The sequence below is a fragment of the Uloborus diversus genome, chromosome 7 (genome assembly GCF_026930045.1).
Source record: "Uloborus diversus isolate 005 chromosome 7, Udiv.v.3.1, whole genome shotgun sequence".
NCBI classification, from domain to species: Eukaryota; Metazoa; Arthropoda; class Arachnida; order Araneae; family Uloboridae; genus Uloborus; species Uloborus diversus.
This window is the reverse complement of record NC_072737.1, coordinates 28,060,756-28,180,160: the sequence shown is the minus strand read 5'-3', so window position 1 is coordinate 28,180,160 and position 119,405 is coordinate 28,060,756. Positions and strand designations below refer to the sequence as shown.

Sequence of the window (119,405 nt, the reverse complement as noted above, 5' to 3'; positions counted from 1 at the left end):
CGAAAAATAAAAATCAACATTCATTCGGGGATGAACAAAATGGAAATTAAGGTCGATTTTTGAGTGAAACTTTTTTCGCGAATACAATACTTCCTTTTTTGTAAAAGGAAGTAAGGATGATGGGAACACCATTGCGATAGAACTGTTAGAAGTGCGCTAGAGCCCCTAAATGTAGGATTATTAGATCCTGGTTGTTATTCGAAACTCTTTGTGATAAAGAACAAATCTGAAGCAATCTGCTGTACATCCGGAAAAACTTCTCAGTTGTCTATTTCTATGTGTGGATAATTAGATGAACTAAAGCGTACTTCTCATTCTGAATACAATTTGATACTGTTAATTATTAGGAACATCACTAACGCAGCCAGAATTTAGTTTCTGAGAGAAGGGGGTGGTCAGAGCAATCCTTGCATATAACTTATTGTATTAGAATTCGCAATATGTGGTAAAAGTTGCACTCCTAGCGCGGGCATCACCCCCCCCCCTCCCACGCCAAAAAATAAACTTTTAATGTTATATGTATCCACAGATCTCGTAAAGTTTTCAGAAACTTTTTTTTTTGTGTGGTGTAGCGACAGTTTGAGTTAAGAAACAATAATGAATTACGAAAGCATTTAAGTAAAAACTTACCTAGACGCCTATGTAACCGGCTCTCCCCGAAATAAAATAAATAAAATAATTTAAGGTATATTGGGGACAAATTCATTTTGGATATCCCCGCCAGATGGGTTCCAATGTTAATCCCGGTTTTAAATTTTATTGCCTCACTTTCATTATGTTAAAACTTTCTCATTTTAATTAATGCATACAAGTACTTAATATATTAATTACTTAATATGTATATGCTTTTTATAATTTCCAAGATTTCAGAAATGTCATTCGAGTACTTAAACGTACCGATATTCAAAATGCTATTTTAAGATATGATAAAATTTTAAAATTGTGTGATCAAAATAAAGAGCTTGATTTTAAAATCCTGCCCCTTAAATTAAAAAATAAATAAATAAATAAATAATTGCCAACGTATACCATGTTTTAGTTAGTTGCTTATCAGTGTGTGTGCTATCGGTCGAAAAGGACAAATTGTAATTTTTTTTGATTTGATACATGAAACGGAAATTTTTATTTCAAATCTCTTTCTTCCTTGCTTAAATATCGATATCGATATTCTTGCATTTTTACCATATCAATGACTGTTTCTAGTTTCGTTGACCAGTCATCAATGACATCGCGTGCTCATCAAATGACTTCGGGGCCGAAGGAAAAGCCCATAGATCTTCTACAGCTTGTAGTATGGCTGTGATAAGTTGGTCCGTGACCTTGACAATTGTTTATAGTCCGACCATGAACAAATGACCCTCATTTGAGAAACCGAGTCCATCCCTTAAAATAGGTGGAGAAGGAAGAAAGGTCGCGTGCCATTTTATGGAGTTGAGCAACATTTTGGCAATATGAAAAAAAAAAAAAGTACTCTTAGTACATTTTCGTTATGTGATTATTTAGACCAGAAAGGCTGAAGTGGCAGTAGAAACTGCATTGAGTTGGCGAAGAAGTAAAAATGACAAGCTTTGCATTCTTTATTGTAACCCTACTCTTGCCAATTTTCAATTGCAATTAATTATAGGAGGCGTTGTTGTCTCTGACCGATGGCTGCTGAAAGAAATAAAACCAGGACCCACTAAAGTAGGATGCGACCTGTCCAATGAGACATCTGCCTTGTCCGCAAAATATAAAAATGTTTTACCTCTTTGGCTAATTTCTTAAATTCCAAGGTGACATATACAAGCTCTAGAATCAGTGACGCACTTGCAAATTCCGTTTCAACTTTAATGTCTATGTCGTCCCTTCACGAAAATTGACAATTCTGAAACAAGGCGGAGCCAAGGGTCACACTCTTTGCGGTCACACTTTACCATTTTTGGGGGTAATAGAGATAGGTGATTGGCGCTGAGTTGAGTTACTTACGCACTAGTTTTGTAAAGACTTTCCAGCTCAAAAATCCGCACCAATAACACTGCCCTATTCCCCCAAAAAGAGGTAAACATTGTCAATGTCAAGGACCAACGTATCAGAGCTACACTGTAAAGTGCAGACATGCCTTTGGTCAGAAGAACTTCGGTATCTGGTCTATGCAATCGATGAGCTTTGAAAAATCGCATGATTCAAAATGAAGTCACTGATAACCTCAAAAGTATGACACATGTAATAGCTAAAAGTATTCAACATTCTTTCTCATTCACACAAATTTGTGCTTCAGAAATACATTAATTTTTAGATATAGTATATAATAGTTGCAACTGCATTCTACTCACGAAATTTCTAACCCTTCGCAGTATTAATGACTGATCTTTGCCAGGGCCGACGAGAGGCCATGTCAGTCTAGTTGGAAACCGGCCGTTTTGGGGGCCTGGCTTGAAATCTGAATAGTATGAGTTTTATGGGGGGAGGTGCCTGGCAAGCAAACTGACAAGGGGCAAACTGACCCTAGTCTTCGTGGTGAATCTAAATGCTAAATCTTAATTATCTCTGGTTACAGCAAAATAGTTGTTTTAACTGTATTTATTCTGATATGTTGGATTACATATAAAACGCCATCAAACGTTTCCGAGTCACAGCTATTCCCTACCGTTTTTAAAGAAACACTGCTCCATGGGCCTAAGAGTCTCTTATTATAAATGCATCTTGTTTTAGTTTTATTTATTTATTTTTTGTGTTGTAAACGATATAAATAACCTTAAAATAAGCAAATTATGTATGTCTTGAATACCTAGAGCAGTAGTTCATTTTGTGAGTTTAACATTGTCAATCAATTAATGAAATATCATCAAATTGTCAGTTTTAAAGCTACTAGTTCTTGCATCAAGTAATAAAACAAAGTATGATGCACTGCTCCATGGGCCGAAAAGTATTCTTTTTGTAACTAAACCATTTTTTTTTTCTCATTCTAACTTTATTTATTTTTAAAATAACAAAGTTATACATTTGTCTCGATTAGCTAGAGCAGTTCGTTGACTGAAAATGCCACTGTTCTGACCATAGATGTAGTATTAACTAGATACACAACGAGAAACCGGTTCCATGGGCAACCGAGGATTTCTAGTAGACGGGCAAACGTCCGGAAAGCGCATGCGTGTATACAACGTAGCCTGATAGGATGCAAACAGCATTGAATCCTTGTAGGCTGTGCTTTTTCCCGTTCACTTCAAATTTCGCGCTTTTAGTGGCCGCCAGTGGCTTTCGCTACGGAGTAGTGCATTTAGTTATGCTACATCTATGGTTCTAACTCCATTTGCCATAGTTTTCGAAAACTGAACCCGATGTTTTCGATGCGCATGGATTTGTGAGGAAATATGACATGTTAACTTTTATTTGAAGCTCTGATAGATGGTTATATCATTGCTGCGTATAAAATAGCGTTCAGAACAGTTAAAACAAATGAACTTAATTTCCTAAAAAATTGGCGATATAAATTTGCAATTATAACACAGGTATTCAATTTTTCATTGAAACACTCATGTGTTATGTGAATACTTTTTTGTGATAAAAATTTATTATAAAAAATAATGTTCAGCATTTTTTTTTTCGTATTTTTTGTTAAAAATGTGATTATTACAAAATAAGTTAAACACGTATCATAAAACAATTATAACTCTAAGCTTTCACTATGTTTGTGAAACATAAGAGGACATAAATTTCTGAAGACAAATTTTGAAGTAGTACGCGGGAAGATATGAATAAAATGGCTTACTATGTTTGAAGCAGTTATTAAAAATAAAAGTTAGGTTTGCAGATTTAACTTTTTTCTGCCAATTTTCGAACTCTGCTAAACCATTTTTCATTTAAAACGGCCAAAATGTTTCGCTGGTATTTTAAAATTTGCTGTGGGAGCTTTTTAAAATAATAGTGTTCTAACTATTATCCTTGATACATTACATAAAAAAATTTCATTTATTTTTAATCGTATCTCTAATGGATGTTTTAAAAGATAATTATTAATTGATTTTTTTTAATTAAAAAAAATCGCAGGAAAAAAATATTTTTATATGACGCGAAATAATTTTTTCTTAAGTTGCAAATTATTTTTCTTTTTAAAACCATATTTTTGTACTTCAAATCATAGTATTCGTTTTTACTTTTTATAGAACTGTGATAGTAAGTCTAAAGCATCGATACTATTCATCGCCAAAATGTTGTACTTCATATGTTTTGTATTGGTTTTTATACTGCTTCACATGTTTTTTATTATTTATGTCAACCCATACAGAAATAAATTGTACATTGTACTTTGGCTTTGTTTTCATTCAAAATCTCTTCTCTAGAAAAAAAAATCATCTCCACAGTTATCGATTATGGTCATAATTATAAGAATCTGCTGATAATAATTTTAACCGCGCTTTATTTATTTATTTTTTTTTTAAACATCGAAAAATGATTGTTTTATATATCGTATATGTGTCCTAAGAAATTTTTAACAATGTAACTTGCAAATTTTAGAAACTGAAGTTCCCAAAAAGGTAATTTTAAGCAACTTTCGACTATTCAATGGTGTTGGAGGGGTCAGGGTGAGGGCAAATATTTCCTGGAATTATTTCGACTTTTAAATTTTTAAGAATAAACTTTTTTTAATACCTTTGGTAAATGAAACGGAAAGGGAACTGGGTTTACTTAATCCCCGTCCTTCACGAAACAACTATATTTTAGCTGTGTTAATAAAATGATATGACAGTCTTCTCCCCGCTTCCCAGATGTATGTAAATAAGATAGGCAGTAAGATGTAATCAAGGAAAAAAATTATAGTAAGTTAGACTAATTGCCTCCTCCCTTGAATAATTTCTGAATCCGACCTTGGATTTCGACAAAGTATTTATTAGCAGTGCACGATGTACATAAGCATTAGGGTGTCCCCCCCCCCCCCAAAAAAAAACGAAAGTTGATTTTTCAAGTCGCACACCCTCTTATATATTTCTTTTTAGGTCGAAACAATCGTAAAACGAGATGATGTGTGCATCACATGACTTCCTTTTACTCCAATATTTACTGTCATTTACTGTCATTGTCAAATTAAAAATTATTTAGGTGTCCAACAGGAGACCTTTTCTATTTATCTTTTGAAAAATATATACATATTTAAATAAAATATCAAGTTAAAAAATTATTATCGAACACATTTTCAAATCAACATTTGCAAATGAATAATAAAAAAATAATGTACTTAAAATAAAAAAAGGAACGTAAAATTGAAAAAAAAACTCACATTTTGAGAACCATGAGGAAGATTTAAATATTGCAAGAGAGCAAAAATTTATATTTAACGCTATTTATCGACTTTTTTATTATTCATTTGCAAATGTTGATTTGCAACACACACACACACATACACACAGACAGACAGACATTTTCCAAAAATAGTCGAAATGGACTCAGCACACCTCAAAACGTTCGAATCCTTCGAAATTCGAAAATTTGCACGAATCCAATACTTTCTTCTATATATTAGAAATAGAAGAAAGTAAAAAATAATGTACTTAAAATAAAAAAAGGAACGTAAAATTGAAAAAACTCTTACAAGCTGAAAAATAAAAACTTACTGTTTTTATTTTTCAGCTTGATAACTTCTTAAAATTTACCTGACGTTTTTAAAAAAATATATGCAAAAAATCACATTTACGAATTTTAGGCCTTCTGCTGGACACCTAAATACTTTTTTGATTTGGATAAACATTTTATGGCACATGTGGAGCAATAGAGGCAACGGTTTATCTACATAAAATTTCGAACTTTCAAAAAAAAAAAAAAATGTTTTTCGATTCTGCCAAGTACGCGGTGCTGGTTTACACTTTCGGGCTCAAGTCGGCATGAGTTGCCGTTGTTAAAATTCTACAAAACTTTTTTTTTTTTTTTTTTTGCAATTGTTTTGACCTAAAAGAAAAAATGTAAAAGGATGTGCGACTTAAAAAATCGAATCCTTCGAAATTCGAAAATTTGCACGAATCCAATACTTTCTTCTATATATTACATATAGAAGAAAGTAAAAAATAATGTTGTGGCCATCACGAAACTTTCTTCTATATTTTTCCTTTTTCTGATCCCTCTCCATGCTTGACGAGGAAGCAATATTCCCAACAAAAACAAAATTACACATGCAAAAACTTGACGACCATCCCAATGTCTGAATTATTATTCGCTAAAAAAATAATGATAATAAAAATAAATCAGCACCTCTTGGCGCGATTGGCGCCAAAGTTGAACCAAAGCCTGTTTACATATGGATTCACATATATTCCAAATTTCAACCAGAACGTAGCATTACTTCTTGAGATAGGGCACTCACAATGGAAAAAAAGAACGGGCCGATTGCGCTACCCCCCTTTTTAGCTGTTGACACCAAAATAAAATCAGCTTTTATACCCACTAAGGGCTACTTGCCGGTAAATTTTTCTTTCATTCCGTTCATTATTTCTTGAGATACAGCAGTCACAATTGACGACAAAAAACGTTCTATAGCTCAACCCCCGTTTCAGTTATTGACACCAAAATTGAATCAGCACCTGTTCCTGTTACTGGCAACATATGGACCAAATTTTGTTTGATTCCGCCAGTTACTTCCTGAGGAATAGCAATCACGCGTAACTCAAAAAACGTCCCATTGCTCCACCCCCCTTGGATGAATTCGCGCCAAAAACCAATGGGCACAAGTTCACATAGGGGCACATATGTGTACCAAATTTCATTCGATTTCATGCGGTAGTTTTTGCTGTACAGCGGCCCCAAAAAACTGGTCACACACAGACGTGACACACATACACACACATACACACACACACATACATACACATACACACACACACACACACACATACACACAGACAGACAGACATTTTCCAAAAATAGTCGAAATGGACTCAGCACACCTCAAAACGTTCGAATCCTTCGAAATTCGAAAATTTGCACGAATCCAATACTTTCTTCTATATATTAGATATAGAAGAAAGTAAAAAATAATGTACTTAAAATAAAAAAAGGAACGTAAAATTGAAAAAAACTCACATTTTGAGAACCATGAGGAAGATTTAAATATTGCAAGAGAGCAAAATTTTATATTTAACGCTATTTATTGACTTTACTGTTTTTATTTTTCAGCTTGATAACTTCTTAAAATTTACCTGACGTTTTTAAAAAAATAAATGGAAAAAATCATATTTACGAATTTTAGGCCTTCTGCTGGACACCTAAATACTTTTTTGATTTGGATAAACATTTTATGGCACATGTGGAGCAATAGAGGCAACGGTTTATCTACATAAAATTTCGAACTTTCAAAAAAAAAAAAATGTTTTTCGATTCTGCCAAGTACACGGTGCTGGTTTACACTTTCGGGCTCAAGTCGGCATGGGTTGCCGTTGTTAAAATTCTATAAAACTTTTTTTTTTTTTTTTGCAATTGTTTTGACCTAAAAGAAAAAATGTAAAAGGATGTGCGACTTAAAAAATCGACTTTCGGATTTTTTGGGACACCCTAATAAGCATTTATCACTTTTCTTCCGATATGCACTCACTATTCGGAATTATTGAATTGTATTTAACACTAGTGGTACCCGCACGGCTTTGCCCATAATAGAAAATTAAAAGGTCTTTTGATTCTCCTGTATATTGACAAATAATGTATGGTGAATTTTATCGCCAATCGGTTTGTGCCCGTGTTACGGTTCCACGTTATGATATTGGGTTGTTCGGAAAGTAATTTCGTTTTTTCCCGTCAGAGGACTTAATTACGTTTTTTCGAAACCAACTTCACACTTAAGCCGCATAACCATTATATGTCTTAAGAGCAGATATTGCAAGGCTTGTGTGTGAAAAAGTTCTATTAATTCTACGCAGTAGTTTTTGGTTGGTGCCCTTTTAAATATGGAGAGCAATAAGCAGCATTTTCGTCATATTTTACTTTTTTACTTCAGAAAAGGTAAAAATGCTGTCCAAGCGAGAGAAAAATTGACGGATGTGTATGGAGAAGGCGTGTTAACAGTACGCCAGTGCCAAAACTGGTTTGCAAAATTTCGATCCGGCAATTTTGATGTCGAAGATGCACCACGGTCTGGAAGGCCGGTCGAAGCTGACAAAGATGCGATAAAGGCATTAGTAGATGCAAATCGGCGAATAACCACACGAGAGATCGGTGAGAGATTAAATTTGTCGAATTCGACTGTTTATGGCCATTTGAAAGGCATGGGCTTAACCTCGAAGCTCGATGTGTGGGTGCCCCATGTCCTTACGGAGCGAAATTTGTGTCGTCGCGTTGACGCGTGTGATTCGCTCCTCAAACGTCAAGAAAATGATCCATTTTTGAAGCGGATTATTACTGGGGACGAAAAATGGGTTGTATACAACAATGTTAAACGCAAGAGGTCATGGAGCAGAAAAGATGAACTGGCTCAAAGCGTGTCAAAAGCCAACATTCACCAAAAAAAGGTGATGCTCTCCGTTTGGTGGGATGTCAAAGGAATCGTTTTTTTTTTTTTGAGCTTTTGCCGGACAATACAACGATTAATTCAGAAGTCTATTGTCATCAGCTGGACAAATTGAATGATTCACTTAAAGAGAAGAGGCCCGAATTAATCAACAGGAAGGGTGTAGTGTTCCACCAGGATAATGCGAGACCTCACACAAGTTTGGTCACTCGCCAAAAACTTTTACAGCTTGAATGGGACGTACTGCAACATCCACCATATTCTCCAGATCTGGCGCCTTCCGACTACTATTTGTTCCGGTCCCTGCAAAATTTTTTGGATGGCAAAACCTTTACCTCAAATGAAGAAGCCAAAAACCACCTGAACCAGTTTTTTGCCAGCAAGGACCAAAACTTTTATGAGAGGGGAATTATGTTACTGCCAGAAAGATGGCAAAAGGTGTTGGACCAGAATGGCCAATATATAATTTAATAAAATATTTATTCATTATACGAAAACTGTCTTTCATGTTCCCCGAAAAAAAACGAAATGACTTTCCGAACAACCCAATAATTTCGTAATTTACTCGCCCATCTTATGGTAATTTTGCTCGGGAAAATGTTCTTAAAATTGGAATAGAAAAAGAACCACATTGAATTTTCGAAAAATCGCTTCGAGGTGCACCCCCCCCCCCCCCCCATGCTACAAACTAACTTTGTGCCAAATTTCATGAAAATCGGCCGAACGGTCTAGGCGCTATGTGCGTCACAGAGATCCTGACAGACAGGGAGAGATCCGGACTGAGAGACTTTCAACTTTATTATTAGTAAACATTTACGTCGCCCCATTTCTTATTGCGGATTTTTGACTAAGAAAAACGACGAATGCTGTACACCGTTCTCAATGAAAAAATGCAAACGAAATATACATCGCAGATAACGTCAAAGAATTTATCAGCAGTGAAATACGTAAACGAATGCAGGCTTAACTGTCATTCTTCCGTAGCTCAAACGAAGATATTAAGGAGGAACTAACTTTATCGGCTACCACTTCAAACTTGGAACACCCTTGACTTGTGGGTAATGAATTGAAGGACTCGGGGGTAGAAATGTGATAAGCACTGGGCGTGACTTTTCAGTCGAAATTGTTGTTTCTCATGACTAAAATTGAAATAAACATGACAATGAATTATGTCATTTGGAGAAAAACAAATCTAGTTAAAGTATTACAGAATATAGAACACCTTTGAAAAATTCTACAAATATTAAGTTGGAAATCGGCCTACTGAAAAATTCATATCTTATGGCATATCACATTCTTGTCGCGAGCCATTCAAGTGATTCCAGTTTAGCTACGATGCCTAACATCTAGTGATGTGCCGGATATCCGAGGAAAAATAAAGATCCGTATCTGTTACTTTTTTGACCGATCTTAAACGGATCTTTTCTATTCTTGAATATTTGAATAAAACACTCTTAAACAGGTTTTTGTTCCCTATTTAAATGGCAAGGTATTTTTTTTTTTCGAAGTCAATTTATATACCCTGTAGCAAATAGAAAGGGGTTATAAGAAGTGTATCTGTGTGTCTGTTTGTGGCATCGTAACTACTAAACAGATGAACCGATTGTGATAGTTCTTTTTTCGTTCGAAAGGTGACTTTATCGAAAGTGTTCTTAGCTTAGCTTCGTTTTTGTAGATCTTTAACTACCTGGGATATTATTTAAAAGTCAACTTAGCATATCGTTGCCAATACACGTGAGTAAAGATGCGACTTAAATATTTTGCTCTGAGAATGGCAACACAAAATGGCATTTCATCATTTGTGATGTCATCGGCAAGAAATGTAAACAATAAAAGATCACTGATTTAAGTAATTTTTTAAAAATATTAAACTTAAATAAATTATTTAAAAAATGGTTAAATCCTATGTTTTTAAGCTTGTTCTTTCAGAAAAAAATTACTTTGAAAATATTGGAAACGAACCCATTCTTGAGAGGCGATAGGGGGGTATAGCCCCTCAAGTATTTAGCGTTCCCTTGAGGAGCCAAATCGACCCTTTGAAGGCGGTCGCCTCAGGTTGGGGATCGCAGCACTAGACTTAAAAGTCAGTCCGTTTGCAATAAAAAACAGGAAATAAAAAAACTATCGATCGCTTTCCACGCGCCCCATTAGGGATATAAAAGTTCCATATTTTCTAGAATCAACATGATCTGTGGAAAACTGATTTTTATTAAGAAAATTACCAAGAAATGAGACGAAGAATGAAGAAAATTGTCTTTTCCATTTTGCCGTTTCGAAGGAAAAATGTCGGTTTTCAGAATTAATTTTTTAATGTGATTTGAGTGCTTTTATAGAAGCATGCTGAGGTTTAAATTATACTTTTCCGAGTAAATCTATTTTGAGGCACATCACGAAAGCCATAAAGTCAAAAAAGGAAAGAAATTAATTTTATACCGAGGACATTTTTGGAGTGATTTATGAAACGTCCACTTCTGAGCACATTAGGGGCAAACTTTTCAAAATTAAATCCGAACGAGTGTCCAGGCTGAAAAACCATTTTTTAAAGAAAAAATTCCTCATTCCATTAAACAACAGAAATACATTTTTAATGTGTTTTTAAAAGGGGACTAATTAAATAATTGGGTTTATGCACAGATATTTTTAATCCCCCCCTGCAAGCGTATTATAAAACAAAAATCGAAATACACCTCAAAATTTAGTTAAGCGTATTCTCAAGATTTGAGTAATAAATTTAAATCTGTCAAGGTGGAAAACGGTGTTTTTATTTCCTTTCTGTTCCTTAACAACTGTAATGTCTGCTCTATCCTATCTCTACATAAAATCGAAGTGGAAAGAAATGGCCACCGTCAAATATTCGAAGCTAAATCCAAGTGAGAAAAATAAATACATGAATCAGAAAGGAACAGATATGCGACTAACCAATATTTTACTTCTTATAATGTTTTTTCTGTGAATTAAAAAAAAATGTTGCAAAAGAAAATAACTTTTATGAATGGAAATAAATTTTAGACTGGAAAAAAGGAGACCGCTATGTTATAAAAGGTACCCAAGTATTTTCAATTTTCTACAGTTAGTATAGTACAGTAAAACCTGTGTCTACAACGATACTGTTGGGACCTAAAAAAAGTATCGTAATAGACAGGTTACCGTTATAAACAGTTTGATTATTCATGCTGACATTTTGCTGGGGCCAAAAAAAAATATTGTTAAATACAGGTTATCGTTATAGACAGTATCGTTATACACAGGTTTCACTGTATACACAGTATAACCTCAATTTAACGATTGTCAATAGACTGGAAAAAATTATCGTTAAATCAAAGATATCGTTAAATCGAGGAGAATAGACATTCCATGCAGTCAAATCCTTAACGGTGAAATGTGTCACTAAATTGAGGAAAATCGTTAAATCGAAGCTATGCTGATTTTTTTTCCCTAATCATATTGATAAAACTTACAAAAGCATCAGAATTTTGCCTCCAGAGGGTTTTTGCACATAACAGTCCTTAATGCTGTATCAGAATTCCAATATCTGTTAAAGTTAAAATCAAGCATTCTGAAGTGTTTACCCCCTTTCTCCGCTTTGCTTATATAGTCTAGTAAACGAAGGCCAAAATAAGAGTGAAAAAAACAAAAAACATGCTTTGCAAATTGGCACACCCGTACAGGGCTACTGATGAGCGAGCATACTAAAAATCCCGGTGATAGGGGGGAGGGGAGTTCGCAGCGCCACCTAGGATTTTAGGGGTTTTTTTTTTTTTTTTTTCAATTTTCGTCTTTTATCTCAGAAACTATTTACTTGCGAACAAAATTGTTTTTTGATTAACTAAAAAGCATAAAATTATCTTTAAAAAGTTTTTATTTTTATTTTTTATTCTAGCTATAATGGTTTTTGAGATATTAAATTTCAAAGTTTCTGAAATTTTGGAAAACTGACCATATTTTCGCTCTTTTTTTATTTTTGGAACCTCCTCAGTGATTGATTTGATGAGATACTTTTCTCTTTTCAGTCTGAAATAGTGAAGGTCATTATGGTGATTAGATTTCTTGAAACTGGAAAGTAGGTGAGGGTACTAAGTCCCCGGTGGTAGGAAAGGAGCAGCACGACCATCTTGAAATTTAAGTGCGCGAAAAGTAAAGTAAAAAAATCTTCTTAAATATAATTTTACGTTCTTTAATTCATCAAATAACAATTTTGTTTGCAAGTAAATAGTTTTTGAGATATATGACAAAAAATGAAGACACGCATTTTAATTTCTAGATGGTGGTGCGAGCTCCTTTCCTACCACCGGGGACTTAGCACCCTACCTGCTTTCCAGTTTCAAGAAATCAAATCACCATAATGACCTTCACTACTTCAGACTGAAAAGAAAAAGGAATCACATCAAATCAGTCCCTGGAGGCTCCAAAAATAGAAAAAGGCGAAAAAATGGTCAGTTTTTAAAAATTCACAAACTTTGAAATTTAATATCTCGAAAACTATTAATGGCTAAAATAAAAAAATTTAAAAAAAAGCTTTTTAAGGATAATTTTACGCTCTCTAATACATTGAATAACAATTTCGTCTCAAGTAAATAGTTTTTGAAATATAAGACGAAAACTGAAAAAACACACCTAAAATACTAGCTGGCGCTGTGAGCTCCCCCCTCCCCTCTACCACCGGTGACTTTTATAGTACTGATGTGCCGGATCGTTAAAAAAGTAGATCCGCGGATACGGATACGGATCCGAATCATTGGTGTCAAGATCCGCGGATACGGATCTCTTTTTTTTTTTACCCAATTCAATTATCCAAGAGTAAAATTTGTTCCTGAAGGTATTCCCGTCCGAATAACGGCAGTTTCTTTAAAAAATGTCAAATGCGGCAAAAATATAATCAAGACTATGATTTACTCTTTAAAGAAATCTCCGTTAAAATTGAGGGAGTGTTGGAAGGAATGGGTCAGCGCTCCATTAATGCTTAGATGGAATGTGAAAAATTATTTCTAGCTTACTCGGTAGATCACAGGACGCGGGAGCTTCCCGCCCCGCCAAGGAAACCGAACGTCAGCAGTCAACAGAAGCAAATCCACCGCCAAAGACGAAAGGAAATAAAAGCGACCAAGACCAAGATTACACGACAGAACAATTTGGGGTTTTTTGGGTTTTTCACCCCTCTGTATCTCAGCCCCATGAAGACCCCCGGAGTTTTTGGTACACTTAATCTCTAGTGTCCCCTGACGCCGTAAACCAAAATACGATCCCCTGAACCATCAGGGGGAGGAGGTATTAAAGTTATAAAATTGCTGTTCAAAAAAGTTTTCGCTTTCTTTGACAGGGCTACAGCCCAGACGAAAACACATTTCGCACACACATTCCTTGTGCCCTACTGATGTGTCTTTTGTGCCATTTGACCCCCCTCCCCTTCCCCCCTCGCTTTTACCCCCCAAATTGTACCTTCCCGGGGTTATATCACAGCCCCCTGGGGGGCTACGGTAATGATTTTTTGTATACATATTCTTGAGGGGCCATTGAGTACATATACAAAAATTCAACCCCCAGGGACATCATGGGCCGGAGTAATTGAAGTTTGAAAATCACTAATTTTCCCTAAATTATTATGTACTTACTCTCAGTTCATAGGGTTTGTTTATCTCGGACTGCAATTGCAAGGTTAGAACAGATCTAACAGTTATTCCTAAGTTGTCTTGGGAAATGAAATTCAATCAAGATTAAAACATATCCAACAGTTGCAACTAGACGTTAAATCGCGGATATCACAAATTTGCCACAGCGACTGCGCATGCGCGCAGACTTAGCTCATTGGGCTTTCTGTTTTCAGATTCTATGTTGTTTGTTCATACTAAGCAGAGAAACAAATTAATGAATGAGATTAGAATGCTGTCCCCCCCCCCCCCCAAAGTTTTGCCCGATACGAAATTTCTTTCCCCCTGTTTTTCAGTTTTTATATATTTATGGAGAGAAGAAATTTTAAATGTCGGCGCGAAACTGGGGTTAAAGCACTACAATATTTTACGTGACAAATTATATGAAACTGTACGCATATGAATACCGCACATATAACTTCTTAATTGAAAGCGAAAAATAGCACTTTTTTATTGGTTTGCTTATTTTCTAAATTAATGAATTTTTCACAAAAAACACATAATGAATTGAAAATATATGAAATACGTGTGTGGATATCCGTGTTTTGCAGTAATTTGTTAGCTGAAAAATTTTTTGCAATTAATTTAAGCAAGACTTTTAATGAGCTTAGTCCGCGCGCAACATGCGCATTCGCTATGACAAATTTGGGATATCCGCGATTTGACATCGAGTAAAGTTGTATAGATCTTCTGACACATTCAAATTTAAAATATTTAATGGCTTAGTTTTTTTTTTTTTTTTTTGTTTTTGCTTGGTGATAACATGCGTTATTTCGTTTTTTAAATGAACTTTTAAACAAAACTAGGTATTAAACAAGACAAAGACTTCTATCAAGAAAAAGATAAATCACCAAACAATTAAAATTATCCCATAAAACGTAAAATAATCCACGATTTAAGAAAAAATGTAATTAAACAAGAAAGTGAAAAGCTAGATTAAAATAGCCCTCAAGCTGTAAAACATTTAAAGAAACCTTCATGAAAATGTTGAATAATCTGTCAAATAAAGAAACTGTAGTAGAATTTATTGCGAAGTTGTAAAATACTCGAAAACAATATAATTTAAAATATAGTATTTTATTATCCAAGAAGTTTTCTTTGCAACAGAGAGGATACAAGGATTGCAATTAAATTTAAACCGTCCAATTCTCGCAAAATGAAAACACAAAACAGCGTTGTTTCAATTGAAAATTTTCTGACCTGTAGTTCTCAATTTGAAAAATACAGACAAAGTAATAATATCAATGCAAAAAGATGTGATATCTCATCAAAAACAACCCTGTTGTAAAAATTTCCCCGCCAAGAAAACTTTAACTTTTCCGCACAAAAAAGAAAACCTGCATCCTAAACCCAAAAACCCTCAGCCATAAAAAGTTATGATATCTAGTTTGCCCGCCAAGTATCTGCCAAACTATCATCCTCCCTCTTTTCCTTTTTCATCACAGCTACTTCCATTAGAACCTCCTCCCACCTTCAACTCCTCAGAAATATGGATAAATCTTTTAAACTGTTTATCTTGTTTGGCGGGAATCTTTTTGCTCACCAAGCAACCACTTCACTTTGAAAAGCTTCCCGCCAAACAAGATAAACAATTTAAAAGATCTATCCATATTTCTGAGGAGTTGAAGGTGGGAGTAGGTTCTAATGGAAGTAGCTGTGATGAAAAAGGAAAAGAGGGAGGATGATAGTTTGGAAGATACTTGGAGGGGAAACTAGATATCATAACTTTTTATGGCTGAGGGTTTTTGGGTTTAGGATGAAGGTTTTCTTTTTTGTGCGGAAAAGTTAAAGGTTTTCTTGGCGGGGAAATTTTTACAACAGGGTTGTTTTTGATGAGATGTAGGATACAGGAGCAATAGTGTAAAGCTGCTACTGGACAGGCTAGAAATAATTTTTTCCCATTTTATTTCAGCACCAGCGGTACCCGCACGGCTTTGCCCATACTTGAAAATTAAAAGGTCATTCGGTTCGCCTGTATATTTACAAATAATGAATGACGAATTTCTGGCCAATTGGCTATGTTCATTTGCTCTCCCATTCCACGTCATGATAATTTCGAAATTTACATGCCCATCTTATGATAATTTTGCTCCGGAAAGCGTTCTTAAAATTGAAATAGAAAAAATCGAATTTTCGAAAAATCGCTTCGAGGTGCACACTCCCATGCTACAAACTAACTTTGCCAAATTTCATAAAAATCGGCCGAACGGTCTAGGCGCTATGCGCGTCACAGACCTCTTACAGACATCCAGACAGAGACACTTTGAGCTTTATTATTAGTAAAGATAAATGCAGCGCTGACCCATTCCACCGAACTTCTCCGACCGGCGAAATACAGAGCCGGGAACACCTTTACAAACAGTAAATAGAGAATTTAGTCTCACTTTTTTCTGAAGGGTGCCGAGAAAAAAAAAAATGAAGAATAACAGAAACCCCAAATGAATAACAAAAATTAATATTAAATTAAAAATTAAAAAAAAAACATGTCCCAGAGAGCCGACCTCATATTAAGATGAATTTCGCGGGTCAGAACACACATTTGTTAACAAATATGAACTGACACCAGGTAAAAATTTTAAATCATTGAGCTTTTTCTCCTTATCTTCCGACTATGAAATCGCTACCAACCACGCGTATCAAGGCTTAGAATTGCATTTAAAATAATAGCAATCACACCTGAGGATAAGAGGCGAGTCCCCAGGCCCCTCGATAATGCATCTCATATTTCCGTGGCATTTAAAATTTATTTAACAAGATTATAGCTCCTACTGTATATAAGTTAGAAGTTTCAAATAAATATCAAACGCAGAAAACTTCGTTCTCTCAATTAGGGCCAACATTTAAACGTACGGGTAAATTTTTACTACCATAATTGTGAAATACGTTAAATCGGTTTTTAATTAATATCTCCGGTATTGTAAGTTCTACAAAAACGAGGCCAAGCTAAGAACACTTTCGATCAAGTCACCGTTTGAACGAAAAATGAACTATCACAATCGGTTCATCTGTTTAGGAGCTACGATGCCACAAAAAGATACACTGATATACACTTTTAAAACCTATTTCCCCTTCCTTTTTGCAACAAGGGGGGGGGGTACAGATTGGCTTCTAAAATGATACCTTATCATTTAAATAGGGAATAAAACCTAATTTAAACGAAATTTAAGAGTCTTTTATTCAACTATTTAAAAATGTTTAGAATAGAAATGATCCGTTTAAGATCCGTCAAAAAAGTAACGGATACGGATACGGATCTTTATTTCCCCTCAGATATCCGCGTATACGGATACGGATATCCGGAACATCACTATTTCATAGTACGTTCATCAGGAGCCCTTCCTGTACGTGCGTGCCAATTTGCAAAACTGCATGTTTTTTTTTTTTCAAACCATTCATTGACTAGACTAATGGAACTAATTACAAATTCGAGTTATTTCCTGAGTCGCGTTAAGATATAACGTGGATATATTACTAGGATTTATTTTTATTATACTTGGAATGTAAATTCTTCTTCCGTGAAGTATTCTCCGTTTTCAGCTTTCAGCAGAGATATTTCCATAAAAATGAATTTCCATGTTTCTCTATAACTAGAAATAGATCGCCTCTTTGCAAGAAGTGCCGTGTTTTTGAAAGATGCTAAAATTTGATTTACGAGGATTCTTTTGAGCTAAGTAAAATAAATGTGAATTCAATAACCTGATAGAAGCAGGAGGTTTTCGAAAGGTTTGAAGGAAGAATATTTTTTGAATAGAATTTGTGGGTGGGGCCTTTTCTCAAAACTTTTATTTTGCGTAATATACATGTGGACTGACCATTCATTTCAAAGTTTTCCGGGAGAAAGGAACAGAGGCGTCCCGATGGGAGGTCACTTTGTCCTTCCAAAAATTTCCCTATTCTGCAAATTTGGAGACACTATTGAAACATTCATACACTTTTTTTTTCTTTTAATATTTGAGCAGTTTTTTAATGTTGTCTAATGCTCTTTCTCATTTGATGAAAGGAAGTATGCATGCTCCTATTTTATCATTCGGTAAAATTGGAACTTCATTCGACAAATTGAGAAGAAAATTTCTCTTGTTAAAAACTTAAGTTCGTGACCTCCTTTGGGGGGGGGGGAAGGACACCTTCTCAATGTGTATAGCAAGGAATAACAAGATAATACAACCGGTAAGGTATACTTATATTATTCTTCTAAAATCCCGAGGGTCTGTATTCATTTAAATAACAAAAATATCTGTGAGACAAAGCAATATGAATTATTGCTGCTTTCTGTAACTTCAGAAAGATTGCAATGTTTTCATTACAGTAGATCAGTGCTCCTTTGTTCTACGTCGACTGATTTCCACCGTATTTACTGTTAGCATTGTAATTAGTATTATTTAGCAGTTAGTACATACATGATTTTTTGTGCCTGACTTTTTCAACAAATTTATTCCAGTCATTGACATGCGGGTCAGGGCCAAATTTCCCAATAGGCAGAGCAGGCAGCTGCCTAGGGCGGCAAATTTTGCTTTTACCACGCATTTTTTAAATGAATATGAAAGAAATTCTTGAATGTAAAATATTTTAGCATTCTTTCATTTTTCACAGAGGCAATTTTTTCTTGTAATTTAATAATGATTACTTTCACACATCTTATGAAAATCAAATGTTTTTCAATCACGATAATTGATCAGTATAAAATAGTAAGTGAAGACGAAAAGCGGGTTACGATTTCAGAAACTGTTGTTGCGTTTATCCAGAAGTCGCCATAAGATTGGAGTTGGACTAAGATTTTTAGTGCTATACTAAAGTTTATTCAGTTCTGGTTTCTTGAGTGATTGACGCTTATTTTCTTTTTACATTATTAATATTAACAGAAAACAATTTTTCAATATTGAGTCTCAAAAGCAAATGAAAATGAGTGACGAGCGAAAAGGGCTGAATGATTTCGATACATGTTTTTTTTTTCAAATGGGCAGTTTTCAAAAGCGGTAACTTTGGACTCTTTGCAAAGTATTCGAGTTACAATTTACTAATGGAATATCATCGAATAGTGAGGAGTGGCAAGAACAGAAGAGAGTGAACGTAATAACAGAAGAAATTATTCAAGGCGTTGATTCGTGGATGGAAAAAAAAAAAAAAACAGGATAAAGATGCTGTTATAAATAAAGATGACAACTGATAAAATGATTAACGCACAAGACATTAAAGTGCAGTGCTCATCAAAGATTCAGCTATATAGATATTATATAATTAAGCTGGAGTTTCGATTTCAAAACACAGTTTTGATCAAAAGGGTATAAGTTACAGTCGACTCGCGCTACAATGCGATTCAACTTACGCGAATTGGCTATAACGCGAGTTTTTCCCGAGTAGCTAATTTTAGAGCTAACGCGAATTTCTCGCCCGCTACACGAAATTTTTGGTTGGGGAATCGCTGGGAGTAAGTACCGTCTTCGATACTGGCTACTAAATATTGATTTCGTAAATGGATTCCCTTTGGCGTAATTGAAGTGCTGCAGTTCCCACACCTTACTAGATGTATCATCGTTTCGTTTGTGTATACAAATAACCACTCCGTACTTTCCACTCTGAATGTTAAAGTTAACTTACTATAGTAGTATCTAAGCGTGCTGTTTCAGCTTAAACTAGGGAAGAGAGTTTCTTAGAATTGAAGAAAAAGTGAAAACCCTCGATATGCAGGAGAACAGCTTCACAGCCCCAACCATCATCATCTTTAGTTTTTTAGTTACATTAATTATTATTACTTTATCTACTATAGAGAAGCGTAATAGTGTTGCATTTCGTAGTCGTTATTATTATTGCGTACTGTAAAGTATTGCACTTTGTGCCGCTCTCCTATTGATCACTGATTTTGTGCATCATAACAGTATTTTACAGTATTATATTTGTAATGAATAACGTGAGTTTTTTTTTTTTTTAATGCAATATAAATTCAGTTCTTTATGTGGAAAACATTGACAAATACTTAAGAAATGGTTTGAAGCAGTCTGAGGGGTGTTTACAAGTGTCTAAAATAATTGTTTATGTTTATCTAAAAGGATTATACACACCTTTTTTCTCAACGCGAAATTTCGACTTACGCGAGATGTCTTAGAACGTATTCGACTGTACTTTAAAAAAAAAAAATCGGAACGTAATAGGTTTTTTTTTTTTTCTGTTTTATTCCCCATAAAATCAAAATGTCTTTTTGAGCAAACGATAACAAACAACGAAACAACAAAGAAATTTGTTATTATTATTATTTTTTTTTCTTCTGAAAATAAAGATACTGTCTTATGCAAACATACTAACATGCTTAGCGTTCGAGACAAATCTCGGTTACTTTTTATCTCCCCATTTTCTATCATTATTATATTTTCCCTCATAAGTCTAACTCAAGTCTATATCATTTTTCAGTAATTCATCTGCTTTGCCATTATAAGGAAATGTTTTGAAAATTAAAAGAATGAAAGAGAACATGTTTTATGAAACTATAGGGCCATGAAAAAATAATAACCATGCTCTATCAATTGATAATTGTAAATAAATATGCATATTGAAAAAACTATTTAAAGTAGTCTTATGTGATTCGCTTGACAACCTGCTCAAGAGCAGTACTTAAGTCATGAACCCCGATGTACAAAATTAAATAATATGAACAGAGGCGCATCGAACTAAAGTTTGTGGGAGGAGGAGAATTCTAATTTTACCGAATGATAAAACGCGAGCTTACACGCATATCATACATAAGTACATAACATCTAATGAGAAGGAACGTTAGGTATCATTTAAAAACAATTTTAAAAAGTGTTAAAAAAAGGAAAAAATAACCTGTTGCAGTATTATCTCCAAATTTTCTGGATCGTCAGCAAAATTTGCCGAATAAGGAAGTTTTGGGGAGATCACTGTGACTTCCCAGGGTTCCAATGAATGTAAAACGTCATCATTTCTTCATAAGCTTGACAATTTAAATTTCGGGAACACTTTTTTGCGTGTTTTTGAGTTTTTGCTTCTTTTAGGGGGAAGGGGACGGCAGATTTAAAATCTGCCTAGGGACGGCATGGAGCTAAATTCGGCCCTGATGCGGGTAAAAATTATTTCTTGCTTTCAGTTCCAATGGTCGCCTCTTTTGCTAATTAGTTGCTTTTAAGATTCACTGGCATTGTTAATTAGTCTTTTTTTTCCACGGTCAATGGACAATAACGGCGGTTATAAATCGAGTGTCATGCAGGAAATAAACACTTGAGCGCTTTTAGGCTGTTGAGGGAATGGCTCTTCGTATCGCTACATAGCAAATACTTTACTTAATCATTTTTTCTCTTCGTTTCTAGAACTGTCATCATTAACGCTAATGATTACGCTTTAGTAAAAACTTCTAAATTTTTTGTAGAAAATCAGGTGTTGTCAATTCAATATTTATTAGTTTATTTTGTGTGCAATCTTTTATTATTATATTTTTAGATGCATTCTTCTGCAGAAATTCTCAACAGGTAATTTATTACAAAATTGCTATGTAAAAAAAAAATATATATACAACAAACTAAAACAACTTTCCATCTCACATCAAATTCACATGCAGTGGATCCCTTCCCATGTGGAAATAGAGGATACTGCAGTTATTCATTTATTTATTTTATTATTTCTTTATTTTATTTATTTATTTTTTGTTGAGATATTTGGGGATAATTAAGAGGAATTTTACACAGTTGGCAGGAGTACCAACGAGGATTTTTCAATGCCCACACTACATCATTGAAATTTTAAGGTAAAGGGTGGGGGGCTAATTTTAGAGTTGTGTTACCTCAATTTGGGGAATTAGAGGGGCTTGCGCCATAGAAATTGGGGGCAGGGCACCCCCACTGTAGATGTAATTGAATTTACACAATTTGCGAAAAGAATATACAGCAACCATTCTTCCATATTTTGAAGAATCTCTTCAATTGTTTAATAATTAACTAAGTTTTGATCCTGGTGCATAGAAAGATGCGAATGCAACAGGATCTATCTTATACATATAAAATCTGAGTATCTATCTATCTATGTCCAAGCTTCTTCTCCCGAACGAAAGTGAACTGACCATCGAACCAGGTATCGATGGATTCGTCATCTTCCCGTCTTCATGTTTGGCTGTTTAGCATATTCCTCCGATAATAATTAGCGGAGATATCAATTAAAAACTATTAATTATGACTCTTAGATTTCAAAATCAAATCCCTATTTTTCGAAGGCTTTCCTCCATTTAAATTATTATTCAGTGCTCCATCTCAACTTTCCGCAACAACGCTTTTATTAAAATGAATAGCGTGAAGAAAATCATTGAGATAAAAGATCTGTTGCCATTTTTTTCTCGAATATGAACAGGTAAAATTCTTGTTTTTGTTTTGAGGCTTTTCCTGTAATCAGGGGATTTAAAATGTTTCCTTTTTATGGTTTTTCCGCAATCTCTGCCGCAAAATTTCACTGACTTTTTTTTTTGGTTCAAGCCTGAGTGTTGAACTCGCGTCACTTGACATAACTTTTATTTTCGAGGTGGACCGTGCAAAGCCGGGCGACGCAGCTAGTTTCTTTATATGATTCGTAAAATGCAACTAGATCCATTACTTGCTATGGTTCGTTAAATGCAAAAGGATCCATTACTTGTTGTGGTTCGTAAAATGCAATAGGGTCCACTGTTTGTTGTGGTTCGTAAAATACCAACTGGATCCATTATCTGTTGTGATTTGTAAAACAACGTAGACATAACAGGATTCCGATTTGCTGCTCATACAGTGTCGATGCAACAGGACCTACAATCATCAGTTTCACTTTCACTTCTCCATTCTACCTTTTCTGAAGAAAAAGAGACTGGCTTTGTCCTTTACTGCGTATTTTGTGCGATATAGCTTCGTGCTTCTCCGACCTGATTTTAATTCTTAATCACATGCATTAATTATGCTTGAAGTCTAATACTGAATGAACTATTTAAAAAAAAAATATTTTTAAACCCCAAATTCTTAAAGTATTTATCACAAAAATCTTTTCGAATTTGTGACTTTGCAAATTTCATTGTATGAAGGTGAAAGGGGAAATTTCAGCCGAAAAGAATTCGTTTTTTTTTATAAACCAAAGAAGCTTACAAAAGCCCGATTAAGAGTGATAAAGTATACCAACATATTTTTCAACATTTTTCGCCAAACTCGTCAATTAGTCTATAGGTCAAAAAAAAAAAAAAAAAAAAACTTTCAAAATTTCCAAAACTAATTTGAATTCTGAAATTTTGAATTCAAGTTATGTTTTTCGTAATCACGAGTTGCGACAGGACCCTACTCATTGGTTACTACCCCATTCGCTTGTTTCTAGAAGCGGTTCCTGTCCCTGCTCTTGGGCGGTTACGTGTGTATAGTTGTGTATGTGTAGGTTTGTGTGTGTGCTTAATCCTGTGTGTATGCATGCTGGCGTGTGTTTATGTGTGTAAAGGCGTGTGTGTATGTGTGTAAAGACGCGTGTGTGTGTATGAGCGTGCTTGTGCGTAGGACATGGACGCTACCGACCAGGAGCAGCGGCTACCGGGAGGAGTCGCGCCTGCATAGGACGGTGGGGTTGAAAAAGGAACCGGACATCAAGGACGGTCAAATGAAAACAATTAGCAATCGTGATTGCTCAAAAAAAAAAAAAGCGAATTTCACTCACAAATAAAACATCTCGCTGAGCACTGCCCTTTAGAATTTGTTAATTATCTAATACAGATTTTTTTTTTTTTGAGCAATCACGATTGCTTATTGTTCTCATTTGACTATTTTGAATTCCTATCATTTTATTTTCCACTCTGCCAGCACCACCGTCGCGTCGATCGGCCTCACGATGCTGCTCCTCTTGCGAAAACCGTCTCCAGGTTGCGTCCATATCCTACACACACACACACATACACACATACACACACTCATGCCTGCACACAGACACAAACACTTATGCCTACGTACACACACACACGCGCGCGCGTACACACACAGCACTGCATACACAACACGCACACACATGCATACATACACACACACGCACCCGCACACATGCGCCTACACAAACACACACGCGCATTCATACACACACACGCTTGTGATTGCGAAAAACATAATTTGAATTCAAGATGCCAAAAATTCAAATGAAGATTCTAAAATTTGGTTACATTTTGGCCACAATTGGCGATATTTAGAGAGTTAACCATCGAATCACATTAAAATGTCCAATATTGAGAAAATAAATCTGTATAAAACGTTTTTTGCTTAATTTTGCAACAAACTTGGGGCAAACATTTTTTTCTTTTTTTGACATGAAATTGCAGTACTTGTATGATGGAGCTGAAAAACGGAGAGTGAAATTAAAAGCATTTCAATTAAAGAATTCTCTAGAAAAGAAAGAAAAAAAAAACAAAAACAGTTACATATTTTTTTTAATTATAATTTTCCTATCGTTCATTTTTTATGATTCTTCGTTTTATAGTGAATGTTACTAATTTTGTTCAAATCGCAAATGAAAAAAAAAAAATCTTCCTGAGCAATTATTTGTAAAGGGGCTGTCCACAAATGATGCCACGCTTTGAGGGGGAGGGCGGTTCAAGAATTTGTTAGTTTGTGACAGCGGGGCGGGAGTGGATGACAAGAAATTTGACATCACACATTTTTAAAATAACAATATGCTTATATAATGCAGCGTGAGCATGGCATGAGACAAGGGGAGGGGAGGGGGTTAAGGTAAAATGACACCAGAGGCGGATACAAGGGGAGACTCATGGGGGTCATAACCTCCCTGAACAGTCGACCATATTATGCATTCATGAATACAAGTTTAATGAAAGCAGAATATCATGCAAATATAATATCATGCATTGTGAACAAATACTTTATGATTAAAATATAGTTTCCTGTAATCTTCTTAAATCATTTATTATTTGTTATACTGAATTTTTGAAATAATATTACCATCCTTGCTTCTGAAATTACCTAATAAAGTTTATGTCTTACTAGGAACTTTTTCCCGGTCGATTTGGTACTTATTATTGAAACTCAACAGTCCAAACAGTTCCATAAATTTTCCACAGCCGAAAACTCAAAATTTTGTAGCTGCTCTCCCCCCCCCCCCACCCCCCGCCCTCTCAAAAAAAAAAAAAAGAAAGAAAAAAAAACAAAAACATGTTTGTATGATGTCTCTGATGTATCCCTGAATGACTTTGTGTCAAAGGGGGGGGGGGGTCAATTTAGTTGAGGCCAGCTACAAAGCTGATCATTAGAAATTGAATTCTTATGAACGGCCGCCGACGAATTTAAAAGACGCCAAACCACAATTTAAAGAGTCAGTCAGCTGGAAGAAGTAGAAACCCAGACGAGTCACGTGGTTTCCAGTAGGAAAAGGTCCAGCATGCTTTGCGCGAAATCCAGCGTGCCTGTCCTTTCGCCTCTATTATCATTCTGTCTTTTCAAGCGTTTCTGACGAAAGTTAAAAGCTACTCGCTAAACAAACCTACAAACGCCTTTACTGAAGTGTACACCAGCTTATCAGTTGGAATTATTTTTTTAAGAATCGACTTCGAGATTGTTTATAACTTCAACTTTCACTTTCGATAACTAAACTCAGAATTGTGAAAGATATTGTCCATCGGAATCTCGGATCAGCTGTGACTGTTCTTAGAATTAGGTTATTTGATGCTGGATTTTCGGCGCCAATATTTGATGAGGTTAGTGAACTTTATTTGGTTTTAAAGAATGGAAAGTTTTAATTCATTTATTTGTGTCACCATTTATAGAACAGATGTTTCACGTAACTTGTTTGACTTCAAAAAATTTGAATAACGTGCTGAAACATATACAAATGTTGGGTGGGTTCTGAATTTTAAAACATGTTTTAAATGGAAGTCTGTTTCAGCAGGCTTGATTAAAATTGAAAGTATTGTTTTCAAAACAATTTTTTTAATTACATCTCTTTAAAAAAAAAAAAGTCTTGGAAATATTGATTTGAAAGTTTATTTTCTTTGTATTGAGAAACATTGTTTGGTTGATTGAAACTCTGATACGAATACAATTAGAACTTTTAAAATGTTTGTAAACCAAAGGCTTTGCTAAAAACTTCACACTAAAGTTCATGAATTTTACTTTACATTGATATTTTTGATCTAAATGTAGTTGAAAGCGGAGCCTTGAATTAAAACAAACTTACACATCGGTTCAATTGTTTATTGGGTTAAAAAAAATTCATGCCACTGATTCGCAACTCCAGAGCTCGAATACGCTACCTTGCGGTGATTAACAATACTGCCAAAAAAGGTAAAACATTCCATTCCACGGGTTTTCTTTGGAGTAAATTACAGGCTTCGGACAGTTTGTGGTGTAATGTAATTTCAGAAGAATTGAAAAGAAAGCTTCCTACAAACAAGATGAAAAATTACTGTCATTCACAAAGCGTCAAAATAAGTTATAAGTTACGGCATTTGTTTTACCTTTTTCGTACACCATTAGACTGTGGCTGCAGCGCCCTCTATAGTTTATTGGAGTTGAGACTAAGTCATAATTTTTTTTTCTATGGGATCGAATTATTCAAAACTAAGACGAATGAAACTAATTTTTATGCTTGTTTGTTTATAAGTTGAATTTGGTTACTTTTACTTCTGTGATTAAAAAATGGTTTCCGAAAATAATAAATACGTTTTAGATACTAAACGCATTGATTAGTAAGAAAATAAAATTGTGATTAATATTTTAAATTTTTACTCAATTTCTTTAGAATTTTTACATGGTCCTATCACAACTTCATGTAGGTACTTTTTTATCTTAAAACCTTTTTACCTTTTATTATTAAAGTGAGACATTGGCACTTTTCCGTTAAAAATTTGCAAACAATTTGTAAACAATACGTCACTTTGTTTGACTTCTTGTTTACTTTCTAGCTTGGCGACAATAGAAAAATTTCTGAATGTAATTGGCGATATCTACAAGTATATGGCAGCAGTAGAATTTAAAAATTGAGGCAGTGAGAAGAAGTTAAGGAATGTAAATGACAAAATTAAAAATTTCGAGATAACCAGTACAAATGGTAGGTGAACTTCTATTCTGTCTTGTGGCAAGAGATTTTATTGGTAGCCCTAGTAGGTGCTGCTCTACAGCATGATTTAGATTTTTTTTTTCAATGAAAACCTACCTAGGATCTTAACTTTAAACCCGAATTACTCAAAACTTTAAACTTACATCCCTTTGCTTCTCACTACCTCAATTAAAGTCGTTGAATGTCTCCAATTTTGAAACTTTCAGTTTGCAGATAAAATAAATTAAAATGGCCAAAAATAAAAAAGCTAAGTTACGTGCCTTTAATACCGAAACATCACTTGATGTTTTAAGAGATGTAAAATTTCAGGAAATTTTATGTTGGGGGCGGGAAAAAAGTGTTTTCCGGGTTTTATCCAAAAAAAGGTTAAAAATTCCAAAGATGTATACCTTCCATGTTATTTTTATTTTTGACAGAAATATACAAAAAACTTTTTATTTTAGCTTGTTCAAAAAAAAAAATTCTAAATTAGTCAAATCGTCAATCAACCATACATTGCAAGTAAGGTTTTTTTTTTTTTTTTTTTTTTTTTTTGTAAATTGACAAATTAAATGTTTTGACGAAATTCTGCTTTTTTTTAAAAAAATTGTAAATTGCGAGATTTTCAACAGAAAGTTGCTTGAAAAAAAAAATGCTTATGCGTTTGTTATAAATGTGTACGCGTTACACAAACAGCAAATGAAAATATTAAAATTTTTGCTTAAGCATTTCCACTAGTTAATATTACTAGTATTAATGGCCACTGATATTGTTTTCTGTACATGTTTAGGAATGTTAAATGAAAAAATTAGCAAACAAAACTTGAGTGTACAGGGAAGTTAAATTATCTTACAGCTTATATTGTTAATGTTTTAACGTGGGATACTGAGCAAAAACGAAAATATTTAAACGAAAAAAACATGGGATGTAAGTGTTATAAGTTTCTGAATACCTAATTTCGGGCCAAAAAAAAAATTTTTTTTTTTATCCGAGTGAAACCTCGTTCGGAAAAATTGGGGGAAAAAAAAACCTTTACCCCCAAAATATTAGTTTTTTTCCGATCGTTCCCATCTCGACTGACAAAATTTTCTTCTGTGTTAATAAAATATATCTTAGGCAATAGATCTAATAAATAACTAGTGTGCTGTCCTCAGTATTTTTTTCCCCCAATGAGACAAAATTTGCATCACAAACTTTCGATTAGACGCTGAAGTTATTTAAATTTTGATAAATTATTACCCCCAGTAAATATTTTCTTTTTCTTTTTTAACTTTAACTTAACATACAAACTCACACTTTCAACTGAGACTGAATCCATGTTTTTTATTACAATTTCAATTCAATTATATTCTAAAAGTACCTCAATTTTTGAACGAAAATTACGTGAAACTAAAAATTCTATCGATCTATTCTTCTGTCGGCAAATAATTGGGTCATCCTTGCTCCTTGCGACGACCCAAATCAAGTTTTCAGTAACGGATTTACCGTATCGCATTTGCGAGGGTCCCGCTACTAATGAGTCCCCGAAGAGGTTCAAAAATGCACATGGTAGATGTTTTACATTGCTCTGTGATAGACTAAGAGATTCTCAAAAAGGTAAACGGCTGCCCCCCCCCTCATACACACGCATGTAAATCCGCTAGTAGCAGTTTCAGTGAAATTCTTCCCTGAATGTTTCTCTAAATGTTATCGGTTTTCTCTTAAGGGGCTGTTTATAAACGATGTCTCAACTTTTTACCCCCCCCCCTTGCCACGTGTCCTGCTATTTTTCATGAACGTATATTTTTTTAAAACACTTATGTCACACTTCTTGGTAACCCCCACCCCCCTCTCCCCTTGTACGAAACTCACAATATCACAAATCTCCCTCCCAAAGGCGCCCATATGGGGGCAAGTGGGGGCTCAAGCCCTCTCCCATACCCGTTTGAAATTAGAACTTCCTTGTTTTAGTACTTTTTTCTTTGAAAAAATGTAAAAATATATCTTCTCCAGCAATTAATGAATAAGTTATTAAAAATGTCAAATTTATTTTAATAACTCTAATCTGTACTGAAATCGGTTTCTATGGGGAAAATATCCTGCTAACCCATGGGGAAAATATCTGAGCCCCCCCCCCCCTTAAAATTTTGCATATGGGCGCCTTTGCTCCCTCCCCTCCTCAAAGCGAGACATCATTTGTGGGCAGCCCCTACTGCGGTTTAGAAGAAAATATGCAAAAGAAAGAACTCTGAAATGTAACCGGTTGTATTTCTCTAAAATCCTGCGAGCTTGGCAGTCGATAAATCTAGCAGTTAAGCTAGTAAGGAGATTTTTTTAAAAAAATTTCGTGCATTTTTTCAACATTTTCTACTCCACCCCCATGTCACAAAGTGTCACACTTCACTTTCCCTCTTCCCCTTGTCACATGTCATGCTGTTTTTCACAAGCTACATAATGAAAAGAACTGCTCTACGTGACTTGAGCCGCTCTTTTCTTCGTTTATGGTGTCATTTTCTTCGAATAATTGAAAACTACAGGAATACTAAAATTGTCCTTCCTCACCCAGAAAAGTTATTTTGTCCTTTTGAGTGCATCATGAAAAGTGTCTTAGTATTTTTTTGAAAAAAGCTGTTTGTTTTTATTTAATTTTTATTTTGCCTGAAATTATGCGTCTAATAAGTCAAAAGTGATTTGCAGGAACTTACTACCAAGCGGCACGACCTTGAGAGTCACGGATTTGGACAAAATCCTAGATATAGGTCAATTTCCCCTAGGTATGACGCGCCCAGGTAAAGGGGTTTGACTGCATAGGCCCTAGTTCGGCTACAACGAAGGTCCAAAGTTGATAATTTGGACCCAGTATTACTATGGAGTCTCTTATAGAATTACCATTTTTACCCCATTTTCTGCTATTTTACTGCAGTATGTGCCATTTACATGCACTTACCTTTGAATTAATTACGCTGAATGCCAATTTTTAATAAGTGGACCTCAAATTTAAATTGGGTAGGGTAACACCCCCCAGTAATTGGCAGGTCACCAGTGATTGGCACTTCCAACAAAAATGTCCAAAAATAAGATTCGTATCCAATCTTTTAAAAGTAGAAAGCTATATATCGACTGAATGTACATTTACTTTAAAGATTATAACTTCAATTCATGTTACTAAATGGTAGCAGTGCATAGGAAAAATAAACAACTGTGGCTTGTGTCAAATCAGCCATTTTTGTTGTAAAAGCTTCTTCTCTGGCTTAAGGAAAGCATGCGCATCAATCCATGAATATCTGACTTAAAATATATTTTTAATTTTCGTTGTCAAAAGTTTTGATTAGTTGAAAGTTGTAACTTTGAGTGTGTAAAAGTATATTTTTGACCCTTTTTAGATTTTTGAAATAATGATGGATACTATTTAGTGTTGCTTCAGTTTTGCTAGTCTCCAGTATTTGGCATATGTGCCTATAAACACTAATGTGTTGCGCAATATGTCGCTAATTTGATTTCTGTTACTTTTGCAGCAGCAATATTATATGAGTTCTACCACTGATTTAAATCCTACAGAATATTCTGTCAAATTATTACGAGAAACAATAGAAAACAAGTATGTTTGACCATCAGTGAGATATTGCGACTGTAGAGACTAAGTTCATCTTTTATTGTCCCTTAAAACCATCGTGTCAATGTTCCTTTTTTCTGTGGAAACAGCTATAATTCGTAAAATTGAAACTGCTGGGGTGCCGCCCCCCTCCGTAAGGGCAAGGGCACCACCCCCTCAATATCGCGGAGCCCCTCCAAAAGCAAGAGCCCCCACCACAATTGTAAAGAATACCCCTAAAAACAACCCCCCTAAAAATTTTAATGGCGCCGTCTGCACCATGAACCCCCCTCCCCCCCCCCCCCGGTGAGCTACCCTGGAAACTGCATTCTGACTAATGAAACAGCAATCTCGATATTTTTTTCCGTGCAACACTCCAAATTTATTTTTATTTCTCGAAAAAACTTTTTCAACGTCAAGATGTGTACTTTAACATTAATTTATGTAAAATTACCAACTTGAAATTAACATTAATTATGTTTCTTATTATGATTAAATTTGTATGTAATCTAAAATTGAAAAATAAAGCGATTTTCCAGTTCTATTTACATGTGCCAATTACTGGATCACAATGTGTCATACTCTGGGGTATCAGGTGCCAATTACTGGTGATTTTGGTAACTTTATATATATATATATATATATATATATATATATATATATATATATATATATATATATATATATATATATATATATATATATATTCAAATATTTTTGATTTTAGTGAACTAAATAGATGCACAGATATGCATTCGTTAATACAAAAATATTTGCAAATGAATATTTTTTTTCTAAGTAATGAAAACAGAGGTAAGTTTAAGGACAAACTCTTGAAGTGCCGATTACTGGGGTCGTTACCCTACTCCTTTTAATTTCAATAACTTGAATGCCACAATAAAGTTACAGGATATTTATCAATGAAATTAATAATTTTCGTTTTGTATTAATTCTCTGTAGTAAAAAAGATTTATCGTTTGTTAGTGGAAACATTTACTTTAACTGGATATTTATCGTCTGCTGTCAAAGATATTCTACAATGATAAGAAAAAAGAGGAGGAAGGGGAAAAGCTCTAATTGATTGCACTGGCACATAAAAAAACAAAAATAGAAGATCTTTTCAAGTGACTTAAATAATGCTCATAATTAACTAGGTGTTCTCCTTACACTCGTTGTACTAACAAGATGCCAAATGTGTTGGGACATCGAACATAGTGTCGAAGTCTAAAATTCCAATGGAAACGCCATTGCATTTTTGGAGCCAAACTAGCAGTTTTAGACCCTCGTAGCAGCCGAACTAGGGCCTATGCAGTCACACCGCTTTACCTGGGCTCATACCTAGTGGGAATTCACCTATATCTAGAATTTTGTCCAAATCCGTGACCCTTAAGGTCGTGCCGTTTGGTAGTTAGTATTTTTCAAAAAAATCTGTTAGTTTTTATTTAATATTTATTTTGCCTGAAATTATGCATCTAATAAGTCAAAAGTGATTCGCAGGAACCTAGTTGTTTTTCTTCTCCGATACAATGATACGAGTTATCAGTGTTGACCTCGAATTCAGCGTCTTTCAGTCCGTAGCTGCAGATTAGTGGCTGAAGGGAGAAGAAAAAAAAAAGAAAAAGTGACAAAACAAAAGCCGCCTGTGCATTATGTATAACACTTGCAATTATTTGTCGCTTATTGCTGGAAGCAATTGTTCTATTGCCCCCATTGCGCACTTTTTGTCGCGCTTTTTTAAGAATCCGAAACTAGTTTATTTCCAGCAAGCTTTCTAGACACAACGATTTCACTCTCGAAGGAAAAGTTCTTTTTTAAGTTAAGGTCTACAACATTCCTGTTTTTCATTGATGTTCGAGAATTTCAAGCTGTCGCTGCTTTTAAAACAGAAATGTCTGTGTGTGTTTCTTCTTTCAAGTTCTACTTCTTCTTTACGCGATTGAGAATCTTAATAAATTTTTAGCTTGCAACGAAAGTGTCAGAGTGACGACATAATGGGGGTGTTTCCTTCAGTCAAAAGTACTACTTTTAGTCACTGAAGTTGATAGAATGAGGAAAAAGAAAACATGGTGTAGGGTAAATCTTATTTTCAAAACGTTTAATTTTTAATCATTTTTTTAAAACGTCCGATTTTTTAAAAAAGGCGTGGTCTTTATAACGTTACAAGTGATGAACTTAGGCGCTTACTCCACTGGCGCACTCATTGCTTACACTTGCTGTCAACCACGTTACCATGATATGATAATTTGGAAGCGAATTAAATACTGCGCTTTACGCTTGCTATCAACCATATCGTTGCCAGTACATGTGAGTAAAGAATTGAATTAAATATTGCGCTCTGGCTATAATGGAATCAGTGGATTGCATTTCATCACTTGTGATGTCAAGCGCAGAAGCGAAAAATATAAAATTGAATCTGCACACCGATTAAAATATTTTTTAAGAATTATTAAACTTTATCAAACTATTTAAAAAATTGTCAAATCCTATGTTTTTAAGCATGCTCTTTCAGAAAAAATTCTTTTTAATTTCAGAAACGACACCGTTGTCGCAGTTGAACGAAATGTGTCTAACATTAAGCAAATAAATTTTCACCGATTTTTGGACGCGATTGTCCGCTCGTCATAATCTAATTGTTTTATTGAATTAATAGTTATTTATTTTATTTTTTTTAATCTTTGAAAAAGAAATTGGAGACCCCACACTTTACTTCCTTTTACGTCTATTAAATAGACGATGTTGTTTATTAGCCCAAAAGAATGGTTGCGTGTACTCATGAACGAGCGTTAGAAGCAACACTTCTTAAATGAATAGCATTGACTTTTTCCCACACAAAAAAATTGTGGTAAAAATTGAGAATAATACTTTCAAACGTAAAGGAAGGTGATGTTTTTATTAACATTAGTAAGTCTAAAATTGCATAATTTGCATAGAGCGTGTATAAAGAACAAAAATGCAATATAATAGTGCCTTTAACTGAGCAAGAAAACACTTCAACTAATTACACCTAGTTCGTCACGAATCGATTCTAGAAAAATTCACACTAATTCATCCTTTAAATATCGACAATTTTAATATGATTCAATGTATTGTTCCCTAAATATCGTAAATTTTAATATGATTCAATGTATTCTTAGCGCCAAATTGAAATCTGATTCGGAAAAATATTTTTTCTGCAAATTTGTCGGCGACGAAAACTTACGACTCAAAACTTGGCAATATATCGCCGTGTGGTCACCAAATTAGAACATCACTTAAGTGTGCATTTAAATTATCACTAATTTGCCCCAAAACAGGTGCTAAAAACCGCTTTTGGGACATCCGAATGCAATCAAAAGAAGAGGTACACAACTAAACTCCACTCAGACCCTTCACGCAAAATTTCACTCTTGTACGGCATACCAATTTTAACTTATGCGAGATACATACACACTAGGGTGGAACGAAAAAAACAAAGTTTTTATTTTCGAATTGTAATAGTGCAGAAAAGTTGCGATTGGTGAAGACTTACAAAACAAAACAAAAATTTTTAAAATCGGATAATATCTTCCGATCCCGCAACGAGCCTAAAAATTTGAAAAAATGGAAAATTTCATGTGTTCTTAGAGATTTTTTAAAAAATTTTCTCCAACGTTTCTTTTTAATACTCTAAGACGGAAAAGTTACGATTGGTGAAGCCTTCAGAAATTTAAAAAAACATATTGAAATCAAATAATACCTTCTGATCCAGGAACAAGCATGAAAAGTAAAAAAAGGGAGAATTTCATCTTTTCTTAGTGATTACAAATAAAATTGTTCTTGTTGTTTTTTTTTTCCCGGTGTTACAGGGAAAAGCCTTTTAAAAAACCCTATATTACACATAAACATTAATTTATTTCTTGACTATGCAAAACTACCATTCTTTACAACAATGAAACATTTTCAAATAATAAAACGTTATAAAATATTTACCAAATTTACAATCCAGTATACAAGTCTTATTGTTTTAAGTGTTAGTTGTTGAAGCTAATTTATAATCAGATTTTTTGGAAAATTCGGGCATAATTGATCTGGATTTCAATGTTGCTCTTGAGTAGCCATCTCTTGTTTTAAATCCACACTTTGAGTGAAGCCTCCGTCACTAGTTTCACACATCTTTCGACAGCTTGCGTATGGCAGGGGAATAGTTTCATATCCCAGTCGGGTATAGTGCCTGTTGCAATAAGATTTTCAATGTCTTTGTTAGGAACTTTTCGAAGAAAAGGTGGAGAAGATAGCTTTGTCGTGTTCCAATTAATAATCTCTGTGTAACCTTCTGCTTCGAAATTTAGAGATGGAATGACAAAGTTTCTAATGCTTTTGCCTTTAGAAACAGATTCTCTGGCTTTTAAGACGTTTTTAAAGTTTTCTTATGTGCCTCCTTTCATCAAACACCATTGCCATTAATAAGTTTTCGGGATGCGCAAAGAAAGAGTTTCTTTCAATGACAGGGAAAATAACTTGTTTTAGATTGTCAGGTAAGTATCGACAGGTTTGAGTTGTTCTGTAAACATGAATGGCACCGTCTGTGAAAATTTTGCGGTTCTTTATTTCGCTAATGGGGCGTATTAGATGCATACACTGTACTAAGCGGCATAAACAAATATGAGTATCGCGGGATTAAAGGGCCATGTGGACAATTTACAGGCAGGCTCTAGTACTAAAATATCACATTTGTTTTTATAAACAAACGTTCTTCCATTAGTATTTCATACCGAACTTATGAGGATCGTTAAACTAAAAGAAAAAAAAAGCTGAAAAGGGCTTAAAGTTTATATTTTTTCAAACATGTAGGTTCGTAGCGCGATCGGAAGATATTGTTTTATTTCAAAAGATATTTTTTTTTCGCTTTGAAGTCTTCACTAAACGTAACTTCTCCGTTCTGTAGCCTGAAAAAGTACATTGATCAAAAAATGTTTAAAATTCGGAAAAATCCTGAAATTCTCAACTTTTTCGATTTTTTAGGCTTGGTTCTGGATCAAAAGGTATTATTCGATTTCAATTTTTTTTTATTTCTGAAGGTTTCACCAATCGTAACTTTTCCGTCTTAGAGCCTTAAAAAGAAAAATAAAACAAAATTTTTGAAAAATCACTAAGAAAACACGAAATTTTCCATTTTTTTCAAATATTCAGGCTCGTTGCGGGATCGGAAGATATTATCCGATTTTAAAAATCTTTGTTTTGTTTTGTAAGTCTTCACCAATCGCAACTTTTCCGCACTATTACGATTCGAAAAAAAAAACTTTGTTTTTTTCGTTCCACCCTAATACACACGCCTCGTACATGCATGCATACATACATTTGTACACGTACATACATACGTATACACAGATGTCAGAAGAAAACTCCTTGCGTTAGAAGTAACATGTGCACGTGCGGAAGGGCCGAAAAAACTACTCCAACATTTATTCGGGGTGAGTAAAATGAAATTTTAGACCGAAATTTAAGAGAATTTTTTCGCGATTTAAATACTTCTTTTACTATGTAAAAGGGAGTAAAAAGCATGTATGTGCATTTGATTAAATCAGACGACATAATGAAGGTTTACTTTTTGATGTTCCGTTCCCGTCATTTCCAAACTTTGGTCGAATAAAAGGAAAAAGGAATACGAAAAAAGGTTCCGTCTGAAATAAATATGTTGATATTCCATAAAGCAAGCAAAAACAATTATGCGCGGATACATGGGAGGGGGCGATAGGTACGATCGCCTCCTCCTTGATCAGCGATTCAGGAACTTCGGCATATTTTCCATTTTGAAATTGCAAAAACACAATCAATCTTCGATCAAGTTAGAAGAAAGAAGGCTCTCTCCCGAAATTTCTACAAAATTGAACTCTTGAAAACTTAACTGTAACCCATCTCTTTAAAGTAATCCTTTAGAGATAGGTATCGGAACTTTCTGCAAAATATTTTTCGAAATTCAAGTTCCAAAAACTTAATTTTACGACCTTAGATGATGTTTGAAGGAATTTGGCGGCTCGCCTCTGGAAGTCTTTTGAAATTGAAGTTCTAAAAGAAGAAGAAAAAATTTTTTTTGGAGTTTTCGACAATCTTCCAATGATGTTAGGAGGAGGAGGTTCAGGAATGTAAAACGGTAGTAGAAATCGATCACTCCATTCTTGAAAACTTTTTGGATCCGCCTTTGACATAAACGTCCTGCTCTTACAAATTTATGCTGTTGTTCCACAATTTCAACATGCTTTTTAAAATTACAAATATTGTTCGAAATTTATTTCATGTTGGACCAGTTTCCATTGTATCGGGTGTATTAATCATAAGTTGCTTTCTTCAAACCGTGAGGTACGAAACCATTAAAGAGCATTTTTCATCAGCTTTCAATTTGAGTAATGATAGTTTTTTTTCTAGGACTTTCCTTTGTGTTTAATTGTCTGGATTTGATCTTTAGATTAGTTGAGATTAGATTGTTGGATGTCTTTTCATCCACATGCTCATTCTTGCATCAAAACACGTGTTTGCAATAGAAATTATTATTCGTGCAGTAAATTTTCTTAAATTACAGATCATCGGAAAAAAGAAAAAAAAAAAAAAACTTCGGGCAGTTTTGCATCGGGTGTTCGTTTATTGTATACAAGCGGTACCCGCGCGGCGTTGCCCGTAGTTATAAAATTAAAAGGTCATTTGATTCGCCTGTATATTTACAAATAATGGATGATGAATTTCTCGCCAATATGCTGTGTTAATTTGCTCGCCTACGTTATGGTACTTTTCTCGTCCATGTTATAATAATTTGCTCGTCCATGTTAATTTTTTCTCGGTAAAATGCTCTTAAAATTGGAATAGAGAAAGAACAAAATCGAATTTTCAAAAAATCGCTTAGAGGTGCTTACCCCTATGCTACAAACTAATTTTGTGTCATATTTCATGAAAATCAGCCGAATACTCTATGCGCATAACAGAGATCCAAAAAGACAGAGATCCGGACTTTCAGCTTAATTATAAGTAAAGATTACGTTATTTTCTTCTGCTAATGTCATTTTTCAATATATTCTATAAAATTACAAATTCTTTTTGATATTGATAAAACTTTAAAGCTCATCATATGGATTTCTGACGGTCCCTTTAACAAATATCATGTACTTTCCTACAAAATGGGATTTAATACGTTTATCTAACTAAGAGTTCCATAAATAAATCTGATGATTCCGAAAAAGATTGAAAATTTTTGCTCCGTTACATCTACCGAAATATTCTATTTCATGATCTGATTGTCCAGACGATTCAAAGATAAAGATAGGTCGGCCGAAATAGATTTAATCTTTCCCCAAAATATCCCTCTCATTCGGATTTCATTGTCTTCCAGCACATTTCATCTGCGCATTTTCATGAGCCATAAAAACAGTTTATATTTTTGAAGGTATAATAAAATTGCATATAAGTTTACTTATTCTACTTTAAAAGTTTAGGATACAGAGAGGAAAAATTGCCACTATTAATATTTTTTTATTGACTAATTTTTTATAGAAATCAATTCAGCTGAAATTGTTAAGAGATGAGATAATTTAAACATTGTTTGATCGATATGAGAAAAAGAACTGCCGTCCGTCCATGGAAAGTAGGATGCTGGACTCGGAATCTGGCGGTCCCGGATTCGGATCTCGACTCCTCCAAACACCCACCAATAGAAACAGGGTACATGTTCCTAAAATCAATGCTCCAAAAATCCTGGGGTCGGTCTCTGTTACCTGTTGGCTGTAAGGTACTGGAACCTCTCCCTCTTCGCCTTCTCACAGGGAGACACATGAATAGTGTGGCAATGGAAAAAAAAACAACAAATGAATAGGGAGTGATCTAAAGAGCATATTGAGAACGTTTTTAACACATACATTATTTGCATCCCCTCGTTATCTAGATATAAAGCCTTAAAGTCTGAAGAAATTTCAATAAAAGCAGCTAATTTTAAAACTTGGTGACAAGTTGAAGGTACCAAGGCGGTTTTTCCTACTGCAAGTAACAGGACATCCATCTGCAAACCTGTGGAAGAGGTCTTCCGTTTTATTTTAACGAAGCAATTGCCTATTTGGTGATACAGTGAAACCTGTGTAAGTTGACCACTTGCGGTGCAGTACTTTGGTGGTCAACTTAGACAGGTGGTCAACTTATAAAGGGGGTAATGTTTTTTTTTTTTTTTTGTCATTTCTTGCACCATGTATTCATTTTTTGACTAATTGACACTTACTCTTTCCGTTCAACTCACTTTCATTGTTTAACATTACTTTGAAACAATAATTTAAAATGTTATTAAAATATTTTTAGAGGTTATTCTCTCAGAATGACGTATAATGTGTCATGTATGTAATTTAAAATTTCAGTAAATTGATCAAAAAAAAATCGTTGTTTATAAAAAGTTATTGGAGATTAATAGTTCCTAAAATTTCATAGCTAATCAAAAATAACAAATTTTTCGCTTATTTTTTTTCTCATATACATTTAATACATTTATAACCATGATGATCTACTTTTCAACAAAATAACTCCTTATTGAAGTTTGGCGCACTTATTAGACACTAGTTTTGGAAATTCCATATATGTTAGCTACTTTTCTCTGGATTCCTCCCTTTTCAATTAATTTTAATATTTCATACTTTTTATCAATCTCAAGTTCAACTAACTTTCTTTTTGAAGCCATTTTATGTAAAACACAAAGAGCAACAAGCTGGACTCTCATAGTTCTAAAAGGCAGTTCGAAATGAAAATGTCCTATCTCTTAATCTCTTGCACCAGAAATACTGCAATGCAAGTAACTTTTACTCTAGAACAATTCCAGTGTTGCCACAAAATATTGCAACTGGAAAAAAAATGCTTTGCACTTTTCTACTGACACATTTTTTTCATTAATTAGAGAGTACAAAAGGTAATCTCAAATAGAACAACAAAAGAAAAACAAGTTTAGAGAATAAAAGGGTTCTTAGTAGTTTTCCAATGTGGTTAAACTTACAAGGAGGTTTAGTTATGCTGCTGTTTTATTAAGTTGGTAAAATGCTGGTCTGGCATCAAAAACATTCTTGGAAAGCTATAAAAAAAATAATAATAAAATAAAATAATTTGCTAAATTGAGTTTAAAAAATAAAAATCAAGTGGTCAACTTACGAAGGGTTTTTTACAATAATCCAAACAAAATTTGGGGTACATTAGTGGTCAAGATAGACAGGTGGTCAAGATAGAAAGGTGGTCAAGTTACAGAGGTTTTCCTTCATTATACAAGATAGGACTATTTCCGTTCCTGGCAAAAGCGGTCAACATAGACAGGTGGTCAACTTACAAAGGTGGTCAACTTTACAGGTTTTACTGTATTTTGATGGCTGAAATTTTAACCCTAACTCCAGTGGATGAACCCTAAACTCCAGTAGATAGCATCCATTGTTGACCCCTTTTTCGTCTCTTCATTCACCTGAAGTGACTGTCTTACCAGTAGAACAGTTAAGTTACCGGATCGTGTTCAGCCTTGTCACAATAAAGCCTTTCGCTGCATGTTAAACATTACCAAAACATATTATCAAATTATTATGCCGCGGCGCGAGTTTCAATGCTGATGACGTCAGGATCGTTACTCGATCATTGGCGGGATGAGGATTATTGGCATAAATAAGGATTGTACGGTCTGTTGGTCAGTACTTTACCAAAAATGTGAAGATGAACCACTTGCCATCGTGGTATTCAAAGCCGATATAGTAGTAGTAGTTAAATTGGTAGGGGCGGGTGTTACCGTAGGACACCGCTTGATATTTTTGTTCATATGGCTGAGACTGGTTGACCTAAAACGCGAGTTCGGTGCTAAGCACTAATTGTTGTGATGTGACCGAACATCAATAAAACCAAACGTAATCAAGTCTCTCGTAAAAATCGCCTCGATGAATAACTTGGCAAAATATCCACCATGTGCCGTGATATCGACACATAAAAAGATTAAATCGAATTCGGGTTTTCCAAATGGTTGAGAAAAGCGCTAACTGTAGAATCATTTGTCAAAAATTGGGAGAATTTGTCCTTCAAAAAGCTCTTTTAAGTGTAACTAGTTCCCTCGTTTCTCATTAGTGTACTGCTTACGGGAAGTTTAGAAGGGCACATTATTGATGAACAATTCTGGGGAACTACATCCGTCATTTGTGGAAGTTTGCTTTTCTGTTCTGTAAAGTTTTATTTCGAAAATGAGTACGTATCTGACTCTGTGTTGTGGGAAGAATTCAATTTCGTGTAGAAGATCGAGTATAAGCTCTCGTCTCTTTTTTTTTTTGGAAGGTTTATTTTAAGCTATAAGTTTGAGTAAAGTAACTATAATTGGGACAAACCTTACCTGGCCACAACGTAATGCAATGATTAGGATCTGCGTGACCTTCACTTGCGCCAGTTGTAGAAATATGTGTGTGATGCAAAGATGCCTCAATTAGTTGTAGTAAATTAACTGTACAAAGTTATTGGACCTACCCCCCGTTCATTTTCAATATTACGTCAGTTATAATTAAATGTTTACTGCACACCAAGGCATGGACGTAGCCAGAGGGGGCAGGGAGGAGCACCTACCCCTCCCTCGGAAATAACCTTGGAATCCCACGCTCTTTCCAAATGTCACCAAAGATAATTTAAAGGTGCAATTTTAGGACTTCAATTTCTAAAAATTTTCGGGGAAGAGTCACATAGCTGCTTTTTTTGCTCTCATCTGACCAAAAATGTCAAATGGTTTTTAGGGAGAGAGAAGCACTGTAATTTCAAGAAATTTTGAGGTCTGCGCTGTGCGGGGGGGGGGGGAGGAGGAGTCGGCTAAATACCACTTTATTATCAAGCCTCTGCTTGCCCCTTCCTAACGGAATCCTGGCTACGCCCATGCACCAGGAGTCTCCTCCTTTTTTTACTCAAGTGCCACATTATAAATTGTTGGAAGCTGGTGGACCAACAATCCAAATATATTTCAAGTCTGTCTCGTTATCGCTCCCCCCCCCCCCCCAATCCATCCATGATTTATTTTAAAGTAAGTTCTCAGTGGATCAAATTTACCCTGAGAAACTGTACACGTTCCTTTATTCATATTTTTAGGGCTTTGGATAGCTCTACAATACTTGGGAAGCTTTCGTTCAGTTTTACGGCAATAGACACAACACTATTAAAATTTGACTGGAGTAGGTAAAAATGGACATATCGTGGATGAAAGTAACTCTGAATCTACACTTTTCTTTATACAGTGGCCGCCGCTTATATGAATCACGTTTGTTCTAAAGAGTTTTGATTCCGTAAAGGTAAAGCGACTGATTCAGTAAAGCGGCTAGTTCAGTAAAGCAGGATTTTGTTCTCTTTTTGACGATTTGATTCATTAAAGCGACTGATTCAGTTAACCGGCGCCCACTGTACTTATAAGTTAGGCTAATTTCAGAAAAAAGATAAATTTCACTGCAATTGTTATTTTTCGGGGGAAGAAGGGAGAATTTCTAAATATTTTGTAGTTGTTAAAATGCTATTTTCCTTCAAAATATTGTGAAGCACATTGAACTTGATTGAAGTGACTCTTGATCATGAGTGAAGTAAAAACTAAAACTTGCTTGCGGATTACAAAACATGTTGTCGAAGTAGTAAACTTTTCTTTGGAAGTGTAATGTTAGAAAACGGTCAGGAAAAAAATAACTGGTATACGCGGCGTTGTGAAGCTACAATCTATTTATCGGTATTTTTCTGTTAATTGTACTTCACTTGGTGTGTTTTTAATTTTATCGATTATTTTTCATCTAATTGCTGCCATGTTCGGTCAAAATTTGCATATAAACTACTTATTTACTTTATCATCCTGTATTTTGTGTTTTAATGCATTTTTAAATCTTACAAACCTTTAAAAACAAGACTAAAAAATTCCATTTGATTGAAAAGTAATCCCTCAACTACTTAAATAAAGACATAAAAAAAAATCTTAAAAAATAAAAAAAAACTTACAAATTTTGAATTTTTACTCAATTTTGCTGAAATTGTAAATGTTCTTCGAACTACAAAGATGTTTCACCAATTTACAACGCAAAACTGAAATCATGGTATATTTTCCCCACAAAAAATCAATAGATTGTTGGAAAAGCATGATGGAAATTTATTATTAATGAAAAAGCAAGTATTTTCTCTTGTGACTATTTTTCAGTCATTACGTTTTATGTTCTCAATTTCAGATATGTATTATTTTAGCGATTTTCCTACCATAAAACTCTTTCTCCGCTTGGCTTAAAAAAAGTATCCAAAGTTATTCAAACGTGACAAAACTAGGAGCACTTCGTAATTTCGGAGATTTTTCTTTTTTCGTTGCTTTCGTCTTTCTTTCGCTCTGTTGAAATGTAAGTAGAGACGAATTTTGCAGAGACATGTTTCTACAACCTGAAGTTTTTCGTCAATATAAAAGTAATCAAACTTTCTTAGAAAAACTTGGCTTGGAGAATATCTATGCTTTTTCATCGATTGATAAACTCTTTGTATTGCAGCTGCCCTGCCCGCTGCATTGTTTCTAAAAATATTAAAGTTACTTTTGGAGGATACGTGTTTCCTCGATGATCTTGAAATTTCTCAAAAAGATAAATTCTTTCAGCATTTGCCATCGTTATCGAAAAGGACGTATTTCAATTATTTTTTCTTGAAACACTTCACTAAAGCTAATGTACAAGATTAATAATATAATAATAAACAAGGTTGCGGAGTAGGAAAGAAAATAATAGACTCAGACTCCGGAAATTTGAGAGCCTTCGACTCCGAATCCTTTAGCCATAAAATCAATCCGACTCCTCAATTACTGGCAGAGTTGCGGACTTCGGTCGGTTCAATAACCGAATCCGACTACTTTAACTATAAATTCAGTTCGACTTCGCAAGCACGTGCGACGCCTTTACCCTAAAATCAGTTCGTTTTCGACTCAGTGTTAGAATCTTTGCATCACACGCCGGAGGCCGTGGGTTCGAATCTTTCTTGTGCTGCAAATCTTTCTTGTGTTGTCTCGTACAGTGAAACCTGTGTAAGTTTACCACTTGCGGTGCACTGCTTTAGTGGTCAACTTATAGAGGTCTCGTGCGCCAGGTCGTTCGGGCGACTAAAAAACGCTTTGGCGACTCGTTCTTTCAGAACGTCATATTACATTGAGTGTTCCAATAAAATGTGACTGTATTTTGTCTTCCGTCAAAAAATTTTCCTGTCGTCTAAGATCTTACAATTTTTGCCAGGTCACTGGATATAAACATTTCTGTATTTCAAAGCTAGACTAACGTAAGTCGCATTATCATTACTTTTCAGGAGAGTGTAAAAGCTTTGTCTGGTTCATACAAAAAGTTGCGACTCGCACACTCATAACCCAGGTAAATAATTATATAGGAAATTTTCTTGTAGAATTACGTTATGGCTGAATGCGGAATTGGTTTCTATCTACATTGCAGTAGTTATCTGAAAATTGTCATTTTTGGGCTTATGTTAGTCTGACCATGAGTCAGATATCTGTAACCTCAGAGCCAGGAGGCAAGTCCAAAATTTGTGATTTTCATTTATTAGTACATTAGATGTAGAAGCCTATCTCGTAACGAGCCATGTGAACTTAATTTTTTTAAAAAAAATCCTTTTCAATTTTTTACCAGGGTTAAAACAGCTCGCGTCCCATCTTTTGCATTTGAAAGAAACAGGTTTTTCCTCTCTACTGTAAAATTATCATAATGTGACTTACGTTCCTCTGGCTCTGAGGTGTAGATATTAGATTTAACTGAATAAGAAAAAACATATTGGAGTAGAGGGAAAAGGACAGTTCTGCCGCAGGAGGCGGCTCTGCGGCTCATAGCCGCCTCCCACTCCCCCTCCGACCTTGGGGATGACCTTGGGCTGCCCCTCCACCCCCTGCCGACCCCCCCTCCACTTCCTCCCACCCCTCGACGATTGCGCCTCGAACTTGAAGCAGGTTACGGGGGTTTTTCCCGCGTTTTTGAATATTTTCGCGCGCTTTTGGACTTTGTCGTTTTTCTAGTCATAGAAGACTAGGAGGTTTTTCACTTTTTGAATGGCAACGTCAAAGTTTTGTTTGTTATGACAACCAGAGTTTTTTTGTTTTCAGTTGGCAACACTTATTGCTATGTTTTAACTTTTGGATGGCAACTTTTAAGAACGTTCGTGGCGCCATCTATTGAGAGGTTGATTTTTATTTCCGGACTTTTGAATATTTCTGCGAATTTAATTATTTTTACAGAATGTCGCGGCCGGGAATCGAACACCCAAACTTTGAGTTAGCAAAAACGTATGCTAACCACTATGCTATATTTTTCATTACTCTTTCAGTCTTAATATGAATCTGTACCATGACAACGAATATTACAATTAAATTAATTTTAAAACCATCAGTTAATTCACTCTTTAGTACTAATCATGGCATATCATTAACTGTATTTCAGCTCATAATTGAAACTATCATCATTATTATTATTTTTCATAATAACAAAGTTTTCACTTAAGTAAAGATTTATTTAAATACAACCCATTCGAGATTTTAGATTTATTTCAATGCTTTGTGGACTTGAAATATATTTTAAACTTTGATTTTCTTTTTCATGCATTTCAAACTTTATCCTTTTTATTTTTTCTAACTTGTTAAATTTTCTTAACTAATTTCTTTTTTCTTTGTCAAATTTACAAATATTTTTTCTAACTTGTAAAAATTTCGAAGAAATAATTTTCTTAACTAATTTTTTTTGACTTTCATACAACAAAATATTTTTTCTTATTTGTTAAATTTTCTAAGAAATAATTAACTTAAATATTCTTTCATACATTTTGAACTTTAACGTTTTTTCCTGTCATTTAGCACTTTGATTTTTTTTTTCACTATTTTAGCGTTTTTCAATTATTTTCAGTCTTTAACTATTTTCTTAACTTTTTAGTCTTTAACTAATTTCAAGCATTTCAGACTTAGATTATTTTTTCGTGATTTCGATTTTTTTTTATAGTATATTTTAGAGTTTGATCATTTTCTCGCTTGTTTTTACTTTATCGTTTTTTTTCCGATATTTTTAAACTTAGAAATTTTTCGCAATTAGTGACTGGAATTGAAACCTCAAATTTTTCGAAACATTATCAGGTCTACAATTTTCATCCAACTAATTTAATTTAAAAACTTGCAATCAATTTACTCTTAGTAGTAATTAACACTTATCATTAACAAATTTTTACGGATTTTAAAAAATCAACTTAATTAATTTTTTCCAGTAAGCAAATTTCGCACTCAAGTTACATTCCAACACTGCATATACGTTTCAAGAGTTTCATTGAATTTATCACATACCATTTAATTAACTCTAATAATTACTTTTTCATTAATACTTAACTTAATCATTTTATCATACATTTATTCCAGTTACAAAATTATGCTTAAAAGTTATTTATTTTTCTTAGCACAAGAGATTTTAACATGTTCCTACTAAAATGCTTTTCACTCTAGTTTGAGTTTACTAAAATAGCAACTCATTTACGATTTAGATTCATTTAATCGTCTTTGATTCTTTTTTCATTGTTAATATTTTAAATTATCACATACGTTATTATTTTTATACATTTATCCATTTAATTTTCCAAAATCTACAATCAATTTACTCTTCGTATTAATTAACACTTATCACTATCAAATATTTTCATGAATTTTAAAAAATTATCTTCTTAAATAATTTTTTACTGTAACCAAATTTCCCACTCAAGTTATATTTTATCACTACATATGCTTTTCATGAGTTTCACTTAATTTATCGCATTTCATTTAATTAACTCTAATAATTATTTTTTTATCATCGATATTTAAGTTAATCATATTTTCCTTTCTTTATTTTTTTTTTCATGCAAACACTCTTGATGGAATAAAACAAAATTTTCAACTTTCATGAATTAAATCCCCTCTGACTATTTTATTTTACTTTACCATACTTTACTATTTTACTTACTGCGTTTTACTATTTATCATTCATTACAGCTTTTCCAAAATATTACTTTACAACCAACCAATTTCATTAACAGAATTTTCATTACAATTTATAAATTTCACTTTTATTTTATTATTTTTACCTACGGTAAAATAAAACACATAACACAAAAATGTTAAACATCAATGAAGAACCCAAGAAATGTTAAAATTATAAGTCGAGTATCAAAACTTCATGTCAGCAAATTTTAAAAATAGACTTACCGAAAAATAACTTCTACTGAAATTCATTTCAAAACTTGGAATCAATTTACTCTTAGCATTAATAAACACTTATCATTAAGAAATTTTCATGGATTTTAAAAATCAACTCATTTAATTTTTTTCCAGTAAGCAAATTTCGCACTCAAGTTACATTTCATCACTTTATATGCTTTTCAAGAGTTTCATTTAATTTATCACATTTTATTTAATCAACTCTATTAATTATTTTTTTTTTATTAGTATTTAACTTAATCATTTTATCGCATAGTGTTTTACTTTATTATTATTTTTTTTTTTTTTTTTCATACAAGCACTCTTGTTAGAATAAAACAAAATTTTCAACCTTCATGAATTAGAATCACTTTGGCTATTTCATTTTCCCAATAATATTTTACTTTAACAACTAATTTCTTTAACAAAATCGATATCATTTATTTTAGTCTTTATCCTTTTCGAACGATACATTCAAATGGACAGCTATACGTTAAATTAAGAAACTTAATCTAAATTTTGACAAATTAAGTTATAGCTAAATACTGACTAAAATTAAGTACAAAAGACTAACCTTTTTGGGGTGAAATCCCTCAAGTACCAGCTATCGCGAAGTTATTTAAAAACAGTGAATGAAATTGTAATAAGTGGATTGTTAATTATAACTCAATCTCACAAAATTACAATTACATGCATGTTTTATTTGAAATCGCTGCATACGGCTGGCTGCCCATCGTCGATTTGCAGAACGCATGCCGTGATATCGCAAATCAACTCGACTGTTGAAAAAAACTACCGTAATCCTACAGCACTTCGGATCGTCCACACACACACCGAGGCGAATTGAGAAAATGACTTTATCAATATTGCTATCTACCCCTTTACCGATAACAGATAACAAACCCCACGTGCTAGTATTATTCACCACCTGGCCTACGTCTTTCAAGTGATGTCACTGTTTCTGACCAATTAAAATTAGTTCACGTTTCTCAAATATCAAGCACATTGATCGACAATAGCCTGATGTCAGGTTTTCCAAACAAAATTTTAGATTTTAATTCGTAGTTTCGAATTAATTTCTTTTTCATTTCAAACTTATAAAAAAAAATTCCAGCTTGTAAGAATATTTCTTTCAAAAACAGATTTTTGATTCAAAACAGTATTTTTTCAAACTTGTAATATTTTTCTACTTAGAAAATGAAATCAAAAATTTTTGTTTTCTTTAATCATATAAAATGTTTTTAAGAAATAATTTCTCAAACTTGTAATATTTTTCCACTAATTAAAAAAAATCAATTTTTTTTTTCAATCATATAAAAATAAATTTTTAATCTTACAACAGTAAATTTTTCCGCAAAAATATTTTTTTCAAATCAAAATAATAATAATAATAATATTTTTGTAACATATTGTTTTTTTTCCTTTCAATCTTTTTTTTCAAAAATTTTCAAACTTACAAAATAAAATTTTTTCAACTGAATCTTCAAACGAAATGATTTAATTAAATTTAAAACTCAATATCACTTTACTCTTAGTATTAATAACCAATAGCACTTAACCATTTACTCTTTGCACTCTAAGTATTAATTAACACACACGCATTACAAATAATAATAATGTTTAAGATACTTACAAATCATTCACTCAAGCTTTCAAATATCCATCTAGCATGTTATTGTTCATTCGTGTGAGGGAACTTGTAATAAAACTTTACTTATCAACCGAAATTATAAGCGAAAATATCGCATTTTTTAGCACTTAATATAATCCTACAATTAACAAATTGGTTTTAACTTTGAATTTAAGAAAAATAAAAACTATTACACACTTAGTAACATATCTATCGATGTATATTATTTCATGACAAATCACAAATAGGTGAGGATCTTTTATCGATCATGTGACCAACTAAGTTAAGAAAGAGCGTTCTTATCTCATATGAGAATTTATAAGTCTTTAATATTTCTCTTTAATGTAAGTGTATTGATACGTACGAGTTTGTGCATGTGAATATAACTGTGTATTGTTTTCAAACCATTGTCATGTTTAAGCTTTACGGTTCTAATTTTGACTTTCCACTTAGCATTATTTGAAGTCCTTCGCATGTATTAAACTATAGAAATATCACAAAAAATTATATTTTCATTCAGTCTTAATTACAAAACCATACAATAAGATGAAGACAACACCGATAGTATAAAGATTACTTACAAGAAAGTGCATATAAAAAATATATGTAAGAGTGATTTCAAAGTATAATCCATCAACCATATTCAACAACTCAATAAAAACACAAGTCTCTTTTAAAATGATAAACACAATTTATTCACACACACACAGTAAAAGACAATTAAATAAACTTACATCTTTAAGTAAAACTCTTCAAAACTTTCAAGCATATTTTTAACATCGATTGCATCAAATAAATCAGACACATGACATTTTAAACATGGACTATCAACATTCAAAGTAACGAAGTCACGAGTCAAGTTTTCCCAATTAACATTAAAAAGAGCCTGTTCGAAAAAAGTGTCGAACTTTCGACCCCTTGTTAATGATTCACATTCATGCACTCTCATGTAAAAAATGAATCCATTTTTACAACCCACACATTCTTTTTAGAAAGGTACTTTATGTTGCATATGAGCTCATCAAATAGTCACTTACGTAGAGAATCAGCCAGTTTACCAACTTCTTGTGATGTATATGTGATGATTTTATCACATCGACAATCACAGGGATATTTTTTCTCAATTTCCGAAAGGATGTACTCTTTTAGAGTATAAGTCATAAGTTTGTCTTTGACACTACGTGAGATACAAGGGGACGCGTAACACAATTTGTCAATCTGGCTTTTCCAAAAGTAGAACTCTATCAGGCATCAACTGGAACACTTCTCGTTTCAGTTTGAACAATCTTTGCACACTAACACAGATGTTACCATTCGCACTCGACTCTCCTTTTTTATAACAAAAGCGAAATCACGGTCTTCGATTAATTTTTGATTTATATTTTTACGTAGGCTTGAAATAAGTGATCTCCACACATCTGGTTCTAAGGAAATACCATCCATAGTTGGTCGAAAAATACCATCTTTCCCACACGTATATCTTCTAATATGCACGCGTGTACGTTTCCGAAAAGTATTCACCAAAAGTGAAAATACAATCACCCAAGTGTATCATATCATCAGGCTGTGGAGAAGCCTCAATGTTCATTTTCATGTTCGTTGCATCCCATCTGTTCATCTTCAGGCTTCAAAGTTTCAGAATGATTTTCACCAGCGTTAGTCATTCTTAACTCTCATAGGATTAGGAGTCACAATACTAAAACAACTTCCTGTGAACTTAAAAAATAAATCAAACTAGGTTTTAACACTAGCTGGTGAAGAAAAATCCTAAGTACATAGAATAAAATTTCACGATCTCTTTCAAAGCTCAGAATCACCCTGAAAATGATTCTCCAAACATCCACTATAAACCAATGAATATTCACTTTAACCAATGAGAAGTGTACATAAGTCTCTTGTTACTGACGTCATTGAATATCACATGAACTTTTGAGCAGAGTTGAGTTGTTTTCCTCAGTATTCAGATTTTTAGAAATGCCAACACTTTGACTTCCAACTTCACCCTGACCTACTACGAGTAATTTTAAGATGGTAGCAGGTTTTCACATCACATCGAATGCCGATGACGTTTTCGCATCTCATGCAAATTGACATGATCAAGCCAGTTTACGAACTTCTTGTGATGTATATGTGCTGATTTTATCACATCGACAATCACAGGGATATTTTTTCTCAATTTCCGAAAGGATGTACTCTTTTAGAGTATAAGTCATAAGTTTGTCTTTGACACTACGTGAGATACAAGGGGACGCGTAGCACAATTTGTCAATCTGGCTTTCCAAAAGTAGAATTCTATCAGGCATCAACTGGAACACTTCTCGTTTCAGTTTGAACAATCTTTGCACACTAACACAGATGTTACCATTCGCACTCGACTCTCCTTTTTTTTATAACAAAAGCGAAATCACGGTCTTCGATTAATTTTTGATTTATATTTTTACGTAGGCTTGAAATAAGTGATCTCCACACATCTGGTTCTAAGGAAATACCATCCTTAGTTGGTCGAAGAATACCATCTTTCCCACACGTATATCTTCTAATATGCACGCATGTACGTTTCCGAAAAGTATTCACCTAAAGTGAAAATACAATCACCCAAGTGTATCATATCATCAGGCCGTGGAGAAGCCTCAGTGTTCATTTTCATGTTCGTTGCATCCCATCTGTTCATCTTCAGGCTTCAAAGTTTCAGAATGATTTTCACCAGCCTTAGTCATTCTTAACTCTCATAGGATTAAGAGTCACAATACTAAAACAACTTCCTGCGAACTTAAAAAATAAATCAAACTAGGTTTTAACACTAGCGGGTGAAGAAAAATCCTAAGTACATAGAATAAAATTTCACGACGTCTTTCAAAGCTCAGAATCACTCTGAAAATGATTCTCCAAACATCCACTATAAACCAATGAATATTCACTTTAACCAATGAGAAGTGTACATAAATCTCTTGCTACTGACGTCATAGAATATCACACGAACTTTTGAGCAGAATTGAGTTGTTTTACACAGTAATCAGATTTTTAGAAAATGCCAACACTTTGACTTCCAAATTCATCCTGACCTACTACGAGTAATTTTAAGATGGTAGCAGGTTTTCACATCACACCGAATGTCGATGACGGTTTAGCATCTCATGCAAATTGACATGATCAATTACACGTGATTGACCATGTCATGCGCGAGATGCGAAACCGTCATCGACATTCGGTGTGATGTGAAAACCTGCTACCATCTTAAAATTACTCGTAGTAGGTCAGGATGAATTTGGAAGTCAAAGTGTTGGCATTTTCTAAAAATCTGAATACTGTGTAAAACAACTCAATTCTGCTCAAAAGTTCGTGTGATATTCTATGACGTCAGTAGCAAGAGATTTATGTACACTTCTCATTGGTTAAAGTGAATATTCATTGGTTTATAGTGGATGTTTGGAGAATCATTTTCAGAGTGATTCTGAGCTTTGAAAGACGTCGTGAAATTTTATTCTATGTACTTAGGATTTTTCTTCACCCGCTAGTGTTAAAACCTAGTTTGATTTATTTTTTAAGTTCGCCGGAAGTTGTTTTAGTATTGTGACTCTTAATCCTATGAGAGTTAAGAATGACTAAGGCTGGTGAAAATCATTCTGAAACTTTGAAGCCTGAAGATGAACAGATGGGATGCAACGAACATGAAAATGAACACTGAGGCTTCTCCACGGCCTGATGATATGATACACTTGGGTGATTGTATTTTCACTTTAGGTGAATACTTTTCGGAAACGTACATGCGTGCATATTAGAAGATATACGTGTGGGAAAGATGGTATTCTTCGACCAACTAAGGATGGTATTTCCTTAGAACCAGATGTGTGGAGATCACTTATTTCAAGCCTACGTAAAAATATAAATCAAAAATTAATCGAAGACCGTGATTTCGCTTTTGTTATAAAAAAAAGGAGAGTCGAGTGCGAATGGTAACATCTGTGTTAGTGTGCAAAGATTGTTCAAACTGAAACGAGAAGTGTTCCAGTTGATGCCTGATAGAATTCTACTTTTGGAAAGCCAGATTGACAAATTGTGCTACGCGTCCCCTTGTATCTCACGTAGTGTCAAAGACAAACTTATGACTTATACTCTAAAAGAGTACATCCTTTCGGAAATTGAGAAAAAATATCCCTGTGATTGTCGATGTGATAAAATCAGCACATATACATCACAAGAAGTTCGTAAACTGGCTTGATCATGTCAATTTGCATGAGATGCGAAAACGTCATCGGCATTCGATGTGATGTGAAAACCTGCTACCATCTTAAAATTACTCGTAGTAGGTCAGGGTGAAGTTGGAAGTCAAAGTGTTGGCATTTCTAAAAATCTGAATACTGAGGAAAACAACTCAACTCTGCTCAAAAGTTCATGTGATATTCAATGACGTCAGTAACAAGAGACTTATGTACACTTCTCATTGGTTAAAGTGAATATTCATTGGTTTATAGTGGATGTTTGGAGAATCATTTTCAGGGTGATTCTGAGCTTTGAAAGAGATCGTGAAATTTTATTCTATGTACTTAGGATTTTTCTTCACCAGCTAGTGTTAAAACCTAGTTTGATTTATTTTTTAAGTTCACAGGAAGTTGTTTTAGTATTGTGACTCCTAATCCTATGAGAGTTAAGAATGACTAACGCTGGTGAAAATCATTCTGAAACTTTGAAGCCTGAAGATGAACAGATGGGATGCAACGAACATGAAAATGAACATTGAGGCTTCTCCACAGCCTGATGATATGATACACTTGGGTGATTGTATTTTCACTTTTGGTGAATACTTTTCGGAAACGTACACGCGTGCATATTAGAAGATATACGTGTGGGAAAGATGGTATTTTTCGACCAACTATGGATGGTATTTCCTTAGAACCAGATGTGTGGAGATCACTTATTTCAAGCCTACGTAAAAATATAAATCAAAAATTAATCGAAGACCGTGATTTCGCTTTTGTTATAAAAAAGGAGAGTCGAGTGCGAATGGTAACATCTGTGTTAGTGTGCAAAGATTGTTCAAACTGAAACGAGAAGTGTTCCAGTTGATGCCTGATAGAGTTCTACTTTTGGAAAAGCCAGATTGACAAATTGTGTTACGCGTCCCCTTGTATCTCACGTAGTGTCAAAGACAAACTTATGACTTATACTCTAAAAGAGTACATCCTTTCGGAAATTGAGAAAAAATATCCCTGTGATTGTCGATGTGATAAAATCATCACATATACATCACAAGAAGTTGGTAAACTGGCTGATTCTCTACGTAAGTGACTATTTGATGAGCTCATATGCAACATAAAGTACCTTTCTAAAAAGAATGTGTGGGTTGTAAAAATGGATTCATTTTTTACATGAGAGTGCATGAATGTGAATCATTAACAAGGGGTCGAAAGTTCGACACTTTTTTCGAACAGGCTCTTTTTAATGTTAATTGGGAAAACTTGACTCGTGACTTCGTTACTTTGAATGTTGATAGTCCATGTTTAAAATGTCATGTGTCTGATTTATTTGATGCAATCGATGTTAAAAATATGCTTGAAAGTTTTGAAGAGTTTTACTTAAAGATGTAAGTTTATTTAATTGTCTTTTACTGTGTGTGTGTGAATAAATTGTGTTTATCATTTTAAAAGAGACTTGTGTTTTTATTGAGTTGTTGAATATGGTTGATGGATTATACTTTGAAATCACTCTTACATATATTTTTTATATGCACTTTCTTGTAAGTAATCTTTATACTATCGGTGTTGTCTTCATCTTATTGTATGGTTTTGTAATTAAGACTGAATGAAAATATAATTTTTTGTGATATTTCTATAGTTTAATACATGCGAAGGACTTCAAATAATGCTAAGTGGAAAGTCAAAATTAGAACCGTAAAGCTTAAACATGACAATGGTTTGAAAACAATACACAGTTATATTCACATGCACAAACTCGTACGTATCAATACACTTACATTAAAGAGAAATATTAAAGACTTATAAATTCTCATATGAGATAAGAACGCTCTTTCTTAACTTAGTTGGTCACATGATCGATAAAAGATCCTCACCTATTTGTGATTTGTCATGAAATAATATACATCGATAGATATGTTACTAAGTGTGTAATAGTTTTTATTTTTCTTAAATTCAAAGTTAAAACCAATTTGTTAATTGTAGGATTATATTAAGTGCTAAAAAATGCGATATTTTCGCTTATAATTTCGGTTGATAAGTAAAGTTTTATTACAAGTTCCCTCACACGAATGAACAATAACATGCTAGATGGATATTTGAAAGCTTGAGTGAATGATTTGTAAGTATCTTAAACATTATTATTATTTGTAATGCGTGTGTGTTAATTAATACTTAGAGTGCAAAGAGTAAATGGTTAAGTGCTATTGGTTATTAATACTAAGAGTAAAGTGATATTGAGTTTTAAATTTAATTAAATCATTTCGTTTGAAGATTCAGTTGAAAAAATTTTATTTTGTAAGTTTGAAAATTTTTGAAAAAAAAGATTGAAAGGAAAAAAAACAATATGTTACAAAAATATTATTATTATTATTATTTTGATTTGAAAAAAATATTTTTGCGGAAAAATTTACTGTTGTAAGATTAAAAATTTATTTTTATATGATTGAAAAAAAAAATTGATTTTTTTTAATTAGTGGAAAAATATTACAAGTTTGAGAAATTATTTCTTAAAAACATTTTATATGATTAAAGAAAATAAAAATTTTTGATTTCATTTTCTAAGTAGAAAAATATTACAAGTTTGAAAAAATACTGTTTTGAATCAAAAATCTGTTTTTGAAAGAAATATTCTTACAAGCTGGAAATTTTTTTTATAAGTTTGAAATGAAAAAGAAATTAATTCGAAACTACGAATTAAAATCTAAAATTTTGTTTGGAAAACCTGACATCAGGCTATTGTCGATCTATGTGCTTGATATTTGAGAAACGTGAACTAATTTTAATTGGTCAGAAACAGTGACATCACTTGAAAGACGTAGGCCAGGTGGTGAATAATACTAGCACGTGGGGTTTGTTATCTGTTATCGGTAAAGGGGTAGATAGCAATATTGATAAAGTCATTTTCTCAATTCGCCTCGGTGTGTGTGTGGACGATCCGAAGTGCTGTAGGATTACGGTAGTTTTTTTCAACAGCCGAGTTGATTTGCGATATCACGGCATGCGTTCTGCAAATCGACGATGGGCAGCCAGCCGTATGCAGCGATTTCAAATAAAACATGCGTGTAATTGTAATTTTGTGAGATTGAGTTATAATTAACAATCCACTTATTACAATTTCATTCACTGTTTTTAAATAACTTCGCGATAGCTGGTACTTGAGGGATTTCACCCCAAAAAGGTTAGTCTTTTGTACTTAATTTTAGTCAGTATTTAGCTATAACTTAATTTGTCAAAATTTACATTAAGTTTCTTAATTTAACGTATAGCTGTCCATTTGAATGTATCGTTCGAAAAGGATAAAGACTAAAATAAATGATATCGATTTTGTTAAAGAAATTAGTTGTTAAAGTAAAATATTATTGGGAAAATGAAATAGCCAAAGTGATTCTAATTCATGAAGGTTGAAAATTTTGTTTTATTCTAACAAGAGTGCTTGTATGAAAAAAAAAAAAAAATAATAATAAAGTAAAACACTATGCGATAAAATGACTAAGTTAAATACTTTTCTCCGCACGCACCCCACCTCTTAGCCGTAGGCCTTAGGTTCCACCGCCCGGGGGGTCCGCGTAGCGGGCCCCCCGCACGGCTGAGTGCGGCACTAAGTTAAATACTAATCAAAAAATAATTAATAGAGTTGATTAAATAAAATGTGATAAATTAAATGAAACTCTTGAAAAGCATATAAAGTGATGAAATGTAACTTGAGTGCGAAATTTGCTTACTGGAAAAAAATTAAATAAGTTGATTTTTTTAAAATCGTGAAAATTTATTAATGATAAGTGTTAATTACTACTAAGAGTAAATTGATTGCAAGTTTTTAAAATAAATTAGTTGGATGAAAATTGTAGACCTGATAATGTTTCGAAAAATTTGTGGGTTCGATTCCTGTTACTAATTGTGAAAAATTTCTAAGTTAAAAATAACGGGAAAAAAAACCGATAAAGTAAAAACAAGCAAGAAAATGATTAAGTTAAATACTAAGCGATAAAATGACTAAGTTTAATACTAATCAAAAAATAATTAAATAAAATGTGATAAATTAAATGAAACTCTTGAAAAGCATATAAAGTGATGAAATGTAACTTGAGTGCGAAATTTGCTTACTGGAAAAAAATTAAATAAGTTGATTTTTAAAATCCATGAAAATTTCTTAATGATAAGTGTTTATTAATGCTAAGAGTAAATTGATTCCAAGTTTTGAAATGAATTTCAGTAGAAGTTATTTTTCGGTAAGTCTATTTTTAAAATTTGCTGACATGAAGTTTTGATACTCGACTTATAATTTTAACATTTCTTGGGTACTTCATTGATGTTTAACATTTTTGTGTTATGTGTTTTATTTTACCGTAGGTAAAAATAATAAAATAAAAGTGAAATTTATAAATTGTAATGAAAATTCTGTTAATGAAATTGGTTGGTTGTAAAGTAATATTTTGGAAAAGCTGTAATGAATGATAAATAGTAAAACGCAGTAAGTAAAATAGTAAAGTATGGTAAAGTAAAATAAAATATTCAGAGGGGATTTAATTCATGAAAGTTGAAAATTTTGTTTTATTCCATCAAGAGTGTTTGCATGAAAAAAAAAAAAATAAAGAAAGGAAAATATGATTAACTTAAATATCGATGATAAAAAAATAATTATTAGAGTTAATTAAATGAAATGGGATAAATTAAATGAAACTCATGAAAAGCATATGTAGTGATAAAATATAACTTGAGTGGGAAATTTGGTTACAGTAAAAAATTATTTAAGAAGATAATTTTTAAAATTCATGAAAATATTTGATAGTGATAAGTGTTAATTAATACGAAGAGTAAATTGATTGTAGATTTTGGAAAATTAAATGGATAAATGTATAAAAATAATAACGTATGTGATAATTTAAAATATTAACAATGAAAAAGAATCAAAGACGATTAAATGAATCTAAATCGTAAATGAGTTGCTATTTTAGTAAACTCAAACTAGAGTGAAAAGCATTTTAGTAGGAACATGTTAAAATCTCTTGTGCTAAGAAAAATAAATAACTTTTAAGCATAATTTTGTAACTGGAATAAATGTATGATAAAATGATTAAGTTAAGTATTAATGAAAAAGTAATTATTAGAGTTAATTAAATGGAATGTGATAAATTCAATGAAACTCTTGAAACGTATATGCAGTGTTGGAATGTAACTTGAGTGCGCAATTTGCTTACTGGAAAAAATTAATTAAGTTGATTTTTTAAAATCTGAGAAAATTTGTTAATGATAAGTGTTAATTACTACTACGAGTAAATTGATTGCAAGTTTGACATGATTGCAAAAATTGAAGACATGATAACGTTTTGAAAAATTTGAAGGTTCGATTCCTGTCACTACTTGTGAAAATTTTCTAAGTTTAAAAATATCGGAAAAAAAAAACGATAAAGTAAAAACAAGCGAGAAAATGATCAAACTCTAAAATATACTAAAAAAAATCGAAATCACGAAAAAATAATCTAAGTCTGAAATGCTTGAAATTAGTTAAAGACTAAAAAGTTAAGAAAATAGTTAAAGACTGAAAATAATTGAAAAACGCTAAAATAGTGAAAAAAAAAATCAAAGTGCTAAATGACAGGAAAAAACGTTAAAGTTCAAAATGTGTGAAAGAATATTTAAGTTAATTATTTCTTCGAAAATTTAACAAGTAAGAAAAAATATTTTGTTGTATGAAAGTCAAAAAAAAAAATTAGTTAAGAAAATTATTTCTTCGAAATTTTTACAAGTTAGAAAAAATATTTGTCAATTTGACAAAGAAAAAAGAAATTAGTTAAGAAAATTTAACAAGTTAGAAAAAATAAAAAGGATAAAGTTTGAAATGCATGAAAAAGAAAATCAAAGTTTAAAATATATTTCAAGTCCACAAAGCATTGAACCAAATCTAAAATCTCGAATGGGTTGTATTTAAATAAATCTTTACTTAAGTGAAAACTTTGTTATTATGAAAAATAATAATAATGATGATAGTTTCAATTATGAGCTGAAATACAGTTAATGATATGCCATGATTAGCACTAAAGAGTGAATTAACTGATGGTTTTAAAATTAATTTAATTGTAATATTCGTTGTCATGGTACAGATTCACATTAAGACTGAAAGTGTAATGGAAAATATAGCATAGTGGTTAGCATACGTTTTTGCTAACTCAAAGTTTGGGTGTTCGATTCCCGGCCGCGACATTCTGTAAAAATAATTAAATTCGCAGAAATATTCTAAGTCCGGAAAAAAATATTCAAAGTTCCGATAGATGGCGCCACGAACGTTCTTAAAAGTTGCCATCCAAAAGTTAAAGCATAGCAACAAGTGTTGCCAACTGAAAACTAAAAAACTCTGGTTGTCATAACAACCAAAAACTTTGACGTTGCCATTCAAAAAGTGAAAAACCTCCTAGTCTTCTATGACTAGAAAAACGACAAAGTCCAAAAACGCGGGAAAATATCTAAAAACGCGCGAAAAACCTTCATAACCTTTCACGGTAAAAACGCGAGCGGAAGCGAGGAAGAGCGAAAACGTAGCCGAGCAAAAGCGAGGAAGAGCGAAAACGAGGAAGGGCGAAATCTCGGGAAAACCCCGTCATCTTCTTCAAGTTTCACGCGCAACCCCAAGGTCGGAGGAAGTGGAGGTCGGAGGAAGTGGGAGGCGGTGGGGAGGAAGTGGTTCCACTTCACACTTCCTCCTGCCGCAGAACTCTCCTTTTCCCTCTACTTATTGGGACTATCTGTCTCCATGATTAAAACCTTAATTGTTAAAGGGATGAGAAATAAACGTTTAGAAAGATGCCCCTTAATGAAAATTTACTTTTTGGACATGCGGCTTTTTTGTTCGAAGGGGCATTTGTACTAAATACGAGTATATGAAGAGAACCTTACAATTACAAGAAGATAATTCCCTTATCAGTGGTAGCCAAACTTCTTGAAAAATAATTTTAAGACATTTTTAAAGAAGGCTTTCTGATTACACCTGAGGTGTGTAATCATTATAGTTGGGGAAAACCTAACCCGGCAGCGTCGATAAAGTGAAATAAATAAGCAGTCTTAGGGGCTGTCCACGAATGCTATCACACTTTGAGGGGGAAGGGGATGTTCGTGAAATTGTGAGTTTCTGACAAGGGGGAGAGAGAGGGTAACAAGAAGTACGATAACATTATGCATTTTTGACGCATTAATTCTTTCATAGATTCTTTCAGCAACATAGCCTGACATGAGACAAAGGGAAGAGGGGTATGGTGAAGTGTGACACTATATAACTAAAGGGGGAGAGAGGTCAAAAAATATGACATAGGACCAGGGTTGGCTTTCTGCCGGCAGAAACTAGTTTTTGCCATGCCAGTGGCAGAAACTGGTTATAACCGGTAAAAACCGGCAGAAACTGGCAAAAACTTAAAAGCATCTTTAATAACTCAAGTAATTACTAAATGATATTCATTTTAAACTAAAAAATTTAATTTTATTCAATCATTTTAAAAAATAAAATCTTATGCTAGTGCCCTTGATTTAGTTTGGAAAGGGAACTTTTGAATTGCAGATGTCTGTAATATTTGGATTAATCGAACAAAGGACGAAAAATCAATGGGTGCTTAGGAAAGAGGAGTGACATATAGAATTAAACAGGCATTACGGATTGTAATTTGCTCACTTATATGCTTCATCTAAATTGCTTGTGATTGAAATTATCATGTGCTTTAAGAAGAAAGTGCCAGAATTTTACTTGCCAATATCAACATAGATTTTGTACCTAATGTCACAGCTTCTCAAAACAAATTAGCCCCATTTCTCAAAACTGATTTTTCCAGTCAAATATTTACCACAATCTCAGCAACTGCATGGTGGACCACTTTTAAAAAAATGTACCTACAACAAATGAAAGTTTCACGAACATTGCTTGTTCCTTGATTGCCTGTAGCTCTTCTGTTGCAAGAATATTCTAATTTGTACATATTAAATTAAGAAACTGTTCAGATTTAAGGAACCACCTTTTCTAAGAGGCAACTGCAGGATCCAAACAATGTAACATTTGATTTTGAACTGTGATAATATTGCAATTAAATTGTGCTTTGGTTAACAATTATTTTTTCCACGCATTTTCTGTGTCAATAATTAATTTTTTGTCATTTTGTGAGTTTTTGCCAGTTTCTGCCGCAAATGTGGCAGAAAGTGGTTTTTGCCATGCCGGTTTTAACCGGTTTCTACCAGTGGTTTTAACCGCCTCGGCAGAAACCTGCCAACCCTGCATAGGACAGCCCCTTAAAATAGATTCATAACCAAAAATGCGCGAAGAGATATGCATGAATTTTCAAACTTCTCCCAGAGTCGATACCCGCTTACAGCTCTTTCGTCATAGCACTAACGATTTCTAATCTTTCCTAGCGAACTTTTTTCGTTTAGAAAGTTATCAGTTGTAGCCTAATTCTTTCACTTTTCCTTAAGGTCGTCCAAATCTGCCATTCATCTGTAAAACCTCCTCAAGCGTTTCTTATTAAATCTCACTGCACGACGGTTTAAAACAAGAGTATTTCAATTTCTCCTTCTCCACCATTAATGTGAGAATCGGTGCTGAATGTTTCTCACGCTGACCCTGTTTCGGAGTAACATTTTATTCCTTTCTGCGCAGCCAGAGAATTTCGTTCTTGATGAAATAGGAGCTGTATTATCGTCTGCTCGCGTGACTCGATTTGGGAAAAGTTGGTGACTTACCCCTGTCGTGCACTTTAGGAATAATTTTGTCTTTCAGTTTAGCCGGAGAATGAAACAATTTTCTGTGTGTTATACGACTTCTGAAGAGTTCTCGGGCATAACCCGGAAGATAAATTTGAACATGTTTTTAGGAGATGGAAATAAAAATCGTCTGTAGACGTTCGGAAACTACATTGCAATATTATGTAAAAATCTTGTAACTTGTTACGTTTTTTCAAAAGTAATTTTGCCTGATAGGGTGAAAAATTAGTTTAATGTTGGATACTTATGTCATGAATAATTTTTAAGTAATTCAAGAACTGAAATTAAAAAATGTTGTGATTAAATGTGTTTTCTTTTATATCATTGGTTAAGGGGTTAAATCTTAAATTTTAATTCGCAATTGTGAATGCCGATGTTGAATGTATTTCTCACTAATATAAAAGAACATGAAATTAACATAGATCAAGACACAATTTATTCTCACCTTAGTGTATTTTATTTACAGCCTCATTTTTGTCCTCAAATTTGAACGCAGACACACCGAATAATCAAAGTGAAGGAAACATATCAATTTGTAAAATCTACATTTTAGGAAAAAAATAATATACAATTAAATGATAAATATGAGATATAAATACAAAATTGGCGCAAAATATGGTATTGTTTTGGGGAACATTAAAAATGAATAATAATGGAAAAATTGTTTTTGAAATTAGTTACGTTATCTCAATACAAAATCAATATGAATTATTTTTGAAAGTGCTTAGCTACATGATTTTATTTTACTTTCGCTATACCTTTCGATTGAAAAATGTTTTCTTTCGTATAGGTTTGTTATTTCTTTATTTTTTCTCTGACTCAAAGAACCGGATAGAGGGTGTTTTCTTCCTACAAGACGGGAGATTCGCTTGCTGTTATTGGTTACAGTTGGATGACTCCTTTGATTAACCAACCGCTAAAAGTTGTTTTCAGTGTCGTTATGGGAGATGCCTTCGCTGGAGAAGTTGGTGCTCGTCACTAAAAATGTGATCGTCTCCACTCCAAGAGTGACACAACTTTATTATTTATTCTCTGGGGGAATACATTTGCTGTTTTTATTTGCTACTTCCAGTAGAAAGTGAAACAAAGCAGAAATCCTCCTCTGCTATTGGAAAAGAAAATCGTTGTCGTGTGCAATCAATTTGCGAAATTTCGATTTAACACATTTCTGATAACATTTCGGTTTTACGTCCTCCAATTCCGACTGTGTCGGCAGAAAAGCTTGATTTTGTCTTTTCTAATTTTTAACCCCCGAAACACAAAGGAAGGGGGTAAAAAGTTTGACGTGTCTGTGTATCTGAGTGTCTATCTGTGGCACTCTGCGCCTAAACGGATGGACCGATTTTGAAAAAAAAAAAAAATGTTCGAAAGGAGAGTTGATCGAGAGTGTTCTTAGCTAGGTTGCGTCTTTGGATGACATTAATTAACGAAGATATTAATTAAAAAACTTTAAAAGGTTTTTTGCAGTGAAAACAGTTAAATTTTAAAATTTAATACGAAAATAAAGAGAATTTTTTTCCGCTTCTAATAGAATGTGTTTGGAACTTCCATGTTTCATAGAATTCGAATTATAACGTTTTTTTAAAGCAGATTTTAATAACGGCTAAGCCTTTTTTCACGCAATTGATAACCGAATTCATTGTTGGCCGACAAGGAAATTAAACGCAAAAATTTAAAATTTTTTATCTGTTGCCTTTTCTATTAAAAAGCAAATTAAATGCTTGCAATTGATTTTTAATGGTATAAGGCTTTTAAAAGGATTTTCAATTTCCCTCTTGATTCTACAGTTGCAACTCAGTCGGGGTTTTTTTAAATTTTTAATTTTAACGTTGCTTGTTAAAAGTTGTTTATCCAGCTTTTTTTTGGGGGGGGGGCAGTTAGGGGGATAAAGCATTGAAAGTACATGATTTCTTTCCCAACTCCTGTGAGATATACAAGAGCAAAATGAATATTCATTTTACACTAATATATTTACACTACTATTGTCTTACTAGGTTTGTTTGGTTCTTTTTTAGATGATTTCCAGAATTCATTAATACGTAAAGTTTTATGCTTTTGTTTTCAAATATACGTGTTTTTTTTTTTTTTTTTTTTTTTTTTTTTTTTCAACCTCTTAGCGTTTGTAAAATGCATGTTGCAGTCTTCAGCTGTATTGCTCAAAAAAAAAAAAAAAAAAAAACATTTAAACAGTAAAAAAAATTGTGCGAGAATGACAGGAATTGAAAGTTTTGTAGTTCGATCTACTTGCATATAACCATCTTGTTTTTTTGTAAAATAACAGCACAATTGATACTTTTGTTGTCCAAAAAAGTCTTATAGTAAAAATAATCTTCATATTCTACTGCTTTGTGCTTTTAAATACCCGATAGTATCGTTCGTAAACATCTTAATAGAACTTTTAATTAAATTTTTTGCAACCATCAAGATGAAGAGTACATATTTATATCCATTAGTGGGAAAAAGAGACTTAAAATTTAATCAGAAACATTTCCTGTTTCTCTTAATGCATGAAACCTTCTTATTTATTAACCTCAAGTTATTTGGCTAATGACGCAGATCGAAAAATACCGAGTTTCGGATTCAGATGCGGCCTTAATGTTCTTATGACTTCTAGTTTAATCAAAGTGATTGCTGTATGTAGTATTTTGAAAACATTTGCAACGACCTGTAACTGTTACAATGTCCGTAGATAAAACATTAGTTTTAATGTCTCGTGTTTATCTCTTAGAAAATAATTATTTCTTGAGATATATTTCCTACAGAGTTAAACAAATATAGGATTTATTTAAATCTGTATCTCTTACCTCTATTTCGCACCATCACTTTCTATGAAAGTTATCTTTGCTAAGGATTGATGCTTAAACTTCCTTATCACGTCTAACAAGGTGACGTTGCCTAGCATTGCACGGTTTACTTTGAAAATTAAAGTTGTGCCAAGTGACTCATGTTCAACAATCAGGCTTAAATATTTTTTTAAGTGAAATTTCCCGTCTACGTGTGAAAAAGAGCAATTTATAACTCAAAATTTTAGTTTTGGCCTCGTTGAATTTTTTGAATATTCAAAAAAAAAAAAAAAAAAAAACTTTGTGAATTCCTGAGTATCAAACGACCTCAGTGCCAAAATTGGCTAAGATCCAACCCCGTAAACATACAACCATTTTTATATTTTTTGACATCATAATCTGATTTCCAAAAACCAATTCAGCTTTTACTATATGTTTTAAGCTTTGAATGGTTGGATTGCCAGACCCAGGGCGGCCTCCTACTTCCGTCCAGTGAGGTACCTATCATGGGTGACACCCGGGGTGGACCGCAACCCCCCCCCCCCCCGTAGTAACGCCACTGCTTCCGTCCCATATGATGGAGCACCATTTTTGTTTATGGTACTTTTTTTCCCGAGCTTTTAGCATTTGTGTCTTTCTTACTGTAGTAGACATTTGGCAGCAAAGTGAATAATCTTTCAACAAAATATAAGTCCTGTTCTTTTCAGTAAAGGGAAGAAAACATGTAACTTTGAACTCAAATCAAAATTTTAGATCTGGTTATGTTGTAAGTTTATTGAAATTTAAAACATTTATTTGATTTTAGTGGATTAAAAAAATATTCAGGAGTAGAAAATCTCCGCCGCAATGTGCGAAATTCAAACCCTTGATTCTTGGTACAAAAATAAAAAAGACAAAAAAAAAAAAAAAAAAATCCTGTTTATCCGCCATACTACACAAATGAAACGATATTTCCGGCAACAAAATTTACTTTTTCCCTAAACACCTAAATTTCTACACTCTATGATATCCCACGTGAAATAAGGTAAATATTTTTTGAAGAATTTGGAATAAAAATAGGAGAAGATAGATAGTTAGAAAAAGCAATTTCATGTTTAATTTTCATCAATTAAAGAAACCACCGAAAACAGTTTGAATGCTATTGTGAATTTACTCTCCCATAAAAATGTCCAACATTTAAATGTACGACTTTATTCATTTTGTATGCAGTCTTTTTAAAATTTTCATGAAATTCTGTTATACAGAAATTTCTCTCTCTTCCCCGTTTCGGCAATCGCAGCAGTGGACTTGATACAGTGAAATGAGTAATCGGGTTGAGCTTCTGCAATTTCTTTCGCTCTGTGCTTGCTTCTCAGACTACATTTTTATCGAATTGCATGTGACCCGCAGGCTGCAGCTTGAAAACTCGAATTTTGAGTGCTATGCCAACGACTCTTGTCTTCCACATGGAACCTAATAGCTGGAAAAACATTGGGCGCGGTCAAGGATATGCGAAGTAGCCTTAACCTATTTATCACTTATTAACCAATTTAGATTTTTCTACCTCCATGCTCTTATATTCTCCTTTCGAAACCTTAAGTGTATCTTTATCGTTCACCATTAAGACTCATTTTCACAAATCGTTGAAGAAGTTACAATCAAGAGGCAAGGCACGACTATGATTTTTGAGGACACTGGGCGCGTTTTTTGAGGACTCTGGGCATGATTTTTGAGGACACTGGGTATGATTTTTGAGGGCACGATTTTTGAGGACGCTGGGCGTGATTTTTGAGGACACTGGGCGCGGTTTTTGAGGAGACTGGGCGCGATTTTTGAGGAGACTGGGCGCGATTTTTGAGGAGACTGGACGCGATTTTTGAGGAGACTGGGCGCGATTTTTGAGGAGACTGGGCGCGGTTTTTGAGGACACTGGCCACGATTTTCGAGAATACTAAGCACAAACTGTTTTTGATGCACTCCACCTACTTAAAATTTTGAAGATATTTTTTTTAAACAACAACAAATCAAGATTTCTACTATGTACTCATTACCGGTGTTTGGCTCGTGTTTTCAGCTAAAATGCATTGGATAAAACTTTAAAAGATTTTTTTTGAAAATCGCAAGTGAGAAATGATGCCCGAGCCACCACCTTTGGCGGCTTGTATCTCAAGAACTTGTATCTTTTTTGAAGAAAACCTGAATATACCCATTCCTTACTTTTTCATCAATTTTTGACGCAACATTCAAAAAACTCTGAAACTATGAAGATAAGATTTTTGTTTTGACTAAAATGACATGGATTATGCCTCTATAGTTGGGAACTTGGCAGCATCATAATACTGTGATTAGGATGAGTGTATCCTCTCAATGCTGTCAGGTTAGGTTTACCCTAACTATAGTATTTTTGTGAATTGAAACTCGTTAGCTTTTGTGTAGCTCGCATGCAAACTCTTGACAAAACTAGGCGGTGAAGTTTTTCCTGAATTGAATTTATGGTTATCATAAATTCTGTACAAAACTTATTCATCAGTTGGTACTTGATAATTCTATTGATAAAACACCTGATTTTAATGGTTTCTAGTTGCGAAGCTTAAATATTAATTCTGTAAAGCATATTGTTGTTCAAAGTAGCGATCAAAATCATCCACGCTCAAATTTGCTACCATCAATTTTCTTTTTCTTAGCACCATTAGAAATAAGATTTTTTTCCCCCTTCAAGAATGTTTTTTTTTTTTTTCGATGGTGTTCTTTCAATCTAGTCCAACAAATTTCAACTGCGTACATGGAAATAATACTTCACTCGTATTTCGCATTTTAATTCAGTAGGGTCTGGTGGGGTCAAAGTGGTCACTGAATACAGGTTTTTAAACTTAAGTAAATAATATATACAGGAATTTCTTTCAAAACTTCAATTTTTTTGTCATTATTTCGTATTGCATTAATAAAGACAGGCTGCACTGAATTTTCGGAAGGAAAAAAAGGATTTAAATAGCTTAATAGTATTTTCTTTTTCATATGTGTTCATGATCTGGAGTGGGGTAAAGTGGTCATGTTAAAAAAATTAATCAAAAATCATCATAAATGACCGTGATTTTTTTATGCTCCACACACGTAGTGCTTTTGAAGAAATTAACTTTATTTAAACAAATTTTTGATGGTAAACAATGGTCAAAAGTTGGTTCACCAAGAACTTTAATCATATTTCGCTCCTGGATTTCATCAATATCATCAGGAAAGTTGTGACAATTTGCAATGTTTAATTTTTTCCGAAATATATTAAGATAGCGTCTGAATAATGTCTAAGCTACCTAAATTACATGATAAGAAAATATTACACTCAAATAGAGTTCCAAAAAAATATTACTTAATTTTAAAAAAAGGGGGAGGGGAGGCGGAATCAAGCTTTATCTATTTATTCAATGTATGCGAAATACTTCTATTTCTAAGTTTCTTGTTTTTACTGATATTTAACACATGATTTATTTATTTATTTATTTTGAGAGGGGAAGGGGGTCGGCATAAATTATTCTACTAGAATAAACTGAATCGGTAGTTTGAAGAAGGGAACAAATTCAAGGAAATTGTGTTGACGCTTGTTCCCTTCTTCAACTACCGAAAGCTGTGGTCGCATGAAAAATTCGACGATTTCTTTTCTCAAATATTATATGATTACAATATTGCTTTAATTCGATCGATTTGCTACATCAAATTTAAACTCAGTTGTATTTAATTCAGTTTAACTTAAAAAAAAAAAAATGATTAGTAAACTTACTATTTCACTGATATCTGCCATAAAAGTGAAAGTTAAATAATTTTAAATGAAGGATATATGTTAAGCTTAACCTGTGACCACTTTACCCTATCTTACTTAAGTTGTTCTGAAATATTTTATAAAATGAATTCAGCTTAGCTGTTTATGCAGACGTGCTCTGGAGACATCCGGTAAGCTCTGCTTGCACAACCAATCTGCTAAAAAGTTTAGTAAACAAAATGTTACAAAAAAGTTAAAAAGAAGTGTTCAGATTTTTAAATGCTTCTTGTGCACACAAAACGAATTTTTTCGCTAAATAAAATACTGCCATTTTCAAAATTTTGAATTCAGAATATAGTTTTTAATTGAGGCAGTGAAAAGCAGTGATGCAAGTGGACATTTACAAGTTTTGAGTAAAACGCGTTTAAAGATAAGGTTCGTGGTAGACTTTTATTGAAAAGTTTTAACAATTTATGCTGTATAACAGCACCTACCAGAGCTACTAGTACTGTCTCTTGTCCCAAAACAGAGGAAAGGTCCACTTACCTTGTGTACTAGCAATCTCCAAATTTTAAATTTTGTCACTTACATCCCTTTGCTTCTCACTGCCTCAATTGTTAAAATCTAAAATGAACGAGCTGATGTGTGCATCACATGACTTCCTTTTACTCCAATTTAATGCCATTTCCCCATTACTGGTAATTTTAATGTGATTCAGGAGTTTACTCTCTGAATATCACCAACAGTGGCCAAATTGAAACAAATTAAAAAAAAAAAAAAATCGCCACGACAAAACTTGGCGACCAAAAGACTGGCGATATATCACCAAGTGTCCGCCAAATTATAACACCACTTGAATTTACATCGAAATTAACTATGATTTCCCTCTCCCCAAAAAGTGGCAAAAACCCGTATGCAACCAAAAGGGGAGGTGCATCACTAGACGCCACTAGGAGTCTACGTACCAAATTTCAACTTTCTAGGACTTACCGTTCTTGAGTTATGCGACATACATACGCACATACATACACACGTACATACAGACGTCGCGAGAAAATTCGTTGTAATTAACTCGGGAATCACATGGATATTTTGCTTGTCTATACGTTCTTAGGCACTTATCCACATGTGGTCGAGTCGAAAAAGAAAATCAATATTCATTCGGGGGTGAGTAAAATGGAAATTAAGGTCGATTTTTGAGTGAAATGTTTTTCGCGAATACAATACCTTCTTTTTTGTAAAATGAAGTAAAAAAATTACCCTTATTCTTTCATTTATTTCGATTATATTTCATTTATTCTTTATTTGATTTATGACCACTTTACCCCACTGACCACTTTCCCCCACTTGACCCTACTATACTGGACAGTATATTCATTTGCAAACTCAAAAGCTACGCCCCAGCACATCCTTTTAACCCGGATTCCGCAGGAGTATGCTCCGCACGTTTTTGGTCGAATCTTTTGACACGTGACAGATAAGAGACAATCGAGCATACATATTCAACCCATAAAATTGTCATTCAGAACCTGCAAATTACCAAAGAGCGCAAGATCTCGCAACCACAGCCCCGAAATAGAAAGGGGAAAACGTGTCGTTGCTACTTCACACGGATCCCAATTTCCGAGAATAATGACACTCTCCGGAATTGATTTAAAAGCCACCAGCACCGAGTTCTTCAGTGCTGCTCCTCATAAAAGCGACTTGATTCTATTTCGGGAAACACACATACACACTGACACACACTGAAGTGTAATTAAATTAAGAATAATTTACACTGAGAAACTTTTTCTACTTTGTAAGTTACTCAGGAGCATGAATAAAGAAGTCTTTTAGCGTGATTTTTGGAAAAGTGTATTAGGAATGCACTGAATACAGTGAAACCTGTGTACAACAATACTGTCTATAACAATAAACCTGTCTAATATCGTTATAGACAGTTTTATTGTTATAGACAGTATTGTTATACTCAGGTTTCACCGTATAACAATATTTTTTTAGGTCCCAACAAGTATCGTTGTAGACAGGTTTTACTGTATTCGGTTGGTATTCGATATACTGCCTATTTGGACGTAAAACTGAATATTCGGTTTGGCTGAATATTCGGCAACTGTGTGTGTGTGAATAGTACACAAATTTAAGCATTCGACCATTGGTTAACAAAAATGTATTGTTTTATACAATGAATGAAAGTTACTGTACTTTACTGCCGTGTGCAGGTAAAAGGCAGTAAATAAAAAATAAAAACAAATGCAGTTATTTATTTATTTATTCATTTATTTATTATTTATTTATTTTATTTATTTCTTCATTTATTTTTTTGCATTTTTGTCATCTATTGTACAAGCTAGCTTACTTGGCATCCGCTGAAAAAAAGCAAGAAAAAAGCGTTCATTAATCTTTATGGATACGATTTTAGTGCTTATTAGCAGTACTAAAACACATGATAGCAAAGTTTCAAAATAATTGTGTTGCTATTAGACAAAGAAACTTTTATGACTACGTAGATTTTATGCGAGAAAATATTAGGATAAGAAACATAAGAGATATGCTTAAAGGCTAGATTTATTAGCTTAAATTTTTTTACCTAATTTTTCACTTTTTTTTAATTTAAATTTAGTTGTTTTGAAGTATAAAAACATAATAGACAACGATAAGTTTAAAAATGAATAAATATCTTTGCACAAGTAATAGTATATTACTATTCTTAACCAGTTTTGCATTACGTCAAGTTTAGAGAAATAGCAACCAAGGAAAAATCTGTCATTGGCAGGTAGATGGAAGTTTGTGCAGAAATGAGATTTTGAGATATTTGAAGAAACGTGTTTTGGATTCCATACTAAAAGGAAAGTGTTGAAATTTGACATTTTTTTTCGTGCTCTTTTTCAGCGGAAACCAAATAAGCAAGCTTATACAATATAGGTTACGTACAATAGATGTCAAAAAAAAATTAATTAATTAATTTGAATTTTGTCATCTTGAATTCAAATTATGTTTTTCGCAATCACGAGTGTGTGCGTGTATGTAGGCGTGCGTATTTGTGAGTGGGGGGGAGGTATGTGTGTTTGTGTGCCGGGGGGTATGTGTGTGTAGGCATATGTGTTTGTGTCTCTGTGCAGGCATGAATGTGAGGGTAGTTATGTGTGTGTATGTGTGTGTGTGCGTGCGTGTGCGTGCGTGTAATTGTGTATGTATGCGCATGTGTGCAGCATATGGACGCTTTCGCTGTAGGAGCAGCATCGTGAGGAGCCGGTCGACTGTGATGCTGCAGAGGGTGCTGGCGGGAAAATAAAATGATAGGACGCCAAAAACAGTCATATGAAAGCAATAAGCAATCGTGATTGCTCAAAAAAAAAAAAAAAAAACCCTCCGCACTTACAGTCCTTCATCTGCCCACGGCAGAAATGCCTAAATTTGACTTTTTAGGTGACTTAAAAAAAAAAAGATTGTTTGAACATTTTAAGGTCTTTCGTTCCGTCTTATAAATTTTTTTCTGGAACTTCGGAGTACGATTTTTTTCCATTCTTAAAAGCATTTTGCTTTTAAAGAGAAAAACATCGGTTGTCATACTTTCAAGCAAACTTTGAGCGATTTATGAGCAAATTTTCAAACAGAAAAAATTTCTGTTTTGGGATCTTGCTATTTTAAGTGAGCTCCAAGTGTACATGTTGAACAGAATTGTACAAAATTTAAGCGATAGCATTTGGACAAAAGATTTTGTTTTGATTTCAAGTTCTTATTTACTCAAAATCGGAAGTCATTTACATTCATTTTATTTATAAATTACATTATTTTTTAAATAATAGTAGCAGAATACATATTTTTGCATTTTTTATAAACACAAGTCACGATTTAAAATCGGATTTAAAAAAAAAAGCTAATTAAAACATTTTTTTGGTAATTTAATAGGGTATTACTTATTTAAGGTAGTTTCTGTTGAGTTTTTAAGGCTTTTTTACATTTTTCTAGGGCAGTATTAGGCCATTGGCATCCTGGTCCAGCTGATAACGAAGGAATCAATCGGTTCAACACTAAAAAATATTCACTTTTTTACTTCTCAACGAAAAATGGATAAGTCATATCACGTTGCAAACAAATGAGTCAAGTTAATGATCCGTATTATTTTACCGATTACTCGAACCAGTTTGAAAGGGAATGAAGGAGGCAAATAATGAAGTTAAGGCCACGCCTGACGGCCCTTTTCACCCGAAGCTAATGCAATGCGTGTAAAGTAAGAAAGTTAAACAAGCTTTCGCCACAAAAAGGGTAAATAGTTGTCAGTTTAATATACTCGTTATAAGAGAAAGGATCGGAAAAAGTTAACGCCTGGCTTGGGGGAAAAAATTAATGATAATATGGTGGAGCGGCACATTTCTTTGAGAAGTGTGTTTACTATGAAAATAACCTTCCGTGGTTAGTAACTATTTTTAAGGTACACATGCACATAATACTGAAGTTCGCATAATGAAAAATGTAGCATTCGTGAAATGCCACGTTTGTTATTTCTATCCACAATCTGAAATCTTTTCACTCAGTAGATTTGTAAATAACATTCAAAAGCACAATGAAAAACACACATTTCTTTAATATACGTGGTTATTTACACTATTACTGTTCATTTATTTCTTATAAACATGGCGAATTTCACAAACTTAACCAAAAAAACTGACTCCAAACCCAATATATTTTTTAACACGGTAAATTCTAAGATTCAACCATTTCTAAAAATTAGCCTTCATAATTCAAATATCTAGATATGTTTATGTACGTAGTTTTAGGTGTGTGTGTCTGTGTGCGTGTGTATGTTAATTACACAACTACACAGTTTATGGAATCGGATATTTGCCAAACCTAACACACAGATCCTTTGATGCTCAGCAGTTCAAAGGAGGAGGGGGGGGGGGTACTTAAAAAAATCCCAAGATATCTTTAAGTTTTGGGTCATAAAATTGTTCTTTCCTAGACGCTAACTGTAAATTTTACTTTTTTTTTTTTTTAATTGAAGCTTGATTGTTGAACATGTTTCCTATGAACATATTGAATTCTAGCGATTCCCCCCAATTCTTAAAATCCTACTTCATAACTGAAATATTTCTCACTGTTGCCTCACGGCTGAACGTGATAAGATAAACTTCGAAAACGAGAGAAGTTAAATCAAAGTCTTGTAATAGCATTATGCATTATTAAATTGGACCAAGTCAAAGCGTAAATCAGTTGATTCTCAATCGGTCAATGCTAATGCCCCTCTAAGGCACATATTTAACCATGCAACCTTGGGCGTAGCCAATATTCCCGTTAGAGAGGGGCAAGCACAGGCACAAGATAGTGGTTTTTAGGTGCCCCCCCCCCCACCCCATGTACGGACCTCTGATATGTCTTGAATTATAGTCATCCTCAACCATTAAAGAAAAAAACAAATGCTACTTCTGATCAGATGAGGGCCGAAAAAGCGGTTATGAGGCTCTGCCCCGATAAATTTTCGAAATTGAAGTTCTAAAATTGTAATTTTAAGTTATCTTTGGTGACATTTGGAAAGAGCGTGGGAGCCAGACTCCCTTCTAGGGAGGGTCAGCTGCCCCTCCCTGCCTCCCTCTAGCTACTCCCATGCATGCAACCGCATCTTTTTAGTTTTGAAATAATTAATCCACTAAAAAATGTCTCTTTCCTCTTTCCATTTTAACCCATAAATATACTACTTAGAGGTAACTAGAACCTTAAGTTTTTCTGCGGAAACAAAAGTAAAAAGTGGGTCAGTTAAACTTAAAAGTTGCCGGAGTAGAGGAAAACTGTTATTACAAGACTACCGTGAGAAAGCTTTCAGAATCCAATTACGATAACACAAGTAGAAAAGTCATGTAGCCAATAGCAAGCAGAAATAAAATCTGGATATGCCTTTGAAAGGATTCTTTTAATTTCCCAAAGGCTTCAAAACAGATAAAAATAGAAAGCCAAACAAGGCAGAGTGATATTGAGCGAAATTCCAAATGCACTGGTGGGAGTTCAACTTTTCCATCGTCTGCGTACCACTTTGATGCCATTCACTCAGCAGTAATATCTGTAATTTATGCTGCTTTTCTTTGACAAAAGCGTTTTGTTCTGGCTTTCAGCCGCATAATTACGGTCGCGTAAAAATGTTTCTAAGTGCTAAGATTTATAGGGAAGCGGGGGAAAAAGTTTCAGCGTCGAAATCGGAGAAGAGAGGTTCACGAAACATTTTAGTGTTTGCATTTGAATAATTAGTTTTTCCGGGAGAAAACAAAATGAATGAAATTGTTTTGTTTGGAATCAATGAGCGGTTTTGTTTGCAGAATTTCCTAAATATCAATACATTCCACTTCCTTTAATTGTTTTACATATGGTTTTTCGTACGTATTTTGTTAGAAGTTTTCTTCAAAATCAAACAATAAGCAATATTTTAAAGCTAAATTCCGGAAAAACAAAGCAAAATTTATTTTTGATGTCAACTTAGTAATTTTAATGTTTCATAAATGTAAAGCATTTCCTAAAATATTACTGTTCTTTCATTTTTAAAATTAATGAGCTGCCTAACTTTTTTATTGAATTATTCCAAGATAATAGACAAAATGCAAATTTTTATTTCTAAAGAGGATGAATAGACGCTCAAGTGATTCGAGGCTTTGAAAATGGCCCTCTCATTCTAATGGGGCTGCGTTAGACGTCTTAACCTAAGGTGTCTACTAGGATGGTACTAGGTGTCAACCCAGTGCGATTCCCTGAAATGGCATCCTGACTCTCATGTGTCACCATTAATGCGCGGATGTCGGTGGCACGGATAAGTTTGAAGCCCACTTTCCACCAGATGGAGGAACGTGAACTCCCTTCGATGCGAAACTGCATTGGGATCTTAATTTGGCGGATGATCAAACAATTACCCAATTTACATGCCGCATAATCATATGACACGGGCGCTGACGATTTTCTGCATCTTGAAAAGTATTGAGAATGTCGTTTCAAGAGTATTTATGACAGGCAAAAATATTGTTAAATATCGAAAACTTAAAAGTTATGAAACTTCTTAATAATAATATTAGGCACTTCAAGATTGTTGACATTCATACGTGGGCCAATTCACTTTAAAATTGGTTGAAAACGGAAGAAGAGAGGATTTCCATAATGAAGCCTTTGAGAAACAAGTGTTTTCGAGGAGCTCCATTGTTTGTTAAGAATATGAAATTTTATCTCTGACAGAGGCGTAGCTAGACCCGACTTTCGGGGGGGGGTTTCTTCTTTTATATATATATATATATATATATATATATATATATATATATATATATATATATATATGTATATATGTGTGTGTGTGAGTTTGTGTGTAAATTTTTTTAGTATTAAAAAAAATAAGAGGGAGGTGAATCTTACATACTTTGGAATGGCGTGCCCCAATTCCGATACTTGTGTCAAACAAAACAAAAGCAAAGAATTTTTTATTTTTTTAATGTTATGGAAAATTCAACTTTTTTTCTTTTCCCTCCATTTAATTTAAAGTGAAATTTTCTAGCAACGTCTTGTCAAAACCAGTCTATCCAAATCAGGGGGAAATCAAACATCTGATGAGCGTGTTCCGTTCATTTCAGTGTGACTGCTTAATTTAGAGGCTAACACACATCTACAAAAGCTGGCATCCCTAAAAGCTAATAGATACTTCCATTTCCGCCTGTAAACTGGATGTTTGACTTTCAATCTCATCGGTGGTCAGACTATAAAGATATTATATTTATGAAAATATATCTATAAAGATATTTATTTTTAATTTTATTAGCTGCTTTAGAATTTACATAAATATCTATTTGAGAGAGCAACAGCAATTTTCGGGTATTATAAACAGTAGTCTTTTATTTTCTACTTTTTAATCCGAACCAAGCTAATAGAAATAATCTAGATTCATCTCGTTTTTAAACATTTTATTCATGTAATGCTATGCAGTTTTTCTTTTGAATTAAAATAAAATTACCTTCAGAAGGGTCCGATGAGACTAACGCTGCTTTGCAGACTGTACTTCGTTTTCTTCAGACGACGTTAACTTTCTCTTTTTAGAGCAATCCTTTTCGTCATTTTAATTTTGTTCTTTGAGTTGAAAAAAGCTTGTTATCGGTCTTGTTCGTTTCCTTATGCAGCAACTTTCACTTAGAATGTACTACTTTAAACAGACTGTACGTTTCCAAAAGAATACGCAGTAAATACTGGCTGAAGAATCAATGTGATTGCAATGGATACTCTGGTTAGCAAAGGTTGTTTTGACTATGACCTATGACACACACGAGACCACACCAACAAAAACCTCTATGGTCTCGAATTCCGGTTATGCTATCATTTTCGGATTCGAAGCCCAATGATCTTCAAAGCAGCAAACAAAAACATGTTCTTCAACTCAGAAACAGAGGAATTGTCTTCATGAGCTGAGGAGGCAGTAAATGCGTTCCACGAATAGGCTTTCCAGGAAGATTAACCAAAGGACAGACGTTTCGCGCACTTTCTTGGAAGAAGAGTTAAGGGGTGAAATTCACAGTTTTGGCATGTTAAGATGAACATTAAAGTTCATGGTTAAAGGTCATTCAAGTTAAAAGCCATTTCGCTTTGTTATCTGGATTAGTACTGTTCTTTGGTTGCTCTCTTTCTTAAAATTGTGATTCCTTAGAAAACCGAAATGATAGGAGTGAAAAGAAAGTATAAGTTTTTTTTTTCAAGTGATGAAAAACGGAAAATCGTAGACTACTGGCCAAGTTAGATTTGCTGCAATTGCTAACCTCAAGAGGATAAATAATGAATCCAAAAAAAAAAAAATCAGGGACCAAAAAGCAATAAAAGACTTTTCTTGAAAAAGATGTGCTTAAAGTTTCTTTTACTGTCAAAATGATTCCTTAAACTCACAATAAAGCACTTAATAATGTAATAATAGAATAAATACCTAACAAAACTAATAAAGGGGAATTTTAATCAAGAGCCCATATTGTCTTTAGCATCGATTTCAAATTTTCACCATCATCTTTCAAATTTCTATAAAAAGTTTCTTAAAGCCTCCATAATTCAAAACCTCTTTATCTCGATTTTTTTTAATGTGAAATTCGAAATATACAGATTCGACTGTATGCAATATTCCCACTGCGCGACTCATAAAATTAAACATATTTAACAATTTGCAGAATCTATGACAAAGAAAGGCTGCCTATACGTGGATTTAACAAACAATCTCATTTCTAAAGCGAAGTGTCAAATTTCACTCAAATTGGGGGGGGGGGGGGAGCGAAGTGAATTTTTGACCTTTGTTACACAGAAAAAAGTCGTAGTGATTTTTTTTCTTTTTCTTCTTTTTTTCTTTCTCTTCCCACTTTTTCTCTTTTTTTTTGAGACTAACGTTTCGGGGGGGGGGGGTTGTCCCCAACCCCCCCCCCCCTTAGCTACGCCCCTGATCTCTGAAACGGTATAAATATCTTGTTGCAGTTTGTTTCATTTAAAAAGTTTTTTTTCTGTTTTAAAGTATGTGCACCATTTTGAAAAATATGTTTACTTTTTCTTTCCGCAGTCTTTTTAAAAAAATTAAAATTAAAAAAAAAACATTTTTGGATTAATTATTTTTTTTAATGCCAATTTCAAATTTTTTTGAAATTCTTTTTCTATTGTTGATTATTATTACTGAACACTACATTCCCTGAAAAGGAGAGCTTTCACTTTTATGTTTCACATTTTTTATAGGCATTTGAAAAAATGAGAATTTTTCAGGAACTTTTTTTGTAAGGTTGACTTGCAAACTCTAAATTTTATTTAGCAGCAGGTGACCAGAAGACACTTGTAACTTAGTTATACAGTCACATTTTTATTTTTAGTGGCCACTGCATCCTGGATTTTTATTTTTATGAAACCGAAAAGGTAAGGCGCTAAACGAATCTTTTGGCACTACGCTGAAAGTTAGCATGCGGAGAAAGGTTTCACCTCGGCAAATCAGCTGAGGACTTCATTCTTGTTTTTATGAAGAATAAAATGATGAATCAACAACTGAAGATGAAAATGGGTACATAACAACTAAATTGAAAGTATCTTCTGGCTACCTACTGCTAAGTAATACAATTTCTGAAAATACAAAAAAATGTGTAAAATAAACAAAATAATAAAATAATTGATAAAAAATTTCAGAATTTATAACACAAATAAAAATTAATATTTTTAACTCAAAAAGTCTGTGAGGGGTTAAATAGTCTTCGTATTTTCTCATTTCTAGCAAAAAAAAAAAAAAAAAAAAAAATCATCATTCGTGAGATATGAAAGATTTTATCAAGTCTTGCGTTGTAGAGTTCTCAACATGAGTTTTAACAATTTTCCGATTAAATACTGGATATCTCTATAAATACTCATGCGAATTCGAAATAACCAACATATTTTCGCGATTTAAAACATTTGGCTTCAAATATTTGTCTTTAAAGAGTATCACATGTATGGCTTTCGTTGCTGGCTCCATTTTGAACAAATTACTGTGAAATGGCCATACTTTATTAAACAACTTTCAATAACATGTTATTGTTACCAACTAATAATAAACTGCCAACTTCATATATGATTCTCCTTTTCCGACCTCCGTGCCAAGTATAAAATCCCAAGAATCAATCATATATATGAGTCAAATCCTTTCGAATTACTTGAAACAAAATCCATTAGATAGTGACGGGAAATATGATTCTCGTTCAGTCTTCTCTGAAATTAAAGTCGTCTATCGATTTAAGCTTCGACGCAGAAACGGTCCCGCGTTCCGATGAATAACTCTGAAAATGGACAGTGAAAGGCTATTGCAGTTATCTGGGACGGTCTATGCTCTAAATTTCCTTTCATGATTCAAAAAGTTTTTGTATGCGTTTTTCTTTCTTTTTTCTCGCATGCTCAGGGAACGTTATTGACAAACTTTTTCACACCGTACCAAATGACACTACAAATGAATAGAGTGGAAAAGAAAAAAAAGATATGTGATATATAAGGCAGAAGGGGGAAATAGTTTAATTTTCTCCGACAATATTATAAAATGATATATGAGTATCTTTGGGGGGGGGGGGGGATCATCTTATATGTAATGACATCCGGTTTGCGAAGAAATGCCGTGTTAAAAATCGCTAGCTGGGGGCGGGGACTTAACGGTGTGATCTTCAAGTTCCACTATAAATTTGACTAAATGCCGCCTCACACTTTAGTCGTAAAGGGGGGGGGGGAGCTTCCTTATCGTCATCAAAATCCGATGTGTATATAAATATTGTCGACTGGGCAGTACCACAACTAGGTATCTACAAATTTGGAAAAAAAAATGAATATTTTCCCTTTATTGAAAATTTTATTAAGAAGAAGAAGAAAATACTTCTAATTAAATAAAATCTAGAAATGTGATGACAACTCAAAAACATTTAAATTAAGTTCTCACATTCCCCCAAAATCGAGTAAGATGAAGTGTGACAATTTGCGACAAAGGGTTTAGGAGGTCAAAATATTTGAAAAAAGTGTGACTTCATTATGGACAGCCCCCCCCCCCCCAAGACTAAAGTTAGCCTGATGAAGAAATAGAAGAATTCGTTCACACAGTATCTAGTAAATAAAATTTGGCGGACTAACAGTTTTGTAGCCGCGTCGCAATACATTTTTTTTTGGGGGGGGGGGCGGACCCTTTGTGTATAACAGAACTACGTAGAACGTTTATTACTTGCATTGTTGCATCCCTTTGGGTCCCCTATGGTCATGACAGTTCATGACCCTCGCAATTGGGATATTTACAACATGGTAAATCTGCCACTGATTCAATTTATAAAACTATTTACTTTTACCATTTAATTCTAGTCTTGATCTTAAACTATTGAAGAAGTTAGAACTTTTTCTGCCTCTTCTATTATTTCATATCTAGTGGTACCCGCACGGCTTTGCCCGTTTTAGAAAATTAAAAGGTCATTTGGTTCGCCTGTATATTTACAAATAATGGATAATGAATTTCTCGCCAATTTGCTATATTCATTTGCGTGCCCATGTTACGGTTCCACGCTATGATAATTTCGTAATTTACTCGTAATTTGCTTTAAAAATTGTGATAATTTGCTTGGTAAAATTTTCTTAAAATTGGAATAGAAAAAGAACAAAATCTTAAATTAGAAGGTCTTTTGGTTCGCCTGTATATTTACAAATATGGGTGAATTATGTATGGTGAATTATCTCGCCAATTGGCTTGTACCCATGTTACGGTTCCACGTTATGATAATTTCGTATCTCGCCAATTGACTTGTGCCCATGTTACGGTTCCACGTTATGATAATTTCGTAATTTACTCGTCCGTCTTATGATAATTTTGTTCTTAAAATTGGAATAGAAAAAGAACCACATCGAATTTTCGAAAAATCGCTTTGAGGTGCACACCTTCATGCTACAAACTAATTCTGTGCTAAATTTCATGAAAATCGGCCGAACGGTCTATGCGCTATGCGCGTCACAGAGATCCGGACAGAGAAACTTTCAGCTTTATTATTAGTAAATATTTACTTCTGATGTAGGTTTCTCAGTATTTGGTAAAATTATGGAACAAAACTGTTTAATGTTAAGTAAATAAGACATACCTTGGAGATAATGCGTGGAAAAACGACAAAAAAACTAATTTTTGTTTTATTGCTCAATGATCCGGGCTATGATCATACATCGCTCTATTTTTCTATTCTAACAGCTGTACTTTAAACTTGTGATAGGTTTTGGTAACATTCATAAAAGTTTGACGAATGCGTTAAAGATGTTTTAGATTAGATAGCATTTGAATGTTATACTTATTTTCGCATTACATCTAAAAAAGATGCAGACAATGATGGGTTAAAGAAACATTTTTTTTTAGATTCAAAAGTACTACTTAAAGGGATGGAGTTTTGATGTTGCTGCTCCGTTAGCCTATTTATTGCTAATAATCCTTCCTGTACAGTCTATATTTTCAGCCCTTAAAAGCTTTGCCACACAGCTAGTAAAAATTTACGACACGTCTTATGCTGTCATCAGCTAAAGAGTTATATTTGTTGATAACTGCGTTGCTTTGAAGCCTTAATCTTGTTTTATTGATCACTGCTACTGGAATTATCTTCTAAGGAAGAGGTTTATGATCCGAATCGAATGATGGTGGGAACTGTTTCGGCTCTTCCATTTATTCTGTATCAAATATGAGTTTCGCTGTCTGTTGATAGAAAGAAAATTTAGCCATTTTTATGAATATGTATGCATAATATGTCAAAAATATTTACGATTCATTATGGTTGGGTTACGAGCCCTGATAAATGAATGACTGTGGTTATTTCCTTTAGTCGTTCGTTCTCTTCTATAATTTTGCACTGCGCGCAAAAAAAATAAAAAAATAAAATAAAATACGTCTGACACCATTATTGCTCATACGTTTGGAAAATGACTCCCTGAATCCAAATATTTTTACCATTTTCCCCCCATCACCCTTCGCGTTTTGAAATTGGCTCCCCCTACCCTCCTTTTTTTTTTTTTTTTTTTTTCTCAGTTTTCGACAGTTTTATAGTCATTATTTGGATTTGGAGGGGAAAGAGAATTATATAGTTTCCCTTAACATTCTTCTGAGGGACTAGAGAGAGGAAAAAATCTAAAAAAGATACTGTTACGGATCCGGTGCGACTTCCCACTTTCTTGTAATGACGACAAAGTTCTTGAGAAAACAGGAGATTTATTTACACTATGTACAGGAAAGATCGTTAACAACTGCTAAATTAATCATCAGCAATTAAGCAAATATCAATCAACACCGTAAACTCAACGGTTACACACGTATTTACATCCAAATACGCAAAACAACATGGGGAAATGCCTCGCAATAAACAGAGCTAATACACTCTCAGTACAACTTCTCAATCGAGGCTGACTTTTTATCATGCGGCACGGCTATTTATAGACATCGAAAGAGACCTCTCAAAAATTCCACAAGATTCCCGAAGTTTCCTTCTATTTTCTTTTTATTCATTCATAAACCTTATCAATGAAAAATAGGGGGACCGTATACTTCAGTCGAATGTACGGGGGCTGTATATTCATTACAAGAAACTACAGGTTACGTTACTATAATAATTTTAAATGAAAGATAATTTAATAAACGCCAAATTTAGCTAGATTACGACAAATTAATCACAAAAATAATTACTATTTACAGAATTTGTAACAATACATTTGTTGCGAGCAGGGACACTTCGGGAGGTTTCATATTAATATAATAGATGTGAAAAATGAATTAGAGTTAATTCAAACTTCTCAATCCCGCAGTGTTGTGGGATCCCGCGGAATTAGTAAATGAAGACTGAAATTGGAAAACGCGTAAGTGCCAAAGACTTTATTTTTGTTTGGTTTTTTTTCGTCAAAATGAAGTAAATGCCAAGCATTTCACTGTGGTAAACGATTTATGTGCCTATCCCCCCTAAAAGTAGTTGTGTTAAAAATGGAAAATGCAGTAAGTGCTACAATCAGCCTGTAATTTTATTTTTGATGCCCTGTAAAATTTGTTATTTGGCATTTACTGCGTTTTCCATTTTTAGTCTTCACATGTCAAGTCTAAATCAAATCTTCCAGTCTTGCTCACTCGAAGGCACTATTAGTATAATAGAAAATCGCCCGTTAAGGTATCACGTGTGAAAAATTACTACTACATTTGAACGAATCAATTGCCTGTTTGGTGATATCTTGATAGTTGAAATTGTAACCCTAAATCCAGTGGACTAACCCTAAACTCCAGTAGATAGCGTTCATTGTTGACCATTTTTTCGAAAAAAGAAAATATCTTATGACTGTGCACCAGATAATGCATTTTTTTATTTCTGAATCATATAACTGTAAAAGTAGCTAACAAGAAAAATGAGTAAAACAGCTAAACTTCATTAACGTTAGATTTAAGTCTACATATTGTAATAATAATGTAAGAAAAGAAAAAGTGAGAGAGAGAGATTTGAGGATGCATTTACTATTTTGAAGACTTTAATTTGTGCCGGTTGAAAATATCGGATATATATCAAAATATCGGATATTTTCGGAAATATCATATTTTTGGACCCTGATCCCTATTAGTTCGGATTTTCGACTTTCTATTGTACATCACTATGAATGCGAGTTTCATTCCATTTCTAATAGAGTTTTTTCCCCCCAGGAAAATGAAAATCTGCACTTCTCATCGATTACAACTCCTTTACTTTGTTTTGTGATTTGAAATCAGCATGAAGTTGAAAGAAAAATACTGAGCATTTTAATTCCTTCAGAAGGCTTTGCTAGCAATCTGGTAAGTGATTTATTTCTTGCTCTTACACTGTTAAAAAAATTTCGGAAAAGTTACGGTAAAAGTTACTTTCATCCATGTTGCTAGTAACTTTTACCGTAAAATCAAATAATACTGTAAATTTTACGGTAAAGAAATAACAAAAAATTTGAACCGTGAATTTTACAGTACTTTTCACCGTTAAATTCTATTTTGCTGTAAAATTGTACAATAAAATTTTTTTTAAAAAATGTACTGTACATTTTACAGCAACATTAATGAATTACAGAATATTCTACCTCAAATTCTATGCTAAAATCTACAGTGTTTGTGACAGTTACAGCAACCTCTCGTACGTTGGTTTCTATTGCAAAATATATGGTACTTATTACTGAAGATTTTACAGTAACATTAGCTGACTTACAGTAGACTTTACTGTAAATTCTAAAGCAAAATATGCAGCAGTAGATTTTACTGCAGATTCTGAAGTAAAATATACAGCATTATTGCAGTTTTTTTCTCTAATTTATTGAGTTCTTCTAGAAAATATGACATTATATGAAACTTACAGAAACAACTTATAGAAGACTCTCGGACAACTCAGTTTAGAATGTTTACTTTTAATATTCTCAATTGGGATTTAAATGCATGTTTTTGCTTGCTGAAGGACGATAAAATCCGTGTGAAAAACACATTTCAAAAACAATGGGGTCGTTTCCAAAATTTTAAAAGTATTTTTTTCTGAAAGAGCATGATTAAAAACATAGGATCTGACCATTTTTTAAATAATTTAAGTTTCGTATTTAAAAAAAATTACTTAAATCGGTGTGCTTTCATTGTTTACACTTCTGTCGTGTGACATCACAAATGATGAAATGCCATTCAATGTTGCCATTTACAGAACAAAATATTTAATTCGCATCTTAACTCACGTGTATTGGCAACGATATGGTTGAGCAAGCGTAGAGCGAAATTTTAATTCGCTGCTTGATTATCATAACGTGGAAACGTAGTAGAAAGATGCGGCAAAGTGCATCATTTGTGACGTCATCAAGACCATGCCTTGTTTGAAAAATCGGACATGTTAAAAAATTACTTTAATTTTTCCAACAGTTTTTTTTTATTATTATTTTCTGGGTCCATGTTATTTTTTTGCTCATTCTATCCATTTCAATGACTAAAAATAGTACTTTTGACTGAAGGAAACTACCCCATCTCGTTTCAGCTTCACCTTGACGATTTCTAGCGCAAAGTCTCAAAAACTAAGTCGATCTAATTTCCAAACTGTCGGAAATTTAATTATTCATTAACAACTCTATAAATTGCCTCTCTGTATTTCTACTCGAGCTAAAAATGCAGAAATTGTATGCCTCCCAAACGACATTCAATTGCTAAAACGCATAAAATATTAATACAAGTCGCTCCTAACCTCATTTTTAAAACTATATAAGTATAACTGCTAGCGTTCAAAAAAATTATAATTCCCTTTCCTCAAGTCTAAGAATGGCTATTAAGAAATGAATAAGTAAAATCCTAATCACAAGCCTCGAAGAACAAAAAGCTACAATTTTAGTGGTCACTGAGTAGCCTCATTTACTGCGAACCTAGTACTCTAGCACTGTTCTACTACCCGAAGAAGCGAATTCCTCTGCACGTGAAGGGGGAGAAAATGTGTCACTGTAGTGTACGACAGCACGCGACCGAAGGAGCAAACGAAAAGTGGTAGGGGCACGCGACGTTTTACGAGTCTCATGCTATTTCCTCATTCGTGATGATGAAATTTTAATTTTTTCCGCCAAATTCCCGATCGAACATTCTATATGTTGCCCGACTGTAGTGGCGAAAGCCATCTGCTAAAGAACTTAGTTGACCTTTCGAAAATATCCGATATTTTGATACATATATTCGATATTTTGATATATATCGGATATTTTCAACCATCACAAACGAGTCTTAAAAATAGTAAATTCATCCTTAAATCACTTTTTACTTTCGAAGATTATTATTACAATAAGTAGACTTAAAATAAGGTTTCTTTCATTACTTATATTTAATATTTCATTTTACACTTTTATCAATTTTAATAGAGTTAATTTAGCAATTTAACTGTTTTACTCATTTTCTTCTGTTAGCTACTTTAAACAGTTATGATTCAGAAACAAAAAATATGCATTAGTCGGTGATAGTCATTAGACATTTTCCTTTTTTCTGACGTTTAATATTTAATTAGGCACTTTTTATATGAATTAAAATTGTTACATTGCTAATAATTTAATGAATATAAAATCAAAAGAAATATTATATTACTTTGTAGTATTAATGATATATTAATAAATCATAAAAGTATGATACATAACTTTTTAGTTATTTTTAATAGTGAACAATTAATATAATTTTTACATTGAAAATACCGTAGTTGAAAAAATGAATATCGAAAATATCAAAATATCATGATATTTTCAAAATAAATATCAGACATATATCGTGAAATATATCATGATATATATCGAATGATATATATCGGCAATGTGATCATGATATATATCGAATGATATATATCGGCGAGCCCTGGTTGACCTTATGATACTTTATAAAAAAAAAATCCCTGTTAATCTTCGGTAATGGTTTAGATTAAAGTCTATTTGGAGAAGTCTCGTTAGGGCCAAATCCTAACCAGGAAACCACACGTTAATGTAATTGTAGGATTTGCAGCAACAAAGAGTTAACTTCATGTTTTGATGGTTGCGAAATCTTCTGGATTTAACTCAATGTTGCCTCAAACGAATGAAGCAGCTAATTCATTCTAGCGGATAACTTGAGAACTATCGTTCTATCAACTGGAGATAACTCTTTGTTGAACCAAACGAACTTGAGAACTATCAACCGGACATAACTCCTTGTTGAACTAAACGAGCAAAAAATGGAGTAAACTCTTTGTTGCTGCAAACCCTTCAATTGCGAAAAAAATTTTGAAGCAGTTTAAAGAGCACACACACCAGCGATTGCCACAAAGTACAGTTGAACCTCATTTATACAGCCCCCGTTTATCCGGATTATTCGGATCCAATTTGCAGAATTAAAAAAAATATTTACTTTCATAACAATTTTTTAAATTATGGCAGCAAAAACGGGAATATAAATGGGCCGAATGTTCGGGTTTTGTTTTGATTAAACGTACAATTCGTGCATCGAACGTAAAGGGTGTTTTTTTTTAGAGGTATAAAACTTTAAGTCGGGAACACTGTTTGATCTGTGGGCCATTTTGATAGTTGTCACTTGTTTTGTGTTTAGTTTTGTTCGCCATTTCATCATGAATCGACAACAGGACGGTGCAATACGCCACACAGCGCGTGTCACAATTGATTTATTGAAAGAAACTTTCGGTGAACGAATAATTTCGCTTAATGGAGACATGAATTGGCCTGCAAGATCTTGCGATTTAACTACGGTGGACTATTTTTTGGGGGACTGTGTGAAGTCTCAGGTCTACATTGATAAGCCACAGACGTTTGACGCCTTGGACGAAAACATTCGCCACCTATCACTCACATACGGCCCCGATTGCTGCAAAAAGTGATAGAAAATTGAACTCCCAATTAGACTTTCTCCAAGCCAGCCGAAGTGGCCATATACCAGAAATCACATTTAAATAAAAATGGCAAAGAATCATCTTTCGAATAAAACCAAACTCATGGCGATTTACACCATTTAACGGTGTTTTATTTAAACCTAAAGTTCTATACCTCTAAAAAAACACCCTTTACAATAAAGTATAGCATTAATTTAACAAACAACATTCCGACTTTGGAAAAACCGACATCACTGCAGCTGAACTGCAAATGATGTATTAGCGAGGAACGATGCTACATAATTTTGTTACAAAGCATTGTGTTTTGCTGTAATTAAGATAAGATTGCTTATTGAAGAATGTGCTTTGTTTATTTGCCATATTATCTGGGTTTGCGTTTATTCGGATTACTTTTGGTCCCAGTTACTTCTGATGAACGAGGTTGTACTGTAACAATAGCAAACAATGTAATATCAAGCATAAATATACAAACCGATTGCAGACACGTGTTTCAGGGTTTCAAAGAACCACCTTTTCAATCAATTGGGAATATGCCTAAGTCAGGCGCAGGAAGAACATGAGCATGGCATGAGACAAAACGTGCGGGTGAAGTGAGAGTTGAGAATTAAAAAAATATATAAAAAAGAGTTATTAGTGTCGTGTGTTTTTATGACACGCAATTTTTTATTTATACCTCTTAATCTAATAAATATTTTATTGCTTATAAATGTATTTTCTGCTCAAAATTCTCAAATTAGCTCAGTAATAACTTCAATAACGATAAAAATATTTGGAGTTTCAGATTAAACTTGACAATAATTTTACCAGTGCTAAATAAATGTAGCTAAGCGAAAAAAAAAAAAATAATAGCGCAGCTTAAATGTCACAAAAGCTTTCCACTTTCTGCGGAACCTGCAAACACTTAACTGAACTGCAATCTGTTATTAACATTTTTGTTCCTACCCAGACTTCGTTGGAACTGTTGTTTGTGAAACTCTGACGATTCGATGAAGTATTGGTAATCCCTTATTCTCTCTCTGGAAAGTGACTGATTTTTCAAACTCTCTCTGCGAAATGTTACACCATTTGCTCATAATAGCTTTTCATTCTGACTACTTTTTTTTTTTTTTTTGAAGAACTCAGGGATGCAGTTTCCGAAATACTGGGGATACTCCAGAGCGTGGCTGGACGTTGTTTACGAAAGAGTTTTCCAGCAAGGGTCTGGTTGTTGATTGTTGCTTTGAGTAGTTAAAAAGGAGTATCTGTAGATACAATGTAATTTTAATGTGTTAAAGTGTAAGAAAAAGGAAATTCAGCATTCATTTGAATTTTAACGTTTTGAATACAATTGTTTTTTTCGCAATCATGAATTACGATAGGACCTTTCTAGTTGGGTTTCTTCTTTCTATGAATGGAATCGAAATGGCCGAAAGAAAATTGCACCAGTCATATTATGAATTGGTGATTTTCTAGATTAATTAAAACGAGACATATCCATAAAAATATATGCTGATTAGGATACGATAATAAGGATAAAGATTTTATGGCCGATAACCACCAGTACACTTATCATAAAGATTATTTACAGCGTATAACATAATGTATTTTTATTTCTTATGATGGGAATAGGGAAGTTGCAACCTATTAAATGTACATATTTTGGCTATTGAATATTGTTAATTGACCCTCAAAACTAAAAAATTCACCATCGCCGAATTTTAAAATACCGTGATTGATTTTTAATGAATTTTTAAAAATCCACGCGCAAAAGTGCGCTTTTCTGAAACGTCACGAGCTTACGTCACAAAGCACTAATGGGCAGCCTTCCGCCGAAGATCCCTTGTTTTCGCTGTGGACATTTTGAGCGCGCTGATATTTTTATTTTTTAGAAATTCAATAATCCTTTTGAACACACTATGGAGGCTGGATTCGTTAAAGCACAATCTAATTATCTTTCTCAAGTAACATCAATGATGGTATTCGAATATTTCCGAGAGAATGACAGGTTGAATGTTCCAGAAAAGCGAGGAGGTAAGCCTTACATTTCGTCTTCGAAGCCAACTGCACGTCCTTCGGCTTCTCCCACGGCGGAAGAGCGCATGACGTCACTTCCTGTGCCATTTGACGTCACAAGCGCCTGAACTTTAAAAATTAATTTAAAAAAAAATACATATCGTATCGCAATTTTTTCAGCAAATACCCCAAAAAATATTATCAACTATGTTAAAATACTTATTTTTCTTACAACATAATCAAATTTCAATTTACCGATTCAGGCAACATTAAAATTAAAAAATCTATTACTAACAAATCGCTTTTGAAAGGTTCGTCTGAACAACAACTACAAAAATAAATAATTAAATAAAGTAACTACAACTATCTTGCTGCATTGTTTAATTATAGTCTGCCAAGTTTATTACAAAAAATAATTTTGAGCAAGAATGGCTAAGAAATCAGTTTTGGTCATATGAACCCACAACCAGGGTGGGCACAGAAATTTTGGGGCCCGTCACAAATGACTTTTACGGGTCCCCTCTATATTGCTTACCCCTACGTCCCTACATATACACTGGTGTGCAAAAATTAAGGACAAGACGGTTTTTTCAATATAACTTTGTACAAAAGCTTTCCAAATCAACACATTTAATACCGTAAGATCCCCAATACGTAAGGACATGTGTAATGTAAACCACACTTACTAAAAGAGAAATCAGAGGGATAAAAAGAAGCTTTATTGAAAAAGTAGCATGGAGCGCAATGCGACTGAAGGCCGAAACATCCATGTGACGGGTGTCCAGCAAAAAAACATCCGGTCTTTAGTAGGGGATATGATCTCCCCCGACTGCTAGGCAGGTTTCACAGCGTCTGCCCATGCTGAGAATGAGGGTGTCAATGAGTTGTTGAGGCATTGCTGCCCATTCGTCTTGCAGCGCCAATCGAAGCTCCCGAATCGTTACTGGTGGTAAGGTACGAGCTGCCAAGCGTCTGCCTAGAAAATCCCATACATGCTCGATGGGATTGAGTTCCGGAGATCGTACCGGCCAATCCATACGTTCAATATCCTCACTCTCTAAGAGCTGTTCGGCAGCTACTGTGCGATGACATGGTGCATTGTCGTCTATGAAAAGGAACTGCGGACCCATAGCGCCTCTAAAAAGACGCACATATGGAAGAAGAATCTCGTTACAATAACGGGTCACGTTGACTGAACCTGCGTCGAAGATGTGAAGGTCTGTACGACTACCAAGCATGATGCTTCCCCAAACGAGAACACCGCGACCTCCATACCTGTCCCTTTCAATGATGTTCGAGGGATGATTGCGGCTTCCCCGCTCTCTCCAGATGAGTATGCGATGAGAATCGCTACTCAGACTGAATCTGCTCTCATCTGTAAAGAGTACTCGTCCCTATTCAGTGTCTCTCCAATTCCGGTGTTCCCGGCACCACAGAGAACGCCTTCTCCGATGGGCAGGCGTTAGAGGTACACACCGTATAGGGCGTCGTGCAAACAGACCACCACCGTGCAGTCTTCTGGCCACGGTAAAACGCGATATTGGTCGTCCAGTCGCCTGTGTCGTGTGTCTAGCAAATTTTCCCGCTGTCTGCCGCCTGTTTCTTCTGGCCTGTAAGACAATATACCGGTCATCTGCGGGTGTGGTTCCTCGTGGACGACCACTACTGAACCCCCGGATAGCTGTTCCTGTAGTTTGAAATTGTCTCCAAAGTCGTGAAACGATGCTGTGAGCAATTCCGAACTCTGCAGCCACACTTGTCACACTGCGACCTTCCTCCAACTTCCCAATGATTCGACCTCGGGTAAAAGCATCCAGATGTCGTCTAACAGATTGATTATTCGCCATTTCTCGCTGAGGCAGCAACTCGTTGTGATTTTAACTGCGATACGGCGTGCAATCTCTTTGCCAGAAATACTGATCTTACACCGACAACATGCTTTATACTACTCAGACACTCCCCCATTACGTCTGCCTGCATATCTGCGCATGTGCTACCGTACATCACCTTACTTCATCTCCTGATTGGTCTTTCTGTCCGCTCTGCCTCTTCGTTCAGCTGATATGCTAATTTTTCGACTTCGTCCTGAATTTTTGCACACCAGTGTATTTCACCCCTCATTTCAACAAATATCGGGCCCGGGCCGACAAGTGTCCCTTCTCCCACCCCCTCTTCCTGGCCATGCCCCTGCACACAACTGAAATACTTAATTTTAACTGAATAGTTATGAGCACATTAGCTTGAAAGGATGCTAGTTATGTTAATTAATGGCAAAAATAAATACCAATATGAAAGAAAAAATGGGAAGGAATTAGTATATCCCAATAAAACAGCTATCTGATGAGAAACAGCAATATCATGTGCTTAAGAAAAACCCTTCAAAAACTTAAATGCAAAAATGATTGAATTTTTTCCTTTTCGAAATTTTTGCATATTTTCCCCTTTGCGGGATTGTTCTTAAAAGATGTTATTTAAGAATCCACTGGTTTTCCTGGAATATCGATTACAAACATGGTATTGACAGTACCAGAGCTGCTGATTACTGGTTGGATGCCCAATGCCCATAACTAGTCATTTACTCTAGAACGTAGATAACGAACTAAAATTGCTTCTTGATTATCTCAAAAAAAAAAAAAAAAAAAAACATCACTATTGAGCTAATAACAAGAGTTTAAATAGACCATCCGGTAAATCCTAACTTTTAAGAATCCGAACAGAGTTCAGCCCCAATTAGTCCGGAATTCTGAGGTTCCGCTTGTAGTTGGATGCCTCAGTTGCCCAATCGATTAACCGTACTTTAAAAGAAAAAAATCTTAATTTCTGCTTTAATAGTGCTTAATTAATGCTTAGCATGTGAATTTATATTAAAATTTTGGTTCAGTACATTTCTGACCATGTGATGAGTGATGACAAAAAATGTAACACGAGTTCCTTTTTACTCATACGGATAACACAATCTTCTTCATCACTTTCTCTACTTTTTGTTTTATGGAGTTAATCGATTGGGCAAATGAAGCATCCAGTTTCAGTTTATTTACTTAATACATAAGTTTTTGTTTAAATTTGATTTTTTTTTCTTGTAATTCAGATCATTTTTGAACATAGCCGCTCATATGTGTAATTTTAGAGTGCGCCTAAGAAATTGTATATGTTTCAATGCTTTACTTTAAAGAAAAAAAAAGAACTTTCTCTTCTGTTTACGAAGTAACAAAAGAAAGATTTATGCTGATTTTCTGTTCTAAACTTTAGACGGACTTATATAGCCCGGTCAATTTAGACATAAAAATAGTGATCAAATAACAAAAATTCCGGGAAAGCTAAATTTTTGTAGAGACCTTGGATTTAACATTACAAATAAAGTGCCAAAAGTCCCCGTCGATCCCATGTGCGCTAAAAAAGTTATTCGGGGTCAAAGGTCAAAATTTTACCGTTTTTGAGAAAAATCCAAAAACCTAAGTTTTAATCGAAAAGTACCTCAGACCAAAGTTGTAGATCTCAAAATTCTCTATAAAAATGGTCCTTATGATTTTTATCTCCAAAACCAAACCATTTCCCAGATATTGCGTACTCTCAAAAGACAGCCAGTCACTTACAGAATTCCCTCTACTCGCATGGCCTTGAATAACATCTGGCTATTCTAATCCGCGTGGCATCGTTCACGTACTCGGAGATGCCCAACCCACTAAGGGCATGGGCGCAGCCCTCAATATCGTGGACCCCCCCCCCCCTCAAAAACAAGAGTCTTCTCCAAAAATTGAGAAAAATACCCCTCTAAACACCCCCCCCCCCTTAAATGTTTTTTGAGCTCTCAAACTGTAACCACATTTCATACAATAAAACATAGTTTGCCTGGCGAGTCGCATTATTATCTGATATTCCTTTTTTAAGAAGATGATCCGAGTTTACCTACTTCTGCTTATCAAAGAACTCAAATTAAAATCTGGAATTGTAAATTTTCGCTGTACAATCGAATTCTTCAAACTTGTCATCGTATTATGTTTGGATCATCAGCTCTTGTTCTGCAAACTGGTTACTTTGAGAATCTAAAAAATATAACACTATGTATTGCGGGATGACCATCAGAGAACTTGTTTCGAGACGGATTACGACGACCAATTCGAAGATGGACAAAGAACATTTACAATTCCAGATTTCATTTTTGAAGCTGAGAAAATACTATGAGCTCATTGATAAGCACAACTGGTAAAACTCGGCAGCTCCCTCTTTCAAAAAGGGGACTTTCGATAAAACTTTGAAAGAAATTGCTTGATAGCGAACCTACTGAGTAGTATGGCTTTCAAAACCTCACATGTCATACTAAAGCAGCGAGACGATAGGTAAAATAACAGAAAGAAGTGTCAGGTACAGTTTGTTGTCTAACCAAAAGGGATGGATTTATTCAATTCAGATTAGAATCTAGAAATATTAAGCCACAATACCATCAAGCCACAATTTCAATCATGACCGAAAACTATGAGAAGCAAAATAGTTCAACTCGCACGCCAAACTTATGTTTTATTGTAATCAATGTGATTACAGTTTGAGGGCTCAAAACCCATTAAAGTTTCTTTAGCTACGTCTTTTGTTTTAAAGGGTGACTGATGTGGGCTGTTGCAAGCAACATTAATATTTTAAAATTTTTATACTTAACCTTTGTTCTCTATCATAGGTAAATTTGACATTTTGAGCCAAAGTTATAGGCTAAGTGAAGAATTAACATTTTTTTTACTAGATAAGAAATGCTTCTATTGCTCTTTTTTTCCGTATCTATGTAAGAATTAATTAATACGAAAGCAAACTTTTACAAATCATAACTTCTAATGTTTTTTCTCTAGGTACGGAGCAACACTGTGTTAATCAATTCTGACACTATATTGGTCAAATTCAAGATTCAACGCATGTGTGGAACTTTAAAATAGTTTATTATTAAAATGATCTAATGCAATGTGTAATCTACACAAAAAGCCTGCTCTTAAGAGCGATAACATCAAATTTATCAAATTTTGATACTTGATGAAATTATTGTAACTTTTTCCAGTTTTTATGCATTTATGATCAACTTCAAGACGGAGCGACACCTCAAGATATTTTTTGCGGTCGAAATCCTTTTGCATAACCAAATATCTTTACAAAAGGCAACTTTTCCGGGTTATTACTTAGCGTTTATCAGATTTTGATTTTTTTCAATCCACCCTAATGAAGATATCCAGTACTTCAAAAGTAAGTCCACCTCGTACTAGAGTGGTATTAAGTGAAAATGTATCCAGCTTTTGTTGTAAAAAACACTGCTTATTGGTTATGGTGAGGAAGCGGATGAAGAGGCTAAAAAGAACAAAACGCAGAATTATCGCAGAAAATTCTTAAATTTTCTACACTTGCATTCAAAGAATCCCTTTTACAATTAGCTAAAGATCGTTCGGAGGTGTACCAAGAGCTGCCCTTGCACGTTTTAATGTTGAGTATGATTTAGTCGCTGCTTTATGAATATTTCTGCGATAATTCTGCGCTTTCTTCTTCTCAGCCTCTTCATCCGTTTCACAGCCACAAAATAAGCAGTGTTTTTGAAAACAAAAGCTGGATTCAAATTCACTTAATCGCGCTACAGTACGAGCAGGACTTACTTTTGAAGTATTTGGCCTTGGAATTAAATCCTCACGTTGCTGCAGAGATTGAACTTTTCCGGGTGTATGATTTTCTGCAATCCACGCGAATTGTTACGGACTTTTGACTTCTTAAATAATCAGCATTCTTATAACTTCTCCCGACACTTGCATCGATTAAAGTTGGCATTCCACGACTGCCCAGCACAACAGTTTCACCTTCAGTCAAAAATTTGTTGCCAATAAAGCAAAATTGTGACATTTTTCTTAAATATTGATCAGCACAAAAAATAGACGCTTGTAATAAATACGTTTATTCACTCGAATTGCACGTTTAACTCTAAAAGAAGCATGTACGTCAGCCCACCTAGAAGGGGTCATGGCCCAGACTGCGCCATCGAAATTTTTAGGGGGATTGTTTTGAGGGGTATTTTTCTCAGTTTTTCGAGGGTTGCTCTTGCTTTTGAGGGGGGCTCCACGATATTGAGGGGTGCGCCCATGCCCTTAGTGGGTTGGGCACCTCCGGGTACGTGAACGATGCCACACGGATTAGAATAGCCAGATGTTATTCAAGGGTCATGCGAGTAGAGGGGATTCTGTAAGTGGCTGGCTGTCTTTTGAGAGTACGCAATATCTGGGAAATGGTTTGGTTTTGGAGATAAAAATCATAAGGACCATTTTTATAGAGAATTTTGAGATCTACAACTTTGGTCTGAGGTACTTTTCGATAAAATTTCAAGTTTTTGAGAAAAATCCAAAACACCTAAAATTTTGACCTTTGACCCCGAATAACTTTTTTAGCGCACATGGGATCGACGGGGACTTTTGGCACTTTATTTGTAATGCTAAACCCAAGGTCTCTACAAAAATTTAGCTTTCCCGGAATTTTTGTTATTTCCATTGTCTAAATTGACCGGACTATATAAACATATTCAAAGAATTCATATTTTCATTTTCTTAAGAAGACTTGTGGAAAATTGTTATCTAAAATACACTGTAAATATTCTGAAAGCAAAATCAGTGCAGATTAAAATCATAAGTTTTAAGCAAAGAGTACTTTAATAACAGTCATTTTTCACAGATTATATTGAAATATTTTGAATATTTATGCTTAAATTTGATTTTAAAAATTGATAGAAAGTACCAAAGTCTAGAGGGGGGCTCGAGCCCCCCCCCCCCCCCTCCTGTCCCTTTTCCTTATAGGCGCCTATGCTTCTGGAACTCTGCCAGTACCATTAGATGTGTTTTTACGTCACCTTAGTTATGAAAAAGCACTTTTTCCTTTCTAAGCCTAGTTCCATGTATTAGTTTATCAGCATTTGCCTGCTATGGTCTTTTTTTTTTTTTCTACCAGAAGCTCACGAACTAGAATTATCTTACATTTTAGCCATTTTTCTTTTGATCAATGAATGCTCCAGGAATAAACCTCGAACCAAAAAAAAATCCTCCACTATCTTTATCTATAGAAAACTTTCCCTATGTATGCAATGAATCCGCAAGAAAAGCGAGATATCAAGAAGTAGAGAGGGAGATGTTATATGAAAAGACGGCCTTTGGCGATTCCGCACATTTATTCTAAGCAAGGAAGAGGGCTTTAGGAGGTGACTAAAATACGAAGATCGTTCAGATTTGTGTTATATGTATGGATGTGTGTTAAATTTGTTTTAGATTTATGGATGAGCATCCGAGTTTATAATTTCCCTATAACATTAAAAAGTAAAGAAATGACAATTTTGCTTTTGGATACCAAACAAAACGTTGACTGGCTAGTCGTTTTATCTGACCAACCACCGGTTGTGTATACCCAATATAAGCGTGTCAAAATCTCAGATATATGCATGGACGTCCCGAACTTAAGGGGTCTAAGGACCCTTAACCTTCAAAATGTTCGACTTTCTGGAAAAAATATATGTTATGCCTAATTTAATTCTCAACAATTTGATACCTTATTTATTACCATACGCCAAAAAAACTTTTTAAGTTATCGAAAAAAATGTTATGCTTTCCCCATAGAGATTTATGTTAACAGCAGCAGTTTCTTTTTCTCAAATGCTGGTTTCTCAGGTTTCTAGTTTTGCGTGCATGATATTTCAGAAAGTTGTTTATATATATCCGCAAAACTTTTTTTGCATGTTTGTCTGGTTTATTTTTATGATCTGAACCTAAATATTTAAATTTTTTAAAATTATTTATTTATTTTTGAAATTTTATAAGTTAATATCAAAATTTTCCAAAATTTTAGATGAAAAAAAAATTTTTAGTAAAAACATTAATTTTTAGTTAAAAATTAGGTTCGTATCATAAAACTTAATCAAACAAATATGGATGAAAAGTTTTACGGAAATACATAACAAACTTTCTAAGATATCATGCGCACAAAACGAGAAACCGGCACCTGAGAAAAAGAGGCTTAAACAGCCGCTGTAAACATAAAACTCTATGAGCAAAGTTTACGCGTTTTCGCGATAACTTGAAAAGTTTTTTGCGTATGGTAATAAATATTAAATTGTTCAGAGTTAAATTATACATAGCATATATTTTTTCCAGAAAATGGAGAATTTTGTAGGTTAAAGGTCCTTAGACCCCTTAAATTTTTTGGAGGGCGGAAATTCTCAATTTGCCGAATGGAGCCCCAAATTTTGCCGAATAGAGCTCCAAATTTCGCCGAATGATGAAAATTTTTCCTAATCGTCATACAAAATTTGTCGAATTAGGGAATTTTAGGAAGGTCACAATGACCTCCAGACCTTCCATCGACGCGTCTCTGTCTGTATATATATACACAGGTAGTTATCAAAATAATGGAAACACTCTGTGACAAGTATGTTGGGAATGACTACTCTACTGTAAATGTTTGGTAAATAAAGGTGCCTTCTGACTGCAATCACTCACACTGGTGAATCCAGATGGTGATTGAGTTCTGTGGTCACCTTTGCTGCTGTTGTTCGCTTTTTAGACATTACAATCCGCTTCAATACGTCGGTTTCTTTCACTCAGCTTCTCTTTCCTTCCACTATTTTACTTGCCGAGCTTGTCGTGTCGCGTTGTGTGTATGCTGTCATGACTTCAGGTATTGTACATCTAGAAACCAGGGTTCGTACGGGTCATGGAAATCCTGGAAAGTCATGGAAAAAAAAATAAGCGAATTTCAGACCTGGAAAAGTCATGGAAAATTGAAATTTTCATTGAAAGTCATGGAAATTTATTTCAAGTCATGGAAAAATGTCCTGGACAAAGAGAAAGTAACGGTAACTAAAAGAGCATTAGAAATCTGAAGTGATTTAACACTGTAGCGTAGCGCATAAATGCTATTAAAAGTGGAAAACTGAACGATCCCAAAATCATATCTGAATTTTAAAATCTCATTGCATCCACTTCTGTCGCGCAGCCGCTTGCCTTTTTTTGAGATGTGATTTTTCTGCTTGGACATCACTGATTTCGAATAAATTGTTATTTTCAACACTTCTTATGTTTCATATTCTGTAGTAGCGAACTTGCACGTTCTTGGTTTTGCCACGCCCACTCAAAAAAGGCAATTTTATTGCATCCGAGTTAGGTTCCATCACTTGTAAGAACTTTATTATTATTAATTTATCAGAGTTGATCTTAATTTATTGAAGATTTTAGAAAATAAAGAATTTTTGTCAGGCGATAGAATACAGAAAAAGAGGAATTCTAATACTTGAAAAGAGTAGTGCCCAACATACGGCCCGCAAAACTAATCTATGCGACCCACTGCTACGCTCAATGTCAGGAATCTAACTTGTTCTGGAATTTCTGAACGTATTAATTTATATGCATTTGAAAATGTGCAAATAAGTAAACAAAACAAGTATACTTTTAAATGAGAAGATTGAAAAAACCATTCAGTAATGAATCAAAAAAGATCTGGTTTAGAAACTTAATTAACTAAACTATGCGGCTTTATTTTAAAGAACCAAAATACTGTCGAGTTACGTACATGATTAAATGTTCTGTTGACACTAAAAGGCAACTTTTGAAGCAAATGTATTGAAACTTAGTGATGACTCACTCATTCAACCTTTGTCGCATTCAATATCATTCTGCCTGTTTATATATATAAAAAAGTTACATATTTAAGCATCATGTTCGTTTCACTTCATTTTTACGTTACTTAAATTTATATGATGAAGACAAATAAGAATAGTTTAGTTTTTTTAATTGTACACTTATATTTTTTCCAATACAAGTAAGTGCTTCAATGAGGCTGTGGCATTCATGTAGATGTTTTGTTAATGCTCATTTCCAAAAATTAGTAAGTTTGAGATTGAATAGTGCTATTCTCTTCGTGTAGCAAGGTCATGAAAACTTTCATTGAAGTCATGAAAAAGTCTTGGAAAAGTCATGGAATTCTTTCATCCAAATAGAGTATGAACCCTGAGAAACACCAAAAAGTTGAGATATTTCAGTTGCACTTGCTCCAGTTAGATGCGCTTCAACAATTTGTCCTCTTTTAAAGTTTGAGAGGTCCGACATTTCACGTGCTTGAAAAAAATCCAAGTTTTCCAGAACTTCAATTAAGTCACCCTATACAACCAGAATATGTACATTGCTATTTATTAAATTTAAAAAAAAAGATAACCTAATTTTGTTGTTCATTACTTACGAAGCACATTCAAAAATGTCACTTTATTCATAGGTATTTCCATTATTTTGATAACTACCTGTACATATATAAATCGCTTTTTTTTTCATTAGATCATAATGAACAGTTCAAAAGTTGAAAATTTTTGCAGATAAAGCTATAATACATTGAAATGAAAATGCATATGTAATTTAGAAATCTTGATAAGCAGAACGAAATGTGACGGGATGTGATTTAAAGATGAAAATGAAAGGGTGTGGCTGGGTGTCACACCCTCCTACTGAAGTGACCTTCTGAAGGTTGACATAACGGGATACAGAGATGATTTTTAAAAATATTTTTCTTTCATTTTGCATTGAATCTTTCATTATTTCGGAGGTAAATTAAAGCTCTAAATGTGATTTACCTGAATTCTAGATTTAATGGTATGTATGTTTAAAATAAAGCATTTGCATATCACACTAGAAACGGTGGCTTCAAATCTCACTAGATGCAAAGAATGCATCTCTACATACATGTGCCAATAGTTGATTCTTTCTTCATTTCGGAGATTAATTGAAACTCTAAATGTGATCTACCTGAATTCTAGATTCAGTTATGTGTTTAAAATAAAGCATGTGTATATCGTACTATAGTTGGGGCAAACCTAACCTGGCATGATTTGCTTAGCCTTCACAACACTACCAGATTCGGTTCCCCAACTACAGAAATGGTGGCCTCAAACCTCAATAGATGCAATGAACGAATCTATATACACAAATGGCTACTTCGGTATGTATGTATGTATGTCCGGGGTAAACTTCAAAACTACTGGATGGATTTTAACCATTTTTTCACCACAGATAGCTGGATATCAGGAAGTATCATAGGCTATAATTTATATCTAGATAAATTAGTTTCAAAAAGTTATGATAGAAAACAGTAAGTTTCATGTAATTTCCCCATCAAATGATTAAATACAAAACCCGTTGTTACAAAAATTTAATGCCTTACAACATCAATATTAATAGTAATCATATTGAAAGTTTTGAATCAAGGCTTCTCTGGAGCAAACACGAGATTAAAGTCATTTAAACATTTGAAAACTCTTACTTTTTGCACCCTTAGGGAAACATAGTAGAGCTGTGTGTGTGTGTGTGTGTGTGTGTGTGTGTGTGTGTGTTTTTTTTTTTTTTTTTTTTTGTGTATTTAATTTAAAAAAAAAGCGCACGGTCTTTTTTGTGATCTGTATTTTTGTTATTTCATATTTTGGAAATTCTTCATTTCATATGCTTAAATTCGTGCTTTCGTTTCTAAATGAATACTCGTTCGTTCTTTATAGTTATTGCTGTTTTACTTTTATGGGTAAGGAAGAAGCTCGATTTTTAATCATGTCATAGCGGTGTGTTTTGAGTTCTTACAGTTAAAACAGAAAACGGAAGAAAGTAGCGATTGTTTCTCACAATTATTACTGACTCAGGCAACGCCGGGTATTTTTGCTAGTAATAATATGTATCAATGGCTGATTTTTTTCATCATTACGGAGATTATGTAGATTACATTTAGAGCTTTAGTTAAATTCTAGGTTCAGTGACATGTTTAAAATATAGCATCTGTACATCACACTGGAAACGGTGACCTCAAATCTCACCAGATACAATGAACGCATACTACATACGTATCAATGATTGCATTGTGTACATTTTATGTTTTTTAAAACGCTTCTATTACAAATCGAATTGATGCGTACTATGAGTTTTGAGTTCCCTCACCTCAGCTTTAATTCACGTAGAACTCTTTGTTGTAAAGTACCTGAGGTAGTAATGGGCATATCGAACGATTTTAATTAATCGAACATTGAGTAACTCTGGTTACTGAGGATCACCAATCTCTTGAGCGATTCTGAAAATCTAATGATCAGCAATAGAGTGAATCTCTCGAAGGATTCTGCTAATCGAAGATCAACAATCGAATAATTCCGGTAACTGAATGATTAGCTGTTGTTGATTTGTTCCTCCTGTCTAGCCACAGGCTAGATCAGGTCCATGAGCCCAAGAGTCTTCAAGAAATCGTACACCAGGAGAGGACTGGAATAGATGCCCTCTCTGTCAAGTCATGCACAATGTAGAAGATGATCCGGAGATGCCTGCACTAATTTAGTACAAGTCTCATACATTTAGTACAAGTCTTTTTACATTTAGTGCAAGTCTCATGCATTTTCTGACCTAAATGAAAAGAAAGGCACTTGTTGTGCCCACTTTCAAGCCTACTGATTGCTATTTGGACGACCCTATCCGCCTTGATGGAATGAGCACCACCTGGGAACTGCCCATTGTACTAGGGGTGACTCAGAGGAGTCTTTCATAGTTCTTGGTTCAAAGTTTTCGTTTTAGAACAAATTTCTGAGAAGGTCAAAGTTCTCGACACCAAGTTTTCATCGACACCTTCCTTGGCTAAGAGGTCCGCTGTATCATTTTTAAGGATTGAGACAGATGTTTTGTCGCCAACGTTTATCCAGTTGCTAAGATGTTGGATAGCTCTGCAATGATTAGCAATCAAGTGTATCTCTCTGATTCTGGTAATATTGGTCTGTTATGAAATTGCTGTGTCAAAAGTTTCAATGTTTTGGGACAATTTTTAGTGTACTGAAATCAAATTGGGAGCTTGAAAATTCATCGCGCACCGTTAATTTTTTTAAGGGAGATTAAGGTTAATTCAATGCACAAAAAGGTATATTTTCAGTTTTTATTTATTTATTGACGACACAGTAACTATGTTTTTTTTTTCTTTTTTCATAAAAAAGTAACATCTGAAGAATATTCTCTGAAATATTCATTCATTTTTATGAAGAAGTGAGCCGTTGCTGCGATTCTCCGCAAATGTGAAATTTTTAAAAAATTAAATTACCGTAGAATTTAGTATGCACTACTCCGTAGCTTCAACCCGTGGCAGCCATTGAACGCGCAAATCTTGAAGTGGGCAAAGAGGATGCATCGCTGCTTGCATCCTAAAAGGCTACGGCAAAAGTTATTTGCGCGCAAGCGTTTTTCTGACGATTGCCCGCTTACTGCCGTTTACTAGAAAGTTTTGGTCGCCCATGGAAACGGTTTCTCGTAGTGTATCTAAATATAGGAAATACTGTATCGATGGTTGTTACTTGCAGAAACTTACATAAAAAAAAGTTTTTTTTTCTTTATAAAGGATGTCCCAAAATTAATGCAAGATTTGAATTTGCCGCCATTTTTGCAATAAATGGTTGGCAACCCTGAAAAAAGAACAATTTGATAGCTGAGAGTTTAGGGTAATCAAAAATGGAGCGTTATACGATACAATAACGCGCTTTCATTATTGAACAATTGTTTCAAAAATAATGAAAGTTGAGGCTGGTCAAGCAGTTACTGTTATTGGCGCTCGGTATCGCAATACGGTAATGCACGGGTGGTTGAGGGCTTGTTGACATAGACCTTTGAATTCAAATAACCAAGAAGAAATTTAAAATTCAAAGAAGAAATTTAAAAATGTTAAATCACACGATCTAGGATGCCAATTCTGATCACCGAAATGAGAGAGTACGCGACTAGGAAATGCCTTATGCAGTAATTGAAATGTTTCTCTCTCTCTCTCTCTCTCTCTCTAAAAGTATAATTGAGGCAGTGAGAAGCAAAGGCACGAAAGTAGCAAAATTAAAAATTTGGAGATAACCACGAAAGTAATGACAAATATTTTTTTCTGCATGTATAACTGGTTGAAGTCGCTTCAGTATTTGCCGGATAGAAGGGGGGTTTTACTTATTAACGGTTATCCAACGGTTGGTTATTGGTTAGTTTCAAACGTTATTCTAATGTAAAATACAACTGTAAACTAACCATTTAAAAACGTAATTTCGATGTAAAAAGCAACGCTTAACCAACATTCTCAAATGTTAACCCTAAACTCTCAACTGTCAAATTGTTCTTTTTTCATGGTTGCCAACAATTTATGGAAATAATGGTGGCAAATTCAAATCTTGCGTTAATTTTGGGACACCCTTTATAAGTTCGGATGATCTAGGGGTGGGTTTTCACAAGAACAATTGGAACTTTTTCCACAAAATATATTTTTCAAATGTTACTTTATTATTAATTAATAATAAAAATAAACATATTTTGAAAGTGTTTTTAAGCCTAATTGGCGACTTTTTTTTTTCTTTTTCATCGAATAAACCTACGTAACTACTCTCTTAAATGTATCTGATTTTCTTTGCAACTTAATTTCCGTGTGTCCAAAGAGTTTTGTATAATAACTAATTTCAGCAAGTTGTGTGTAATAAATATTTTTTTTTCATTAAAATGAAAAGGTTTTATGAACAAGGTTGTGATGAAATTCACATTATGAACTTCAAGAAAAGTGATTCTGCAAGAAAACCTTACGCCATAGAATTTAATGGTTTGAAAACGCGAATTCATCACATCGCCATTATGTAAAGTCTCATATCTTTACTTCATGCATCGATTAAAATGCTTAATTTTGCACATTTGATGGCTGGTGTAATCGACTGAACAGAAATTGAATGATTCTGGTAACAGAATGATCGATCCAGTGAACCTCTTTAATCAATCTGATAATCGAATGATCAGCAGTAGAGCGACTGCTGCTAACCTCAACAAAAGCTTCAAGCGAATGAGTTGGAAAAATTTTCTCAATATTAAAAATTTTTTGATCCTGAGAAAAAAAAGTTTCGACACCACAACGCAAAATAAAAGCAACTGAAAGTGTCAGCGCAAGTGAAATATAAATAAAAAATGGTATCTTCCCGAAAATAGTGTTGCAGCAAACAAAATAATTTTTATTTAAAATAAAAATTAATGGTATTTTCAAAAAAAAAAAGTTGATAACGGGTTGCGTGACTTATGTGGGTCACCCTCTATTATATATTACGGTAAATTAATGGTATGTAATATTGTTTAGTGTCTTACATTTATTGTTTCGTGTCTTACAATTGGCGTAAATTTCTAGTGATTCAAACCTTTTCAACGGTAACAACAAGGAAAATCTTGTGCCAGATACAGCCACGATTTCAACGGGAAAGGTTATCCCTCTGCCAAAGACTACAATGAATAATAGAAACACGCACACAAAATCATTCAAAAAATCTATCGTCAATAATGTTAATGAATTGCTTAATGCAGTAATTTCTAAGTTGCTACATGAAATTGACCAGTTTTGCACGTCATATAATGTTTTTAAAGAAACTAAAATCTGAGAAGAGGGGGAGGGTGCCTTAAAATGAAGCACGAGAAATAAAGTCAAACGTGCTCGTTAATTAAGAAAAGAAACTGATTACCAAAGTTTGTGATAGGACAATATTTTTGTAACCAAGTGATTAAATATTGCACATTTTGTAACAAGACTGATACTCACCATGTTTCTCATTTTAGGTAACAATGAACAGATACTTGCTTTTGATTTTATTGACGTCATGGTCACTATTAGTCACCAATTCACACCAATGTGACTCCGGTGAAGCCAAACCCAACAGCGAGCTGAGTGTGCCAAGGTCACTGATGGCTAACGCAGACGTTGCTGTTTTGAAGAAGTACGAAGTTCAGTCTGTGAAAAAGTGCCTAGAAGATTGCTGTGTGAAAAAATTCGGTAAGTTGTGAAACAGGAACAGGGGTTCGTGATTTCTATAATACTATCACTTGTAGCATCAGAAATTAATTTTCTGTATTTCAATTCCTGCTGTACTTGTTGAAGAAAACTATTGCAAATTTCGGTCTTTGCTTTGGCGCATTAAATGTTATATTAAACGTAAAATATGCTTTTTGTACAAACTGGGACCATAGTCACTGGGGCGCGAGTTACTTATCAAATATAATTGGTTACCACTGTGTTGCAGGTAATCTAAATGTGAAAGTATGTCATCATTTGTATATTTAAGTAGTAATGACTGAGGGAAAAAAAATCTAACATACATTTGAATTTGGTGCATTATGCATTCTTGAATGACAATATGATGTTTTAATTATAGGTAACTGCAATGTGGCTAGCTACCGAAATAACGCTACCAAGGAAAATTGCCTTCATTTCTATTGCCTACCCTCAAGTAAATGTGAGTTTGTGTCTTCCACTTCCACTGACTCTTTCTTGTTCGCGTCTGCTCTCCTCACTTCACACCCTGTGCCTTCCAGCCACAACCTCACGATCAAATCGAACTCGACTCAAGTTCCATTGAAACCAAAACTTGTGAAGCAACCAGCACCTGTGATGCAACAGCAGCTTTTCGACCATGAACTTGTAAAGGAAAAGATCGCGACATTCTCTGGCGAAGAACTGACATTGAAAAACGACAACACTACTATAAAACCTCGCAAAGGTGTGGAGGACTTTATGCCGGAGGACGTGTTCGAAAACAGTACAGCAACTCGCTCCAGTATCAAACCTAGAAAAGGTGTGACCATGGAAGATGTTCCTCATCAGGAATATCTTACAAAAAATGCCAAATCAAAGGTGAAACCTCGAAAAGGTGTTGAGCCTTATGACGAATTAGATTCATTAACATCTTCGAGTGTACAAATCTCTCCATCTGTGTCGAACGCAGGATTTAAATTTCATGCATCTTCTGTGAAATTCAATAGCAAAGACAATGTTTTATCAAATGAAATGTTTTCTGCTCTTGAAAAAGTCTTTGAAGATGACACACGGATTTCTACCACATCTGCTACTTCTAAACAACATATGAAAACTGTTGATATTAGCCCGACTAATGCGCGAACTTTTACCGAAACAGCAACATCAGCAATTTTTCATCCCTCATTTACAACACAACTTACGACATCGTTCGCAATTTCAAGTTCTATCTTACATCATGACTTTACAGAACAAAGTTCAAAACATACTCCTGTATTACATACTACGTCATCGAAGATGGCAACTACTAAGTACGTTGATTACAATTTAGTACCTACCTTGACGCCTGTTGCTGCGAATACACAGCCAGTACTCCTCACAGAATCTTTTGAGAAAATGTCTGAGGACTTTGAGACGCTGGATGATGTCGAAGAAGCGGAGAATGAAAAGAAATACAAGTCTTCCATGCATTTGGTTCTTTCCCTTGTTTTCGGCCTGTTAGTTCTTTTCGCTGTTTTGGGGGTTGTTGCCAAAAGAATATATGACGGTTGGTTGAGAAGACATTACCGTCGAATGGACTTTCTGATTGACGGAATGTATAATGGCTACGGTTAAAGTGACTTGCAGCAAGCTGTGTTTTGCTTCAGTGCCGAAAACAGACATTCTGATGTTAGTGATTTTATTGTACATACCTTTGCCTTCAGCCATAGGGACCAAATTTCTTGTGGAAAACTTATTGATTAAAGTGATATAGAAAGTGTTCTCAAAAGAATGCGTTGATCTGGGATTAATATGCCTACTTAGTCTCATCCGAATTTTTTTTTAAAAATCATGGAATTCCGACTGAAGAAATTATTTAGCGTTTTATGTAAGACTATAACGCGATATATTTTATTGACGAAATGTAACGTTCTTAAATCTGTAAATTTGTCGGCTCTACCAAATGTTATTTGAAAGTGATAATCAAACAGAAGTGCCGAATCACAAATACGTAATTTTGTAAAAATTGTTTAGCAACATCTTCAGTGTTTTTCGTATTTTTGTCAGGTATGGATTTTGTTTCTTTAATCATATTTATGTTGCCACATTGTATTTTAGTATATGTGTAATAACTTAATTAAAATGCATTAAATGTTGTTGGTTTTTTTTCCTCACTTAGAAAGAGAAGTCCACCGATAACAGATTACTGTGACGTTCTAAAAAAACTACTTTATTCTACAAACGTTTTTGGATGACCATTCGGCGAATTCGAAGATGGTATTTTAAGTTTTATTTGTAATTTATTTGTCTTCCTCAGGGTTTGCCGTTATATATCAGTCGATATATATCATATATATATCCGATATTTATTTTGAAAATATCATGATATTTTGATATTTTCGATATTATGTTTTCAACTACGGTATTTTAGTTAAAAAATTATATTTATCATAGTAATATTGTTCATTTATTATTAAATAACCAAAAAAATATGTACTATAGTTTTATGATGTATTAATACATCATTAGTATAACAAAGTAATATAATTTTTTTTAAATCTTATATTCACATAAAATTATTAGTGATGTAACAATTTTAATTCATATTAAAAGTGCATAATTAAATATAAAACGTTGGTCAGAGAAAAAGAATGTCTTATGACTGTGCACCGACTAATGCATATTTTTTTTTATTTCTGAATCATAACTGTGTAAAACTAGCTAACAGAGGAAAACGTCTACTGTTAAATTAACTCCATTAAAATTGATAAAAATGTTAAATGAAATATTAGATATAAATAATATAAATGTTATATGAAATAAATGTTATATTAATAAAAATGCTATATGAAATATTAAATATAATAAAAGAAACCTTAATTTTAAGTCTACATAGTGTAATAATATCAGAAAAGAAAGAGTGATTTGAGAATGCATTTACTATTTTGAAGACTTCAGTTTGTGCTGATTGAAAATATCGGATAGATACTGTCTGACCAGGGATTGTATGGAAAGACAAACATCCGTTTTACAGCCGGAAATGGACGAATCTATTATTTTGTACAGATGTCATCTTTTGCAGAAGCAGAGTCTCATTCAAATGAGCGGAATATGCGCATCAAATTTTTACTTTTCCCCCTCATTCAGATAGATTCGTCTTATCTGGACGTTTGAAAATTCCACGCAATCCGTGGTTGGACAGTATCAAAATATCCGATATATATCAAAATATCGGATAATTTTTGATATTTTCGAACCCTGGTCTGACTTCTAGCCGATCACCCATAGGCTATTTTCACTATACCTTCGTTATTTAAGGTGTGTCGCAATTCCCTCCGATGTTTGGAAGGATTATTAAAGCAATTTTATTACCAATACAGAAACAACGTTGACTTTACGGAATGGAAAAACTCGACAAGTTTTGATTCACAAATGTTCGATACTTAAACCTTTCGTGATACGGCAGTAAAGTCTAATTATTTCACCCGCTGTAGCATTTCACGATCAATGGTAGCAAATGCGGTTTGTATCCTTTGGAATAATTCTTGTTAACCGTGTGTCGTAGGGGGCTTTGGTGCAGTCTCATAAAAAATATAGCATAAGTTGGATCCGGATAGCGCGTTGGCCGCGGAAGAGGACAATTGTCTGCGTCAAAAGCTCATCCAATCCAACGACCGTGAAGCTCATTGAGGAAATGGTGAACTTCTGTTAAACAAGTTAAATACAATTAAAAATATTTAAAAAAACCCGACTGAGTTGCAACTGTAGAATCAAGAGGTAAAATTGAAAATCCTTTTAAAAGCCTTATACTATTAAAAACCAATTTCAAGTATTTTATTTACTATTAAATAGAAACTGGCAACAGATAAAAATTTTAAATCATTGCGTTTTATTCATAGAATAAAGATCACTGAGCTTTTTCAAAATGAACAAATTGCAAATTTATTTTGAAAATTACAGTATATAAAGAAGAAAATTGTATTCCATAACAAAACTTGCATTGAAACAATATTTTTCAATTTTGACAGTAAATTTGCGCGTTCAAAAAAAGTGAATTTTTAACTTTCAAAATTTATGGAGCAAAGTGAAAAATGAAATATGTTTCTAATAAAATATTTTCTATTCGATTGTAAATTTAAGTGATAGAGTTTAGTCCTTTGGTGTTTTTATGCAAATATCTATTGTGTATTCTAAAATATAGCGCTGAAACGATTTACGTTTCGTTATCTAACCTAAAGTTTAATTTTTCAAGGATTTGTGCTTGTATTGGGCTAGTGGTTCCGAGGAACAACTAGCCCCAAGAAACTCCTCGCCCCTATTTATCTATAGCAGCATTACAGTAAATAAAAACGCATATAAATAAGTATTATATGTATATTCGTTGCTGTAAAATATAGAAATCGGAGAATGTCGATTCTCACCGGTGATTCATCGAAAATACTTAGTTGTTTACTTATAGACAGATAGAAAAATATGAAATTTTTGAAGATCAACATGCGAATCAAAATATCTTTCGTACTTTCATATGAAAATATGAAATTTGCGAAATTTGTTGTTCTAGAGCCTGATTATGCTCTATCAGACAGATCATATTTATTGTTAATATGATCTCATTAAACAGATCATATTATTATTTGGCTAAGTATCGTATCAGTTATAATCAAAGATGGTTTTCTGTTACGGTTGGAGACTGAACTAGTTATCATGGCTTATTAGCTACAGAAGCTGTTAAATATTTTATTTCATTTTACTACATTATATTCTATTCCTACTATATTTTACTGTGTTAATATATTATAATATGACTATACTTATTAACTGTGCCTTAATGTATGTATTTGTAATTAAAGGGTAATAATTGAACCTTTAAGTACAAATTATCAATGCTAAAATGTAAAAAAAGTAAAGTTTAAGAAAAACACTTGATTATTTGGGCGATATTGATTATTAATCTTTCAATAAACACTTGTTTTTAATCAACAATTATTTTTTTAACACAAATTTGACCTTTAACAAATACTTGTCTCGAAACAATGTTCATCTCGAAATCATCATTGTTTAACATCGTCGTGTTGATATCGGAACAACTTGCCCCACCCGCGGAACAACAAGCCCCAAGAAGGGGCAAGTTGTTACTTATCGACTTTTGGTACTATAAAATTAATTACAGTCGCCTCTTGTTATAACAACCCCTGTCGTCAAAACAAAATAGGTCGCTGTAACGAGAGGTCGTTATAACGTATTGCGTATTATTAACTCACTTTTAAAAATGCATGAATAATTTCGCATAATTATGCATTGTTTTTAAGCAAAATCAAGAAACTAGCAAAATAACTCGTAAAATTTTTTGTTAGTTTCTTTCTCTGTTTGAAGATTTTATGCTGCAATTATTGTAGAAGCTTTCCATTTCTTTGGCTTTTTCAAAAAAATATAATTTTTGATGTCTACCATTTGTGTGCGGTGTTCATCAATTCTTTGACCCTATACCAACAGATAATTCTTTTCAATGGAAATGTTTTACCTTTAGACCCATAAAAGTTTTAAGTATTAGTTTTAGAATAGTTAGTCCTGAGGATAATACAAAAATTGAAACTTAGTTTTGTGCGTTATATTGGAAGGAACGGTTCAGTTTGGACGCTTAAATGGGCGGTAAAATAACATTGCATCAATGGAACAGGAAACGGGACTGCATATATCGGTCGCTGTAACGGAAGGGTCGCAGTAATAGGAGGTCGTTCTATAGAATGTTGACTGTATAAAAAAAACTCGTACGAAATACTACGCAAAAACAGTTGTTACATCATAGGGGTATATATTACTTTATTTTAATTTCAGAATAATACTTCTAGAACTAAGTTTTTATAACAAATTTTGAGCTTGTTTAAAAAACGGAACTTCTAGCACCGCTCTCTCCTACTTGATAAAGGACTACAAGAAATAAATTAATAAATGAATGCGTAAGTGATTAGTAAAAATGATTGAGTGAGTGAACAAAATAAACTATTTCACTTTGCCCCATCCACTTTGCCCCGCATGTATTTGACTAATTGTACAAAATATTTAAAATAAAAATAATCTTAATATTACCTAAATAAATACTTCGCTGAATATTAGAAGGTCTCATTTAATATCTAAAATGTTAATAACAAGAAATTTATCATTTTATAATAATAAAAACAATTTTTGAATTACAACAAAATATTAAAATAGGAGTATCAATTTTTGAAAATTGCCTGTATCACCATGTACTTTAATTTTTGATGGTATATTTTTCTTGGCTGGAATTGACTACATGTGCTATTATACAGTTAAAATATTACTAGATGGGTGGCGCTGAAAGCAGAGTAAATATTTTACCATTTCACTCATAGACTAATAATAAGAGTAGACCGAGTTATGGCAACCCTTTTGCTGCTCATAAACCAAACCATGTGACTGGTGGATATCCTAGCAACAGCGGGCGTTAATCGTAGCAGACGATCAATGCCAGCGCGAAATAAAATAAATAGGATTGATGGAACACGGAAGAATGATCTTTTATGGAGTCCGATTTGTAAATTTGTTATTCTAAGTTGTAAATATTTGTTAATATAGTGAGTTTTTCGTTTAGGTAGTATTGTGCATTTTCTTTAGTCAATTTCAATAACTCTCTAAGCAATAAAAGATGCAAGCGACCAAGAAGAATCAGCAAACGGTAAGATTTTTACCTACAGTTTCAATTTAAGATACCGATTAGTACATTTTTGCGTTAACGCAAAACGTTTACGCCTTTTCGTTCACGCCAACGCTGACAGCTCCAAATGAAATAAGTTACCGAAAACTGATCAAAAACTGTTACTAATGTCAAAATAATGCATAACTAAAAGAAAAACAGTTCAATCTCTGCACCTGGAAGTTTTTTTAAATGAAAAACACATTGTCTTAAAATACATGTCGAGTGCCAAACTATAGATAATGCTGCCATCTAGCAACCATGCTGCCAAAGTCTTCGCCAAGCCCTTCCACTAGTCACATGATACATCTATGAACCAATTTTCTTTATCAGCAAGAATGAGAAAGCTCGGTCTACTCTTATTATTAGTCTATGATTTCACTTTGCCCCGCTATTTCGCTTTGCCCCATATTCCCCTACATACGAAGACCCGCTATGATTAGAAACAACAAGAATCAACATTGATGTGCATGCTTGAATAAATCTAACATAAACACGGCTCACATTTTTTGTGAAAATTATTCATGTGTTTCGGAGTCTTAGTGAGCCCCTTCTTTAGTGGCAGGAATTAAAGTGGTAAAAATAACCTAATTTTTCTTTGTATGGTCCATGTAGTCTGAACAAAAATGGCTGTTCCGTCATTTGGTCGCACACCAGTCATTGCTCTTATTACAGCTTTATTAACTTAGTTGGAACGTGCTCTTATTACAGCAACATTACAAGAAATGCCCGGGAGAAGGGAAATCTCATAAAATAGTTATCTTTCTATGATTAATTAAATAAACTGGTCTTTTCATTAAGCAAAATGCATTCTAATGTAACAAATGGTTTGTTTCTAACTGTGCCAATCGAATTAAGCAGAGCTATTGTATAGCTTATCGATTTTGTAGCTGAAGCTAGGGTCATGGATTAGAAGCATGCTATTATATTTTTTGACATAACATAAAATACAGTTAAACATAAAATACAGTTTCATCCTATTTTTCCTGGCAAAACTTATATGTAGCTGTTTTTTTTTTTTTTTTTTCGTGATTTTGAGCTTCGTGCTTGTTATTGTACTTTTTAACACTTATGCAATATAAAGAGGGACAGGTGTCTTCAGACTTTTCCGAAATTTGAGAAAATTCATGGCGTAAATTATAACTTTTATACTGACACTAGGTCCGCTAACTTACATTTAGGGAAATAATCTCCATTAAATAACAAAACAAATATTAACAAGAAAACATAACAATGTAAGAATATAACATAAAAAAACATATTATTTCTGAATTGGAAACGCACAAATACAATTATTGTTTTTATCTTCAAATCAGCTTGTAAGTGTACTGACCAAAGTTTTGTTATTTTAAATCTTAAGTTCAAAATGTTAGACGGAAATTGATTTTTTTGAACCATCAATATTTGTAAAACTAGAAAATCGCCTGTCAAAGTATGACGGGTGAAAATTGCTTCTACATTTGAATGAAGCCGTTGCCTGTTTGGAGATATTTTGATCGTTGAAATTGACCCTTAACTCCAGTGGATCAACCCAGTGGCGTACCCAGGGGGTGGGCTGATAGGGCTACAGCCCCCCCCCCCCCGAAATTTTCAAAATTAATTATAAAAATTATAATAAAGAACAAGTTTTCTTTTTATGATGCATTTTTGAAATCTTACATTCGTATTGATATCAGAAAAGCGATACATGAACTTTTCTTAGCTACAGTTCATAAGTATCCCCCCCCCCCCCAGCTCAAAGACTTTCGAGCTCAGCCCCCCCCCCCCCCCCCCCCCGAACTGATTTGTCTGCGTACGCCGCTGTAGACAGCGTTCATTGTTGACCATTTTTTCGTTTCTTCATTCCCCTGAAATGACACAGTCTTACTGGTAAAACAGTTAAGTTACCAGATCGAGTTCAGCCTTGTCACAATAAAGCCTTTCCCTGCATGTTAAACATTACCAAAACATATTATCAAGTTATAATGCCGTGGTTCGAGTTTCATTGTTGAATCTCGCACGTTACTCGATCATCAGCTATTATATATAAGATGTCTAATATTCACAAACAGTACGTTTCTAAGAGTTGTTTCTATTAGTTGATATTGGTGTTTTAACAAAAGCTACTAAAATAGAGGAATCAAATTTGACTAACTACTCTAGTTAATTGGAATTTCCAGAGTTATTTGATGATATAGAGTATACATCTCAAATGTTATACCTCTAAACCTTTCGTAGAAATTACGGAATTATAAACTAGTGTTTACTATAGTGGCGGCTCGTGAGAGGGGCCAGATGGGCCCAAGCATCCTCACTTTTTTCAGAGAATAATTTATAACTTTTTATTTTCCCCTTTTTTTGCATAAGTGCTTGAAATAAAAAATATGTATTGTACCGTATTTTCCAGCCTATAAATACGAGGGGGGGGTGAGAGTGCACCTATGATCTGGCCCCCCTCACTTTTTCAACGCACGAGCCGCCACTGGTTTACTACGTTTTACACCGATTCAAAAATTTAAGATAGCAGTGGCTGAAAGTTAGAGTTTTGGAGTAGATTTAGCTTAAACGTTTACGAAAAGATACATAGAAATGCTGCATCAAAACTTTAAATTCAGGGTTATTGATTGATTTCTTTTCCTGAGGCTTCTGATGAATTTCACCTGAGAGAAAAAAAAAAATCTCTTTCACTTATCCATATTGATTACTTGTCAGGGACCTGTTATTCTTCATTATTGTTTCCCTTACTCCCGGAGGGTAAATTTAAGCTTTGTTTGATAGCTGAATATAAGCTTGTCAACATGTTCGCTTATATGACATTTTTGTGATCGTATTACAATCATTATGTACCTTTTTCCGAACATTTTCTTTTATTTCTTAGTAACTGCGCCACTTTTAAACTTCAGTTACAATCCGTTACTTGATTACCTTGTCTTTGCAATTACCATAATTTTTTATTTATGATTACCCGTAAGATATTAGATAACGAATGAAACTTTCATGCATCTTCCTCTTTCACATGTTCAATTTTATTTATCTAAGACTTGAGACTTTCTTAATTCAATCGTTGATGGATCATTCTTCGAAAATTGTAACTTTTCTGTCACACGCCTTTTATAATAAAAACTTTAAGGAACAGTTAATTTAACAATTATTTTTTTTTTAATTTCATCTAAAGTATATCTATTTAAACCTGCCAACAATTTTTTAATTTTTATTTTTATTTTAATATATTTTTGGTTCACAATATGTGAATTCTCACCTCCGTGGCATGTCACACACCCGTTGTGACTGTTTATGTTGCTCAATAACTTGTTTAATTAAAAATATATTTATTTATTATTTATTTCACAAGTGTCTCAAATACTAATTGTTTAAGTATTATTAATTTTTTAATGTGTTTTAGTAAGATAAGGAATTATGTCACAAAATAAATTCTCACCTCCGTTACCCAAACACAAAATGCCTTTTCTCATTAACAGATGGAAGTAATGACATCACATTTTGTTTTCCATGATACAGTAAAACCTGTAAAGTTGACCACCCTTGTAAGTTGACCACCTGTCTATGTTGACCACTTTTGTCAGGAACGGAATTTGTCCTATATCATATAATAAAGGGAAACCTCTGTAACTTGACCACCTCTCTATCTTGACCACCTGTCTATCTTGACCACTAATGTACGCCGAATTTGGTTTGAAGTATTGTAAAAAACCCTTTGTAAGTTGACCACTTGGTTTATTTTTTTAAACTTTCTTCAGCAAATTATTTTATTTCATTATTTATTAATTACTATTATTATTATTATTATTATTATTATTTGATAGCTTTCCAAGAATGTTTTTAATGCTTTGATGACAGACTAGCATTTTACTAACTAAACAGCAGCATAAAGCTTATGCTGCTCTTTATTCTCTAAACTTGTTTTTCATTTGTTGTTCTATTTGAGATAGCTTTTTGTTCTCTGTTCAATGAAAATAGGTGTCAGTAGAAAAGTTCAAAATCTTTTCTTTCAGTTGCAATATGTTATGGCAACAGAGGAATTGTGCAAAAAGAGCTGGCCCGGATCTAGATATTTTGGGCCTCCCTGCAACAAAATATGTTGGGCCCCTCCCTAGTGGCCAGCAGTGTCTATTTGTAAAGTGCATAAGTCTTAGTGCTAGTTTTTTTCTATTTTATCTTCAATTTCTAAAGTCACTTTAAGGACGCGGACCCCTCGCTCTGCGGGTACACAGATCTGGGCTACTAATGAGTAAAGTTACATGTTTCTGGTGCAAGTGATTAAGAGATAGGACATTTTAATTTTGCCTTTATGAACTGGGAGAGTCGAGCTGTTTACTCTTTGTCTATACATAAAAAGGCTTCAAAAAGAAAGTTAGTTGAACTTGAGATTAATAAAAAGTATGGAATATTATAATTAATTGAAAATGGAGAAATCCAGAGGAAATTAGCTGGCATATATGGAATTTCTAAACCTACATTGTCTAATATAGTTAAAAACAAGGAAAAAATAACAAAGTTATTTTTTTGTTTATTATTAAAAATACTATTAGATATTTTTAATTATTATTTCACTTTCAATAATGTTAAACACTGAAAGTGAGTTTAACAGAAAGAGTAAGGGTGAACTCCTCAAAAAATGAATACATGATGCAAGAAATGACAAAAAAAAAAAAAAAAAACATTACCGCCCTTTATAAGTTGACCACCTGTCTAAGTTGACCGCCAAAGTACTGAACCGCAAGTGGTCAACTTACACAGGTTTCACTGTACAAGGTAGCACCCTTGTTTATTTTCAGCCATAAAGAAGTTGTGAGATTTTTGTTGAAAAACAAGATGTGGATTTTGTTTTAAAAACAAAGTGTGGTTATTGTGTCGAACTTTAATTTCAGAGATGTAAATTAATGTAAAAAAATAAATAAATAAATAAATAAAAACAAAAACCCGCCTTCGTAAAACCAAAAAGACTAAAAAAAAAATCTAAGCCCAGTAGTTTAGAATGTTATTAAGTACTACTAAATAACTACACCATTGAAGTAGTTTTATAATCGATACACACATAAGACAAATCATAAATTCAAAAGCAGAATTAGAAGGATCAACAGTCGGGGCCCATTCAAATTTTACGGGGTTCCTTTGATTGGTCAAAAAGGAATGCGCCCCGACTGTTGATCATGCTATTGAATTGATTCTGCTTTTGAATTTATGGTTTGTCTTACGTGGGTATCGATTATAAAACGATTTCAATGGTGTAGTTATTCAGTAGTACTTAATGACATTCTAAACTACTGGCTTATTTTTTTTTTCTTTTTAGTATTTTTTTGAATTTTACGCAGTCTTTTTTTTATTATTATTATTTAATAATTTTATTTTACACTTTTTAGTTAATTTTCATTTACTTAGTTATGATTATAAGACTGTAAATTTCGCAATATTCTCATTGCATTGAGAGAGTTTACATCGTGAGGATTATTATTAAGTAACTTGCGTTGGTCTGAACTTAATAAGTCCTTCTAGGGACCTAACTCGGCATAAGGTTTCGAAATTGAAAAATATTTTCGTTCAAAAGTTACTTTCTGGAGAATTACCCCGATCCGTTAAATGATGGCAAAAGTCATGGGAAGGTAAAGCGCAGTATGTGCAGAAATGAGTTTTTGAAATATTCGAAGAAATGCGTTTTGGATTCTGTACTAACAAAAGGGATATGTTGGAATTGGACGTTTATTTCGTGCCTTATTTTTCGTGCTTTAATTAGCTTGTACAATAAAGCTGAAGTGTAATAAATGACAAAAACAGTAGCGGATACAGTAGGCGGGCAACCGGGCATTCGCCCGGTGGACCGGTCATGCTTCGGGCCGATCAACTAACAGCAAAATATTTCATGCCTGTCTACTAACAGCAAAATGTAAATTTTGCGCGCATGTGTTTAGAATAACGCAAATTCGCAAAACACAGCTTCAGCTCCTCTTTACGCATGGACTAAAGCTTGCGGGTGGAGGGAGGCAGGGAATTTCTGAAATGGGGCTGCCCAGGACCTGATTACCACACAGGCTACCTAGGCCTAAGACCCCATGTTCCTAGGGGACCCCGAATTTTTCAAAGAATTATGCATAGCATTGCAACAATATGAAAAATACGTGTTTTTTTTTTTTTTTTTTTAAATAATGACTTATTAATTGGAAAAACTTCTTTAAAGGGGAATTTTTCATCACTCTGCCAGTAACGAATTTCCTTGTTCACGATAATGAGGGAGCCCAAAGGGGATTCATAAATGCACATAAGTGATTTATACATAGTTGTGTGATTAGTTAAAGAGGCCTCCAAAAGTGCATTGGTGCTTTAAAAATGTAAATCAAACACTGCATAGTCTTCAGGGGCCTCCAAATTAATGTGGGCCTAGAGCCTCACTTTTAGTTAGACGGGCCCTGGGGCTACCAATATATTTTTAGTAGTGCAATAAAAAATAAATGAATACATTTAAAAAAAAACAGGGAAATCTTAGCGGTCGTAAAAAGTTAAAATACTTTTGGTTTCTTTGACGATTTTATTTATAAATGACAATTCACAATTGCTCTAAAATGCAACTTACAACAATGGCCCACGTGAGGTCATGTCAGCTCAGTTGGAGAATAGGGGTCCGGCTCGGAATTGAACTCGTGCAGAGGGTAAAATATCCTAATGGTGAAAGGTGTAGAAGGGGGTCTGTGAAAAAAATTGACCTATGTCATTTTTTCCCCTTTTGCTCTCGGCGACCCTATTTATAACAGTTGGAATAATAGTTAGAAAATATTTTTTACCGTAAAATTATTTTTAAAAAATACAATTTTAAGATACCATTGAGAAGCATGAAAGACTCTACATTATTAAGAGTATCAAATCAAAGGCCAAAGACCACCGAAATACGAGTTTTAAACATTTTTTGACGAAACATGAAGTATTCTGTACGCTGTACAAACTCACGGTTTCGAGCCCCTGAGTTTAAAAAGAAAATAAGTTGATAAAAACCAATGTCGAAAGAATTCCATTGATCTTCAGACCCCCCCCCCCTCCTAATATCATCGAAGATCGTGTAAAATTAAAATTTTTGGGCTTTGATTTTGAATAACTTCATAAGAGAACAGCCGAATTCACTCCCGCCATAACATGAAATTCTAGTTTCGAAAATTTGCTGGAGGAAAGCACTCGAACTTCTCCCATTTTTTTAATATTCCCAAAGATTGTCTAAAACTGTTTTTTAAATTAACAGTATCAAAATTTTTCTGGGAAAGTGCCCCGTCCCATCCTCTCGCAATCATCAATGAAGAACGTTTTAAATCTCGTTTTTAGTGCTTCAATTTCGAAAATTTTCCGGGGTGAGCCTCCTGAAAACTTTTCCTAACATCACTGAAGGTCAGCAAAAATTTCGTTTTTGGAACTTAACTTTTGAGTAACTGCCCTAGTCTTTACCAAAAAAGGCTTTTAAGATTTCAATTTGAAAATTTTCTGGTGGATGGCCTCGGACTCGATCTCGACGTAAAATCACCAAAGATCTTCTAAAAGCGCGTTTTCAGAGCTAATATTTTTTTCTTAAAAATTTTAGAGGAGAGCCCCCGGAACCGCTCTTCATAGCATGTACTCGAAGATAATTTTAAATTCTGTTTTTGGATTTCCACTTCCGAAAAATAGCAGGAGAAACCCTGAACCTACGCTCCCCTAACATCACCAAATACTGTCTAAAATTGAGTTTTTAAAACTACAATTTCGAAAATTTTCTGGGGGAGAGGCCCCCTGCACCCCCCTATTTCAGACTCAATGTTAATTTTTTCCATTAAGTTTATATTGTTAATACTTTATTGACTCTCAGAAGCCAGAAAGTTAAGTCCACTTTCTCTCTCTCTATCTCTGTATTGATACATACGTTTGAAAAAATATTAAGGGGCTTCCAAACTCGTACCCGACCCCTCCCACCAGGTTTTTGACCTCGCATCGAGTCTGGAGGTCGTCAGAGTACGGCAGTATAAAAAAGGGTATGTTAATGACAGGGCTCAGTAATGTATGTTTGTGTCGAGGGACCCATCACAAACATAAAGACATACTAGCCAAGCAGTGTTATCATTACGGAAGTATTCAATCAAGTTCCGGGCATTA

General features: G+C 33.9%; 1 protein-coding gene across 1 annotated transcript; it reads left to right on the top strand.

Moving 5' to 3' along the window:
• Positions 1–25,553: 25,553 nt before the first annotated feature.
• On the top strand, positions 25,554–106,690 carry LOC129225980 (uncharacterized). The gene is made up of 4 exons (XM_054860551.1): positions 25,554–25,801; positions 83,131–83,259; positions 104,419–104,632; positions 105,012–106,690. Exons 3-4 carry the CDS (start codon positions 104,425–104,427, stop codon positions 106,223–106,225), a joined length of 1,422 nt encoding a protein of 473 aa, XP_054716526.1. The 5' UTR covers positions 25,554–25,801; positions 83,131–83,259; positions 104,419–104,424; the 3' UTR covers positions 106,226–106,690.
• Positions 106,691–119,405: the final 12,715 nt, after the last annotated feature.

Coding starts and splice junctions, on each gene's coding strand:
- LOC129225980 (XM_054860551.1), top strand. CDS start 104,425: ATGAACAGATACTTGCTTTTGATTTTATTGACGTCATGGTCACTATTA. Junction 104,633..105,011: donor TTGCTGTGTGAAAAAATTCG/GTAAGTTGTGAA, acceptor TTTTAATTATAG/GTAACTGCAATGTGGCTAGC.